Source organism: Pararge aegeria, chromosome 27, assembly GCF_905163445.1.
Source record: "Pararge aegeria chromosome 27, ilParAegt1.1, whole genome shotgun sequence".
Classification (NCBI taxonomy): domain Eukaryota; kingdom Metazoa; phylum Arthropoda; class Insecta; order Lepidoptera; family Nymphalidae; genus Pararge; species Pararge aegeria.
The window spans coordinates 3110415-3231198 of record NC_053206.1 but is presented as its reverse complement, the minus strand read 5'-3'; the positions used below and the strand labels follow the sequence as shown (position 1 = coordinate 3231198).

At 39.9% G+C, this 120784-nt stretch overlaps 4 protein-coding genes across 4 annotated transcripts; 2 read left to right on the top strand and 2 right to left on the bottom strand.

Moving 5' to 3' along the window:
- Positions 1 to 8614: 8614 nt before the first annotated feature.
- On the bottom strand, positions 8615 to 25056 carry LOC120635724. Its single transcript, XM_039906850.1, has 4 exons — positions 23546 to 25056; positions 18328 to 18433; positions 9514 to 10329; positions 8615 to 9384 (listed from the first exon to the last, which is right to left on the bottom strand). The coding sequence occupies exons 1-4, from the start codon at positions 24980 to 24982 to the stop codon at positions 9278 to 9280; spliced, it is 2466 nt and encodes an 821-aa protein (XP_039762784.1). The 5' UTR covers positions 24983 to 25056; the 3' UTR covers positions 8615 to 9277.
- Positions 25057 to 25397: 341 nt separating this feature from the next.
- Positions 25398 to 30446, top strand: LOC120635545. Its single transcript, XM_039906561.1, has 3 exons — positions 25398 to 25554; positions 29648 to 30356; positions 30440 to 30446. Exons 1-3 carry the CDS (start codon positions 25398 to 25400, stop codon positions 30444 to 30446), a joined length of 873 nt encoding a protein of 290 aa, XP_039762495.1.
- An 11458-nt stretch (positions 30447 to 41904) lies between these two features.
- Positions 41905 to 44086, top strand: LOC120635799 (phosphatidylserine decarboxylase proenzyme, mitochondrial). Its single transcript, XM_039906958.1, has one exon. It carries the CDS (start codon positions 42013 to 42015, stop codon positions 43159 to 43161), a length of 1149 nt encoding a protein of 382 aa, XP_039762892.1. The 5' UTR covers positions 41905 to 42012; the 3' UTR covers positions 43162 to 44086.
- An 11752-nt stretch (positions 44087 to 55838) lies between these two features.
- LOC120635601 lies at positions 55839 to 116241 on the bottom strand. Its single transcript, XM_039906616.1, has 42 exons — positions 116170 to 116241; positions 114737 to 114844; positions 114363 to 114451; positions 113861 to 113940; positions 110946 to 111066; positions 109702 to 109838; positions 107366 to 107488; positions 106719 to 106833; positions 105056 to 105122; positions 104068 to 104230; positions 102540 to 102624; positions 101156 to 101234; positions 100595 to 100662; positions 99328 to 99422; positions 98492 to 98735; positions 97429 to 97549; positions 95806 to 95931; positions 93583 to 93677; positions 89199 to 92212; positions 87574 to 87656; positions 84964 to 85062; positions 84597 to 84659; positions 83126 to 83263; positions 82547 to 82642; positions 81704 to 81925; positions 80528 to 80748; positions 79181 to 79331; positions 77369 to 77525; positions 76330 to 76427; positions 73805 to 73939; positions 72946 to 73027; positions 69646 to 69771; positions 68502 to 68617; positions 67229 to 67351; positions 66470 to 66680; positions 65020 to 65168; positions 64673 to 64744; positions 62809 to 62895; positions 61960 to 62071; positions 59066 to 60015; positions 57842 to 57974; positions 55839 to 56306 (listed from the first exon to the last, which is right to left on the bottom strand). Exons 2-41 carry the CDS (start codon positions 114824 to 114826, stop codon positions 57849 to 57851), a joined length of 8529 nt encoding a protein of 2842 aa, XP_039762550.1. The 5' UTR covers positions 114827 to 114844; positions 116170 to 116241; the 3' UTR covers positions 55839 to 56306; positions 57842 to 57848.
- Between the last annotated feature and the right edge of the window lie 4543 nt (positions 116242 to 120784).

The window sequence follows — 120784 nt, the reverse complement described above, 5'->3', positions numbered from 1 at the left end:
TACTATTGAGTAATGAGGTACATCCAGATCGAGTAAATACTCGATAGTTTTATTTTGACTCGATACCAAGGTTCTTTCTGTGTCAAATTTTTTTTTAACAATAATCAATAGAAGTATCAAATATTCATATCTATTTCTAGACCTAAGTCAAAAAGTGCCTAACATAACACTGCTAACAATTAAAAGATATAAGGTTATGTTTGATATTTTCATATTAAAATATCTTGATTTCGTATATTGGAACACTCTACTTAGGAAATTTAAAAGCAATATTAATAAAAGCTATTCATAGGGGGTTATTGGCAACATTAAGTTAAGCAATTACCTATGTTGTTAAATTATCAATTGAAACAGACAGCGTGATATTTTGGCCATTTTATAATTCATAATCACATTTAATTCCCATTTAAAAAATATGATGTAACTAACACTTATATTTTGTGTCTTTATTCCCGTATGGAAACAATAGATTAAATTATCGTAACTACATCTATTTTTATTATTATTAAAGATCGTTATTTGTGTGTCTGAATAGAGATATAATGTAAGAAACACATAGTCATATTGTACTGAAAATCGATTTTACAGTTACTTCGATATTATATAATCTTAACACTATCCAATATTTGTCGGTCATCACTATAAAAGTTGACATTTAAGGCGTTGCCCCAACACACGTTTAGAAATTAGCTATTTATCTTTTACCTTACGGTTTAGAAACCGTATCAAAATAAAATTGGTATTTTAAAATGTTCAATCATTCCTTGTTAGGGAAAACATTACGGAATCAGCTTTTAATAGATGTTACATAAACGCTAGTAGCTATAGTTACGGCCTTCGGCATTCGGGCCAGTTATAAATGAATATACTACGATATATATAGGCCATCCAGCCTCAAAGTAAGCGCAGTTTGTGGATACTAAGATTTGCTGATGAATATTTTAATGAATATGTTATAATACACATAAATACTTATAATATACAGATAAACCCCCAGAACATTCAAGTTCATCGCACAAACAATTTCCAGCAGTTCCACAGCCTTAGCCTCGGAAAGAAGCCCACTGCGCCAACCGGTTGTCGATCACAGACACGCACCTCGTAGCTACTTCATGGTTTGTGCATTTTTGATTTAAGCAAATAAATATCACTTGTGGAAAAAACATCGAGAGGAAACTGCTTGATAATTTTCCATAATGTTCCCAAAGGCGTATAAAGTCTGCGATGGTACACAAGCCTACTTACTATTCTGACATAATTTAAGGGTAATCCCCGAGAAAAATGTTAAACCTACTCTCATTCACTCATTCGAATTTTAAAGTCTTCATACTGTCAAACTTATTGTAACCATTTGTGGGTAAGGTTGGAAATAAAAACCACGATCAAAAATTAAAATGATGCCATATATTTTTACTTAGAAATATCACTTAAATAGGTAATACATTATGACATTTTTAGGGCGTAATATAGAAAATTCCAACAGTCTGTTCACTATATGAAGTCCCTTATGTATAACTAGACATACTTTATGTACATTTGGTGATATATATGTAAAAATTACCGAAGGCCATGGTTTTTTTTTTAATTTCTACCATCTTTATTTTTATGTACAACGATTTGTGTATTATTAAATCGAAAGCCCCGCTTATGTACGAGTATATAATCTTAAGTAGTTAAAGGCGTTATTCAAAATATATTATGTTTAGTAAAATGTAAAGTATTTCTAGGCGGTAATTCAAATCTGTATAAAAAAAAACGTTGATTTGAAAAAATCACCTAGTCGAATATTTTCGCGCCACAGGTAATGTCCGGAACAGTTATTGAATACACAGTAACCGTAGGCCGTTACGTAATACACAAAATTAACAAATATTTTCTTTACAGCTTAATTACAGCGGTTATGGTAACGGCGGGGCAAGGGGTGTTAAGAATTTACGGCAGAGATTCCGCTGCCAACCCCGACGACTTGACCTGGCAACATACAACGCACGCACGTTGAGGACCGATGGAAAGGGGATTGAGCTGGAAGAAGTGGTGAGCAAGTTGCGCTGGGATATTATAGGATTGTCTGAAGTCCAGCGAGAGGGGAGGACTCGATAATCTTGGAATCCGGCAACTCGTTCTACTACCGGGAGGGTGACCAACAGTCACAGGGTGGTGTCGGGTTTATCGTCCACAAATCTCTCGTCAACGATGTTGTAAAAGTCGAAAGTGTGTCGAGCTGGGTAGCATACCTTATACTCTGAATTACTAATCGGTATTCGTTGAAGGTCATACAGGTATACGCGCCGACTTCGGCACACCCAGACGAGCATGTAGAGGTTTTGTATGAGGACATTTCAAAAGCCATACATGCCTCGAACACCTACTACAATATTGTGATGGGGGATTTCAACGCGAAGCTTGGCGAGCGAACTGGTTCAGAGTTGAGGGTGGGGCAATTTGGGTATGGGCAACGGAACCACAGGGGTCAAATATTGGCTGACTTCATGGAGAAGGAGGGCCTCTATATGATGAACTCCTTCTTCAAGAAGCGGCCACACAGGAAATGGACATGGATAAACCCGATGGTTCCACGAGAAAGACTTCATCATGTTGACAAAACGGCATATATTCAATGATGTCTCTGTGATCAACAGGGTTAAAACCGGAAGTGATCACCGTATGGTAAGAGGCACATTGAGTATAAAAGTTCGACTTGAAAGAGTCAGTCACTGGTGAAGTCTACACTCCGGCCTACTCGTGCCCATATTCAAAACCCCGAGAGCTTTCAACTAGAACTACAGAACCGGTTTGATTGCTTAGCAGATTGCGACACTGTGGACGATTTGAACAACAGGCTGGTGGAAACTGTCCAAACAGTCGGGTCCAAGTTCTACAACCACCACCCACCCACCGTAGAAACAAGGCCAATAGGTTCTCAACCAATACACTCAAGCTTATGACGGAGAGACAAGAGATGAGACTACAGTCTACAGCAGACGCGTCCGCTTACCGGCGGATTAAAAGGCAGATCTCTAAATCACAGACTCGTGATATGCGGCACTTCAATACAGAGCGTATTAAAAATGCCATCGAGCAAAACAGAGGCTTTTCGCTAGAGATCTGTCTATCGGTCAGAGTCAGTTGATGCGACTGAAGACCAATAATGGTAGTCTTGTCTCTTCCAAACCTGAGATCTTGGGTGAGGTTGAGAACTTTTATGGACAGTTGTACACCACCGTACAGACGCCTGTTGAAGATTTGACTAAGGATCCTAGAGCCAAATTAACTCGACAGTATACCGAAGATATCCTGGACGTTAGCCTATACGAGATTAGTGTGGCTCTCAAGCAGCTTAAGAATGGCAAGGCCCGGGTGATGACGGAATAACGGCAGAACTTCTGAAGGCAGGTGGAAAACCGATACTGAAAGTCCTTCAGCGATTGTTTGATTCCGTTATTCACCAAGGCACAACGCCAGAGGCATGGCACAGGAGTGTGGTGGTTCTGTTCTTCAAAAAAGGTGATAATACCTTGTTGAAGAATTACAGACCCATCTCGCTGCTGAGTCATATCTACAAGCTGTTTTTGAGTCAATACGAATCGTCTCGCACGTAGGTTTGATGACTTCCAGCCTCCAGAACAAGCCGGTTTCCGTAAGGGCTTTAGTACCATAGACCACATTCATACGCTGCGGCAGGTTATACAGAAGACTGAAGAGTATAACCGGCCACTTTGCTTAGCGTTTGTGGACTATGAAAAAGCCTTTGATTCGGTGGAAACTTGGGCTGTGTTTAGGTCACTGCAGAGATGCCGAATTGACTAACGGTATATCCAAGAGTTGTAGTGTTTGTACAAAAACGCCACTATGTCAGTTCGTATACAGGATCAGACTACGAGACCAATCCAATTGCAGCGAGGTGTGCGACAGGGAGATGTTATCTCCCCGAAACTATTTACCGCAGCGTTGGAGGATGTCTTTAAGCTTCTGGATTGGAACGGACTTGGCATCAACATTAACGGCGAGTACATCACTCAACTTCGGATTGCCGACGATGTAGTCATAATGCTCAATGGCTTCAACAGAGCTTCTCAACAGGTTGGCCTACGAATGAACATGAGCAAAACGAAGATTATGTCTAGTGCTCATGTTCCGCTTCAACCAGTAATCGTTGAGAGCACTGCACTCGAAATTGTTGACGAATACGTATACCTAGGACACACGATCCAATTAGGTAGGTCCAATTTCGAGAAGGAGGTGAACCGCCGAATCCAACTCGGATGGGCAGCGTTCGGGAAACTTCGTGACATCTTTTCGTCAAAAATCCCTCAGTGCCTGAAGACGAAAGTCTTCGAACAGTGCGTGTTGCCAGTGATGACCTATAACTCTGAAACATGGTCGTTAACTTTGGGCCTCATAAGAAGACTCACAGTCACTCAGCGGGCAATGGAGAGAGCTATGCACGGAGTATCTCTACGCGATCAAATCAGAAATGTGGAGATTTGTAGAAGAACCAGAGTTACAGACATAGCTCAAAGAGTCGCAAAGCTGAAGTGGCAATGGACCGGGCACATAGTTCGGAGAAAGGATGGACGTTGGGGTCCCAAGGTGCTGGAATGGCAGCCCCGAACTGGTAAGCGCAGCGTTGGTCGGCCCCCAACGAGGTGGACAGACGACATTAAGGGCGTCGCAGGTAGCCGCTGGATCCAAGCGGCTCAGAACCGTGGAACTTGGAACTCCCTACAAAAGACCTATGTCCAGCTGTGGACGTCTATCGGTTGATGTGATGATGATGATGATGATGATGACGATGAAGTAATAATTTATTTTTAGTAATTGCAACTGTGCATCGTAGGTACACTTAACATAGATTTTTTTAGTTTTTTTATTCCAATACAAGTTAGCCCTTGACTGCAATCTCACCTGTTGGCAAGTGATGTAGCCTAAGATGGTATCGGGCTAACCTGTTATATTAAGCCCAAACTTCTAGTAGGTTTATACGCGACATCGCACCGGAGCGGTTAATCGTTTAGCGGCAAGTCTTTGTCGGTACGATAGTACTTAGCCACGACCAATGTCTTCTACGAGAACAGACCAGAGAAATAATTAAGGAATCATCCTGGGCGCTCTAGGGTCCGAGCGAAACGTACCTAGATAGTGATCTCATAAACTAACTTCAACGTCGACGATAAGAGAGCCGTAGGCTTATTGGCTAAAACGCTCAGGCCGCGATTGCCAGAGTACCAGGTTAAAATCCTGTCGGTTCCGAAAAGTTTTATATGCATTTTTAACTAATAATTCCTCCAAGTGTAAAAACACTAATAAAAAGTGATTTTTAAAGATCTTTGTTGTGTGGTGTGTAACTATTGAAGAAATCATAAATGTATCACCGTGCAGATTTGCCTGATATTCATTTTGTTTGTTTGATGAAAGATAAAATCATGATTGAAAGAGATAAATGCTTAACAGAAAACTCAATAACTCACAACATATAATAACGATATTACATACATACAAATCTGTTAAGGAAAGTATCGTTAACTAGCTGTTGCCCGGGTTTTTGTCCGAGTTTAGTACATTCTTTCGAATCCCGCGGGAGCCGTTTGTTTCCCTGGAATAAAAAATAGCCAATGTCACTCTCCGTCCTCTCAACTAACTCTATGCCAAAACGTTTACTCAGTTAAGGAACGACAAACGAACACATTTTCGCATTTACAATATAAACATAAAAATAGGATTAAAGAAATTAAAGATTTTAAACTAACAATTTCGTGGTTAATCGACATTTGTTAAATATAGTTCAACGGTTACATACCACGATATTATTTTTGGATTTGTCGATATTTCGACCCAGTTGCATGGATCGTGGTCGCGACGGGACTGCGTAGGTACGAGATGTCAAGTTGGATTTCCCGTGCAAAAACAGACTACCCGCTTTCGTGTCACACGCACCCACGCAGTCCCATCGTGACCACAATCCAGGATTAAATAAACATACATACAAAACATGCATACGTAATATATTAAATAATAACACATCTAAACCTAATTAAACATGTTATTTTAACTAAGTAAAAGTTTATTATTTATTTATTACTATTTGCACATCATCACATTAAGGAAGAATGGAGAGAAATACATTGGAGTGGAAGCAAAAGGCGACCTTATAGCGTAGTAGCCATCTCTGCTTTCGGATTAGGACAATATTATGAGAACAAAAAGGTGTTGTATTATAAAAAATAAGCTTAATTTGCTACAAGTCAAAGTCACAAATATCTTTATTCAAGTAGGCCCGGCCCATAGGTGGCACTTTTGATCCGTACATAAGAATTAAACGGTAGTGAGACGATGGCGATAACCACATTCGTAAACATAAAACTAAAGCTACGAGGGTTCCAAACGCGTCCTGATCTAAGAAGAAGCCCACAACAAACTTAGCCGGGTGTTTTTTTTTGTTATCACCATCTCACAATGTCATTTAAAATTATTAGAAGAGCAACCTGGTTAGAGCAATAATTCACACCCAAGCTTTTTTATCGATTACGTAGTCCTTTATACTATAATAGGACTTTTCTATAAGCTTACTTTTAATACAAACTTTGAACTTTTAAAGAGACATCTCCAAGATGAAAAATTAAGTGACTTAACAATTATTAATTGTAAAGTCAACATCTCCCGAGGACGCTCCGGTTTCGGAGCGAAACGTGCGTAGAGGGGTACATTGCCGAGGATCTGTTTGGTGTGGAGTATATGGATTGAACATACAGATTCTCCTGCTTTTCACAGACTATAGCAAATTAAGCTTAATTTTTATAATATTTCATGGATTTCCGCAAAGTAACGCCTGCTTCTATCCAATATTTAAAAAGGCGTTGAAAAAGGCTCCGTTATTTCGCGTTAATCTTCGAAATGGAGAGTTTTTAATATGCTGTATAACATATATGTTTATATGTATGAACGCCTTTGGTTACGCTTCCATGAATCACGAATTTTTCGATTCCTTAACCCCACATAAAACGTTTTTTTATTTTTATTCCACTACAAGTTAGCCCTTGACTGCAATCTAACCTGGGCGTAAGTGATGATGCAGTCTAGGATGGTAGCGGGCTAACCTGTTAGGGAGTATGGTAGTCATACCAATCCCTAATCGATTTCTACGCGACATCGCACCGGAACTAGTGCTCCGGCATCGCATCGCATGTCTTTAACGGTAGGGTGGTAACTAGCCACGGCCAAAACCTCCAACCACGTAAAGCGGCTACTATGATTATATAAAAAAAACCTTCATTTTACTACTAATAAATATTTTTTAATATATCTCTGGCATTAATTAATCTACTTAGACGATTATTCGATCGCCGAATCTGACTTAGGAATAACTAAAAAGTACTTATTGCTTGTAAAGGCATGTTATAAAACGATTGTAAAATCTCGTTACTTCTTTATAACTTAACGTAATTAATATTTAATACATTGACATTGGAGTGATACTAATATATAAAGCGAAATAGTTGCGACAAAAATAAATTTTACGAACTCTTAGATGGTGACTAACGATGTTAGGCGCCATCTAAAGTTACGACACCGGTTAGGCGGTATTTAATGTTTAGTGAACTCGTGAACAGACTCTTTGACAAATGAAAAGAATATAAATTCTTTTTTTTTTTTAATACAAAGAAAAAATACCACACCTCGTCAGAGAAATAGACAAGTTGTTATTTTTTTTTTGTTTTTACAGTATTTGTCATTCCGTCTTTTTTATTAACTAGCTACAATCAAAATTTATCAATGCAGGGTGTTAAATCTATCCGAACTTAGCTGATACAATTTAAAAATAAATATATAAACTAGCAATATAAAAAAAAAAATCTTTAAATATATTTATTTAAACTAAACAAAAATTCATTTACTAAGTGATGAGGTTTTCAGAATGGCCGCCATAAGCTAAATTACTGAAATGGTAAAAATAAAAAATAAATCTACAAAAACAAAACAAAAGATATGTTTTTTTTTTAATTTCACTATAGGTTGGCCCTTGACTGCAATCTCACCAGGTGGTAAGAGATGCAGTCTAAGATGGTAGCGGGCTAACCTGTTAGGGAGTATGGTAGTCACTAGTCATACCCCTAATAGGTTTATACGCGACATCGCACCGGAACACTAAATCGTTTAGCGGCACGTCTTTGTCGGCAGGATGGTAACTAGCCACGGCCAAAACCTCCCAGCACATAAAACGGCTACTATGATTATATAAAAAAAACCTTTTTTTTACTACTAATAAATATTTTTTAAAATATCTCTGGCACTAATTAATCTACTTAGACGATTATTCGATCGCCGAATCTGTCTTAGGAATAACTTAAAAGAACTTATTGCTTGTTAAGGCAGGCTATAAAACGATTGTAAAATCTCGTTACTTCTTTATAACCTAACGTACTCGTAACTTAATATTTTATTTTACATTAATAATTGAGTGATACTAATATATAAAGCGAAATAGTTTGTTGATTTGTTAACTTATAAGCTACTGGTACAACTAGCAATATAAAAAAAAAAAAAAAAATCATATATATATTTTTTAATCTAAACAAAATTTCATTTATTAATTGATGACGTATTCAGAATGGCCGCCATTTTAAAATCGCCTAGCGGCACGTCTTTGTCGGTAGGATGGTAACTAGCCAAGGCCAAAGCCTCCCACCAGACAAGACCAGAGAAAATTCAGAAATTATTTCCCAAATTACCCCTGTCGGGAATCGAACCCGAGACCTCCCATTTAAATTCACAGCGCTCACCGTTGCTCCGGGAGGTCGTCGTAAGTTAGACCTCCCATCATAAACTGAATACAACAAGCTAAGCGTTTCTTTACAACTTAATAGAGGTGCAGTCTTTTATAGTAATGGCAAAATAGAAATTATTTAAGTAAGTCTACACGGTATCCATAATAAAAACGATATTGAGTCTGTCTGTTAGTTCGTTTCAGTTAATCTCCGAAACGGCTGGACCGATTTTGACGTGTTTTTCACTGGTAGATAGCTAATTTTATTAGGAGTAACTTAGGGGTTCCGCTAAAACAATGTCAAGGTATTTGTTACATATTTTTATACAAATGTCGTAATGCCCAGGAAAGTAGCGCCAAATAAAATATGAAATTTTTGACAATTCAGTGACATACAAAAAATACCTAATACTTTACAATTTACATACATATTCTCATACCTACCAAATATACAATTTTCATGAAGATCCGTCGAGGCATTTGGGAGGAGTGCGACCACCGTGACGAGAGATTTCTTTATATCCGATAGTTTTTCATATACCAAAATTGTATACGCTGTTTAACCAACAAACGAAAAAATAGCGCAGGCAGGCTATATGACGTGGAGTGTTGAGATGTACTGTCTAAAATAGCGAATGAAACCTTATGGTTAACCTAGTAAAATATTATGTTAATTATAAACAATGTTAATTACTAAAACTCTATGGGTACCTCCGTTATAATACAACGAAAATTTATTTCATTTTGCTTACCGTCCAGAGTTATCTGCTCAGTAAAAGACTGCTTGCCACTATCGTTAACTGCAACCTTTATTAACTGCTCGTTAAAACACTGCACATCTTTACCACTAACTGCAACGTTGTTCAACGGCGCGTTGTATAACTGAGTGTCGTTACCGTCAACTGCAACTTTGTGCAACTGCCCGTTGTTGTTACCGTTAACTGCTACATTATTCAAGTCGATGTCACCACTCACTGCAACACTGTTCAATTGCGGGATATATAACTGCATCACGTTACCAGCAACTGCAACGTTATTCAACTGCGCGTTGAAGTTACCGCTTTCCTCAACGTGGTCCAACTGCGCGTTGATGTTACAGCTTCCTGCAAATCCGTTCAACTGTGGGCTATGCAACTGCACGTCGTTACCACCAACTGCAACGTTGTTGAACTGCCCGTTGATGTTACCGCTAACCCCAACATTGTTCAACTGCGGGCTGTATAACTGCCCGTCGTCACCGCTAGCTACAATGCTGCTCGACTGCCCGTTTACACCATCGCTAACAGCTGCGTTGTTCAACTGCTCGTGGGCGCCGTTGATGACTAAAGTGACGTTATCATATTCGGTTAGCTCAACTATCGGTGCAGGTATATCAAAATCGATAGAGTTGATGTAATCCTCTTCAATATCTATGCTTATGTCATCGAAGCCGTTGTGATGGCTGAACGCACTCGTATTGAGTTGTATTTCCAGGCTTGAATCTTGGAGTGGTACTCCGATGCAGTTATGATTTTCAAATAACGAGGGTAGGTCGAAATCTTCTTCGCAATCGCTGCAGTGAAGTGTACCTTAAAAAAACATCCACATTGTAAACAGTTAATGAATAGCTTAAGTTGTGGAGTATTAGAAGTTCTGTTTGGTTGTCGGTTAGTTTTTTTAATAGTTTACGGAACTAACAGTTAATAATAATAATAATAATATCGTTTATTTCTTTCATCGAAATTGCACATATAATGAGTTGCGTCTCCTAGCTAGATTTTATCTGTGTTAAGGATAACCAGCCCTCGCCCCCGGAACATACATAGACAGATTGAAATTAAGACATTACTATTATGTAGTTTTAAAAAATAGTTAGTAAGTGTGTCTGTGTTAGTGTGTGTGTGTGTGAGTGCGTGTTTGTGTTTGTTGTGTTATAAAATTTTTGGGGTAGGGTTCAAGTAACAATGACAATCAGGGAAATTAAATTAAAGTTTGTAAGAAATCCCACATGATAGCAGTTGGGTTTCTTACCAGGGTATGCATACAGCGGGGAAATTGTATAAAACGGCAAAAATCCTCCTCCCATACGAGTTTTTTATAAATTTTAGGGTAGGCAGTGCTTTTATGCATGTATGAAGTGCACGCCACTGCATGATAGTGAGTTGAAAACCGCCTCTTATAAACATAGCCACGCATGCGAGGAACACGTCGTACGATGGGCCACCCTGTGTCAATTTACCGGTACCAACCCTTTACCGGCCCACTACAGATAATGGGTCTCGTCCCACAATGTAAAGGAGTTAAGGTCGCTGTCCACCACGCTGGCCCAGTGCGGATTGGTGGACTCCGCACACCTTTGGGAACATTACGAAGAAATCTCTTGCATGCAGATTTCCCTATGATTTTTTCCTTAAACGTTGAAGCAAGTGATATTTTAATTTACTTTCGCATGGAAAAGAACATAGGCTACCTTTTATACCGATTCCTCAGAACGCTCCCGAGGGAAAATTGAAAATGGTTTACGAGCTAGGCCGCGGGCGGACAGCTTTGGAATGCATTACACTTATGCAATGGAAAAGGACGTGTACTTTCTATACCGATCTCTCAAATAGTTCCCGTGGTAACATTAAAAATTGTTAACGAGCTAAGCTTCAGACCCAATTCTGAAGTCTACGCAGACGAAGTCGCGGGCTAGAAGCTAGTCATATATATACATATACTAGCTGACCCGTGCAACTTCTTTGCACCAAATCGTTTATTAACGGAAAACACAAATAAAATGACATTTTCTAAAAATGAATCCTAGCTAGATAGATTTATAGCCCCCGAAACCCCCTGGTATGTATTTCATGAAAATCGTTGGAGCCGATTCCGAGATTCCAATTATATATATACAAGAATTGCTCGTTTAATGATATAAGATATACATAAATTATCTATATATATATATATATATATATATATATATATATCGTGTTGATTTGATTACTTTTTTTTATTTATTGTATGGAAAAGTGACGTTTGACAGCAGTGTTTGCAAGATTTACGCCTGTCGCATTGCTGTCGCGAGATACGTAATCACCCTGCCGTTGTACCTTTGCCTTTTCCTTACAGGAAGAATACTATATAAATATGTTCAGAACTAAAACAAATTAGGGGGCGTTCATAAAATACGTGAGATGTTCAAGGGGGGGAGGGGGTCGAGTCAAATCTCATCTAATCTTAATTTGGAGAAAGGGGGGGCAAACATTACGCAATTTTGTTTCTGATTGAAACAAAAAAAATTATACTATTTTGGTTCATTTAATCCAGATTGAACTTAAGATTGAATCTTAAGCGTAATCGTAATACGATTAACGTCAAATACTAATTCGCTCGAAAAAAAAAATCATTAATACTTCGACGACATTTACTGACTGTCAAACCACCATATTTGTTTTATAGCAAGAAGCTCAATTTTGAAACCCACCGGTTGGGTTGAATAAAATCTCACGACATCTCACCGGGGAGGGAGGGACAGAAAATTAAAAAAAAAAACACCTAACGTAATTTATGGACGCCCCCTTACCATCATGCTAACAAAACTGCCTTTGCCTATACGTTAATTTAAAAAAAAAACGATCTTCGTTTAGACTGGCCAGAATTATGCATAATCTGTGGTCGACATCAGTTCGAGTGGCGATTCAATTAAAAATGAAAATTAGGAAGATTCAAGATAACACAAGAATTATGACAACTTCGGGAATTAAAAGGAACAGATCTTTCAGTAAGTGTCAAGAAGAATGAAGATAGAAGAAAATAATAAAGTTAAATTAAAGGATCAAAAGGTTTGATGTTTGAGTTATGCTTTAATTCAGGGCTTCCCAACCTGGGCGCCGTATAAAGTACAAGTTCGGTTCCGGCGCCCGTCCAGTACGGATGTCTCGTCTATCGCTCCTAGCGGTGCGATCTTCTTCGCGTGCTCCAAGTAGTGTCCGATTGTGTGTGTTTCTGCGTTGTGGTTAGTTTAGTTTAGTTCCAGGGTCTAGGATTCTGTAAGTACACTAGAATAATTACCATAGGTACTCACACTCGTCACCTAAAGGCGAGGGCTCATTAGGGCCACACCTTAGGAACTCACCTCCCTGCTTCGGCAGGGAGGCACTGTATTTTGAATTCCGCGGCCACTATGGCCGCGTTAAATGCTAATTTCAACCTACAGGCCCTCATCAAGGACCTGCAGGTAAGAAACCCCGACTACCTGAGTCAGTTCATGACCCAATGTGGTAACCCCCGCCCCTTCCCCGCAGGACACCCCTCTGGGATTCCTGGAAACACCCCTGTCCCCCGACCCCTCCGAGCAATCTGCAATGGAGTCAGAGCCGCAACCGCAGACCACGAAGCAAAACTTTGTGGCTGCACCCGCCTCTTCCGATATGGAAGACGATGGTTTTCAAACCGTCGCTTCAAAGCGCCAGAAGCGTAAGCTGAAGGCAACCACGGCCAACCCACCTAAGCGGGCAACCACTAAGGCAACAACGGCCAGTCCCTCCCCCGCTCCCTCTCCTTCACAGACCGTTGTCGAAAACTGCGATGAGTCTGAAGACTCTCCAATGACCGACGAACGCCGCGAGCGAGTCCCACTTCTATTTATTAGAGAGAAATCTGCCTGGGAACGTATTATTCCACTTATAGACGCCGCGAACATCTCCTTTAACGGAGCTCGCTCAACGAACATTGGCATCAGAGTCCAATGTCCCAGCTCAACCGACCATCGGCAACTTTCGGCCCTCCTTCGCCATGAGAATGTAGGATTCCACTCCTACGCTCTAGAGGATGAACGCACCCTACGTGTCGTCATCCGTGGCCTTCCCGTAGAGCTCTCTGCAGAGCATATCAAAGAGGACCTTCTGTCCAAAGACCTGCCAGTACAAGAGGTACATCGTATGTACCATAATAAAACAAAGACTCCCTACGAGCTGTGCCTTGTAATTTTGGATCTCAGCCCTCAGGGCAAAGCCATATTCGATGTCCGCTCGATATGTCGCCTCACAGGCCTCAGGGTAGAAACTCCCCGTAATCGCGGCGCGATCGGCCAGTGCCATCGCTGCAAACTTTACGGCCACTCTGCCCGCAATTGCCATGCCCGCCCTAGGTGCGTCAAGTGCCTCGGCGATCATGGCACTGCCGATTGTCTTCGCAAGGACAAAACGGTAGGGCAGCCTAGCTGCGTCCTTTGCCAGACGGAAGGTCATCCCGCGAACTATCGCGGATGTCCGAAAGCCCCGCGCAAGCCCTTACGTGGCAGTAAGCCCCCCGGCCGCAGACATCCCCCTTCCCAGCCTCAGAGGCCTATCGAAAAATTTGTTCCCGCGCCGGCTCCAGCCACCAACGCCTGGAACAAACCCCTGCCTAAGTCGGCAGCACCCACCACAGCCTCTAAGGTTACTCCACCAACAGTGACTAAAGCCGCTCCCCCCAGCCAACCCGCTCCTAAAGAGCCCACAGGCTCGGGCTCTATTACAGAGAGCAAATCAGTTAAATCCCTCATGAAGGTCATAGCCACCTTCGGCAGGGCTGAATTCGCTCTCTGCATGAGCAAGCTCAATGATCCACACTACTGCAGGCTAACTGCTTGCATCGAACACGCCGACCTTATCCTGGCAATTGAAGCTACTACACCATAATGGGTAGTACGTCAATATTAGGTAGATACAAACCCCGATCTCTTAAAATCGCGTTTTTCAATGCAAACGGCCTTATCCAACAGATTAACGAAGTTAGAGAATTTGCCTGTGCACGCCAACTAGACATATTCCTAGTGCAAGAGACCTTCCTTAAACCTTGCAATCGTACGCCTAAAATATCAAATTATAACGTTATTAGAAACGACAGATCCCACTCCGCTTTGGGTGGAACTTTAATATATTTTAAAAGGTCTCTTCACTGTACTCCTCTCGAACCTCCCGACTTAATCAACATAGAAGCATCCCTTTGTCAGGTCAGTATGACCGGCCATACGTCGGTCATCATAGCATCTGTATACCTCTCTCCCTCTAAAGACTTGCTGGAAAGTGATTTCCGCGCACTTCTAGCTCTAGGCGGCTCCGTCATCTTATGCGGAGATCTTAACGCCAAACATACCAGCTGGAATTCCCTTGCCTTAAATACACGAGGACGACAACTATACAGACTGTACAACCTCTGTCCCGACCTAAGCTTTGATATCTTAGCCCCGGACGAACCCACTCGCTACCCGTTTAAAAATAACTCAAACGACAGACCAGACGTACTGGACATAGCTATTCTAAAGAACGTCGCACTCCATGTGCATTCTTTAGAAGTGCTACACGAGCTTAGCTCCGACCATCGTCCCGTCCTACTCCAGCTAGGACCCCCAGCCGATACTCCCGTTTCTACCAAAACCATCGTAGACTGGAAAAGTCTGACAGACAGACTCAAGACGCTCGAATCTGTGCACCTGTCCGAAATCCCTGAATTTATAGACTCAGTAGAAGATGCCAAATGTGCGGTATCTCATTTTGTGAAGCACATTAGTGAGTCACTGAAGGACTGTTCCCGTACAATTCCCAACGACTTCGGTCGTAGAGAATTGCCGGCGGATGTTCGACAGCTGCTGACACGTAAAAATGCCCAAGCTAGAGCCCATGCCCGTTACCCGACTGACGACAACCGGAGGAAACTCTGGAAACTCCAAAGAAAACTCAGGGCTCGCCTTGATATTCTGAGGAGCGACTCATGGGACAGAAAGCTAGGGGAGCTCACGCCATCCCATACTGCGTACTATGGCCTAGCGAGAGCTCTCAAAGCCGACCAAATCTCAGCCACCCCTCCGCTCTTACGCCCAAATCTCCCACCCGCCTTCGAAGATTCGGATAAGGCCGAATGCCTCGCAGACACAATAGAATCCCAATGCACTCCTAGCAATGTGTCTATAGATCCCGACCATGTTAGGCTAGTCAATAGCAAACTTGGTAGCCTTGGTATCCCCTCTCCCGACAGCGACCCTATAGCTCCCACCTCCGTCGACGAGGTCCAAGCGATTGTCAACAAGCTGCACTCAAAGAAAGCACCCGGTCCTGACAACATCACCAATAAAGCATTAAAATGCCTTCCCCCACAACTATTTTACCTACTGGTACTAATATTCAACGCCCTTCTGGCAGGATGCTCTTTCCCCACGGAGTGGAAAGAGGCAATAGTTATAGGTATACGCAAACCTGGCAAACCCGCCAATCTCCCTACCAGCTACCGCCCGATTAGTCTACTCAACTCCTTAGCAAAGGTTTATGAGAGAATTATACTGGCCCGACTCAAAGCCATCGTAGAAGCAAAAAAGCTTCTCAACGACGAGCAATTCGGCTTTCGAGCCAAACACTCTAGCATCCACCAAGTGCACCGCCTGACGGAGCACATATCCAGAGGTCTCTTTGAAAAAAGATACCCGCTGCTCACAGGAGCAGTATTCTTCGACGTGGCCAAAGCTTTCGACAAGGTTTGGCATGCGGGCTTAATATATAAGCTTCACGACCAGGGCATCCCAGATAGAATCTTGCAACTGCTAAGAGACTACCTGAGCGATCGCACCTTCCGTTACCGGATAGATGGCACTCTGTCATCTACCAGACCCATACGAGCCGGAGTCCCTCAGGGCTCTGTTCTATCACCCCTCCTATACGCGCTTTACACTAGCGACATACCAAAGAGCCCCTACGTAGAGCTAGCCCAATTTGCGGATGACACCGCCCTCTATACAACATACCGAACCATACCTCGCATCATATCCCGCCTCCAAAAGGCCATCGAGCGCTTAGGCGCTTGGTTTCGCCAATGGAGGATAGAGGTGAATCCGGATAAAAGCACAGCAGTGCTTTTCACTGGACGAGCCCGCCCTGACCTCAGGGACAAAAGGGACCTTAACTTATTCAACCGTCCTATACCGTGGCAAAAGACAGCCAAGTACTTGGGTGTAACTTTTGACAGTCGCTTTAACTTCGCAGATCACACTAGCGCAGCCCGTAACAAGGCTGCCTTCGTTCTCGGTAGACTCTACCCCATGTTAAACAGACGTAGCAAGTTGTCACTTCGTCATAAAGTGACACTCTATAAAACCTGTGTCCGCCCCATCATGTCATATGCGAGCGTCGCCTTCGCGTTTCGCCCTCCCTCCGCATATAAGAGATTCCAGACTCTCCAAAACCGCTTCATGCGCAACGCTACTGTGTGCCCCTGGTTCGTACGCAACGTCGATCTCCATAGAGATCTCAAACTCCCCACTATTGCTCAATACTTTAAAAAACTCTCGAAAATCTACTTTGAGAAGTCTATCCGACATCCCAACCCTCTCATAGTTGCGGCTTCTTTTTACTCACCCAACCTTAGCGCCACTCTCAACAAGAGGAGGCCTAAACATATCCTTCACGACCCTGACGATCAGATTACTACTGACAATGCTCCCTATCAGAACACACAATCAACCTATGCACAGCGTCTTCGCCGGCGAAGACGAGGTCCCCGACTTCTAACGTCAACCGGACGTGGGCTCGCACCACGTTCTCGGAAGCGTGCGGATTAATCACCGTCCGTAACCCTTTCACTCCAATCGTCGCCTGAGCCGAGGTTCGGCCTCACATGAGGCGCCCTCAGGCCGACGATCCCTTCGCTTCTTCGAGCCCTAGGGTTCAAACTCTTCCTGGCAGAGCCCCATTCCGAGGCTCGCCAACAAGCCCGCGTTACGCTGTTAAAATCATTAGGGTTAATCAGCTACACACAATCCAAAAAAAATAAAAAAAAAAAATAGTATAAAGTACAGGGGTGCACCTCGATGCACTTATACTGTACTTCAAAAAATTCAAGAAAAACTATTTTTTGATAGTCTATTTGCAGCGTGTCACGACTTAGCCCAATTGTAAAAATGTGTGGAGGTCACCAAGCTCAGCCATCCATTGTTGGGGTAGTTTATTTATTCTTATTTCTTTTTTAAAATTAAAGTTTTTATTATGGTTTTATTAATTTTATAATGAGGATGTTTTATTTTTTGCACCTATTTGCCTAACTAACAGGTGTCCCCTACCTATCTATGTTAACAATCATGGCGCGGGCGACGCGACAAATAACTTGTAAGTGCGCTGCTAGCTTAAAAAGGTTGAAAACCCCTGCTGTAATTAGAGATACTTAATCAAATATACTCTGTAAGATATGAATAAGGGGTTTTCTTTTTAAAATAATTATAAGATTTATTTGTCAATAATCTTAATCTTTTTTTTTGCATTGCGTCAAACAAGTGTGACGTGTCGGTCTATAATATAAAAAAAAAAAATCTAAGAAGTAAACTCTGACATTCGCATCTATCAAATAACAAAAGAAGGAAATAATATAAAACAAAAATCTTTTAGTAATAAAATAGTACATTTATAAACAAACAAAATGACGAGAATTCAAAAATGTTTATATATTATTATTAATTAAATAAAACTATATGTGCTCAGTAGATCCCTAATGGATCTACTGAGCACATATTACAGATGATTTACAAAATATACCAATTAGTCAGACTATTTATATATATATATATATATATATATTACCTCTAGTTGTGTGGAGGCAATCGAAATTATTTTCTCTCCTTATTCCATGCACGGCCATCATATGCCGCGTGAGACAGTAGTTTGTGGACAGGTATTTGCAGCATAACTGGAAAGGACGTGAGAAAATTATTTACCGACGTTTGCAACTTATGTAATTTGGCTGAGTTTTTTTTATATACCAGTACAAGTTAGTTAGACAGCACTACTATCAGGGGTGGGAAACATTTTTCTCCCGGAGGAAATGGTAAAAATGTATCTTGTCCCACAGTTTCATCAAATCTCCTAGCATTGGCGCACAAGTGAAAATAATATACCTACACATATTATTTCCACTATATATATATACTCAACAATTTTGATATTATTATATAGTTATTAGTCAAGTAATAGCAGAGGGATCGCTTTTTGAATATTAAAGTTTTGAAAAGTAAAAATAAACTGGTAGTGCAGTTTACTAGGCTGCATAAAATTAGTAATTCATTTAAGGTTATCATTATAACAAATATATTTAAGGTGTATATCATTTTCGTTGTGTGTGTGTGTGCGCGCTATCCTGCGTATGTGTGCAATGTAGGAGTACATTTTCCATGTAATTACTTTACAGCCTCAAAATCTCCGTAATTTAAATTTGTGATCCATTCAGTTAGACGAAAGAGAGTTTATTGGAGAGAAGCAGGCGTTAGTTTGCGGAAATCCATGATATATTATCAAAATTAAGCTTAATTTGCTATACTCTGCGAAAAGAGTCGCGGGCTTTTCTTTTAATTACATGGAAAATGTACTCCTACATTGCACACACACAAACGCACGATCGCGCGCGCACACACAAACACACACGACGAACTTTTTTGTTATTTAATTTTATATTTTATTGCCTGATAATCCAATAATTTAGTTGAAATTTCACTATTTTCTTAGGAGGGTCGGGACGTCCTAGCACATGTATATTATTAACTTAAAAGGATGTCCTAACAACGGATCAATATTTTTATAAAACCTTATTATGAATAAGTCATTTTTGGTGCTCCTGCTTGGTGCTCTTTTAACGTAGAGCAAAATCGCATTTTATGTCAAAAATAATATTAAAAAATATAATTTATTAGAGCTCATATTAAAAAAAATAAACACTGATAGCATTTAAACGAGCGAATATGTCTGTATACTAAAAGCGAATATAATGTGGTTACTGAAAATCTTGAAAACGGCGACTATTAATGACCTTCAGATATATATTCGTAGCAGCATGGGAATAACGAGACTACAACTTTTATCGATTCGTTACTTGGTATAAAATTCGCCCATTCAGTATTTCCATTCGCCCGCTGTGTTAATTGGCCGCAAACATAATTTAATGCTGGTTGAAGGATAGCAGTACCTCATTAGCGGTCGCCAAATTTTTTTTATTCGTTCGATTCTAACATCACGCCAAATCCTAATTATAAATATATATATATATATATATATATATATATATATATATATATATATATCACACCAAAAATCATCATTCGCATAGCGTAGTATATAAAGTATATTATGACAAATTGCACATTCAAATAATATTGTTATAGCAAACTATGTAAGCAACGCCAAAGGAAATAACAAAATAATGTAAATCAGACCAAAATTGTTGAGTATAAAATTACATACTAATCTACTGAAAAGCAATGCAATCTCGATAATGGAATCTAAATTACGTAGCGTGCACTTCATACATGCACGAAAGCACTGCATTCCCTAAAATTGAAATATACCCCGGATTTTTGGCATTTTGTGCAATTTTCCTGCTGTATGCATACCCTGGTAAGAAACCCAGTGCACGCCACTGTCAACCAATTACCGGCCACGGGTCTCCTCCCACAAAGAGAAGGGGTTAAGGCCGTTGTCCACCACGTTAGCCCAGTGCGGGTTGGTGGACTCCACACCTTTGAGAACATTATGTAGAACTCTCAAGCATGCAGGTTTCCTCACGATGTTTTCCTTCACCGCTGAAGCAAGTGACATTATGATTGCTTAAAACGTACATAACTTAGCAAAGTGAGAGGTGCGTGCTGGGATTCGAACTCGGCCCCCGAAAGTGAAGTCGAAGTTCTACCCAATGCGCTAACACCGCTTCTAAATTTAAAATTAAAGATTTTAAACTAAGATTTTCGTAGTTGACCAACATTTCTTAAAGATAGTTCAACAGGTACATACCACGATAATATTTTTGGATTTGTCGATATTTCGACCCAGATGCATGGATCGTGGTCGCAATTTAAAGAGTTCCAATTAAAAAAAAACTAATTGTACCCAATATTATAAATGCGACAGATTGTTCGTTTGTTTGTCCTCACTAACCACCCTTCATAAGCAAGCAGTCAAATTGACTTATAGCATAGAGTTAGTTAAACGGTTCGAGAACAGCGGCGTGCACTCTGCTCACCCGGCACACACGGCTATGCATTCAGTGGGAAGATTGCCAAAAATGCTTAAAAGTACTCGTATAGTAGGAATACGAGTTATATATCAATTTTAGGGTAGGCAGTGCTTTTGTGAATGCAGAAAAGCAAACTTTAAAACCACGGCAAAGAAAGAAGCGCGGACCAAAAGCGCAAGAAATAGCCTAGTTATTTAAATAGCCCGGAATCAACGCAAGCAAGCGTTGAAGCAGCATGGTGGGTCTATGCTCTAGAACCGTCTCTCCTACGAGAGGCCTGTTCCCAGCAGTGGGACCTTAATAGGCGTATAATGAATTCACACACACATTCATACGTTTATTAGCTTTTAGATAGTTTTAATTATTAGGCATGCTGTGGTAATTTCTAGAAGGCCTTGGACTCAGAAAACATGGTCGCTGCCCACTGCGCCATTCGTCCGTCCAAAATGAAAACAAATGACTACAAAAGACTTATGTACGATAACACTAGATGATCATATCCTGTTTTTTTTTTTAATTTCTTCCCACTACACGGTAGCCTGTGAGCTTATCTGGTAGCAAGTGTTGATGCTAGTTCTATCTAAGATATACTAACCATTTATGGGTATGGCAGTTTATGTTACATCCGTAACCCTAATCGGTTTCAAAGCGATATCATTTTTGGTGGTTTAGTAGCTAGACACCACCGAAGCCTCCCACCAGACCAGACCAAAGAAAATTCAGAAATAAGAATTCCCAAATTTCTCACGACCTCCACTTTTTTTTTTTTAATATTTAAATAATAATAAATATACTAAGACTTTACACACATCGCCATCTAGCCCCAAAGTAAGCGTAGCTTGTGTTATGGGTACTAAGATAGCTGATGAATATTTTTATTAATATGATATACAGAACTACATATAATATACATTTAAACACCCAGACACTGAAAAACAGTCATGTCCGTCACACAAACATTTTCCAGTTGTGGGAGTCGAACCCACGGCCACGACGCTGCGCCAGTCGGCCAACTTATAATAGCGAAGGCGTTAAGATTATTACAAATTGAAATTCATAAAAATTACCAAGCTTATTCTAATTCCACACATAACACCCCTTCAGACAAAAGTTCGCGTAGCTGTTGACTGTACCTGTATGCTTTGGCAAGTGTGAAGTCCTTACCCCAATTGTCAATTGTCAATGTGAATGACTCAGCCTTTGCCCCTTGCCATGGAGGTACTCTAACCAAAGTTTATTTATAATTAGCTATGTTTGATAAAAAAAACCTATATATTTAAATCCCCTGGGAAAGAAACCCTACAATGTTTTCAATGTAGGAATATTAATTTTCTTACACTCTGGTTGATAAAGGAAATTATTGAAGAGACAAGTGTACAGAAATCAAAAAGGTATTCAACAGTTGCATAAATAATAATATAGAAATCATCTACATGATGCCAGACAATGTCCTGGTAAGAAAAAATAAAAAACAAAACAATAATAAAACGCAGCAAAATAATGTAACAAATATACTAGAAAACTAAAATGACACAACATATTATCATAGCAGTAATAGCCTAGTACCCACTAGGCCATCACTGCCTTCAGTTTTCCTTTTGTGAAGACCAAGTTCAAGCCCCAGTTTTGGAGTTATGTGCGTTTTAATTTAAGCAATTTAAATATCTCTTGCTTTCAACAGTGAAGGAAAACATCGCATGCAAACCTGCATGCCTGAGAGTTCTCCATAATGTTCTCAACAGTGTGTGAAGTCTACCAATTTGCACTTGGCCAGTGTGGTAGACAACAGCCTAATCCCTATGGATATAAATTTATCTTCTCCCACAGCTTTATCAACTCTCAGAGCACTGGCACACAAGAGTAAATAATATACAAATAATATATGTGTATTAATAAACGGGGGTGAACTTCTCCTATTCCATGTTCCAGTGATTTAGCATGTGGGCACGTTCATTATATCCCTTGGCAGGGGATAATTGGGGGGATAAAATTTTTATCTCCCACCACTGCTAGCCCTGCTGGGCATATGCCTATGTTATAGAAGAGGGTTATAGAGCATAGACCCACCATTCTGCCAACCATAGTTAGTTGGTGAGCTGGAGCGTTTGTTATCACATGTAACCAGTAATTACATATAACCAGAATTAACAGCTTAATCTGTGGTGTGCCTGCGGGACAGGGACCAGGTGTGCCCTTCTCGTTCATACACAAGTATTTTGAGGTATTATCATGTAATCTCTAAGACAAGGAGGTTATTTTTTTTAAACAAAAACTCCATTAATTCTAAGAACCCGCCCAAAGTCAGGAAGATGGCTTGGTTGTCAATCTTGTTTTGGCCTGGACAATAACTACTGTCGACTAGCTGGGGACCTTTCCACTTTTGTATCATTTTATAAAAATCCTGTTAGTTTTCTCTGGATAAAAAGTACACTATGCCAATCTCTAGGATGTAAGTTAAATATGTGTGAAATTTCATGATGATCATTTGAGCAATCAAGGTGTGGAAGGTTAAGAGACAAACATCTAACCTGACCCACTCTCTATAGTATAACTTAAATAAGAAAATGGACCAGAGATGTGTCAGACACCAATAACACCAAATAAAAAAAATATGGTGGGCCAGAAGTTGGTGAGGACTTTTTGCATATTATGCAAAAAGTCCTCGCCAACTTATGAAACCTGCTATTATGACAACACAAAAACGTAAATAGGAGAGGATGAAAATTTACATAGGCTGTGTCACATGTAAAGAGGTTGCATTAATCTTATTCATAAATAATATTTAAAGTTAAAATTTACCTCGCATCTATGTTTTGACAAGATAGTCTTCTTTCGATCTATAATTGGTTTCTTTAACGAGTTCAAATCTAAGTTGGTTACATCGCTAAAGTTGACCGGTGAACTTGTTTCTAGCGGTACAATAAGTTTTTCCACAAGAACTCTGGGTTGAAGAAACGCTGGCAGTTTTTCATTAGCATTATAAATAATTCTAGGTGTATGAGCATTATGATCCAATAAAGCCACTGTAACATTTTGTGCATTGACTGTTTGTATATTCTGAGTACTATTTGTAGTAGAACCTTTCATATTCAAAAGGGTCACAGGTTTAGGTAGTTCATTCTTTATATTGGTAGTTTTCAAATAATGGGTCCACTTATGCTGTAACATATCAGTTTCTGTACTGAACTTTTCAAAGCACTGATCACAAAAGTAAAAATCTTTATAACCAGTCATTGCACACTTTCCATATTCAGGAAAAGTGGAAACATGCTTAGCCATCGTCACCCTCTCCTCTGTACTTAGTTCGCAAAAGTTGCAAACATAAACCCTATCCGAACCAACAAAATGGTTTGAGTATAAAGATTCAGGCCGTTTTTTAGAATGCAAGAACTTTATATGGTGTGTTAGACCACATTTGTCATCGAACCTGTCCTTACAAATATCACAAATATAAAACTGGCCTAAGTGTTCGTAGCTGTGGTCTTTCAGATCCAGAAAGTTAAATAAGGATATGTGACATGTTTTACATTCGTATTTTTTTACTGTTTTGCACGTGCTACGTCTATGTTCTATGTACTGTTTTTTATTAGGTAAGAGCAGCCCGCACGAGTCACAGTGCAGTTTTATGTGCACTTTGAAGAACATACGGTCTATAAAATCTTTTGAGCAATAGAAACATATGTAGCACCTACGCTTTTTATGGAACTCCTTCATGTGGACCCTTAGTGAGTTATAATCTTCGTAAATCTTGGGACACTTTCGACACCTGTGGTATTCTTTAACTTCATGAACTATAATTTGGTCGGAAAAGGACACTTTCTTACGTATTTTATTTTTAGGCTTGTAGCATAATATCACATGTTTATTCTCTTGATGGTTTAAGAGCTTTTTCTCACTCAGATACACCTTCTGACAGATATTACACTCATAGCTAGCATTTTTTATGAGATTTCTCTTCAAGAATACCTCTTTCAGTTCCAACAAATTTTCCCGCTTTAATCTCACTGAACATTTCTTGCTGAAATTAGCTACTTGATCTACGGCTACAAAGGTTGGTTCTCTCAAAACTAACGGCATTTTCAGTAAAGGTGTTATATCTAATCGCTCACAAACCACTAAGGGTAATTTTGGGAAACCACGTAGAATCTTCTCGGTTTCTGGCGAGCCTTTAATCTTCTCCGATTCGTACAACTCAAACGAATCTCTGGCGTTTCCATTACAGTTGCTTCTTGACATGAAAATAAAGAGGTAATAAACAGAAAATTGAAAAATTTGCTAAATTTATTGTATCGAAGCAGGCATCAACAACTTTTTTAGACAGACTTTTTTCCACTCAATTCAATCACACAATTTACAGATTAAAAATCAGTCAATGCCACACTCAACGACAAATAAGCAAGCCATAGCGCCAATGACTTCCACTATCAAAGATGGCGCGAAACACGAATATTTATGCCGCCGCGTATATAAAATTTTCGGTTACAAAAATAATAACTGTTTCGAGTGTATTTTTAATAGCTGTGATTAACGCACGGGTCAAAGAGACTTTGGTGTAAAATATAATATAGTTTTGTGTTTATATTTTGTGCAATATTTGTTGTTGGTAAGTGCTTGCTTGTATTCGTCCGCCGAAGTTCCAAGCTGGGGGAACATGGAGGTAGCTCCTCCCATGCCCCCTGATCCAGGGGAGCATGTAGAAATCCCACAGACTACGCCGACTTTCTTTGGTCGCAAGCGACCACTAGAAGAGAAAATCCACGCCTCATTTAAAAAATCAGTGATCCTGCATCTGCAAATAACTTTATTCAGTTAGTAGCATAAGTCTTGGATCGTTATCGGTATTCTAAAACTGTACCATCACTAACGTTAGTTCAGAGTACCTTCACCATAGCTATCAGCGCTAAATTTGACAAAATCAAATTGCTTCTATACCGAGATGTTTAATACCAGTGACCAGTCCACTTGTTAATAATAGAGGTCAGTAGCTGCATCTGACAAATCTTTGCAAAAAGAACACTTTATAAGTGGCTCTTTCTGGCAGCCCATCAAGCCAATAAATAAGAAGAGTACAAAATAATGCATTTTGTGATTATTTTACTACTTGATTTTCAATGCCTTAACAACTTACCATTTAATATCTTCAATTATAAAATATTATTATTTCAACTTCAACTTCAACTTCAACTTTTGTTTATGGCAACCGGGTCACTTTTAAGATAGCGACCATTACTGCCAATGACTCCTGAAAATAGCACAGTATATTATGGTGAGATTGATCGGTTATAAAAATGAACCCGTACGGACTCTACAGAGTGGTTTTGATGTGCACGATGGGAAAAACAAACACAAGACATATAAACATCACAAAACAGTACAAAACATACAGGTTACATCTATAAACACAGACTATAAAAAACAAAGGGAAAAAACAGAAGAGGAGCAAGCAATCGGCAGTTTAGAGTTTAATTTTTTGTGAATGAATAAATTTAATTAAGGAATTTAGAACTTTTTTGTTGATTGATGAAAGGAACAGAAGAGATTTAAGATCTATGGGTTTGGGCACACAGGAAGGCAGAATGTTGTACAGGGAAACTGATCTGTTTGGGTAATTGAAAAGGATGTGGTCTGCAGTGCCTTCCTCAAGGCCACATACACAGATGGGGGATTGGATAATACCCCATCTACGCAGGCGTGAGGGTGTACATGTGTGACCAATACGAAGTCTGTAGATGACCGACGTCGTCTGTTTGTCAACAAGGCGGTAGCGGAAGAACCATGGCTTAGTTGGGATGGAGGGTTGGATGTCACTGTAATAGCGACCTTTAATTAATTTCGAACGGTCGTAATGGCGCTGCCAGCCCGAATCAAGTTCGGATTTGGCCAAGGAAAAAAGATCGTAAAAGAAGCAGTGGTAATGTTCCAGACTGCCTGTTTCTACGGCTTCTTTAGCATAAGAGTCGACAGTCTCATTTCCTTGGATCCCCGAGTGGCCGGGGATCCAAGCTAACGTGACCTTAATGTTGCGAAGATGGCAATCTAAAAGAGACTGCCTGATAAGCAGAACAAGGGGGTAAGTGTTTTTAGATGCAAACTGATTGGCGTTAATGGTCTGAAGGCCACTCAGTGAATCCGAGAAAATAATTCAAAATTCAAAATTCAAAATTCAAAATTCATTTATTTCAAGTAGGCCTAATATAAGCACTTTTGAAACGTCAAGTCTGTCTGTTTGTAGTGATTCTACCACCGGTTCGGAAGGCAGATTCTACCGAGAAGAAGCCGGCAAGAAACTCAGCAGTTGCTCTTTTCCAACATCAACAATTTACATTATATTATATTTTTAATTACTCTGTTTATCCCGTGAGAGACTACATACTTTATTGCTTCTAGAATAGCCACCAACTCTCCAGTGAATACCGATGTATGAGGGGGGCATTTGACGTTCAGAATATTGGAGTCCTTAGGAATCCATACTGCCGAGCCTACAGCGCCACTTATCGTGAGCTTAGAAGAATCGGTGAATATCATCGTCCATTCACGCCAAAACCTGTCGATGATACTGTAGAAAAGTTCATTGGCCCCGGGTTGTTTTTTTGCAATTCCGGAATCAAGAACAATATTCGGTTGAAAAATTAAGGCGTCATAGGGAGTGCAATAAAGAGGACACATTGAGCCAGAGAAAGTTGGATCAGGTAGATTGTTGTATTTGCGGAAGCTATTTATTAGACACGGTACAGGCTTGTTTGACCAGAATCCATTACCAGGAATCAAAGAGGAGAGTTCACAAAGTTTGGGTATCAGAGGATGGCCAGAGAGTGAAGCTAATCTGTAAAAGAAACGATCAGCCAAGTATTGTCTACGAAGAAAAAGGGGAGAGTCCACTGCTTCTACTTGAAGAGAGTTAGTTGGAGATGATTTCATAGCTCCCAGGATAGTTCTAAGAGACTGATACTGAACTCTGTCCATTTTGCCTATTGCAACCTTGCTGCAGGGTTCCAAGATATAGGCACCATAATCCAGTACACTGCGAACAATGGCATTATATAGCAGTTTCTGGGAGTATGGGTGGGCCCCCCACCACACCCCTGATAGGCACCTCAGGATATTAATGTTTGATTGACATTTATGAACTGTATAATTTATGTGATGGGTCCCGGAAAGACGCGAGTCCAAGATAACTCCCAAAAATTTAACTTTGTTGCTAGTGGGGATCAGTTCATTGTCAAAGGCTATTTCTATAGGGGGAATGACTCTCTTCCTAGTAAAAATTACCACAATGCTTTTGGAAATCGATAATGATAGCCCATGTGAAGATAGCCACTCGCCTAAATAAAAAAGAGCTTGGTTGAGACTGTTAGAAGCAACCTAGACCGAGAGGGAAGAGGAGTACAGGGCTAAGTCATCAGCATATTGTAAGACATTGCAGAACGGGATGACGGACTCTTCAAGGTCGTGAGTATAAAGACTATATAGTAGAGGGCTTACTTAACACAGAACCCTGAGGGAGTCCTTTCCAAATAAGTCTTGGGCGAGAATGAGAGTCACCGTGCCTCTATAGTTCTTTCCATCAAGAAGTTGCATATAAAATGAGTCAACTTCTCAGGCAAACTCAGCTTAGATAGTTTATCTCTGAGTAAGGAGAGTATCACATTGTCGTACGCCGAAGATATGTCGAGAAACACCCCAACAAGAAACTCATTATTAGTCAGAGCGATCCTGATATCAGTGGTCAAAATAGACAAGCTATCCATAGTACCCATTCCTTTGCGGAATCCAAATTGGCTTCTGGCCAATAACTTTTTGGATTCTACAAACCATTCCAACCGTTTCTTTATCATATGTTCCATTATTTTTAATAAACAGCAAGACAAAGCAATGGGACGATAGGAGGAAGGAGAAAGAGGATCTTTTCCAGGTTTTCGAATGGGGAGAACAATTTGTTTTTTCCATGATTCCGGAACAAATCCCCGATCAAAAAAGCTATTAACCATGTCTAAAAACATTTTATTAGTGAGTGGCCCGGAGTTAGATAGAAGTGAGTAGGGGATATTATCTGGAGCTGGGGAGGAATGTCTCAAGTGGTTCAGAGAAGCCAGGAGTTCCGACCATGAAAATGGTTCGTCGAATCTATTAGGACGGCTATTAGCAGCAAATTTAAGCAAGGGACGGAAGAAGGAGCCAGGTTATCAATAAATGTCTTAAGCCAAACAGACGTATCATTACTGGAATAGTCGCAGGGAAGGAAGGATCCTCGAAAGCGTTTAATAGCTTTCCATAATAAAGTCGCAGGAGTCCGGGGAGATAAGTTTTGGCAAAATCGAATCCATCCTTTCCTCTTTTTTTTTTTGAACATTCGCTTAGCTAAAGCCGAGATTCTTTTAAATAGGAGGAAATTATCGATGGTCATCTTCTTCTTCTTCTGCTTGCGGCTCAGGTTCGTCTGGTCCCTGGTGTCACGTCGACCGGCTACGATCTATTGTGACGCCGCTGTCTAGATCTCCCAGCAAGCGTTGGTCGCCTTCAGGAAAAGCAGCACTTTCCTTGCTGGAAGAAATTTAGCATCCTCTGGTTGCATTATGTGTTTCCCCAAAAGAGTGCTGCGTTTATGCAGCGGCGTCTCCGCAGCCTCCTTACAGAGTCTACACAGATCTGTGTCCTGCAGCTTTAGGTTGAACATGTGTAAGCGCTCGCACTAGAATGCATAGGTTTTTTCTGTTGAGTGCTAATGCCTCAGAGGCGGCCCTTTTGTTGAATGGTCTTATTAGCGCTCGAGAATGGTTCATTCCTTGGAGTTGTCTCCAGCGAATGAGTGTGTGGTAATTACAATAGGTTTGTAGGGTGAGTTGCGCCAGGCTTTTGGGTATTGATCCACGTCGAGTCAGACACGATCGCGGAGGGCACCAGACCCTTCTGCTTCCTCTTCTACCCCCCCTTCCGCGGGAAAGAAGAGAAAGAAGAAGAATAAACGGAGAAAGAAAGGGGGTCAGGAGTCCGGTCCACACCAGGGAAAGAGCCAGTCAACGGAATGGACGAAGGTGGGTCCTAAGACACGGCCTGAAGTGAAAAGTCGCGCCAGCAAACTCCGCACACCTCGGTCATCAGCAGTAGTATTGACGCTGCAACCGGGGGCGGAACAAAGAGGCGCGACTTATGCAAAAGTCATTGCCGCTGCGAAAGCGAATATAAACGCAGCAGACATTGGTGCTCAAGGAGTCAGACTTCGTAAGGCGGCGACAGGAGGCCGCCTGTTCGAATTCCCTGGGGCCTCCAGTGCTGAGAAGGCGGACTCCTTGGCTACAAAGCTCAGAGAGGTCTTGGGTGACGAGGTCGTTCGGATATCTAGGCCTTCGAAGTCTGTTGACCTGCGGATCACAGGCCTGGACGACTCCGTCACCAGCGCCGAGGTTATCGCTGCGGTGGCAACGGTAGGAGGATGTCCCGTCGAGCAAGTGCGGGCTGGCGAAGTTGTTTGTGGCTACGACGGGCTAGGGGCAGTGTTAGTGCACTGTCCCGTTGCAGCTGCCAAGAAGGTGGTAGCAGGAGGAAGGCTCCTCGTGGGATGGGTGTCTGCGCAAGTGAAGTTGCTGGACGCCCGGCCCTTGATGTGCTATCGGTGCCTGGCACCGGGGCACATGGGTGCCCAGTGCAAGGCAGGAGTCGACCGCAGTGGTTTGTGCTATCGCTGCGGCCGACCAGGTCATAAGGCCCGTGAATGCTCCGCTTCACCACATTGCGTGGTCTGTGCGGCGGATGGCAGACCGGCGGAGCTTCGCGTGGGCAGCAAGTCCTGCGTATCCCCACAGAAGGGCAAGAAGAAGAGAGGGAAGGCAGGCCAGGCTACTGAGCAGTCTTCTTGCTCACCTCAGCAAGCGGAAACGCAGCAGGGGACTGAGGAGGTTCCAATGGCCGAGGACTAATAATGGACCTGAACCTCCTCCAGGCGAATATCAACCACTGCGCCAGAGCTCAGGACCTCCTTTTCCAGAGCATGGCGCAGTGGTCGATCCACGTAGCCGTGGTAGCTGAGCCCTACCGCGTCCCTTCTGGGGATAATTGGGTGGGAGATACGGACGGAGTTGTAGCCATGACGTCCCGGTCCATAGTGGGCTCCCCGGCCTTCGTTAATGTAGTGCGAGGTCGGGGATACGTCTCGGCCTTTATTGACGACGTAATGGTGGTTGGAGTGTACTTCTCGCCGAATAAGAGTCTCGCTGACTTCGAGCAGTTTCTTGCTGAAGTCGGCCTCCTTATAAACAGAAGACGCTCCGGCCGCGTTCTTGTCGCTGGGGACCTTAATGCTAAATCTGTGGCATGGGGGTGTCCAGCGACAGATCCGCGTGGACGAGAGCTGGAGGAATGGGCGACAGCGACTGGCCTCACGATCTTAAACCGAGGGTCGGTCAACACATGCGTGCGGCAACAGGGTGGCTCCATTGTGGACGTCACTTTTGCAGATGCTGCCCTGGCGCGCCGTGTTCGGGGCTGGGAGGTACTTGAAAACGTGGAGACGTTGTCGGACCACCGATACGTGAGGTTCGACATCTCCGCGAGTTCAAGTATCCCGAGCGCTCCAACCCGAGAGGACGGTCCTCGTTGGTCGCTGTCTCGCATGGACCGGGACTTTTTGGTCGAGGTTGCCCTCGTTGAGGCGTGGTTTTCCGCACCTCCAGAGGGCAACGTGGTAGAAGTTGAAGGGGAAGTGGCACGTCTCGGCGTGGCAATGTCACATATCTGTGACGGGGCCATGCCGAGAGTACACTCTGTCCCCTCGAAGCGAGCGGTGTATTGGTGGTCTGAAGAGCTCACGTTGCTGCGCAGATCTTGCGTGGCGGCGAGACGCCAATACACCCGTTGCCGCCGGCGGAGAAGACGCAACCTGATGGAAGAGGAGCGGCTCAACTCTCTCTACAGGGACGCGGTTAGGTTGCTGCGTACGGCCATCGGCGTTGCCAAAGATCTGGCTGACGACGAGATGCTGGCGACATTGGATGGTGACCCATTCGGAAGGCAATACAAGGCCGTCCGTAAAAAACTCCGATCTTGGGCCCCTCCACTCACGCAGAGTCTCCAGCCTCTTGTCTTGGAGTCGGTGGTTGCGGCTCTGTTTCCAAACAGAGCCGAACGCGAGGCACCTCGTATGGCGCCTCCCATTGTAGAGAGAGACTGGAGCCCGGGCGCACCCGCAGTTACAGAGGGAGAGTTGCGGGCGGCGGTGCTGCGCATGCGCGCGAGAAACACCGCCCCAGGCCCCGACGGCATCCCCGGCCGTGCCTGGGCTCTAGCCTTAGGGCCGCTCGAGTCGTGGGTCCGGGCCTTGTTTAGTGCATGTCTCGAGCAGGGTCAGTTTCCGGGAGAGTGGAAAATAGGGAAACTGGTTCTGCTCCGGAAGGATGGACGCCCGGCCCACGAACCGTCGGCGTACCGACCGATTGTGCTGCTGGACGAGGTGTTGGAGGTCCACAATGGACGCAATAGCGCGTGTGAGGGCCCTAGCGGACAGTGCGGTGTCCCGGGGCGAGGTGTTGGTGGCAGTGTCTCTTGACATTGCCAATGCCTTCAACAACCCTGGGGCTGCATTAGGGAGGCGTTGAGGTACCATGCGGTTCCTCTCTACCTCAGGAGGATCGTTGCGGCCTACCTCTCTGAGCGATCGGTCGGGTACCCGACCAGCGGGGGCTGGTCAGAGAGGGAAATGACGTGCGGTGTTCCACAGGGTTCGGTTCTTGGGCCTCTCCTGTGGAACATCGGGTACGACTGGGTGCTGCGCGGAGCCGTTCTGGGGGGCGTTGACGTGATCTGCTACGCTGCCGATACCCTCCTGACGGCTCGCGGCAGCAACTTCCGAGAGGCTCGGTGTAGGGCCACAGCCGGCGTGGCCCATATCGTAGCCAGAATTCGGACTTTGAGTCTGGAGGTAGCCTTGCACAAATCTGAGGCCCTGTGCTTTCATGGGCCTCGAAGAGCGCCCCCTGCCCGGTCCGAATTGGTGGTGGGTGGAGTTTCCATCGGTGTTGAGCGTACGATGAAGTACCTAGGACTCGTCCTCGACAGCCGATGGACGTTTGAAGAGCACTTTCGGCGTCTTCTCCCAAAGCTCGTGGGAGCCGCTGGAGCCCTGAGTCGGCTCCTGCCAAACTTGGGCGGACCGAGCTCGCGGTGTCGCCGCCTATACACGGGCGTGGTGCGGTCCATGGCGCTCTACGGGGCGCCCGTTTGGTCGGACACTCTGACTGCTCTGACTCGGGCCCTGTTGCGAAAACCGCAGAGGGTCATGGCAGTGAGAGTGATACGGGGGTATCGCACCATATCGTGCGAGGCAGCCTGTGTATTGGCGGGGACCCCGCCATGGGATTTGGACGCCGAAATGCTCTCGAGCGCATACTGGCGGAGGGTGGATGCCCGGATGAGGGGGGAGCACCCTGCGCCGGTGAGTGATCGTGCGTGGCGGTCGACGGCGGAGGCCCATCTCGTCGCTCTTTGGCGGGAGCGGCTTCTTGCGCCGACGGCCGGCCACCGTACGATCGAGGCGATCCAGCCCGTCCTCGAGCTCTGGACGGGCCGGAAGCACGGCTCTCTGTCTTTCCACCTTGTGCAGATCCTCTCTGGGCACGGATGCTTCGGGAGGTATCTGTGCAAGGTCGCAAGACGTGAGCCCACAGAGGTGTGCCAAGAGTGCGGTTACGCCGAGGACTCGGCACAGCACACACTGGACTCGTGCGTCCAGTGGTCGATTCAGCGAGCCGCACTCGTGGCAATAGTTGGTCCCGATCTCTCGCTGCCCACCGTTGTTCGCGCCATGGTGAGCGGCGAGAGGTCCTGGAACGCCGTCGCCTCCTTCTGTGAGGAGGTCATGACGCAGAAGGAGGCAGCGGAACGGCGGCGGGAGGAGGACGCAGTCGCGCATCCTCTCCGTCGCCGAAGAGCGGGTCGCAGGCGACGTGCTCACGAACGCCACCTGCCACCCTAACGAGGAGCCTCGGGCGACTGATTTGAGGTATCGGTCGCCCGACGAGAAACGTCCTCGAGTCGGGAGGCGCACCGAATGTTCCTGGTACGCCTCTGACGGAGTTTGGAGACCTCGAAAAGGTCCCCCTGTGGAGGGTCTGCCTCGGCAGACGCCGCTGGCTGGGATGTGGAAGATTGCGCAAGTGTTCCCATGTCCCAGTCACTAGGCGACGAGTAGGAACATCGCTGGGTTTTAGTGGGTATTCTGGCCGCTTTATGCCAGTGAGTCCCACATACCCCTCCGGAAACGGCGCAGCTTCGGATGCGCTGTTTCCGGAGGGGATGCATAAACACATTTCCCAGCGTCAAAAAAAAAAAAAAAATAAAGGCTTTTGGGTATTCCGCAGACCGGCTCAGGGCCAATCTGCTTCTCCAAAGCGCCTGACTTTGCAAGTTCATCGGCCATTTCGTTACCGATGATCCCCTTATGGCCAGGAACCCAGCGTAGAATGACCCTGTTTTTTAGCGCCAGAGTATTCAGTAATTGTCTGCAGTTTTCTACCAGCTTTGAGTTTAGAACCTCAGAAGATAGAGCAGAAAGTGCAGCCTGACTATCCGAATGGATATAAATAGTTTTGTTTTTGTAGTTCTTTAGCAGACAGGTTTCCGCACATTCAATTATTGCGAAGACCTCTGCTTGGAATATGGAGGCGTAGACACCCAGGTTACGTTGACGCCCTACCCTGGTGGTCTCTTCAAATATTCCGCATCCTACGTTACTACCCGACTTGGAGCCGTCTGTGTACCACTTAAGGCTCCCCGGTTTCCAGGTGATCCGGTTTTCAAGCCAGTCAATACGGTTTGGAATTTCCACAGTATATTGCCTGAGAAAATTAAGTTTTGGAGTTGTTGAGTCTGTGGGCATCCCCAAAACAGGTATCTCAAGAACTGAGTTATGAAGATGCCTCAGTTCTCGTGAGAGCCAGTTTACCACACCCTGGCTGGTGAGCCTGTACATGCAAGCCTTCGCCTCCTTCCTAACATGTAGGTGAAGAGGAGGGAGATTCAGCAAAGCATCCAGAGCAGCCCCAGGGGTGGTGCTCATGGCTCCTGTTATGAGCAAGCAGGCTGAGCGTTGTAGACTGCTTAGCTTGTTCTGGGTTCTTACCTGCATCGTCTTACTACTCCAAACCACGGATGCGTAAGACACAATAGGTCTCACAATGGCTGTGTAGAGCCAGAGGGTTATCTTGGGTTTCATACCCCATCTGTTCCCCGCCAGCCGACCGCAGATCCCCAGTGCTGATTTTGCTTTTTTAAGTACGCCATCTATGTGGGAGTTCCAGGTCATTTTCTTGTCAAGTGTAACTCCCAGGTATTTGACCTCTTCCGAGAATGGGATACTTATGTTGTTCAGCTTGGGTGGCTTAAGGTTGTTAATCTTACGTTTCCTAGTGAACGGTATTATTACAGTTTTGTCAGCATTAACTGTAAGTTCGTTCTCTATGCACCATTTTTCAATAGTGTTGAGTGCTCTTTGCATGCGATGGGAGAGGGTGTCCTGACATGCTCCTCGCACAGTGACCACCAAGTCATCAGCGTATCCTTGGACATCAAAGTGCAAGTTAGCCATCTTGTGCAATAGATTGTCCACCGCAAGGGTCCAAAGCAGGGGCGAGAGAACCCCGCCCTGCGGACATCCCCTAGTGGTGAGCACCTCAACCGAGAAACTGTTTAATTCGATTTTTACATTCCGGTTGGAGAGCATTGCCTCTACCCACCTGATGGTTGTATGATCAGCCTGCTTATTGACAAGACCGCCCACCAGTGTGCGTATCGGAGTGTTGTCAAATGCTCCCTCAATGTCCAGAAAAGCAGAGAGTGCGATCTCCTTATCCTCCAGCGCCTTTTCAACCTTGTCAACAAGGCTGAGCAGAGCAGTTTCAGTGGACCTGCCCTTGCAATATGCGTGCTGGGTAGCATGGATGGGTCTTTCAATGAGAAACGCATCTCTGATATACCTATCAAGCACTTTCTCCATCGTTTTTAGTAAGAACGAGGATAGGCTTATGGGTCTAAAGGATTTCGGCAGTGCGTAATCCTTTTTCCCCGTTTTGGGTATAAAGATGACCTTAACTTGGGTCCATTGTTCCGGTATGAGTCCCCAGGCGTAGCTTGCCCTGAAGATTTTTACCAGGTGCGGAACTAACAACTGGGCTCCCTTTTGTAAAAGAAGGGGAGTAATGCCGTCAGTTCCACATGCTTTATTCGGGTTAAAAGAGCTTATAGCCCACCTCACAGTGCCAGGTCTGAAGACGATGTATGCCCTTCTCCAATCCTCAACTTTTGGATGGCCGAGAGAGCATGCCATAGTACTTCCAGCGTACCCGATATTCGCTCCTGGAAAGTGAGTTGTGGCTAGTAGTTCTAGGGTTTCCTTCTCACTTGACGTGAAGGTTCCATCAGGATTTTTCAGGAGCCCCAATTGATTGGGTTTCGCTTTAGCTAGCATTTTGTGGAGTCTCGCACCTTGAGGCAGGCTGCTAATTTCCTCACAGAATCTCCTCCACGATGCTCGCTTGGCTTTCCTTATCTCCTTATTGTATTCAGTTAGGGCTTTTTTATAAATGTCCCATTCTCTGGTCGCCTTCGCCCTATTGAATAATTTTCGTGTTTTGTCTCGGAGTCGTTTTAGCCTCGAGTTCCACCACGGTGCCTTACGCCGTGTGGTCTTCACCCTAAGCGGGCAACTGTCTTCAAAGGCACTGATTGTACCTCTGGAGACAGCATCCACCGCAAGGTCAAGGTCAACACGGGTCTTTATACTTTTGGGGACCAGTTCCAGGTTGCTCTCTAGATTGTTTCGGAAACTGTCCCAAGAGGTGCACCTCGGATTCCTGTAAGTAACTGTTTCCATGCTGGAGCATGACTTTAAGTTAAAGTTGATGTGTCGATGGTCCGACATGGAAGGTTCATCGCTTACCATCCAGTTTTCTATATACCTGGCTAGATTGGTAGTCGCGAAAGTAATATCTAAGACCTCCTGTCTTGCCCTTGTTATAAAAGGCGTGTTTCCCCTGTTTAAGAGCTGAAGGCAGTTTGCAAGAAGAAAATCGTAAAGGTACTCACCCCTTTCGTTGATGTCGCTGCTGCCCCAGGCGTCGTGGTGGGCATTGGCGTCACATCCCATGCGTACTCTACCACCGGGAGTAGGCCGACATCCGGATTGGTGACCTCACCGGGTAAATACGCCGAGCAGAGGATGACTCTTCTGCCCCCCCAGCTGTTGAGGTCAACATATGCCGCCACCAGGTCGTTAGTGCATAATTCTGGAATCGGCAGAAAGTTAATGTTTCTGTTGAAAACAATACAAGCTCTAGGCCTGCAACCGTTGGTATTTGATAGTAACTTACCCCCAGCGTTCAGGCCTAGGACGTTTGAGTGCGAAACCCAGGGTTCTTGGATGAGGGCGAGGTTGAATTTACCTTCTACAAGAACCTTCTCCACAACCGCGGCAGCGGCGGCCGCGTGGTGAAGGTTAGCTTGGAGGACCCTCGCCGGTGCCCCGGGAGTCGCCATTTATTTGGCCCTTTTAACGACGGGTGCGGGTCCACCAGAGCCTCCTCCCGTTGGAGAGGGCGCGTGCCCTCTGCCGGAATGAGCCCCCTTAGGCCCCTTGCCCGCCTTTCCTCTACGGCCAGCCGCAGAGGTGTTTTGCCCAGTATGAGAGCCCGCCAGTCCGCTCGATACAGGGTTGTAGGAACTACCAATTTTTCGGCCGGCAGCCCCCCCCCCCCCCCCCCCCCGTCCGCTTGTACCGGGTACTGCTCTCTCCTGGTGCCCCGCGCTCCTGCCCCCCAGCCCGCTTGGGCCAGGAGCGGGTGGTGCCGGACTGGTGTTTAGCCCAGCCGACCCCACTCCCAGGCTAGTCGAGCCAGGTGCTGCAGTCGCCGGGTTTGTGTGCACCTCTGCAGCTGCCGCCGAGGCAGAACCAGTATTGGCCCCTCTCTCCCTGAACACTATCTTCCTGAAACCAATATTGACCCGAAAGTCACGTGCGCGGAGGGTCTCAACGGAGATCTCGTCGAGGGAGATAGCAGCAAGCCTGCTCCGTCGACCTTCTCGTTGAGGACTCTCCAGTGTTCAGGGTAAAGCCCCTCGTTCTGGTATCTGATGGTGTCCAGAGCCTCAGAGACAGAGGACGCATCAGTCGCCGGAATGAGGGTGGTTGCAATCCATGGCTTTGGAAGCTCGCTATCCTCCGTTATGGATAGGTTCGCCTCAGGCCATGGCTTGCAATTTGGGACTTCACTCACAAGCCAGTCTTTGCTGCGTTGGTTCTCACAGGTTACGAGAATCCATCCTGCCTTGTGAGTAAAGCCCAGAAAGGAGTGTCCAGCGCCTCTGTTGTCCATGCACCTCCCTTTTGTGTTCAGGAAGGTGACCAGGGCCGCACGAACCGAACTCATTTGCGCGTCTGTCATTGGCGCCACATTTCGGATGCCAACTCTTGTCGCGCCCGCTATGTCCCTATAGCTGAGAGGCGGGTTAGTACCCCGCCTCACAGGTGTAGTGGACAATTTTGGAGCCTTGCTCGGCTTCTCCTTGGGGGAGTTGTCCTCTGGTCTGCCCCTCTTGAGGTTATATCGCTGACCATCCGGTTGAGTCGAGCAAGGTTTGCCTGCCTGAAGAATGGCCTCGTTGAGTTCGAGACCCCCCTTCAGGAGCCTCCACATTCTCTTTTTTCCTGCACCACTCAAGCGTCTAAACGCTGGATTGACGTAGATGTTGTCGGGCTGGGCAGGTTTGCTCGAGGGCTGAGCAGAGGTGGTATGACCTCCGTCCTCCATCGTAACATCCCGGTCCAGCGCCGAAGGTGCTCCAGTTGTTGCAGAGTCACTAGGCGTCCCCAGCTCCTGGAAAATACCAGTTGGTGCTGGATCAGTCTTACTCCTCTGCTCCTGGTCTAATCCACCAGAGGTGGATGGTAGTAAATTTGACATGTTTGTATCCATGCAAGTCCCACGAGTAGCAAGGGAAATAAAATGTCGCAAGGCACCAGAGCCCCGCATGAGACCCGAAGGGCAAGATACTACCTCGATTAGCTCCGGTTTCGAGGAGACTCCGTTCAGGACTGATTAACCCATCAGCCATTCATCCATCGGCACGGGTCGTGTGACACCTTGGATTGGGTGTTTGGGAAAAAATACTAGCAGTACTTTCCCAAGGTACTACTGCCACCTTTTTTGAGGGTATTTAATGACTCAGGGTTTGTGGTAACCGTGGTCAGGATAATTTACCGCCGCCTGTTGTTCGGCGTTGTCAGCTCGTTTTGCACCACCCAGGGGACACGTGTAGGGCGGGCCCTGTTGAAGGACAGGGTGGTAATTCCTACGGACGCGAGCGACGTCATCCCCCAAATCAATCGATGGTCATACAGTTACAATAATCTTTTTCGGCTTCTTTTCTGCGGCGGATCATGTCCGAACATTCCGAACCCCACCAGGGGGGAGAGGGTTTAGACGATTTACCTCTTTGTCTAATAGGGATGTTTTTGTCAGCGGCAGCTTTGAGGGAGGTCACCAATTTCTCGTGACAATCTAGTGCATTATCCTGCGACAATACAGGGAATTTATTGACAAAAGCGTCAAAATCTTTGGCAAATTGTTCCCAATCTGCCTTAGAAAGGAGGTAACTACGAGAACTTAATTGGGATTTGGGTTGAGTAAAAGAGGTGGGACAGGAAATTAGGATAGGGAGGTTATCACTACCGTAGGAGTCGTGCAAAACAGACCAAGAAAGAAGAGTACCGAAATTGGGGGAGCAAAGGGAAAGATCAACCGCACTGGTATTCTTTCCTGGGCAGTCCTGCGAGTTGGGGAGCCATCATTGAGGAGGCAGATATTTTTATCCTCCATAAGGTCCACTAAATCACAAGCAAGGATGTCATAATCTGCGCTTCCCCACATAAGGTGGTGGCAGTTGAAGTCGCCTAAGATAAGGAAAGAGCCGGAAAGAGAGGATAATATGGGTTCAAGATCAGATATATGAACAGCGTGAGAGTCCGAAATGTAGATAGAAAGAACAGATATATCCCTGATTTTGGCAGCAACAGCGTTGATGCTCGTTGGAAAGGGAGGAAGAGAAAGACGGGTAAATGTGACAGAAGATTTAATAAGAAGAGCTGCTCCAGCATATCCATCGCCTCTGTCATCCCGGAGACATGAGTACCCAGAAACCCGAAACCGTGATCCCGGGACTAACCAAGTCTCCGAAATAGCAAAGGCAACAGGATCATACGAGGCAATCATATGTAAAATTTCATGTTTTTTTGGGCGTAGACTGTGGCTATTCCATTGGATGAAGTGGAATTTTAATAATATTTAGGAATTCAGACAGTTTATTGGCGACGTTGGGCGGTAGAGGGAAGTCATTCATCTTGCTAAACATATTAATCAAAAGGGTCAGCAAAACATCCAACAGATTGTCACTAGATGAAGGCAGAGAGAAAGTACGGAGAGCGGGACCCTGGGGCTGAAGAACGATTCCATTACTCGAGGGAGGGGGGTCACGGTCGGCGATGATTGACTGGTGAGCCAAACGGTCGTAACCTTGTGGTGACGGGCGACGGGGAGATCTTGGAGTTGTTGTTTTCCTATAGGAATGAGTGGAAGGGGGAGCTGGGGAAGAAATTGTTGGATTTTGAGATGGATTACTTCGGGCAGCATCTGAGTAGGTTCTTGAGACAGGGGGATATCTTTCACAGGCTTCCGAGTAGGAGATATTTTCTTGCGACATAGTACTTTTGATGGACTTCTGCCGGGTTTGCTCGGGGCAGGACTGACTCGTGGCAAAGTGCTTACCCGAGCAAAACAGGCACCGAGCTAACGACTCTGTGGTAGAGCAATTTTTGCCAACGTGTTCTTGGGCACATTTGTAACATTTCGGCTTAGAACGACACTGATCTGCGACCTGGTATATTTCCACAGACATGGCAGTGTAACAACAAAATATTCTATGCGGCAGAACTTGGCCACTAAAAGTTATCACCACCGTCCCCGTAGGGACCCATTCTACACGACCTTCTTTGGAAACCTTCCGGTTCAGTCGTCTAGCTTTGAGTATCTCCCCACAACTGGATGGACCGGACGGACCTCAGCATCCTTAACGAAGTCCGCCAGGGAGAGGTCAGAGGGAACTCCCCTCACAATACCCATACGCGTGATGTTGAAAGAGGGGATCACAGCCTCATACTGATTAGCGGCCAGAAGGGGGTTGTTTAAAAATGAATTAGCTGCTGCTGGTGAGTTAAATTTATTTACCGAACTTAATTGGATTTAGGGTAGTGCCGGCAGAAGAGGCAGACTCGACGCGCGAAACGTGAACAAGGAACAGGCCCTCATCCTTGTTGGAGTATTTTCTGCCTTCTTTAAGGTTGGGATGGATGTACAACGAAATAATGGGATCAGATGGTGCCCTGTTTGATAATTTAGCCGGTGGCTGAGCGTCCACCTGCTCTGAGGATCTTTTGTTGGATCTGCGGGAAGGGTCGGAGGTATCCATCGATTCCCCAGCCACCGCGTCTTGCGACCCAGAAGCCTGAGAGCCCATAGCAAAGCCCACATTGCTACTCAGGTCAGGGGGCTTAGGCGGGATAGGAGGCATTGCAGGCTTAGTTAGCGGCGTACAAGATGGGTTAAAGCACTTACTGTCGTCCGATGTACCGAGTTACACAACAAACCACAAAAACTTTGCAATCAAAATCGAAAGTTCGCAGAAAAAATACAGACACGTGCTATCTCCTAGGAAGCAAAATGGCCACACCTATTATTATTTCATAAATAATTCATGTCTGCTGTCCAAGATTGCTTTGAGCCAAAGAAGATCGTACAAGATACAGATAAAGCGGCTACAAACAACGTTGTTGTTGTTTATATCTTCACGTGCGTTTGCTTGTCGAACTCGTTCGAAAATCACCAAGTTATATTTAAAGGTGTTACTATGTTATTTCTTTTAGCCTTAAAAAGATAAATGTTTTATATAATATATACTAAATCAACTAGATATAAAAAAGTTAATATATTTTGGATTTGTTTGGTTGACGAAACCTTCAATGCTCACCTAATTTTTAATACTTTATTTCATTTCAGAACGCTAACGCATTTTAATAAATAATCTGTCAGAAATAGACTTTTTGTGAAAGAATGAAAGAAGGCTAATAATTTTATCGGACGTGATTAATTTTTACGTAAATCAATTACAGAAAGTAATTAGGTAAACATTATTTATTTTTATATCAAGGGCGGAAGGAGTACGAGTGCGAAATGTTCCCGCCGACGCGCATTCGTAGCTGCCTTCCCGTCATTAATCCGATGTTTCGGCGGATGAGACCTCACAAACCATTTCGGCAGACGATTCACAATCAAACAAAGAGCGTCAATAACGGTTTCAGTACGGCTAATGAGCTTCAGAAGACGAAATGGATGAATTTCCGAGCGATATTCACGCGATGGATGCCTTTAGGGAGTGTTATTTACGTGGGATGGTGTTATATACGCGCGAGCGTGAATTACGAGCTCTCCAAAGTGGAAATAAAATTTTACGAAATGTTCCCATTTCGAATCACGAGCAGATTGTGGGGGAAGCTAGCGTCCTGCGAGCTGCCAATCTCGATAAGGACCTTCGTTTACGGTACGTACGTAAGATTGTTCAATGTTAACTTAAACGACGCTGCGGTAACAGATCTCACGTATTACAAAAGTTTGTCCGCCTTCTTTACACGCGCGTTGAGAGACGGCGCACGATACATATCACCAGCAGCGTGTGTATCACCATGCGATGGTATAGTCCTAAACTGTGGCCCCGCTGATACTGATAAGATTGAGCAAGTCAAAGGTGTGACATATAGCCTTGAAGAGTTCCTAGGCGAGAACAAATGGTCTAAAACAAACGATAAGAGTTACTATAATTCCCTTTTAAAGAACAAAAAAAATATTCTACACCAATGTATAATATATTTAGCTCCTGGGGACTATCATAGGTTCCATTCCCCCTGCGATTGGACGTCAAACTTTCGTAGGCATTTCTCAGGCAAGCTTTTGTCTGTAAACCCATGGTTGGCGCGATTAATTCCTGGACTTTTTACTATCAACGAGAGAGCTGTTTACGTAGGGGAATGGAAACATGGATTCTTCTCTATGACAGCTGTGGGAGCTACTAATGTTGGTTCTATAGAGATTTATAGTGACCCTGACTTAAGAACAAACACTAAAGGAAGGCGAAATCGCATTGACGACATAGAGATGCATCGAGTGACCTATAAAAAGGGGGAGTTATTCGGTCAATTCAATATGGGCAGTACAATAATCCTGCTGTTTGAAGCCCCAGCGGATTTCAAGTTTGAGTTGAATGCGGGCGAAAGAGTGCTTGTTGGCCAAGCGTTGACTACAGCATCTAAGGAGTTTTCTAGATGACCGATTTATGATGACTTATTTCACATGGCGCAGGCGGCTATTGTATTCTATGTCATTTTGCTGACACTATAGCAGTTTTGTTTTATTAGCAATGTTTTACTTGTAGTCAATTGTGTGTTTAGTTAGTGCTAAAATTGCTACGCCACTTCCAAATGCCTTTTTGTATATCTTACCTGACGATCAACAAACCTGTCATTTGCGAACAATACACATGGCAGAAGCAGTTGTACACTAAATCAAGCTGAAACATACATAGAATGTATATAAGCTTTGACTGTAATTGAGTACTGCAGAACAGTATACTGAGTTTATCTATTCCTTGCTCTTGCAATCACCAAAGTCAACATTTCTTTACCTTGTTTCTTCTCATTTGCAGGTTTTCTCACGACGTTTTTTTTTCACCATTGAAGCAAGTTATATTTTAATTGCTTAAAATGTATAACTTGGTATTAGGAGCTGGGATTCAAACCCCTCCCCCAAGTGAAACAAAATCCTACCATGGTATGTCAGAAAAGATACACCAAAAGGGGGCTGTCCATTATGTTCTAGTATCAAAGTGCCCTAACTCAAAAAAATTATAAACTACAATAAATGCCACCGTTTTTAAGTGGCTGACACTTGAACTATTGGCTAAAGTTATGTTTTAGCAAGAGTATTATAACTTCAGCCATTATGCAAACAATGTTCTGTAATACTGAAAACAATACTGTAAATAAACAAAACTGACAACTCTTCAAGTAGGATCTGTCGATTTTATAATGTTCCCACTGGAATATAAGATCTTGTAAGCCGACCACAAAAAAAGGAGATGGTTTTTAATTATTTTGTTTGTGTTTCCCATTTTCCCATTGATATTTCATCAAAATTATTTTGTTTTTTAAATCAAAATAACATGAATATGTTAGTTGTCAGAAATAGCTGAATGTACCAGTACTTACAATGATATTGATATATATATATTTATATATTATAAGAATTTATATTCAATGCATGGTTTATATATACATATATTTTAAATTCTACTGAAGATTTGTCAATTTTGTTTATTTTGGTAATTTGTGTATAGCTGAATTAGCATGGTTGCAATTAAATTGCTAACTTCTAACCAGTTTTACGACAATATCCCTGTCATTGTTAAAAAAAATGCTGTGTTTTTAAATATTGGATATAAGCATGATTATGTTACTTTCCATGATATACAATGAATACTAAGCTTAATTTGCAATACTCTGCAAACAGTAGGTAAATCTGTATGGTGTAACTTATAATTTCTTCAATCTTTACTCTACTACTCCGCACCAAACAGATCTTCAGCAATGTACTCTCCATTTTGCTTAGACGTAGCCATTGTTTAATCTAAAATCAACATGTCTTGGGTCGAGTGTCTTGCCAGCTTCTTCCCGGTAGATTCTGCCTTCCGAACTGTGACACACTTGACATTTCAAAAGTGCTTATATGAGGCCTACATGAAATAAATGAATTTTGAATTTTTGAGGTTGCTCTGGTGTTGGAACGAAGAATGAAAAAATTATAAATTACACCATATAGATTTTCCTGCTTTTCGCAGAGCATAGCAAATTAAACTTAAGAATCATTGTATCTCATGTGTTTTTTAGTGGTTTGACTATTTTGTAAACTTGGCTTTAATATATTATTGTAACGTCGAAAAGTTTGATGTATATTAGATTGGTTTTGAAATATAGATGTGTGGTAATCTTTTTAAGATAAAATTATATGGACCTTTGTTAATTTTGACTAGTGTCCTTCGATGTACTATATGAGCTTGTTTGTAATTGTAAAGATTTGAATAATCTTTGTGAGAGACAGAATTTAATGAAAGCGTAACTTATTTTGTAGTTTTTGTATGTACGTAAGTCAATAAATATTTTTAATGTGTAAATTTATAATGTTATTTGACAGTTGGAGTTTGCAATATGGAATAGTTTATTTAGAACAAATCTTATTATTGAAAATTGAAGGCCAAAATGCTATTTTATAGTGTACTAAGGGCCCCCTGTGACTTTGTCTACGTAAACCATCTGATAAGTTTCCCATAGGAATTTTCTTGTGCTGTGTGACACATTATATTTTCATCCCGTAATTAACCTCCGTAGGGTTGGAAATTAAATAGTTACATAGTTAGTATATATGTATTAATGGAAACCAATGGAAATAAACATAATAATTAATACATATGTATATATGTATTAATATAAAGGGGGTACTTTATGAGTTTGACGGTAATTATGTGTAAAAGTGACTAGTTAAGTTGTTAAACAACGAAGACCACCGAATGTATTGGCTTTACAGTAGCGTCAATCTGTCACTTGAATCAATTAGTTTGTTCAAGTGATAAATATAATATAGTTATGGCATAAGTTTATCAAATTCAAATTCAAATTCCATTTATTTCAAGTAGGCCTAATTAATAACCCCTTATGAAACTTCAAGTCTGTTTGTAGTGACTCTACCACCGGTTCGGAAAGCAGATTCCACCGAGAAGAGCCGGCAGGAAACTCAGATAAACAGATATCTAAGTATAAACACCGATTTTTTTTTTTCTAACGTGTCTTGCAAATCAGTGGCTTGCACTGGGTTTCTTACCAGGGTATGCAAACGGCAGGAAAATTGCATTAACTGCAAAAATCCTACTCCTATAATAGCTATGTATCAATTTTAGGGTAGGCGGTGTTTTTGTGCATGCATGAAGTGCACGCCACTGCTTACAGTGTATACAATTTATAGTTATTTTTTGTGAAAGGTTTATTTTGAACGGATAAGAAAATAATAAAAGTACACTTAAAAAAGATTTTTTTTTTTTTTAATAAAACGTTTTTGTTGTTTATTTTTGGAACATACTCGATATTCTTATGCCATTGGGAATTAAAAGTTTCAACTTTCGTGACGAGAACTGTAGTAATATACGCGTCGTACTAAAGGAAAGTCATTGTCCTAGAATTGTTTATCTCTGTCGGACGCTTAAGTATTATTTCCTCGACGCACATCTGTCAATCTAATACACCTAAACCTATAGTAGCACACGCTACTAAAGGTTTAGGTCACTCACTTGTCGTATAATACAAGTGAGTGAAAATATTGCCAGATTTTGATTGCGATACGACGCTTTGAATGCTCTATATATACACGACCAACCTAGCTGTGGAAACTAAAGGCCATAAATGTACTTTTATCGCATTTCAACATCAAATAGTGACTCTTCGTTTAAAACTATAAAAAGTACATTAAAAAATAAACTATAAATACCTCCTTAGAGTATATACAGGGTGGCCGGTCAGTTGACGTCATAAAAAAATTTAGGGTGTGGGGGGAACCTATGTATGTTCCGTTAAAATTCAAGTTAAAAGTTTAACTTAAATTTTCAACTTTAGACCAACATTTTCATAACAGGATAGGAAATTATACAGGATAATGTCGTTGGCCCGATGTACTATGACGTAACAATTTTTTTTTTTTTGCGAAAAATAGACAATTTGAAAAGGAGCTAGCGGAGGTAGTAGGAAACTCAGTTTTTCGTAATCCTTAATCATCGTACTATAACTACTTGACTATATTTCTATGGGTATTGCGATGTAGTTGTAAAGTGCCAAAATTTATCTTTATTAATTAAATAAATATAATGAATTGCGTTAAATCTAAAAAAAACGATTTATTTGAGAAATTTTCAAAAAAAAAATATTTTGTACTTGGGTTTTTTATTTTGGACTCCAGTGGCATCAGTTCTTGGAAATAATATGTCGTATTTAATACGTTTCTGATACCTGATGTCGAATATCGATATATGTATATTGTATAATAACAAAGTTCAAACAATGTAAAAAACATCCCTACTAATATTATAAATGTGAATGTAACACGCGAAAACTACTGAACCGATCTTCATGAAAATTTTTATACACATTCTTGGAGGTATTAGAAATAATAGTATACTTTTCATTGAAAAAAAGATTATACGTATGATAAAAAAATCTCATATATGACTATACTATAGGTGTAGACTATGTATAAGTACGCAGCTTCCCAAAATTACGCGGGCGAAGCCGCAGGGCTCATCTAGTATTTAATAAATCATGGTTACTACGTGATAAATGAATTTACTTATTTAATTACTATCTCTCACAAGAATGAAAATGCAATATCATAGAATCTGCGTTCATTCATTGAAATCACTGTAAACAGACTGACTTGACGTTCCAAGCTTATAAAATAGGCTTCTTGAAATGAATGATATTATTTCAACAAATCCAACAAAATCGATACTTCGATACTATTTTTGCAATCCTAACAATAGATACAACGTAACACGAAGTAATTAGTTGAACTGACTGCATCACGACTTTACGTCTCAAATATAGAAGTTGTTTGTTACAAAACAATTATTTAGCCGCGTGACCTTGAATTCCACAGCAAGGATCGGTGTACAAAACGAAATTTGCAACACGAATTGCATACGTACCTATAGAATTTCTATTTTCTTTACAAAATAGAAATCACTATATTATTTATTCTTTTTGAACGTTTGAATTATGGAGGGTAGAGGTAAGGAGAGTCATCTGTGTATATGAAAAAGTGTCGTCAAAATGTATTAAATTAGGATGGCGCCACATTTGCATCAGGGTAACTCTTAAAAGAAGCGCCAAATATAAATATTGTTAGAGTAGGCTTGAAAAATAAACAAGGAAGTATGGAGATACAAGGAAGTAAGGTTATATTTACCACAATATTTTGTACAACGTAAGTTGTTGAAATTCTCAATAATTAACTACTTTAGTCGATAATGACATTAAATTTTTTAACTCGGCATACTTCAATTCATCTACGATTGCTACATTCATACCATACCCTGTGCATCCACCAGCGCCATTGTGGAGGATTTTTGAACTGTTATTTAGCGCATACACTGGACACTTTTTCAACTTTTCTCCCATATAAGATGACTCTCCTTACCTCTACCCTCCATAGTTTAAATATAGCTAGGTTTATAGTGATATATGTTGTAGGTATATTTACTTCCAATTACTGCGTGGGTTTTTTGACTTTTGTGGTTTGGCTTGCCGTCGCTTATTATGGGTTTTAATAGTTAATGTAATGAGAATAATGTTGCATACTCCAAAGTTAACGATTTTTGGCTTTAAAGCAAGAGATATATTTTTTTTGCTCAAAAGTCAAGATCTTTGTTATTATACAAGTTTTCTTGATTATAAATGACTTGGTGCACCTATAATATATTAACGTGCGGCATTATTTAAAAAAAAATGTGTGTGATCGAAGAAATATTATGTACAAAGAATCGATGCAAAAGAGCATGTAAAAGTGTTTATATGAATAGAATTTAGTCCAAAGTTACTAAATTAACTGAACTAAATGTATTGTCATTTCTATTTAATCATTTTGTGTAGTTTACAAGATGCAAATGGTCCAAACTCCAAGTCTGCATAAAGTTTTTTTTTTTTAATTATCTGAATCAGTTTCTTGTTCTGAGTGTTTGGTATCTTACAACTGTCACCTGGATCCAAGGTATCTAAGTAAAAAAAAATGTTTTGGTAACGACTATAGAGGCTTTTCTAGGATCATAAAATAAATATATGCTATGTCGATCCACAGGGTGTAAGCATAGAATTAAAAACATACAGTTACCTCATTCAGCCATTCAGATAAAAAAAAATAGTTCAGTTAGTTTTAGTACATATTAAATAGTGAACCCAAAGTGTTACAAAAAAAAAATAGAAATCGAGTTTTATGGTAGACATAGTTTATAGATACTTGTGAGTATCTATGAACTATTTATATTAAATTATAGATGATAAAGAGTAAAAATAAAAGAATTTTTACCTTGTACATTTAAGTATTATGTACCTAATAAAAATAAATAAATGACAAAATAATTTGCTTTTTTTTTTTATTTTTTGAATATGTTTTGACAACTTGCGGCAGAGATTCTTGGCTAAATATTGATAGACAAGTTATGCAACTCGGTTTGGGCTGGAGTTATCATCGTCGTTTCAACATCAACCTCTTACCGGCCCACTACTGGGCACGGGTTTATTCTCAGAATGAGAAGGGGGTTAATCCACAGAATTAAAAACATACAAAAACCGTGTACATGACTAATATTGAAGCATCAAAAACCACTCCACTCTAGTCATGTTTCACGAACAGGCGGTTTGCCACTTCATTTAGCAGTTGACAGTAATTATTCCTTTAACACATTGACTGCTGCCCTAATATTAATAAATAGGTGCTATTGGATTAGACGCTAGGCGTGTTTACGCACCGGTAGAGCATATTCGAAACAGGCGCTACGAGCCTGCGGGCCCACACGCCTGGCGTGTGAAATTTATCGCGAAGGCTATGCGGCCCTTACGCACCAGGTGTGTTATTACAACACTCTTAATTTCTCATTTATTTATTGGCTAACATGAAAACCCAACACTTGTCACTTGCATGTGAAATATCGCAATTAGTTTTTTTTTCTTTGATAAAATAGAACAAATATTTAATAAAGCCAAAGCACACTGGTCCCGATTCCGTGTGATTCACTTAGAATTGCGTATGCGGATTGCCGACATAGAAGCACATTTTAAATAATATGAATTTTAATGTTCTAAACGTTATGAACGCTATAAAATGGAAAAAGGTTTGTGAGCTAGCCACATCCGCAGTGAGTCTGTCTGAGAGTGAGTCACAGTTTTTTACTGTTCTTAGAAACTATGCACTGCACGCAATAATGACTGAATGAGGGTTCTGTATGTTCTTTATTCTATGGTCTAGGCCGCAGTCTACCACGCTGGCCAAGTGTGGGTCGGTAGACTTTACACGCAGTTGAGAATATTATGGAGAACTCAGGTATACAGTTTTATAATTTTTATTAGTGTTCTTACCTACACTTGGAGGAATTATCAATATTATAAATTTAAAATGCTTATAAAAATTTTCGGAACCGACAGGATTTGAACCTGCGACTCTCTGGCAATCGCGGCCTGAGCGCTTTTTCAAATTAAGCCACGGCTCTCCTACCATCGATGCCGAAATTAGTATATGCCTTTTTATATCAGTCTTATAGCGACTGTAACCGCACTCGAAAATTTTTATATGCTTTTTAAATTTATAAAATCAGATATACAGGTTTCCTCACGATGCTTTCTTTCACCGTGTAAAGCGGGTGATCCAGCTCCGGACATTTATCTTTGGAAGATCTGTATATGGTCAGTTTCATATAAACACTTTGATAGCGCGATGCAGGATCTTTGTGGCGCCATCTAGTATTGGTAATGTGGAGACCGCTACAGTGAAATTTACATTGCTTAATTTAAACGCTACGTCGTTTAGTGAAATTTAAATCAGGAATCTCTTCATACTTACTTGACGGCCGACTGGCGCAGTGGGCAGCGACCCTGCTTTCTGAGTTGGGCCGTGGGTTCGATTCCCACTACTGGAAAAATGTTTGTGTGATGAGCATGAATGTTTTTCAGTGTCCGGGTTTTTATATGTTTATTCTAAGTATTTATGTATATCTATCTTCTATATATATAAAAGAGAAAGTGTGTGGATATGTTCCGTATAGCCTCCGAAACGGCTGGACCGATTTCAATGAAACTTTCAGGGAATCTCCGGATTGACCTGGCGAGTAATCCTGTAAAGTTCGGTGACGATCGGAGCACTTTTTGAACTGTCAAACTGTTAAATACCGCTTTTATTTACTATGATGATATTCTATTGTTGGGTGTACATGGGTGTAGATAATGATCTTCACCCGCTCGAGAAGAGAATAGAAGATAATGAATACGGAGAGAAATAAATGATTTAATATATTATGAGACTTAAATTAAAAATTTAATGATGTAAGTTTATTGTTTAAATAAAATAAAACCAAATCTAGCCCGGCGAAGCGGGCTGGGTACGCTAGTTATTCATAAACATATTCAACAGTCATCTCAGTACCCATAACACAAGCTACGCTTACTTTGGGGCTAGATGGCGATGTGTGTATTGTCGTAGTATATTTATTATTATTATTACTTACGTTACAGTTGTCGACATCACACCCCTTACTAAGGCAATAAAACGAAGAGCGGGTAACAGCGTCCTCTATGCTACAACTAGCTTCTACTGCGATCCTATTTCGACCTTTTATTGGTAGAGGCCTTTAGTTCACCAGTGGACTGTTATGTTGATGATTACATTCCAAGTTTGATTCATTTTTTTTTTTTAATGTTTATAGACGAGCGCTTGACTTTTACTCGGCTAAGTTTGTTGTGGGCTTCTTCTTAGACCAGGACGCGTTTGGAACCCTCGTAGCTTTAGTTTTAAGTTTACGAATGTGGTTATCGCCATCATCTCACTACCGTGTAATTCTTATGTACGCAACAAAAGTGCCACCTATGGGCCTACTTGAATAAAGATATATTTGACTTTGACTTTGACTGCAATCATACCTGATTGTAAGCGATGATGCAGCCTAAGGTGGAGCGCGCTTGCCTAGAAGATGCCTATTCACTCTTGATTTGAAGGTACTCATATTGTAGGTACTGGGGAAAATAGAAGCTGGAAGGGCATTCCAGATCCTAGCGGTGCGGATCAGAAACGTAGATGCGAAGCGCTTAGTACGCGTCCGCGGTATATCGACACGTAGGGATGCAGATCCTTACGGTGCCTCGCGGTTCGATGTTAAAAAGGCGAGGGGGGAACTAGATCAAATAGTTCTTGAGCACACTCTCCGAAATATATCTTATAAAATACCGAAAGGCAGGCAACCTTGCGACGATGTTCCAAACTCTTAAGTTTCATATAAGTATTATAAAATGTAACGCATTTCGACAGTTTGTAATTTAGTGCTAAAGATTTTGATTTTTATGCAGTGAAAGCTATCGAAGCCAACTTCAGGCAAACCTTTCTGTTTCCCTTCAGTGCAGCAGTGGATTATTATAAGCCAGGGCTTCTGAACCTGTCGCCTAAATTCAATTCACTTAATATCACAATCCATTAATTTGAAACATGCAAATTTATACTACGTAATTATGCATAATATAGATTTATGTTTACCTTATATTATGAGAACTAGCGGACTAGCGCGACTTCGTCCGCGAATGAATCGACTTAAAAAAAATAGTCGTATGTCCAATATAAATGATTCTGAGATTCCAATAAAAATGAATCCTAGCTAGATCAATTTATCGCCCCCGAAACCACCTGTATACTAAATTTCATGAAAATCGTTAGAGCCGATTCCCAGATTCCAATTATATACAAAAAAGAATTGCTCGTTTGAAGATATAAGATAAGATATAGGGAACAGACATGAATAAAATGAGTATACTCGAAATAACAATCAAATCGATTATTTATACCAACCATTTAGATTTTTACTCATTATCGGTAAATTACCGGTAATTTATTCTTAATAATTAGATATATGATATCCTATATCTATAGTGATAACACCTATATTCTAGTTAAACGTATGTTGTCCATGGATATTGTGCGTTATCTGGGGTCACGTGGGTGGCAGCATTGGACAAGCGGCGCGCTCGGCGCGGGCTTAAACGAAAAACGGGTGGTACACGACGGCTGGAAAAATGGCGGGAAGGCGGTAATTTTTCCATTCAGTTGGCCGCATGCAAAAATGTTGTAAGCGTATTGGAAAAATATAAGTAACCTCGGTATTGTATTAAGGATTATTTAATAAAAGATTACCGTAAAGAGTACCGAACCTGCATATTGGTGTTAATTAATAAATGGTGTGTGTTTTAGATAGTCTTTTAATACGTATTAAGGAAGCCGAGAATATTATAACAAAAAAACCTGCCACGTAGGTGCACCGCGAAACGCTCAATCTGTACTTCAAAAAAATCAAGAAAAATATTTTTTGACAGTTTTTGTGCAGCACTGTCACGACTTGACACACGCTTGTGCGGAGATCACCAAGCTCAGCCGAATCATTGGGATATATTTTTTTTTTAATTTATTAAAATAACTTGTTTTAAGTCACCCAATTTGTTCTTCTTCTTTTTGCTTTATTGGTTCTGCGCGCTGAGACCCAATTTGTTAGCTATTTAGTATTTACAACTGTTGGTTTTCCAATGAAAGTAAAATAAAATAAAATAATGAATGGGTACGGTTTTTTTTTTAATTAATAGCGGGCAAACGAGCAAGTGGGTCACCTGATGTTAAGTGATCACTACCGCCTATAAAAATCTGCAACACCAGAGGAGCCACCGATGCGTTACCGGCTTTTAAGGAATTTGTTTATCCGCCCCTTACTCCAGATTGTATTTTGGAGGGAACACATCACATGGGAGATTGTTCCACAATTTGCAAGTGCGCGGTAGAAATGATCTGGTATTTCTAATAGTAGAATAATACCAGGCATACAGATGATGAGGATGGAATTTATTTATAAATAAAACACATATTGGATATAATATACACGTTTCTTATTAATAAATCTTACAACCTTTAGCAGATACCTTGTGATATACAAACGAACAGATTCACTGCTATTACAATAATTATATATAAGTGGCGCTTAATATTAAAGTCCGTTCCGGTCATAGGAGGGTCGAAACACACTTGAACGCAACCGTACGCTAAGTGAAAAAAGCTTAAAAAAAAAACTTCCAAAATAACATCCAAAATATTTACAATATAAAGTTAATTCACTTTCTGTCTATATGTATGTGTAAATATTACAGCGCATTTATTATTGCTTATGCTTATGTTTTCTGAAATTTTATTAAAATTTCAATGTCATACAGAATTAGAGGCCAAATCCGTTCAACTCTTAAAATCCTACAACCAATCTTCCTTGCATAATATCTACCAGTAATATCTCTAAGTCTTAGTGACACTTTTTTGTTGTTAATATTACAAATCTTAATAATTGCTTGTTTGGTGTTAATAATTTTAATAACTAACTATATGCAAGCGATGTGACACGATCTATTGCAATATTTGTACGAACACGTGTGTGTGGACCCAATACAAAATTGTCGACATATCTCAGTCAATATGCACAGTCGTAATTTTATTACTCTCGTCATAAATGTTTTTTTTTAGTCTTATTTTAGATGAACACGTTTTAAAAAAAAAATATGCACGGCATACTTTTTTCTCAGTTCAAAAATTACCGAGAAATCGTCTAATTTTGCCCCGAAAGGATATTTTATCCGTTGTACCAAATATAATCAACATAGTCAATAAAAAATATTGAATGACCGAATGAATGAATGATCCGTATGTAATCAGTATTGTTAACAATATGGCTTTGAATGAATGACAATAAGCAATACTCTTTCATTGCAAACCAAACAAAAGTACAGAGAAAATACCTAGCTATCAATCAATCAATTGCGTGTGGAGTCCACCAACCAGCACTTGGCCCGCGTTGTGGGATACGGTTAAAACCCTGCTCATTCTGATATAAGGAACCTTTTCCTTGTACTAGACCAGTGAAAGGTTAATATCAATAATGCTTTTTTTTGCGAAAATATACTCTACGGGCAGAACTACGACGTTTCACGGTGTTTACACATTTCACTTTATAGCCACGTATTCACTAATACAATTTTATAAAGTAAATATAAAATTTTGTATATCAAAATGTATATTAATGAATAAATAGCTTGTACTCAAGTTCTCATGATAAGCCCATATCTAGTCACATTTCTGACAGTTCGTAACTGGTTGCACGAATGCAACTTGCTAAAATCAGTTGGCAACTTGTTGAAACCAGTAGGCAACTTTGGACCCTGTCAACAACTTGTTGAAACCGGTTGGCAACTTTGGACCCTGTCAACAACTTGTTGAAACCGGTTGGCAACTTTAGACCCAGTTAGCAACTTTTTAGAACCAGTTGGCAATGTGTTGAAACCGGTTGGCAACTTTTTGGAACCGGTTAAGTTGGCATCATTCGTAGGCTAAACATTTCTGGAATAATGTGGGCCAGTTGTCTATAATAGTTCCTAAGAAATGGTCATTAGTCAAAATCTGTTAAAATTACACACAAATCCAGACTAAAAAAATAAAACAATCTATCTCTTATCATCGTCTCGGTTATCTATCCGAACATAACCCGTTAATGTTAACTTGTTCCGATGTCCGTCTTTAGATTTGCGTATGACAGTATCAGATAAACGAAACAAAACAATTAGTATTATTGAAAGAAATAAATTATTAGGTAAAGTTAGAAAAATTCGTGAAAATTGTAAAATTTTAGTTCGCTGGGCTCAATTTTGTAATTCAGATTAACCCAAAATAATGTTTAACTTCTTTTTAATTCTCAAGAATTAGATATAGCAAGAAGAATTTAAAGGTCAAATCGAAAATATGAAATTTTTCTCTAAGGTACTCGGTTCTCTTTACGGTATTGCCAAGAGGCACCTAACGGCAACACGGACACTACCCTATGTATTCAAACTTTCAGTTACCAGACAGAATTTTCTGAATATTGGATCGAAGCAGGCGTTACTTTGCGGAAATCCAGGATATATTATGAAAATTAAGCTTAATTTGCTATACTCCGCGAAAAGCAGGAGAATCTGTATAGTGTAATTTATAACTTTAAAACGAAATAGAATAATTGTTAAGATGTTGATTTAACAATTATCCATTGTAAAGTCAACATCTTCTGAGGATACTCCGGTTTCGGAGCGAAACGTGCGTAGAGGGTACATTGCCGAAGATCTGTTTGGTGTGGCGTATAAGGATTGAAAAAATTATAAATTACACCAAACAGATTCTCCTGCTTTTCCCCGAGTTTATAGCAAATTAAGCCAAATTTTCATAAGAATTATCTGAGACTAAGTAGCGCGGTTTTAAATTACTTCTTCTTCCCCTTTCGGCAGAGATGATTATTCAATATCCAAGCATAGGTTTTTTTGTGTCGAATCGAGATAACAACAGTTGTATGTACAGTAAAATGTACGTCAAACTTTGACAGTTGTTTGTAATTAAGCTGTTTTAGTGCGAACAATTTTGACAGATTTTGATTATTCTTTTTTTTTTTTAAATATAAAGACAAGTGCTTGACTGCAATCACACCGGATGGTAAGTGATGATGCAGCCTAAGATGAAGCGCGCTTTTGCGTGCGCGCGATTGGTGTTGCTACGGTGTCCCAGGATTATGAATTCTGAAAAAAAAAACATAATCTTACTTTTCAATAAAGAATGAAAATGGACGTATTCCATACCCTGATAAGTTTTGCCCTGTTTATAGGTAACAGTCTTTCATTTACTATACTTGGTTTGCCAATCCTTACTGATATTATGAAAACCGAAAATCTGTTTGTTTGTTTGTCCTTACATCACGCCCTATATAAGTAACCTAAGACTTGATTTTTGGCACAGAGATAGTTGAAAGGAGCGAGTGACATAGGATCTGCTTTCCGAACTGGTGGTAGAGTCACTACAAACATACATACTTGACGTTTCAAAAGTGCTTTCAAAAGTAGGCCTACTCGAATGAATAAATGAATTTTGAATTTTTTGAATTTTTTGAATTTTGATATTTTTTATCCCAGGACAACAAAAGGTTCCGAGGGGATTCAACAAAAAAACCGTAAAACGAACGAAAAATGTGGTCAATAGCTAGTTTTATTATAATAAATAAATTAGCTAAATACATGCCACTGATTCCCATTAACTTCGTCCAATTACAGCTTCCGATAAGCAAATATTAAGTACTTTATTTTAACACTAAAATATTTTGTACTTTATTTTAAAATTTGACATTCACATATTATATATTAATTAATTTAGATGAATATTTTCTTTTTCTTATTAGTCATTTTTTTATTATTAATTGGATATAAATTATATAAAATTCACGAGTGTCACTGCAGATTGCCCTAGTTTTGTTTAGTCGTTTAGTTTAATTTTAATTATTGCATACTATTAAATTAGTTGAGGCTTTAGGAGTCCCAAATAATTATTGTAACATAAAAAATGTACTACATTTTATAAAATAAAGTAATTTTATTCTATGCTATTCTTATCCGTTATCCTTTACAATATACCTCGACCTACTGCGTCGCATCGCCTATTACTTCATTATTCGGCTCAAGGGTCAAACTTAATATCAACTCATCAGGTTAGTGGTTTTACCAAGTGTGCCGCTAAGCAATTTAGCGTTTCGGTACGATGTCGCGTAGAAACCGATTACGGGTATGGCCCTACCTTAACTGCTATAATCCCACAGGTTAGCCCGTTGCCATCTTAGTCTGAATCATCACATAGCAACAGGTGAGATTGCAGTCTAGGGCTAGCTTTTTTTTTTCATTGCACTACAAGTTAGCCCATGACTGCAATCTCACCTGGTGGTAAGTGACGATGCAGTCTAACATAGTAGCGGGCTAACCTGTTAGGGAGTATGGTAGTCATACCCCTAATAGGTTTCTACGCGACATCACACCGGAACACTAAATAGCCTAGCGGCACGTCTTTGTCGGTAGGGTGGTAACTAGCCACGGCCAAAGCCTTCCACCAGACCAGAGAAAATTCTGAAATTATGAATGTTTAAATTGCCCTTACTGGGAATCGAACCCGGGGCCTCCTACGTAAATTCACAGAGCTCACCGCTGCGCCGGGGTGGTCGTCCAAAAAAAAAAAGGCTTGTAGTTGAATTAAGCAAAAAAAAAGAAAAAAACATCGGTACTTCTAATGTTACCCGGTAATCAGTATGGGGTGAACTCGCTGTTATTGTGCGCGTGCGCGTGCGCGTCCGGCCAGCTGTGAGTAGTTTGCGTGTGCGCGTGTGGGCGCGAGAACAGTGACGTGTCTCCCGGACCCTGCTGGCCGTCCTGCGACAGTGGAAACAAACATATCAGTTAGACGTTGCTAAATATTACTTCTTAATTTATTATTATAGCGTCGATAGACTAGTGAAAAAGTAAGTTTTTATTTTTTTTTAACCACAATACACACATCGCCATCTAGCCCCAAAGTAAGCGTTTAGCTTGAGTTATAGGTACTAAGATGACTGATGAATATTTTCGACGGCCGATTGGCGCAGTGAGCAGCGACCCTACTTTCTGAGTCCAAGGCCGTGGGTTCGATTCCCACAACTGGACAATATTTGTGTGATGTTTTTCAGTGCCTGGGTGTTTATCTATATATTATAAGTATTTATTTATATTATTCATAAAAATTATTCATCAGTTATCTTAGTACCCATAACACAAGCTACGCTTACTTTGAAACTAGATGGCGATTTGTGTATTGTCGTAGTATATTTATTTATCATTTATTTATATTGTTGGGGGTAATTTTATTACTGTTAAAATTTATTAAAATAATTTCATAATATGGTTTTATTAGTTCCATAATGAGGATATTTGCGCCCATCTGCATACCTAATATAAAGTGCTTTTCTATTTTAACAAGTTAGGGGGCGAGCCGTAACTAACTTTTAAGTGTGCTGCTGGCATAACAAGGTTGGGAATCCCTGTTATAGGCTTTTGGTGACTTAGGCATTGTCTACATGGAAATAAATCCATTTTTTATAATATGACAGTGCCCAGAACATTGATAGGCTGTCTATAATGACTGGGTACGGTTTTTAATTATAAATAGCGGGGAGCCAGTGGGTCATCTGATTTTAACTGATCACCGCCGCCCATAAGCATCTGCTACTTGTTTTCCTTCACTGTTGAAGCAAGTGATATTAAAATTGCTGCAAATCGGCCCCCCCGAAAGTAAAGTCGATGTTCTACCTATTGCGCTATCACCGCTTCCCTAAATCATAGTAACATGTATAAACCAAAGTCAAAGTCAAAGTCAAAATCAAATATTTGCTTATTCAAATAGGCACATAGATGGCAATTTTGATGCGTACGTAACCGTTAGGTAAGGTGTATCGCAATGTAAGGTAAGCTTAAATGAAATAGCTTACCTGTCCCTTATAAAACTTGGAGTCGGTCACATAGTGTATGGTGACCTCGCTGTTAAGCTTGGATCCCGCACGCAATCTTTGGAAATACGGCAGCTGATCGCCGTTCGGCATAAAACTTTGATTGTCCTCCATTTTGCCCATGCTCTGCGTCATTTCCGGTTTATCATTGAACAGGGCGTTCCGGAAAACGTTCCGGCTTTCCTGACCGAATGGAGTGTATAACCTTTCTTCCTCAATTTTCAGTGGAGTACCGATAGGTTCCGGACGTACAGGGTTAGCGAATAGGGAATCATTTTCATAATTGCGACTGTGATCGGGACGGGTTCCTATAGGATTCGGTGACACAACCTTTGGATTCTGACTGTTCTGATCGTAGAACTCTGGGCTCAGAAAACTCTTATGCTGATTATCATCCGGGGTTTTGAATAGGGAGTACCCCTCGTCGTTCTTTTGGGTGAACGATGCCAAGTTCATTATACGGTTCTGGAGTTCAATGTCCGGGTTCTTTAGGTTTTGGGATGGGTCCTGAACGTATTGTGGGTTGTACACGTTCGGGTTGGCATAATTGTAGTGAGGTTGGTTGTACACCGGGTTGACTTGAGGTGTCTGACTGCGGATGCCCATCAGGTTTTGTTGATGCATCATCGACATCAGAGGGTTTCTTATCGTGTACATCCCGTTGGAGGTAGGGGTTATTGTTGCCTGGCACGGTGCTGGCGGCATTGGAATGGGATCCGGGATTCGAATCTCGGACTTCTTCTGCGGGGGTGCGTTCGTTATTTGCACTGGTGGCAGGTTGGGGTGGAACATCGGGTTGCGTAGTGTGACCATTTTCGCGCCCTCCTGCTTCTGCTCAGTTTCGGCGGCTTTCTTGGCCTTTTTCTTCGCCTTCTTCGATTTACCCGGCGCCTGGGGCTGCGGTTCTGGCACGTTGCTGGGTTTTGGGGGTTCTGAAAGACAGAGAAATAGCTATTCGTAAAACAAGTACATAATATAAGCCCCCTCTAACCGAGGCTTATTTTGAACGGAGTTCCTAAAAAAGGAGAACGTTTTAATTTTTATAATTTTTATTTGATTTTTCCTACACTTGGGGAACTTATCAATTGTATAAATTTAAAATGCATATAAATTTTTTTCTGAACCGACAGGATTTGAACCTGCGACTCTCTGGCAATCGCGGCCTGAGCGCTTTCTCCAATTAAGCTACGGCTCTCCTACCATCGATGCCGAAATTAGATATGCCTTTCACATCAGTCTTATAGCGACTGTAGCGTCATCTAGTAGGAAACGTTGCAGTTTCGATCTACTTTTTCAAAGGTCCATATTACAATGAGACACGTTTTGAAACATGAGACGACACATTGCGTTTTATAATTTTTATTCGTGTTTTTACCTACACTTGGGGAACTTATCAATTTTATAAATTTAAAATGCATATAAAATTTTGTTTGTTTTGGAGAACGTTTTTTTGTGTATGTATGTTCGGACAGATTTGTAAAATCATTTTAGAAGTTAAACTTCTTTAGGCGCGACTAGGGAGTAAACCAGATTTTTTTCCGATGGAAGTAACGTTTCCGTCAGACGTCTGTCTAGTTTCCGCTTCATCATCACATTACCGGCCCACTACAGAGCACGGGTCTTCTCCCACAATGAGAAGGGATTAAGGCAGTAGTCGGCCACGCTGGCCAAGTGCGGATTGGTGGACTCCGCACACCTTTGTGAACATTATGTAGAACTCTCAGGCATGCAGGTCTCCTCACGAAGTTTTCCTTCACCGTTGTGATAGTTTAATTACTTAAAACGCACATAACTTAGAAAAGTTAGAGATGCGTGCTGAAATTCGAACGCGTCCCCCCCGAAAGTATAGTCGAGCTACTACCCCAAGCGCTGTCACCGCTTCAATAAAAAAAAAAATATAAATATAATACACTAGCTTTTGCTTCAAAAAAAAAAAAATGTTTTTTTTTTCAAACGTTTTCGTGGCTTCGCTCACGTGAAGTAAAATTTTGGATTTGGTAAAATATGAACTTAAATTACTTAAAAAATCAGAAACCTTCATAATAATTTTCATCCCCTATTTCAAAATTTCAAGCCTTTGGAATTGGAATTTTTAAAATTTGAGAAACATGTTTTCTTTATTTTTAATCGAAACCCTAAAATCAAAGTTATATGGATGTAATTTGATAAATAAAGAATTGTGTACAAACTTTCATCCCCCATTTAACCCTCTTTTTGGGTTGGAATTTTCAAGAATCCTTTCGCAGCGGATGCCTATGTTGTAATAACTATCTGTGTGCAAAAAATTTCAGCCCGATCCGTAAAGTGGTTAGAGCTGTGCGTTGATAGATCAGTCAGTCAGTCACCTTTGCCTTTTATATATATACTAGCTGTTGCCCGCGACTTCGTCTGATTTTGTTTTTTGATGTGGCATTAAATTTAGTTGTAGTTCTAAAAAAAATTAAAGTATTCAGTATCGCTAAGCCTTAAATGAGGTGTTTGCTGCTGTCCGCTGAGGAGTTCTGCCATCTATCTCCAACCACAGTTTGGGTCCACACACAAAATTAAACACATATTATAACCTCTATAGTACAAAAAATATTATTTAAATCGGTTATAATTAAACGGAGTTATGGTGTAAAATCGAACACTTTCATCCCCTCTCCCAAAGGAAACTAGCTTAAAGTCGGGATAAAAAGTATCCTATATTACTTCTAACACTTCCAATAATATGTGTACAAAGTTTCATGAGGATCGGTTAGTAGTTTTTGCGTTAAAGTGTAACAAACAAACTTACATTGACATTTATAATATTAGTAGGGATAGATATATATATATATACATAAAATTATTATTAAGTAAGGATTTTTTAGTTAGTTAGTAAGTTTGACTGTTACCATTATGGTTGTGTGTGGAGAACATCATGAGCGAGGGGTCCGCGTTGATGACGGGCGGCGGTCGCGGCACGGGCGTCGGCGCCGCGTCCAGCTGATTGTGCTTCCAGAGGGGCTGAAATAATTGGTGTAACTTGTATAACATGCTGTCACTCAGCGGGCGACGGAGAGAGCTATGCTCGGAGATTCAGAAGTCAGGAGCTCAATACATGGGATATGTGTTTAATAATATAACTGCCACAACACGTCAGACACGTCTGTTTCGGTGAGGTGGTAACTAGCCACGGCCTCCCACCAGACCAGATCAGACAAAATCCTAAAATTATAAATTCCCGGGTTCAAACCCGGAATCATCCACTTAAATCCAGGGCGCTAACCGCTGCGACGGGAAGGTTGTCAAACTTGAAATAAATGAATTAAGATTTTTTAAAATTTTAATTATGCCTCCTATGTTCAGAAGGGGGATGTATTGATACTTTTTTTAACACATAAATAAAAGAATAAAATAAATAAACATACTACGACAATACACACATCGCCATCTAGTCCCAGAGTAAGCGTAGCTTGTGTTATGAGTATTAAGATAGCTGATGAATAATATATATACATAAATACTTATTCATTCATGTTCATCACACATATATTGTCCAGTTTTGGGAATCGAACCCACGGCCTTGGACTCAGAAAGCAGGGTCGCTGCCCACTGAACCAATCGGCCGTCAATAAAATAAATGAATTTAGATTTTTTTTTAAATTTTAATCCTATGTTCAGAAGGGGGAAGTATTGATACTTTTTTTTTTAAATTGATAATCATGCAGAGATAGAGCTTAAAAGCCGATAGGTATACTCACAACAGATTTGATGGCAGGAGGTTCCTTCTTCTCGCTGGGCTGAACACGAGTCAAGGTTATACCGGGCGGGAGCCTCAAATCTGCAACCTAGAAAAAAAAAACATTTTTTTTTAAATAAATAAATATACTACGACAGTACACACATCGCCATCTAGCCCTAAAGTAAGCGCAGCTTGTTTTATGGGTACTGAGATGACTTATGAATATTTTTATGAATAATATACATAAATATGTACTTATAATATACAGAAAAACACCCAGACACTGAAAAACATTCATGCTCATCACACAAACATTTTTCAGTTATGGGAATCGAACCCACGGCCTTGGAATCAGAAAGCACGGTCGCTGCAAACTGCGCCAATCGGCCGTCTAACTCATTTAAACATGCTTACTCAGAGTCACTGAGCGAGCAATAGAAAGAGCTATGTTAGGAGTATCTCTGCATGATTAAATCTGAAATGAGGACATCCGTAGAAGAACTAGAGTTACCGACATAGCTCAACGAGTCACGAAGCTGAAGTGGCAATGGGCGGGGCACATAGCTCGGAGAACCGGTGGACGGTTGGGATCTCAAGGTGTTGGAATGGCGACCCCGAACCGGTAAACGCGGTGGACAGACGACATCAAGCGAGTCGCTGGGAGCCGTTGGAAACAAGCGGCACAATCGGTTGAAATGATGATGATTATTATGATGATGATGATGATGATGACGACGACAACGACGACGACGACGACGACGACAACGACGATGAAGATGATGATGATGGTGATGAAACAGACTTACTGACTGAATTTAGACTGAATTTATTACAGATTAAGTCCACTAGTTACAAAATAGCATAATAACAGCACTGCCTAAAATTTTGTACGTTAAAATAGTTCCGAATTTTTTTTGGGAACGCCACATCAAACCTTCAAGCTTTTTAGAGGGTTTCAAGTACAGAATCCTAAACAAAGTTAGAAATTATTGTTCTCTTGAAACTTTCTGTGTGCGAGATCGAAAACGAGCGGTCGATCAACCCAGCCAACGCATAATCTTTGAAACCGCGCTCCCTGACTCAGTTACAAAAATGAATTTACTTTCCTTGGAGAATTGTGCTTAATACAATCTCCTCGGTGTATTTGTTCCTATGAATCCGCGACGCATTTTAAATACACAAAGAATATGATAAAATTAGTTGATTCAATATGTTTATTTAAAAAATACAATAAGTAACTTTCAAAATAAATTTTAACGTTTGTTTGTATCTTCACTGTGTCGGGATGGCGGATCAGATTGTCGTACGAAGTGACCAAGGAAATATAACGAGTGACGGACAGCGTCGTCCTGTGCTATTACTACTAGCATCTACTGCGATCACCAACCCGTCTGGTCAGCGTGATGATTATGGGTCACAGTCAAAAAGAAAAAAAAAAAGTCTGGACTCTTTAGTCCACCTGTGGACTGTTATAGACTTTTTTTTTCCTCTTTTTCCTCTTTATTTAAAGAGCTTAGCCACATAATGTGACTATTTCGCTCTGTTAGTTACGTACAGATATTTATTCTCTTAATCTAAAATATGTTCTAACTAATTTATATATCAGTTTTGACTCTGATCTAAGAGGAAACGCTAAAAAGCTAATTACATCTGCTATACTTAAATAACTATCTAGTAAACCTATTCTAAGTTGTTAATTCCGAACACATTCCAATGCAAAGTGATAAATAAATATCCTCAATTACCCCACATGTGGAGCAATTAGGGCTTTCATTTTTTCCAAATGTGGTAGGCAAACTTATTTGTTGGAATATGTCCGGAACGAAGTCTTAACGCTGTAACTGTATCAGAGCGATTGGTTATAGACTGTTGATAATACTTGCCTGAACGCCGCAGCTAAGTTGCTCCATGATACTGCAAGAACCCGGTTTCTCCGGCTCGTTTGTACACTGACTCTGCAAACGAAATCTTATTATTATTTACTAGCTAATGCCCGCGACTACGTCTGCGTTTGATTTTGTTTTTTGATGTGGCATTCAAATTAGTTTAAGTTCTAAAAAAAAATGTAAGTATTCAGCATCGCCTTAAATGTGGGGTTTGCTGCTGTCCATCACCCAGTAGTGTGCGCTATCGGTGGCGTGCACTGCATATATGCACGAAAGAACTGCCTACAATTATTTTTGGAAAAAAAAAAATTATTATAAAAAAAAAAAAACGAGAAAATGCTTACCTTTTTACTGACAACCTCTATGGTAGTGTCCGCGGTTATGTTTATGACTTGAGGCTTCTGCGTATTGTTGTCTTTCTTTTTCTCTTTCTTGTTGTTTTGTTGTTTTTGTTGCACCTCTTGTTGTGGTGCCTTCGTCTTAGCTGTTGTTGCTGTTGAAAAAAAATAAAGGCGATTTTAAAAAGACGTTGCTATTTATTATATCTGTAGTGCGAATGTCTTAAAATGTTCGCATATGCAACGTGTAAATGAAAACCGAAATAATACTTCAGAGGCTTTAGAGGTACATTATTTATTGTCTCTGAGACTCAAAGTCAAAGTCAAAGTCAAAAATATCTTTATTCAAGTAGGCCCACAGGTGGCACTTTTGATGCGTACATAAGAACCACACGGTAGTGAGATGATGGCGATAACCACATTCGTAAACTTAAAACTAAAGCTACGAGGGTTCCAAACGCGTCCTGGTCTAAGAAGAAGCCCATAACAAACTTAGCCAGGTGTTTTTTTTTTTTTTTTGTTATCACCATCTCACAATGTCATTTTAAATTATTAGAAGAGCAACCTGGTTAGAGCAATAATTTACACCCAAGCTTTTTTATCGTTTACGTAGTCCTTTATACTGTAATAGGACTTTTCTATAAGCTTACGTTTAATACAAACTTTGAACTTTTTAAGAGACATCTCCAAGATGACAATTGGTAGTTTATTGTAGAATTGTATGCAATTTCCTTTAAACGAATTATGAATTTTATGTAACCTAGTATATTGCACTGTAAGTTTATTCTTACTTCTAATGTTTAAATTATTGCAGTCACATTTTTTCTTAAATTTAGAAATGTTTTTATGAACGCACATTAAATTTTCAAATATGTACTGACTATACACTGTCATACACTGTCATTACTTATCTGTGAAATCGAAATGTTAATAGTTTTTGAGTAAACCACTGCCCTAACAAAAAGCAAAATTAATATTAATTTTATCTTCAATAGGTTGTCTTATGTAAACACTTACAAAGTTTTGAACCAAAAAAAAAAGTGCTTCTTTTGATTTAATAGATTAAAAATTATGGTTATCAAATGTGTTTTTATAAATATTTATAGGTGTTTTGACCGCTTTCTTCATCAGCGTATATAATGTTTTTTTTTGTACCGTGGGAACCGTTTGTTTTAGTGGAATAAATCGTAGCCTTTCTTACTTTCCGTCCTTTCGACTAACTCAACGCCAAATATAAAGTCGATTGGTTGTTTAGTAAGAGCATAAAGAACAAACAAAAACATTTTAACTTTTATAATATTAAGTATGGTAACTAATACTAATCCAAATAAATACGTTATTCATCGTGATTTCTGAAACTGAAAACTGAAGTCACGGGCAAGAGCTGGTATAATAAATAGCGGTTCGTCCGCGTACAAGTTATGTTTATCCAATGAATAGACATTTAAATTCTTACCAGTCTTATCCATTTTATTCTCCTTGCCCTTTTTCTCCTCCTTCTTAACCTCTTTCTTGTCCTCTTTTTTCTGCTCCTTCTTCTCTTTCTTCAGTTCCTTCTTGTCTTTTTTTGTGTTCTCAGCTTGAAGTGGTTCCGGTTTTTTGTCCTTTTTACTCTTAGCTTCTTGCTGTTGCTGTTGCTTTTCTCTTCTCCTCTCTTCTTCTTCCGCCTGTAAGAAGATACAAAATATTTCGTCTTTATTTGATGACCACTTATGTTATTTCTTATTTCCCTATAAGCCAATTCTAGCCATTGATCAAATCGACGATGCTGTCAAGATTATTAATATGGCTGGCTTCAACGGTAAAGGTAAAACATCGCTATAAAACCTGCATGCCTGAGAGTTCTCCAAATGTTCTCAGAGGCGTGTGAAGTCCACCAATCCGCACTTGGCCAGAGTGGTGGACTACGGCCTTAACCCCTTCTCGTTGTGGGAGGAGACCCGTGCCCTGTAGTGGGCCGGTAATGAGTTTATGTGATGATGATGATGATGAATTTTTTATATAACTAAATAAAATCTAAAACGTCTTCGAAACCACCGCAGCGAGGCATAGTGCGAAAGACGCTCGCAGCATTTACCCTTTGAATGGCCAAACTAATTCTTTGGGATAAGGTAAAATTCAAATTCGGATTTTTTGTTTGAACTGCCCCTTCTCATTCTGAGAGAAGATCCATGCCCCGTAGTGGGCCGGTACTGGGTGAATGATGTTTATTTACCTGTTGCTTCGCTAATAATTTCCTCTGCTTCTTTGATAGCGGCTGCTCTTCGACAGGCGCTTCCGAGCTTGGCTTCTCCTTTTTCACTTCACTCTTCTGCCTTTGCGGTTCTTTCTGCTTCTTCTAGAAATAAATACAATTCCAATTTTAAAGTTTTTTTTTTTTTTCAATCCACTACGAGTAAAATGACGGCCGATTGGCGCGTTTTGCAGCGACCCTGCTTTCTGAGCCCAAGGCCGTGGGTTCGATGCCCACTACTGGAAAATGTTTGTGTGATGAGCATGAATGTTTTCTAGTGTCTGGGTGTTTATATGTATATTCTGTATTTATTTATATTATTCATAAAAAATATTCATCAGTCATCTGAGTACCTATAACACAAGCTAGGGCTAGGTGGCGATGTGTGTATTGTCGTAGTATATTTATTTATTAAAAAAATGATAAAAAAAACATATATATATATATATATATATATATACAAACTTTCACATTTATAATATTAGTGATTTCATACTAATATTATAAATGCGTAATAATGTATATTTAATACAAACAGTGCATATGCACAGCGTCAGTTTTTGTATTTAGGGCCCATTTTTATTTAAAAACATAATTAATAAACTAAAAAATATGCTGAGTCATCAAAATTATCAAAATACCGAAATGTAATTATTTTATTCAAATTAATATTCAATATAATATGTATCATATTATAACATATGGTAGAGACACACATACACCCACACACGCACACACACACGCAGCACGCACCCGCACGCACGCACTGTTAATATTAAACTATTATTATATTCGAAGACTAAAAAAGTCGTTGACAACAAACGGAACAAAGTCGTTAGTTTGAATGGTAGGAACTACGAGGCTGAGAGCTTTCTGGTATTTTTTTTAACCCTGTATATTACGTTTTAATCTTAATTATCTGCAATATACAGTGTTTTAAGTGGTGATAGATGGTGGGTGAAGTTGTAGCTACCTTTCGGAGTAAACAAAGTTCTATCTCCATCAATTACCTCAAACTTTAAAGAGTTATGTGCGTTTTAAGCACTCAAGTATCACTTGCTTTAACGGTGAAGGAAAATGTCCAGAGGAAACCGGCACGCCTGAGTGATCTCTAACGTTCTCTAACGTCCGCATTTGGCCAGTGTGGTGAACTACAGCGTGAACCTTACTCGTTTTGATAGGAGACGTGTTCCCAATAGTGGACCGGTTATGGGTCGATAGTGATGGTGATGACAATCATCATGATGACGCTTACCTTCTCCTTGGCAGAGCCCTTCGCTAGTTGGTTCATATGAGCTATAGCCTGTTCCCAGGTTTGCTTCTTCTGACTGTCCGTTTGTTTCTGCGCCGACTGGTCCACGCATACTTCAACTGAAAAATGTAGAAATATATATAAATATATATATATATATATATATATACTAGCGTACCCAGCCCGCTTCGCCGAGCTAGATTTTGCTTTACTTGATATAAACAATAAACTTACATCATTAAATTTTTAATTTAAGTCTCATAATATATTAAATCATTTATTTCTCTTCGTATTCATTCTCTTCTATCTCTCTTCTTCTTCTCGAGCGGGTGAAGATCATTATCTAAACCCATGTAAACCCAACAATAGAATATCATCATAGTAAATAAAAGCTTTATTTGACAGTTCAAAAATGGGAGTGCTCCGATCGTCACCAAACTTTACAGGATTACTCGCCAGGTCAATCCGAAGATTCCCTGAAAGTTTCATTGAAGTCGGTCCAGCCGTTTCGGAGTCTATACGGAACATACCCACACACTTTCTCTTTTAAATATATATAGATAGATATATTTATTTATAAATAAATATACTACGACAATACACAATATCGCCCCAAAGTAAGCGTAGCTCGTGTTATGGGTACTAAAATGACTAATGAATAATTTTTAGAATATTATACATAAAATACAGATAAACATCCAGACACTGAAAAACATTCATGTTCATCATAGAAACATCTTCCAGTTGTGGGAATCGAACCCACGGCCTTGAACTCAGAAAGCAGGGTCGCTGCAAACCGCGCCAATCGGCCGTCATTTAACTCGTAGTAAATTGAAAAAAAAAAAAAAGCTTAAAATTGGAATTGTTTTTATTTCTAGAAGAAGCATAAAGAACCGCAAAGGCAGAAGAGTAAAGTGAAAAAGGAGAAACCAAGCTCGGAAGCGCCTGTCGAAGAGCGGCCGCTATCAAAGAAGCAGAGGAAATTATTAGCGAAGCAACAGGTAAATAAACATCATTCACCCAGTTCCGGCCCACTACAGAGCATGGATCTTCTCTCAGAGTGAGAAGTGAAGAGAGACCCGTGCTCTGCGGTGGGTCGTTAATGGTTTGATGTTGATGCTGATGTATTTCGAATTGTATAGCATACCTTTAAAGTCAGTTCCGGATATTAGCCTCGCCAACGCCGGGTCGGGTTGTCCACGCAGCGACAGCGTGACGGCGGACCCGTCCCGGTGTGACACACGCACCGAGCCACCGTCTGCGAAGCCGTCCACTGGAAAAATGGGAAGGGGGAAATTGTAGATTCTAACATTTTTGCAGACGTTACCTAAATTTTTTCCCTCGCATATTTCTTAGAAGTTATCATGAGCACCTACTTTAATCTACATGATTTATTATCACTGCCGTTAGGTGTCAAAGTCAAATATTTCTTTAATTCAAATAGGCACATAGATGGCACTTTTGATGCTTACATTACATGTAAAATATGACATAGGAGTGAGTTGATGGCGATAAATAGATTCGTAAACTTAAAACTAAAGCTACGAGGGTTCCAAACGCGCCCCGGTCTAAGAAGAAGCCCACAACAAACATAGCCGGTTGTTATTTTTTTTTTTCGTTATCACCTTCTCACATTGCCATTTAAAAACTATTAAAGAAGCAACCTGGTTAGAGCAATAATTTACACCCAAGCATTTTTATTTGTATCGTCATTTTTATCATTTTATCGGTGCAGGGACGCAAACCAGATTTCTGATAAATTTAAGTTTAGATTTTGACTGTATTCCATTCACCATCAGTTGGTTTGCTCTGTCAATTACTACCATGAAAAAATATAAAGTATAAGTTCATTCGAGAATCGACTGTGGGTTCCCGCAACTGGAAAATGTTAAGACATGAATGTTTGTTTGTTTGTTTTAAGTCTTTATTGCACACACACATTTTATATAAATTAAACACAAATACAGAAGAAACTTAAAATAATAAAAATAAAATAGAGCATGCAAAGGCGGTCTTATCACTAAAGCGATCTCTTCCAGACAACCTTTGATGTTAGAAAAAAAAAAACGAAGGAAAGGGTGGGTTGGTGCAGCAATTTATATATATATATATATATATATATATATATATAATTTTTATTAATACATAACTATAACCTAAAATAAACTATTTAAAAACTAAAAAAAATCTAAAACGTCCTCGAAACCACCGCAGCGAGGCACAGTTCCTAAGATGCTGGCAGCATTTCCCCTCTGGATGGCCAAACTAATTCGTTGGCCAAGGTAACTGCCCGCTCTAGGATCACCGGTAGACTCGATAACCCTTTTCGATAATTCTTTGAAAAGGGCTCTTGCCTCCGGACCCCACGGTCCCAAAGTCTCTACACCAAAAGGCACAAAAATGAAGCTGCTATCCAGGTTTTCATATTTACGCCTCTTGGCCTGCTCGGCACTGGAAGCAGCCGCACCTACCATTGACGAAGTGGCCTGGATGTGTGATGCAGCTAGGGTATCAACACAAGTTGCATCCCACAGAAGTGACCTTCCAAGCCTCCAAGGTATGAGCGTCATACCATCAGGTCTCTTGCCATCGCTCCGCGCCAAACCAATAGGTTCTAATACAGCTGGTACGTGAGCGGTAGCTAGAGAACGTCGGATGATGTCGTTGATGGTGCTATGGCGAGAGAAGCGACCAGCGCTTCTTGAACAGGAGAGTCCATGGTGACCGTAGGTGTCAACGCTGTCACCGCAGTGGCATCGATGAGGCTGAATTATAGAGGCGCCAAGCCTAAGACCAATCACCACCGATAGAGTGGTGTGGTCTAACATAGTGCCCAGGTTAGCTGAAGGGAGAGCATGTAGCCAGTAGCCGGACTCCTTAGCAGAGAGAGCGAGAAGACGAGCACGGTCTCTTTTAGATGGCATTTGGTCTAAAAGTGTGTCAAAAGTTTTTTTGCAAATAATGTCGTCCCACTGTCTCTGTGAAGAAAAAGAAACCGGCAAAATACTGGGACTAAGAGCAGACCAACTATTTCTTGCCTCTGCCAAGTATGACACTTCTATGGAACCCAAAGAATTGGATATAATTTTTTGAAAAAGAGTGTGTGTACTGTACACAGAGGAAAGAAAAGCTAGCAGCGAAACACTTGAAATTTTGCGAAAAAAAATTAAAAAAAAAATTTTTTTTTTATTTTGTATATATATATATATATATACAAAATAATTTTAATAAACTACTTACTCATAAATTCTAATACTACATACATATTATACATAATATATATAAGTATATACATATTTAAGCAATATACTACATACTATAATATAATGTTTTTCAATGTCGGGTTTTTTTATTTGTATATTATCGGCCTCCCTGGCGGTGAGCAATGTAAATTTAAAGTTGGAGGCCCCGGGTTAGATTCCCGGCAGAGGCATTTTGGGAATTTATAATTTATGAATTTGGTCTGGTGGGAGGCTTTGGCCGTGGCTAGCTAGCTACCTACCCTTATGACAAAAACGTGCCGATAATCGATCGCTTACTATCATACTCCCAAGCAGGCTAGCCCGCTTCCATCTTAGACTGCATCATCACCAGGTGAAATTGCAGGGACTAACTTGTAGTGGAATATAAATGCATATTTTTTAAGTATCAATGTATAATCATTAAATTATTCATCAGTCACAAGCTACGCTTACTTTGGGCATCAATGTAAAATGCAAATAGTTGATATTGGAAAAGAGCAACTGCTGAGTTTCTTGCCGGCTTCTTCACGGTACAATCTGCCTTCCGAACCGGTGGTAGAGTCACTACACACAGACAGACTTGACGTTTCAAAAGTGCTTATATTAGGCCTACTTAAAATAAGTGATATATTCAGTCGACATATTTTAATGATGGTTTAGTTATTGTTTAAATGAACTTGTGTGAATTAAGATTTGCATGTCAGAGATTATGACTAAACATGTACACCTACATTGTTTTATGCAATAAAATTATTGAACGAATTTCGATTTTTTGATGGCGATGTGTGTACTGTCGTAGTATTTATTTATATTATTTATTAGCTTGTACTGTGATATATCAAAGGCTTGTTAGTAAACCCAAATTCAAATTCAAATTCAAAATTTCTTTATTCATGTATTCTTTATCACAGGCACTTATGAAGCGTTCATACATATTTGTTTATATAATTGTAAGGGGATGGTGGTAACTTCGTTCGCCAACTTAAATCTAAAGCTACGAGGGTTCCAAGCGCGCCCTGGTCTAAGAAGAGCCCACAACAAACTTAGCCGGGTAATTTTTTATTTTTTTTTTGTTATCACCATCTTCCAGAAAATTTATATTAAGCTATGAAGCTAGAGCAATTCACACCCAAGATTTTTTATCGTTTAAGTAATCCTTAATAAGTAGTAGTACCCTTTGCAAGTAATAAAATAAATATACTCACGCATCATCTGCTTAGTCTTCTCTAAGTCGTACAATCTTTGCTGCTCATAGTGTTGGTGCTTTAATATCGCTTCCTGCTCCATCTGCAACTGAAACATAGCGTTTTTAGAAAATCAAAAAGTCTCATAGCTGAACAAGAACAGTTCCCTGAACAATTTAGACCACGGCGGTCCCTCTCAAGAGAGAATTTCCAACTTCCAGAGTGATGTACACAAGATAATAAATATGAGTAAAAATAAATCGACGACCGACTGGCGCAGTGGGCAGCGACCCTGCTGTCCGAGTCCAAGGCTGTGGGTTCTATTCCCACAACTAGAAAATGTTTGTAAGATGAACATGAATGTTTTCCAATGTCTGGGTTTTTATATGTATATTTTTTTTGTTTTTACTCGTCTTTTTGTGTATTATTATAGATGGAAATATTTGTATATATATTTCAGTCTTTATTGAGCGCCAACTCGAATAGTTACTATGCATATTTGTATAATAGTAATAGCTACCTATAAATTGCTTATAGAAAAGTCCTATTATAGTATAAAGGACTACGTAATCGATAAAAAAGCTCGGCTGTGATTGCTATGACCACCCGTCATCAGTGAGATGATGATAACAAAAAAAAAACACCCGGCTGAGTTTGTCATGGGCTTCTTCTTAGAACAGACGCGTTTGGAACCCTCGTAGCTTTTATTTTAAGTTTACCAATATGGTTATCGCCATCATCTCACTACAGTGCAATTCTCATGCAATGTACGCATCAAAAGTGCCGACTATGGGCCTACTTGAAATAAAGGCATTTTTGACTTTTGTTACATGTGATCCTTCTGGCGTTTAATTGGATGTATAAATAAATAAACTAGTACCCTATGATGTAATTCGCTTTCCTCCTCATCAGCTTCGCATTTCCCCTGCAAGGTCCTCGCTTCAGACAGCTCCCGCTCGCACTCCTTGAAACGTTTGCTGTTCTCCGCGAGCCGTCGCTCGGCGATAAGTAGTTTCTGAAAATGTGTTATTTCTTTTTTTTAATGATTTCACATTAAAAAAAAATATATTGGCCGATTGGAGAAGTGGGCAGCGACCCTGCTCTCCGAGTCAAAGGCTGAGGGCTAATTCCACGCAACTGGAAAATGTCTGTGCGATAAACATGAATGTTATTTCAGTGTCTTGGTTTTTATATGTATATATTTTAGTATTTATGTATTTTATTAAAAATATTCATCAGTCATCTTAGTACCCGTAACACTTACTTTGGGACTAGAGGGCGTTGGGTGTATTGTCGTAGAAGATAAAATAAGCTGTAATGTAAAAGTATCATTAGATTTTTGGGAACTAATTAATATTAAATGTAAAGAAAGCAAAATTCGACTAATGCAAATAAGTCGAATTTTGCTTTCTTTACATTTAGTACTAATTAGTACCCAAAACTCTAATGATACTTTTACATTACAGATTATTTTAGTCTGAGAGTATGTCTGTTTGTGCGTATTGATTTCTCATCACCCAAATAACAAATATATAGAATTTATATTAGTTTAACAGTTCCTTTACTCAATAATAATGTATAAGTTTCAAGGTTTACTAGTTACATTTTTTTTTTTGCGTGCTTGATTAGTTTCGTTGAACACTATCCATATAAAAATGTCTTTAGTTATATGTAGATATTAGCTGTTTTGTTTTTCGAAAGACATGTGCCTCATAAATGAAAATGAAAAAATGGAAAAATGAAAAAATATTTATTATCAAAAACAACATTTACAGATTCCATGTTACCGATGGTACCCACACTAGGTATTCCTGTTTCGTGGGTGCCTATTTACAATTTAACAGTTTAAATTTATGTTGTCACTCGAATTACAGTCGATTAAACAATTCGTACAATGCACTCTAATTATTGATAATGTTGCATTTTGTATGATATTACGCTAGACACAATGTGGCAGCACTTTATGTATTTAGGATAGCCAAGCCTGGTGTAAAATCTTCAAACACTTTCCTTACCTTCCCCGAGAGAACCGAGCTTAATTTCGGGATAAAAAGCATCCTATATTACTTCTAATACCTTCAGGAATATGTGTATAAAGTTTCGGGATGATCGGTTTAGTAGTTTTTGCGTGAAAGCGTAACAAACAAACTTAAATTCACATTTATAATATCAGTAGGGATGGGTTGAATGTAACTGCAATCAACCTATAAAGCTAATTTCTGCCAACTTCTACTTTTGACGACCTTCCTGGCGCAGCGGTGATGCCGTGGTTTCAAGCGGAAGTTCCAAGGTTCGATCAAGGCTGGCGCAATTACGATTACGGAATTAACGGATTTTTAACGGCCGAATGGCGCAGTGAGCAGCGACCCTGCTTTCCGAGACCAAGGCCGTGGGGCCGATTCCCACGGCTGGAAAATGTTTCTGTGATGAACATTAATGTTTCTCAGTGTCTGGGTGCTTGTCTGCATTTTATGAGTGCTTATGTATATCCCTACTAATATTATAAATGTCAATGTAAGTTTGTTTGTTACGCTTTCACGCAAAAACTACTTAACCGATCCTCATGAAACTTTGTACACATATTCTTGGAAGTGTTAGAAGTAATATAGGATACTTTTTATCCTGATATTAAGCCTGGTTCCTTTGGGAGTGGGGATGAGTGTTTGACGATTTTACACCATAAATCCGACAAATTATAACTGATTAAAATAATTATTTTTAAACTATAGAGGTTACAATATGTGTTTAATTTTGCCCAAACTGTGGATGGAGATACAGGACAGAACTCCTCAGCGGACAGCATCAAACCCCTCATTTCAGGCTTAGCGATATTGAATATTTTAATTTTTTTTAGATCTAGAACTAAATTTAATGCCACATCAAAAAACAAAATCAAACGCAGACGAAGTCGCGGGCAACAGCTAGTTATTCATAAATTTATTCATCAGTCATCTTAGTACCCATAACACAAGCTACGCTTACTTTATAAATACCGCACCCGATTGTAATCCGGGTCTTCACCGTCCGATCAGTGCTCCAAATTCCGACGTCCGCCTAAGCCGAGGTCCGAGTCTCATAGGAGACGCCCCTAGGTAGACTTCACCCCGATATTTCTCGAGCCCTGGGGCTCAAAACCCTTCATCAGGCGACGCTTCGCGCTCGCCCCGACCCACTGTTTGACGCTGTTGAAACCCGTAAGGTTCACAGCTAATAACATTTCGAATCCACACAAAGCCGGGTCAGTTCCCAACGTCAAACGGTAGCGGTACCTCGATAAAGGAACAATTTCAATGGAGTTTTAATGGACAGATGCGTACAAAAAAAAGCGTCGTCAAATAACTCAACGTAGGTAACACCGTGGGACGCAGCTAGTGCGGAATAAGGGAAAGTATAAAACAGACTCACCTTGGCCGTGCTGTTAAATAAGGAAGTGCAGTCAACCAGCTGTTCCGCTACCAATTCCGTCCTGGCTTGCTGAGCTGGATTAATTTTCTGCTTCTTTCCTGAAACATTAATATCATTGATTAAAAAATATCTCATCGTACATTCGAGAATCTCGGACATAACTCGATTTGAGTCCCAAAGTATTAACAGGCATGGTGGAACTTTTCTATTGATGGCCGAGTGGCGCAGTGGGCAGCGACCCTGCTTTCTGAGTCAAAGGCCGTGGGTTCGATTCCCACAACTGGAAAAATGTTTGTGTGATGAACAGGCATGTTTTTCAGTGTCTGTTGTGTTTAAATGTATTTTTTTCAGTATTTATTTATATTACTCAATGAAAAAATATTCAGTCAGCTTAGCACCCATAACACAAGCTACGCTTACTTTGGGGCAAGATGGCGGTGAGTGTATTGTCGTAGTATATTTATTTTATTTATTATTTATAATAAAGCTGTTCGCTTCAAAATGAATGAATATTTTAAACTAGCTTCTGCCCGCGACTTCTTCTGCGTGGACTTCGGAATTTTTAATTATACCACGGGAACTATTAGGGAGATCGGTATAGAAAGTACCAATACCTTTTCCATAGCATAGGTGACATGCAAACGAAATTTCAAAGCTGTCTGCCCGCGGCACAACTGGAAAACCACTGTCAATTTTCACTCGGGAACTTCTTAAGGAATCGGGATAAAAGGTAGCCTATGTTCTTTTCCATGTCAAAGGTTACATGCATGCCAAATTTCATCCCAATGCGTTCAGCCGTTTTTGAGTGATTGGGTAACAAACATCCACACTCTTACATTTGCTATATTAGTAGGATAAACGCTATAAACAGTGGCTTACACCGGGTTGCCACAGCTACCAGGGTATGCATACAGCAGGAAAATTGCGTAAAACGCCAAAAACCCTCCTCCCGTACGAATTATATATCAATTTTAGGGTAGGCAGTGCTTTTGTGCATGTATGAAGTGAGACGTGAGAAGGAAAAATAGTTTATATTTACCTTTTTTCTTCGGCCGTTGCGCCGCGAGCTTATGTCTCGCCAGTTCGAGGTCTCGAGCAGCAACCGTATGCACCTTCCTCAGAGCGTGTACAGTCGTTTGAGCGGTTTTCAGTTCGCTCCTTAAATGTTCCATTTGCTCGTACAATCGGGACTCCATCTGTGAAACAATTTTTTTTTTTTTTTTTTAATTATGCTGCAAATTGACAGATGGAGAGTTACACGTTACGCCATCGGTTCCACTTCTGTATGTTATGAGTAATTCTGCGTATTATATTCATGGATGTGTACTCAAATTCAAATTCAAAAATTCTTTATTCATGTAGGCACTTATGAAGCGTTCATACATATTTGTTTACATAATTGTAACGGGTTGGTGATAACTTCGTTCGCCAACTTAAATCTAAAGCTACGAGGGTTCCAAACGCGCCCTGGTCTTAGAAGAGCCCACAACAAACTTAGCCGGGTAAATTTATTTTTTTGTTATCACCACCTTCCAGTAAATTTATATTAAGCTATGAAGCTAGAGCAATTCACAACCAAGCTTTTTTATCGTTTAAATAATCCTTTATATTATAATAGGATTTTTCTGTAAGCTTACATTTTATATAAACTTTGAACTTATTGAGAGACATCTCAAAGATTTCATTAGGTAATTTGTTATAAAATAATATACAATTGCCCTTGAATGAATTTGCAATGTTGTGCTTAGTAAACTTCCCAACGAGTTTATTTTTGCTTCTAATATTTATATTGTTACAGTGCATTTTCTTTTTAAATTTTGATATATTTTTATGAACATAAATTAAATTTTCATATATGTACTGACTATGCACCGTCATTATTTTAACTTCTTTAAATTTATTCCTTAATGACTCTCTTGGGCAAAACTATGGAGAGGTAGAGGTAAGGAGGATCATCTGTGTATATAAAAAAGGGTCGTCAAAATGTATAAAATTAGGATGGCGGCACATTTGCATCAAGGTAACTCTTAAAAGAAGCGCCAAATATAAATATTGTTAGAGTAGGCTTGAAAAATAAACAAGGAAGTATGGAGATACAAGGAAGTAAGGTTATATTTACCACAATATTTTGTACAACGTAAGTTGTTCAAATTCTCAATAATTAACTACTTAGTCGATAATGACATTAAATTTTTTAACTCGGCATACTTCAATTCATCTACGATTGCTACATTCATACCCTGTGCATCCACCAGCGCCATTGTGGAGGATTTTTGAACTGTTATTTAGCACATACAACTGGACACTTTTTCAACTTTTCTCCCATATAAGATGACTCCTTACCTCTACCCTCCATAGGCAAAACTCATCAGTCACCCTATAGTCGTTAAAAAGCAATAGGCCCGTTTTCGTTTTTTTTTTTTTTGCCCGTCATCGCAACGTAACTAGTTATGCAACCATACGACTCGGTACTCGATACTCACGATAAATCGATTCAAGTTTGTATCAGTACTTGATCGATATGATTATGTATTGTAAAGTGTTCGTTCGTTCAAAGTATTCCTTTAACTTCACAACCAATTCGCGAGACTGCCTTTTGATTGTACGTCCACATTTCAACATGTTGAAACGGAGTTCGTACTATATAAAAACATACACAAAAGTCGAGTCAAATCACTATGTCCAAAGTAGAAGAGCCAAAGTTAACCAAATAGTAAAAAATATATATCAAACATAAACGAGCGCACAGTCAACTTTACAAGATGGGGAACGAAAAACTGCGCAGTGCGCGCGGGGACGCTTCAGTCATGTGCCGCCTTAAAAAATAAAGTAAAGATTATGTATAACTAACTCGTTTCGCCTTCTGTCGCATTTTCTTGGCGCGTTTCTTGCCTCGATCGACGTGTCGCGCGGGCCCCTCTATGTACTGCAGCAACGCGTCCAAATCCCTGGGGTCCTCCGCTCTGTTATTGCAACCGCCTCTACCTCGCCAGCATGAACCCCTGGTATTAAAAAAAAAAAAATAGTAAAGCTATTTATTTCTCACTAACTTATGCCTGCGACTTCGTTTGCGTGGACTTCAGAATTGGGTCGTTAACAATCTTCGCGGGAACTATTTGAGAGATCGGTACAGAAAGTACACGTCTGACATGCATACCAAAATTCAAAGCGGTCTGCCCGCGGCTTAGCTCGTAAACAATTTTCAATTTTCCCACGGGAACTTCCTAAGGAATCGGGAAAAGTGTAATGTTCTTTTCCATGTCAAAGGCTACATTCATGCAAAATTTCATCCAAATCCGTTCAGTCGTTTTTGCGTGATTGAGTGACAAACATCGTCTCTTTCATATCTATAATATAGGAAGAATCACGAATAGCAAATATATAAAATTTACATAGATTTATTAGTTCCATTATCATCATATCGATCCATTATCAGCCCACGACAGGGCACGGGTCTCTTCCCACAGTGCGAAGGGGCTAAGGCCGTAGTCCACCACGCTGGCCCAGTGCGGTTGGGTGGACTCCACACTCCTATGAGAACATTGTGGATATTTTAATTACTTAAACCGCTATGTGCGTTAGAAGTACTTAAAATATCACTTGCTTAGATACGTTTATTTTGATAAGTAAGAGGTGCGATTCGAACTCGGCCCCCCGAAAGGGAAGTCGAGTCCTACCAACTGGGCTATCACCGCTTTTTATTAGTTACATTAAATACAAAATATGCAAATAAGTCCAGGATTAAATTGATTTCCGTGCATTTACTTAGCATTAGTTTTAAGTTTTTAATATAGTTTTAGACAGTAGTGTTGTTTGAATGTTCGATCTATTTTCAAACCGATTTATTATAGTCTGTGTTTATTCGCTATACGTGGCATGTGAGTGATGATGCAGTCTTAAATGGTAGCGGGATAACCTGTTAGCGATTATGGTATTTAACCCCTAATCGGTTTCTACGGGACATCGCACCGTAACACTAAATCGCTTAGCGACACACCAGAGAAAATTCAAAAATTATAAATTCTCAAATCGTCCAGAGTATGGTAGTCACGTCACACGCCTAAACGGTTTCTAAGCGACATCGCACCGTAACACTATATCGCTTATCGACACTCATTATAAATTCCCAAATTGTCCATGCCGGTATCAAACCCGGGAACACCTACTTGTTACGCCAGGGAGGCGGTCAAAAACTCACCCGGAACAACCCGATGAAAATGAGAATACACTAGTGTCTCTACTCGAGAGTGAGACAGCATTGTTCTGCTGCGTTTGCCTGCTCTGTCTTATTTGTTGTTCCAGATGTTGGTGTTGCAATTGTTGTTGCGCCTCTTGTTGTTGCAGTTGCTTCTGCTGCATCTGTATCTGTTGTTGCACGTGCAGGTGGTTCTGACGGACGGCTTCATCGTGGTGCTGTTGCTGGAAGTGATAACAGTTGTTTTATTCGGCTGGCCACTAAAAAACATAGTCTAGGCTCTAATTATTAAACCTACATCGAGCGATAGGGCGATCTATGTTCAAAAACATATATATATATATATATATATATATATATATATGTAGTTACGCTTTCACGCAAAAACTACTTAACCGATCCTCATGAAACTTTGTACACATATTCTTGGGAGTGTTAGAAGTAATATAGGATACTTTTTATCCTGACATCAAGCTCGGTTCCTTTGGGAGAGGCGATGAAAGTGTTTAACGATTTTACACCATTACTCCGACAAATTATAAACGATTTAAATAATTATTTTTGTACTTGAGAGGTTATAACATGTGTTTAATTTTGCGCAAACTTTGTGTCATCTGATGAATGTGGTTGGATATAGAGGACAGAACTCCTCAGCGGACAGCAAACCCCTCAGGCTTAGTGATACTGAATACCTTAAAAACAAAATCAAACGCAGACGAAGTCGCGGGCAACAGCTAGTATATATATATATATATATTTAATGTTTATGTACGAGCGCAATCACAACTGTTGGTAAGTGATGATGCAGCCTAAGGTGGAGGGCGCTTGCCTAGAATATGCCTATTCACTCTTAATTTAATAAAATTACATAAAATTGAGAAAATAATAAATTATTTAACCGATTTTAAAACTTCTTTCGCATTAAAAAAGCTCAGCGAGTAACGTTGGGATATATTTTATTTTAGTAATAATATAACATCTCCGCCTTAAATCACGGTATTTGAGAAGCAAGTCAAAAGGGAAAGCACTGACGACTTTTCTATATCCGCTTGCTCAGACTAGATGGTGTGCGCGTGCGCTTAATAAATGATGTGTCATTTATTTATATAATATTACTAAGACTACCAAACATACATACAGATTTTTAGTGTGCATCATCTCAATCTAAGGCAAATATACCTGTTGTAATCTTATTTGTTGTTGTTGCTGAGGCGTCAAAGTAGGCTTGTTGTGTATCGGCAGGTCGTATATCGGCTCCGGTTTCTTTTGTTGTTGTGCTTGCGGTTGTTGTTGTTGTTGTTGCTGTGCCTGTTTTTGTTGTTGCTGGGCCTGTTGTTGTTGCGCCGCTTGCTGCTGCAGCATTTGTTGTTGCAGCTGCGCCTGTTGCTGTTGTTTCAGTTGCTGAAAGAGATAATATTAAAATGTTGTTTTATTACGATTGGGAATTATTAGTTTTGTTCCTTAATGGTCTGGTCTGTTCGGAGGGTTCGACCGTGGCTAGTTACCGTACGACTTCGGCCGTGGCTATTTATCGGCTGCGCACGCTCAGGGTTCAGTTAAAATATCACTTTTACACACACTTATATTCTTAGTGATGATGCCGTCTCGGCATTCTAGGACTAAGTATTATTTATGTTTACCTTGTTTGTTTTCTTTGTTTTTTTTTTTTTTTTTAATCAAGTTATTCTATTCTATTTTTAACCTCCGACAAAAAAACTACGGTGTTTTATAAATTTGACTTGTGTGTGTGTGTGTGTGTGCGGGTGTGTGTCTCTGCGGGCGGGTAGGTAGTGGCGTGCATAGAGGGTATACACAGGGTATGCAGATGATATAAAATGAAGAAAATCTCCAGGACGAATTATAAAAAAATTTAAGTATAGGCATTGTAAGAGTTATAAAAAGCCTATCCTTAAGTATTTATAACTCTCCCTCTACGCACGCCACTGCGGGTAGGTGTGCGTGTATGTGTGCGGGCGCGTGTGTGCGCAGGTGCGTGTTTGTGTGTTTTGTGTGTTAATTTACCTGCAACCGTATCTGCTCCATAGCGTTAGGGTTCACTTTACCCTCAGCTTTGACTGCCGGCGGGTTGGTTTGTACCGGGACGGAGCGTTGCACTACCTGCCGATAACATAACTATTGAGTAAAAATCTTACAACTATAGAAATCTTAATAACAAGACTAGTGTGTAATCATGTTCAAAATTCATTTATTTCAAGTAGGCCTAGTTTATAAGCACTTTTGAAACGTTAAGTCTGTCTGTTTGTAGTGACTCTACCACCGGTTCGTTTTATATCATCTGCATACCCTGTGCATACCCTCTATGCACGCCACTGCCGGTGATGAGTTGATATGATGGTTATGATGATGAATAAATGAATTGAATTAATTTTCTATTTTAGTGAGCGCGTGGTCGGGCTAAAAGCGCCGCTGCGATTGCCCCACGCCGAGAACTGTGCGCGCAGCAACGTAAGCAGCTGTTGACGTAATTAAAAAAAAAAAAAATCTAAATTCATTTATTTAAAGTAGGCCCACTTTATAAGCACTTTTGAAACGTCAAGTATGTCTGTTTAAGATTAACAACTCCGCTCAAAGGGAAAATACCTTTGGTTTCACTTCGGGCTTCTCTGTCACAACCATTCTAGCCATCTTGTCCGCCAGTTGCTTCTGTTGACTCTCCATCGCCTGGCGTTTCTGTTGCGCTTGCGTCGTCAAATTCGGTGGTAGGGTTTTGGGCAAGGCCTGGAAGGGGGGAGACAATATTAATTAATCTTACTGATATTATTAATGCGAGACTGTGTATGCTTGTTTGTTTGTGTTTTTGTCCAAACTAAGAAGACTGATGAATATATTTACACACAATACAAGCACCCAGACACTGAAAACATTCATGCTCATCATACAAACATTTTCCAGTAGTGGGAATCGAACCCACAGCCTTGGGCTCAGAAAGCAGGTTCGCTGCGAACTGCGCCAATCGACCCTCAAATTAGTTGAAAAGCTGGATAGTAACATAGGCTATTTTTCATTCCAGGAAAATCACACGGGCTTTGAGAATAATCGTAACAGACGCAGACGCAAGCGGGCAACATCTAGTTAAATATAAAAGAACAAAAGAAGTAACATTAAATAAATAACTGTTTCGTTGATAAAATTGATATAATTTAATTATACAAATAAATGGAAAAAAAATTGTCTGCGGCGGCGTATAGGAAGCATGACGGCATAGGTGGAGTCATGCAGTCTTCCGTGACGGCATAGAGGTAGATTTTACTGCCAAGGCGTGGCGATGTATGTTTTACATTAATCGGCATAAGAGAGCGTCATGCCGTTTCCCGTGACGTCATAGGGTCGGATTTGCTGCCAAAGCGATAAAAAGGTAAATACCAAAGTCAAAAATATCTTTATACAAGTAGGCCCGGCCCATAGGTGGCACTTTTGATGCGTACTTACACGAGAATTACACGGTAGTGAGATGATGGCGATAACCATATTCGTAAACATAAAACTAAAGCTACGAGGGTTCCAAACGTGTCCTGGTCTAAGAAGAAGCCCACAACGAACTTAGCCGGGTGTTTTTTTTTTGTTATCACTATCTCACATTGTCATTTAAAATTATTACATAAGATTATGTAATCTATGTAATCTATTAATCAATTGTAATTCAGCTCATTCTGAGAACAAAATTTGTTCGCTCGCAACCGAGGAGTCGTATTCGAAATCAAACTCTGTATCTTCAAAGTAAAATGGACCCAATGCCACACCCAATTTATTATTACAAACGTACTGTCACAATTCCGAGCTAAAGAATTGCTGGCAAATTTGAGTTTTAACACAAAACTAATAAGATCCATTTTACTCCGATGTTCCAGTAGTTCCATACATCAAAACTACTCCTCGATTGCGAGCGAAAAATCTTGTACTAAGGCTACTGTAGTGGGCCGAAAATGTATTGATAATAATGATGATCAAGGTGTACTCAAAGGACAATGTCAGTTTTTCTGATGATTGCGTACTCAAAGGTCCGTGTTTCCGGCTGCCCGAGACACAGACTATATACCAAAAGCTAACTTACTGGTGGTACGGGAGCTTGTTGATGTTGCGGGGGCGAACGCTCCACTGGGGACTCCACCTCGCCCTGTAATTTTAATAAAAAAATATATTATAAATAAAAATATAAATATACTACGACAATACACACATCGCCATCTAGCCCCAAAGTAGCTGATGGATATCTTTATGAATATAATACACGTAAATACTTATAATATACTGATAAACACCCAGACACTGAAAAACATTCATGTTCATCACACAAACATTTTCCAGTTGTGGGAATCGAACCCACAGCCTTGGACTTAGAAAGCAGGGTCGCTGCCCACTGCGCCACTCGGCCGTCACTGTCATTAAATTATAAAAAAAATATAATATGCAATACTTACATTAGTAACTTTACATTTCTGTTTCTTCTTGTTTAATATAGACCGTAACCTTTCTCTCGTCTCGTTGAAGTTGCGCGGCACAGGTGTAGTGAGAGGTGGCTGCAATAATAAAATAACAATAAATAAATAAATATACTATGACAATACAAACATCGCCATCTAGCCCAAGTTAGCGTAGCTTGTGTTATGGGTACTAAGATAGCTGATGAATATGTTTATGAATAATTGCAGCGGTGCGGTTTGGTTAGGAGCTCGACTTCACAATCGGGGGGCCGAGTTCTAATCTCAGCACGCACCACTAACTATTTTCTAAGTTATGTGCGTTTTAAGTAATTAAGTAATATCACTTGCTTCTACGGTGAAGGAAAACATCGTGAGAAAACCTGCATGCCTAAGCGTTCTACATAATGTTTTCAATGTGGAGTCCACCAATCCGCATGGGGCCAGCGTGGTGGACTACGGCCCTAACCCATTCTCATTGTGGGAGGAGACCCGTGCCCTGTAGTTTGCCGGTAATGGGTTGATATGATGATGATGAAAAAAATTCATATACTACTCCAGTACACACATAGCCATCTAGCGCCAAAGTGAGCGTAGTTTTTGTTATGGGTACTAAGATGACTGATGAATATTTTTATGAATAATATAATTCAAAATTAATTTATTTCAAGTAGGCCATAAGCACTTTTGAGACGTCAAGTCTGTCTGTGTGTAGTGACTCTACCACCGGTTCGGAAGGCAGATTCTACCGAGAAGAAGCCGGCAAGAAACTCAGCAGTTGCTCTTTTCCAACATCAACAATTTACATTTTACATTCTAAAATTCATTTTTCTATCTTGTGAGAGATGAAAGCGGAGCCGGATGCTTCCAAGCTACCTTGTCATTAAGAAATTCATCAATTGTATAATAACCTCGCTGTAATAAATGTGTTTTAACACATTCTTTAAACTTTTGCATTGGCAGGTCCAGAATTACCTTAGGAATCATATTATAAAAGCGTATACTCAATCCCGCAAATGACTTCTGCACCTTTCGCAGACGATATGCAGATGTCACTAATTTATGACCAATTCTTGTAAGTCGACTGTTTATATCCACTTTTTGTTTATAAAGACTAATATGTTGTCTTACAAATACTATAATATACAGATAAACACCCACACACTGAAAAACGTTCATGTTCGTCACACAAACATTTTCCAGTTGTGGGAATCGAACCCACGGCCTTCGACTCGGAAAGCAGGGTCGCTGCCCACAGCGACAACCGGCCGACCAATCAACATAAACGGCATGCCGTAACTTAAGATTTTTTTTCACTTTTCACGCTCTTTAAAGTCGTACTTTACGGCTATATGTAGGCGGACTAAAACTCAATTTTATACACGTGGTGTTCCTTGCATGCCCTGCGAAGTGTTGGTCTGTTCGTGACTCTTTAGCGCAGCGGCGAGCGCTGTGGATTCAAGTGGGAGGTTCCGGGTTCGATCCCAGATAGGAGAAATTTGGGAAATTGTAATTTCTCAATTTTCTCTGGTCTGGTCTGGTGGGGCACTTCTGCCCCGGCTAGTACCGACAAAGATGTACCGCGATTAAGCGATCCGGTGCGATGTCACCTAGAAACCGATTAGGGGCATGAGTTTGATATAACTGCCATAGCCTTAAAAAGGCTAGTACCGACAAAGACGTGCAGCCAAGCAATTTAGCGTTCCGGTACGATGTCGCGTAGAAGCCGATTAGGGGTATGAGTTTGATATAACTGTCATAGCATTAAAAAGGCTAGTACCGACAAAGACGTGCCGCTAAGCGATTTAGCGTTCCGGTACGATGTCACCTAGAAACCGATTAGGGGCATGAGTTTGATATAACTGCCATAGCCTTAAAAAGGCTAGTACCGACAAAGACGTGCAGCCAAGCAATTTAGCGTTCCGGTACGATGTCGCGTAGAAGCCGATTAGGGGCATGAGTTTGATATAACTGCCATAGCCTTAAAAAGGCTAGTTCCGACAAAGACGTGCCGCCAAGCGATAAAGCGTTCCGGTACGATGTCACCTAGAAACCGATTAGGGCCATGAGTTTGATATAACTGCCATAGCCTTAAAAAGGTTAGTACCGACAAAGACGTGCCGCCAAGCGATTTAGCGTTCCGGTACGATGTCGCCTAGAAACCGATTAGGGCCATGAGTTTGATATAACTGCCATAGCCTTAAAAAGGTTAGTACCGACAAAGACGTGCCGCCAAGCGATTTAGCGTTCCGGTACGATGTCGCCTAGAAACCGATTAGGGCCACGAGTTTGATATAACTGCCATAGCCTTAAAAAGGCTAGTACCGACAAAGACGTGCCGCTAAGCGATTCAGCGTTCCGGTACGATGTCGCGTAAAAGCCGAATACGGGTATGAGTTTGACAAAACTGCCATACCCGTAACAGATTAGCCCGTCACCATCTTAGACTGCATCACTTACCAGCTGGTAAGATTGCAGCCAAGGGCTAACTTGTAGCGGAATACAAAAAAAAAAGTGCGATGGTTTTCCACTTACCATCTAGTGGACTATATGCTCGGTTCGTAAATTATTACTATAGAAAACAGGTGTCCTGTCAAGTGTTTTACTTACGGCATGCCCGAAAACGGTACAGTAGCAACAGTTGCAAGGTTGATCTGTGGCGCCATCTCCCGAGCAGACTCCACCGTGTGCCACTGCAAAACAAATAAAGTAATATTAAAAGAAAGAAGCAGGAGTCACTTTGCGGAATTCCATGGTCATTGACGGCCGAGTGGCGCAGTGGGCAGCGACCCCGCTTTCTGAGTCCAAGGTCGTGGGTTCGATTCCCACAACCGGAAAATGTTTGTGTGATGAACACGATTATTTTCAGTGTCCGTGTGTTTATATGTATATTATAAGTATTTATGTATATTATTCATAAAATTATTCATCAGTCATCTCAGTACCCATAACACAAGCTACGCTTACTTTGGGGCTAAATGGCGATGTTTGTATTGACGTAGTATATTTATTTATATATCATGGCCACAGAATTTAGAAGATCCGGAAACCGACATGACTAATATTGAAGCATCAAAAACCAATCCATTTAAGTAGCGTTTCTCGAACCAACGGTTAGTCACTGCCTTGACTCAGAAAGCTGGGTCGCTGCCAAATGCGGCCGTCAGTTTACAACAAATTAAACTGTTGTCACTTTTTTATTAACAATTATTCATTGTAAAGTCAACATCTCCTGAGGATGCTCCGGTTTCGGAGCGAAACGTGCGTAGAGGGTACAATGCCGAAGATCTGTTTGGTGTACAATAAACTACCAATTGACATTTTGGAGATGTCTCTTAAAAAGTTCAAAGTTTGTATTAAACGTAAGCTTATAGAAAAGTCCTATTATAGTATAAAGGACTACGTAATAGATAAAAAAGCTTGGGTGTAAATTATTGCTCTAACCAGGTTGCTCTTATAATTATTTAAAATGATATTGTGAGATGGTGATAACAAAAAAAAACACCCGGCTAAGTTTGTTTTGGGCTTCTTCTTAGACCAGGACGCGTTTGGAACCCTCGTAGCTTTAGTTTTTAAGTTTACGAATGTGGTTATCGCCATCATCTCACTACCGTGTAATTCTTATGTACGCATCAAAAGTGCCACCTACGGGCCTATGGACCTACTTGAATAAAGATATTATTGACTTTGACTTTGTGTGGAGTATAAGGATTGAAGAAATTATAAATTAGACCACACAGATTCTCCTGCTTTTCGCGGAGTATAGCAAATTTAGCTTAATATACATACATATGTTATTGAGTATTATGTAAGTTTATAATAGCATAAATATATATCATAAACAACTATTCTAGTATATATACATTTAAATCAGTATTTCTGTAGTTAATATGTAAATGTAGGTATGTATGTTCGTGTAAGCTTATTTAATTTTTTGTAACATACTCTATGCACTTTCCACCTTATCTTCTTCATACGCTCAGGATACCTTTAAAAGATCACTTTTAGTGATAAGGCCGCCTTTGCACCCTAGCACTAAGTACTATTACTGTTATCTTTTTGTTTTGTTGCAATAAATTTGTTTATTCTATATATCATAAAATTCCGCAAAACGCCTAAATCTATCCAATTAATGAGACAAGGAAGAAAAATGGACTTTAGATTGCACCCGTGCGAACCTGGCATATGTAATGAAGTGAACTGTAATTCCCATTCGGCTCAGTCGTCAAACTCACCCTTACAGACATGTTGCTGATGATTGGCATTCTCACACGGTTTCGGAGCCGGCTTCGGTTTTGGCGGCACCTTCTTAACCTCCTTCTTCTTCTCTTCTAGACCGTTCTTCGACTTGTCATCGTAGCACTGCTTCACTATATCACCGAGACACACAGACGACAAGTCCGAATCTTTACATGAGTCACACACACAGTCGTTTGTCCATTTGCAATTTGTTTTTGGTGTATCGCAAACGTCGCTCTCCGATTTCGTCTGTCCGTTTCTCGTCATATTCCTGAACGCGACTGCGTTTAGCGTCTGCTTCGCGTTCCGTAAGGCTTGCGCTGAATATTTAGCTAGTAATTCCGGATTCTGAGATCCGATTACGGATAACGGGACCTTGTCTTTGTTTTCCGGCTCTGGTTCTTGCTCGTCTGTCTTGATTTTCAAAGTCTCTTCTATATCCTCGTCCAGTAGTTTAGCGTCTATACTCGAGCATATTGATATAACGTGTTTTTTATAAGTTTCAGGTACCTGGAGACCTTGAGTTATGTAAGATTTTATCGTATAAAAACTGTCTAACAATGACTTTTCCCCTTTAGAGGTCAGTATCGCTTCGCATTTGGCCAATAGCGCGTCGTTTTTCGCCTTTTTCTCATCTTTTTCATTAACCTGCGGCACTTCTTCTGGTGGCACTTCCTTTTTGGGCTTCGGAGGTTCTTGGTTTACTTTCTTAACTATCCTAACGTTAGCTTTACCGATAATTTTACTGAGGCCTTTAGCTGCTAATATTTCAGCTTCGCTAGCGGCCTGCGGTTGAACAACTTTCGGTGCGGGGGCCACCTTGATAAACGCCTCTTTTAACTTTTCCTCTAGCTGTTCTAAGCGATATAATATAACTAGCCACTCGTCTCCAGTGAGTCCTTTTTTCGGTAATGTTTCAATATACTGCCTATTCATTTCTCTTAATCTATTAATGAAATGCTCCCTCTTCCTCTCATCAGTGTAAGTGGAGAAGTCGGGTACATTGTCAATTTTTCTAACCTCCAAACCAGTCAGCTCTTGTATAACGTTAGTCGCCACTTCGGGATCTAATAATATCCATCCGGCGAGCTGAGTTGATTCCGTACACCGTCTTATAACATCCATGTATTTGAATTTTAGACTTTTAACCGCGGCCTTCTTGTCGTCGGACAAATTGGACAGTTTCATTATGAGCAAGTCTATAGTGTTACCCGCGAATGTACTGAGTAGTTTTGTTATCTGCTTCAGCGTTTCCTTCGAAGCCGGACAGCCTTCGCTGTCTGAATCCCTGCTGTCGCTATTCTTTCTCAACTCGTCAATTTTCTCGATAATTTTGTCAGTATCGTTAGTACATTGCTTAGAAGCTAAATCTTGTATATACGAATAGAATTTATCTAGCATGGTCTCAATCTCGTTATCTAATAACTCGATGGGTATACCTTTAAACTTACTTGCGACGTAATATTTCCAAGAATTAAACCTAGATTGAACAAGGTCCCTCAGTTCGTCCATACTCAAAGCATCTTTAACTGAATTGTCGAATAACGTCGATGCCTTCGAATACATTTCGGAATTAATATTGTTTCGGGGCAAATTAAATAGCTCTTTCTCCTCTTCCAGGCACTTAGCTAATTCGGGACTTTTGTTTTGCTTAACGTATTCAAAAACTTTATTAACAACTACTTGAGCGGATATAGAAAAGAGTAAGTCTTTGAAATCCTCCTTATTGTTCTTGTTTTTCATTAAATTCTGCAGTTCCTTCTCATCCCTCAACAGTTCGGACAGGTCTTTGCCGTCGAATTCAAAGTCGAAATTCGCTAAATCTACACTATCATTATTCTTAATCCTACGGTTTATTTTACGCTTGGCAGTGTTTTTTGTTACCTTAACGCTATCACGCTTAGATAATTTGAGTTCGCGAATCTGTTTCAGGGTCTCCGGAGTAAGTTGCGCTTCATTATTGACATCAGGCAAACTGTTCATTATGGAAGCAAATTCTGGCAATTCGAAACTAGCGTTCGCGAATTCGGATAGTTTCGAAGCTATTTCCGGCATGTTCGCTAACGTTTGTGGCATATTTTCTACTAAATCCGACAGTTTATTTATTGCTATGTTCATATCTATTGGGTCGTCCGAATCCATTTTTTCTAACAGCTCAGCTGAACTTTTATCTAAATTCATCATAACCTCGATTATTTGCTCTAGTGATGGCGGTTCATCGATATCTTCCTTTTGTTTTTCATCTTTGCTAACACTATTATAAGAATTAATTATATTCTGGCACTCTTCCATTGCTTTTTTAATTTTTAATCCAAATGTCACATATTTATAAACGTCTCCGTCTTTCTCATCGTCATCCAGATCTTTAGAATCTTTAGTTTCACTAAAATCTATATTATTTAAAGGCGTGCTTATGTCGCCGGCCTGTGATTGGAAATCTATGACTTTGTCTTCTTTATTGAAAATTTTGTTAACAGTTAAAATTCTACGCGGATTCTGGTTAAAAACTGGAATATGCTCAGAAGTGGTGGGTGACATTTCCTGTAATGGCGGACTAACTGATTCGGGATATTTCACGGGTTCCACATATTCTATTACCTCTTCCTTCACGTTATCAGGACTGTTAAGAGCGAAGTTCGCGAATTTTGCTAGACACTCCCGCATTTCCTTGCAAATGTCGCCCGTCTCTTTCTCGCCTACTATCGTTTCCGTGTCGCTAACATTGTCTTCCTTTTCTAATGGGAAAGCTTCTGGGGGTTCCACTTCTGATACTGCACTGCGTTCATCGTCTATTTCTTTATACGGTGATTTGATGTTAATATTGTTTGGTATTGGTGCCTTATGTCGAAGCATTTGGAGTATTTTATATGGTTTACTAATTGTCTGAGATATGTTTGCGGGTTTCAGTTTTCTTTTAGGCGCGGTCGATATTTTAGCGTTCTTAGGGCTGGCGGTACGGCGTTTGCGTCTTGGTAAATCTTCTATTAGTGTTACGTTGCTCTCTGGAAGGCTGTAAAAGGATTTATTTGTATAAAAGTTTTTTGAAGTTATACTTCTTTTGGCGCGATGGAGACAAATGATGAGAGTGAATTTTTACGATGCGCGCGCATCTGACACGTGAATTCTACATCGTGAAGTTAGTTCTACGTGGCATGAACACTATTTTCAAGTTGTATATTCTAGTATTTTTATATTTAGAACACGTGTTTCGTAACAGCACAAACAGTGTGAATAAATAAATATTATTACGTTAATAAAACCTTTTTTATTTAAATACAGTTAATCACTACTACATTTTTTCCATACGCCAAAGAAGTATAACTTCTAAAGCGTGTACATAAAGTACACAACCTTTTTTTTATTCCACTACAAGTTAGCTCTTGACTGCGATTTCATCTGGTGGTGACTAATGACGCGGTCTAAGATGGTAACAGGCTTTAAGGGAATATAGCAATCATATGAAATCTACATAATCCACCAATCCGCACTGGGCCAGCTTGGTGGACTAAGGCCTTAACCCATTCTCATTGTGGAAGGAGACCCGTGCCCTGTAGTTGGCCAGTAATGGGTTTATACTTTATATGATGATGATGTAGATTAAATCTTCGACCCTTATTTGCGCCTTCGTACCGGAACGCTCAATCGCTTGCCGGCATATATTTTTCAATAGGGTTGCAAGCAGCCACGGATAAGGGCTCGCACCAAACCAGACATTATAAAGAAGACCAGAGGAAATTAGGAAATTCTCCATATTCCATATTGCCCTTCCTGGGGATCGACACCCGGGCCTCCCACTTAGAACCTCAGCCTTCACCGCTGCGCCAGAGAGGTCGTTGAAAATATTAGTAAAATCAGCTTTTAATTGAAATAAACCGGTGAAAATTTAGTTGGTAGGACTTCCGCTTAACTTTAGGGGGGCCGAGTTCGAATCCCAGCACGCACCTCATTTAAAATATCACTTGCTTCAACGTTGAAGGACAACATCTTGAGAAAACCTGCACCTGCCTGAGCGTTCTCCAAAATGTGCTCAAAGGTGTGTGGTGTCCACCAATCCGCACTGGGCCAGCGTGGTGGACTGCGGCCTTTACCCCTACGGATACGGACTACGGATTCCCTTTCGGCGGGACCGAGTTCGACCTCCGACACGCACCTCTAAATTTTGGAGCTATGTGCGTTTTAAATTTAAGCAATTCAAATATCACTTGCTTCAACGGTGAAAGACAACATTGTGAGGCAACCTGCATGCCTGAGAATTCTCCAAAATGTGTGAAGTCCACCAATCTGCACTGAGCCAGCGGTGTGGACTAGGGCCTTAACTCTTCTCGTTCTGAGTGGAAACCCGTGCGCGGTAGTGGGCCGGTTGCTATGATGGATATTTACCTCTCCCTCTCCTGTCGAAGTTGGTCCTCTAGCCACATTCTTAGACGGTGGTAGTACAGCTGCTGATCTCTCATGTGCATCACTTTACGGCGTACCTGTTGGCAGACAGCTTAGCTTTAACATAGTACTATGGCCCTCTTAAGAACTCTCAGAGTAACTCAGCGGACGATGGAGAGAGCTTTTTTTGAACTACACGTTAGGTCTTGACAGGACTAAGATGGTAACGGGCGTAACTGTTAGGTATATGAATTTTATAAATTTAAAATGTATATAAAAATTTTCGGAACCGACAGGATTTGAACCTGCGACTCTGGCAATCGCGGCCTGAGCGCTTTCTCCGATTAAACTACGGCTCTCCTACCGAAATTAGTATATGCCCTTTTAATTAAAAATTATAAAACGCAATGTGTCGTCTCATGTTTCAAAACGTGTCTCATTGTAATATGGACCTTTGAAAAAGTAGATCGAAACTGCAACGTTTCCTACTAGATGACGCTACAGTCGCTATAAGACTGATGTGAAAGTCATATACTAATTTCGGCATCGATAGTAGGAGAGCCGTAGCTTAATTGGAGAAAGCGCTCAGGCCGCGATTGCCAGAGAGTCGCAGGTTCAAATCCTGTCGGTTCCGAAATTTTTATATGCATTTTAAATTTATAAAATTGATAACTCCTTCAAGTGTAGGTAAAAACACTAATAAAAATTATAAAAAAAACGGCTGGAGCCTCCCAACAGACAATGCCAGAGAAAATTCCGAAATTATAAAATCACAAATTTCCGCGAGCCTCTGGGACCTCCCACTTAAAACCCCAGTGCCAGCGCCCTGCGGGAGGTCGTCATAATCCTCCACGTGATCAAATCAGAAATGAGGAGATCCGTAGAAGAACCAGAGTTACCGACATAGCTCAGATCAAGCTGAAGATTCATTGGGCGGGGCACATAGCTCGGAGAACCGATGGACGTTGGGGTCTCAACGTGCTGGAATGGCGACCCAGCACCGGTAAACGCAGCGTTGGTCGCGAGGTAAACCAACGAGGTGTACAGGCATCAAGCTAGTCGCTGGGAGCCGCTGGACCCCTCACCGAATAACGATGCGTTGGTCAGCTAGTACTCAAGTTTTTATTGATAATGTTACAATAAAACTTGTAACTAAACTGTTGCATGCCCGTTTGGAGTAGTGCCGAGGGTACAGGCTGCAATTCCGCGCTGAACAGCCAGGCTGATGCTTTGCGTAAAAAATGATCCAGGCTTTCTGTCAGCAGATGAAGCAATCAAAAGGATGTTTTTGCACTAAAACTCCAAGGCCCCAGGGTCTTCACGGCAAACGGAATCAATATGTAACTCTGATGGAGTTCTACCTGTTACATAGAAAATGGATGCCAAAACATGTCAAAGTCAAAGTCAAGTCAAAGTCAAATATTCCTTCATTCAAATAGGCACATAGATGGCACATTTGTACGTGTAAATTAAGACCTAGGAGTGAGTTGATGGCGATAACTAAATTCGTCAATTTAAAACTAAAGATACGAGAGTTCCAAACGCGCCTTGAAGTCGCGTCTAAGAAGAAGCCCACAACAAACTTAGCCGGTTGTGTTTTTTTTTTATCACCATCTCACATTCTCAGCATTTTTATCGTTGACGTAGTCAATACTATGTACTTAGTAGGTACATATGCGGTCCTGGTACTTTTTGTTTGCCACCTGCAAGGTTTGATACTAAAACATATAGGAGTATAGTACCCACCATCATCGTGGGTGGTGGGATGGTGGTTATATAGTATATAGCATAGTTGCGACAGATTAAATTAATAGATGTGCATGTTCAACTTTTCACAAGGTCCTGGGTTCGAATCCCAGGTCGGGCCAAAATGTGTTACAATTTTTTTTTTTAAACTTGATTGAACAACCAAGAGAAAACGGTTTACAAAAGACGGGACTTAATGCTGCAGCATTTTGCTAAGTTATGTGCGTTTTAAGTAATAAATATCACTTGATTAAGCGTTCAAGGAAAACATCAACAAGGGAGAGTTCTCTATAGAACATTATAGAGAACTCTCCCTTGTGGATGGCCGATTATGAAGGCGCGTGAATTCCACCAATCCGGTCTGGATCAGCGTGGTGGACTACGACCTAAACCCTTTTATTTGTGGGAGGAGTTAATGAGTTGATATTTATAAATGTAATTTATAGATTTTTCTTATTAAATAAGTTTTAATTTGTATACCTCTTTGAATCGCTGTAGATGGTATTCGGGGCAAAGCGGGCGGCAAGGCGTATGCGCGGGTGCGGGGGGAGGCGAGCCGGGCGGGGGAGGCGCGGGCGCTCTACCTCCGACTAGCTGCGTACACACCTGCGAACAAAAGTAGTGAGTGGTAGTAGAGCTAGTTTAGTAGTAGGAGTATGTAGTATTAATTATTGTAGTGAGTTTATATAGAAGTTGTAAAATTAAGTTTTGGCGTAGTAGTAAGTTTAGAAGTAGTAGAGCTAGTTTTAAGAGTAGTTTTAGTATTTATAGTGACTAAAGAAATTGTAGTGAGTTTAGTATTAGTAGTAGCAGTTGTTGTAAGTAAAGTATTAGTAGTTAGCACGTTAAGAAGTATTAGTAGTAGTAGATAGTTAAGTAGTAGTAGTTAGTTAAGTAGTAGTAGATAGTTAAGTAGTAGTAGATAGTTAAGTAGTAGTAGTTAGTTAAGTAGTAGGAGTTAGTTAAGTAGTAGGAGTTAGTTAAGTAGTAGGAGTTAGTTAAGTAGTAGGAGTTAGTTAAGTAGTAGGAGTTAGTTAAGTAGTAGTAGTAGTTAGTTAAGTAGTAGTAGTTAGTTAAGTAGTAGTAGTTAGTTAAGTAGTAGGAGTTAGTTAAGTAGTAGTAGTAAGTTAAGTAGTAGTAGTTAGTTAAGTAGTAGGAGTTAGTTAAGTAGTAGGAGTTAGTTAAGTAGTATTAGTTAGTTAAGTAATAGTAGTTAATTAAATAGTAGTAGTTAGTTAAGTAGTAGTAGTTAGTTAAGTAGTAGTAGTTAGTTAAGTAGCATTAGATAGTTAAGTAATAGTCGTTAATTAAGTAGTAGTAGTTAGTTAAGTAGTAGGAGTATTAAGTTTTGTAGTGAGTTTATAGAAGAAGTAAGAGTACATTTTGTCGCCATTGTAGCAACTTGGAACCCCAACGTCCACCCGTTCTCCGAGCTATGTGCCCCGCCCATTGCCACTTCAGCGTCGCGAGTCGTTGAGCTATGTCGGTGACTAGTAGTAGTTAAATAGTAGGAGTTAGTTAAGTAGTAGGAGTTAGTTAAGTAGTAGTAGTTAGTTAAGTAGTAGTAGTAAGTTAAGTAGTAATAGTTAGTTAAGTAGTAGGAGTTAGTTAGGTAGTAGGAGTATTAAGTTTTGTAGTGAGTTTATAGAAGAAGTAAGAGTACATTTTGTCGCCATTGTAGCAACTTGGAACCCCAACGTCCACCCGTTCTCCGAGCTATGTGCCCCGCCCATTGCCACTTCAGCGTCGCGAGTCGTTGAGCTATGTCGGTGACTAGTAGTAGTTAAATAGTAGGAGTTAGTTAAGTAGTAGGAGTTAGTTAAGTAGTAGTAGTTAGTTAAGTAGTAGTAGTAAGTTAAGTAGTAATAGTTAGTTAAGTAGTAGGAGTTAGTTAGGTAGTAGGAGTATTAAGTTTTGTAGTGAGTTTATAGAAGAAGTAAGAGTACATTTTGTCGCCATTGTAGCAACTTAGAACCCCAACGTCCACCCGTTCTCGGAGCTATGTGCCCCGCCCATTGCCACTTCAGCGTCGCGAGTCGTTGAGCTATGTCGGTGACTCCCTCATTTCACGTATATATACTTCCAATATGGCTGTATACGTACCGTTGACAAACGTTTCTGCTTCCGGTACAGTTGCAGTTGCCGCCTGTGAACGTCGGGCAGCCTTCGGTACATCGCCATCAACTTCCGGTCCACCTCCGATAGGCCAACGTGTACGCGTTTCCTGTTAGAAAAACCAATATTGGTTCATTCAAAACTTCCCGAATAATTCACAAATTTTATTAGATTTTAGAGGACTATCCTGTCGCAGCGATGTGCGCTCTGGCTTCAAGTGGCAGGTGCCGGATTCGATTCCAGTTAGGAACGATTTATTAATTTATTTTTTCTGAAGTTTCTCTGGTCTAGTCTTATTCACACAAGCTTATTGTGGGGTCAAGACTAGACGAGAAGCATCGGCTTCGGCCAAGGTTAGTTACCATCCGACAAAGAGATGCCGCTGGGCTATTTAGCAGTGGCGTGCACTTCATACATATACCAAAGCACTGACTACCCTAAAATAAATATATATATGTATATATATATATATATATATATATATAACTCTTACAGCAGGGGTGCTAGCCCTGCTGTAAGAGTTATGGGCGGGAGATAAATATTATATCCCCTGACTAGGGATATAATTAACGTGTCCACCTGCTAAAGTACGGGAATATAGAATAGGAGAAGTTTACACATATATTATTTGGATATTATTTCCACTTGTGTGTTTGTGCTCTGAGAGTTGATAAAGCTGTGGGAGAAGATAAATTTGTACCCTTTCCCCGGGGATATAAGTGTCTCCTGCCCATACTAGCCGTAATGGAGGAGACTTTTTGGCGTTTTATGCAACTTGTCCTGCTGTATGCATATCCTGGTAAGAAACCCGGTGCAAGCCACTGCTATTTAGCGTTCCGGTACGATGGCATGTAGAAACCGATTTGTGGTATAGGTTTAATAAAACTGACATACCCCTATAAGGTTAGCCAACTACCATAACAGCAGGTGAGATGGCAGTCAAAGTGAATGAGCAAAATAAAAAAGCAGCACGCCAACCCGCATTGGAGTAGCGTGGTGGGTTCATGCTCTAAAACCGAGAGGCTTACGCCCAGCAGTGGCTGTAACTCACCTCGCCTCATGGTCTGTCCACTGGTCACAATGCTGGAGAACTTTGTCCATCAGCCGCTCAATAGACGCTATAGACTTCATCAGCTGTCGCACCGTCTTGCATAGTTGTCCACCACCCTCGCCCGAAGACCCTCCGGATTCCACCGCCGCCGCAGCAGCGAGGAGCAGTTCCGATGCCGAGTCCAGTGACGAGGAGGTCGAGAGCCCGAGGGACGCTGTGCCGGAGTTCTCGTCGGAGTCCGAAACTAAAAAAAAATTAACTTATACATCATGACTATGGTTTTTCTTTCCTTTTTTCGAGTAGGCCTGTACAATTCATAAATTACAATTAACGTAAAAATCGCTTCAAAATCTTTTTTGGAGCTACAATGCTACAGATAAATGTACCTGTTATCTCATAACACACCCCTTTTTAATTTTACTCCGAATTGCAGGTTGGGAAACGTAAGCAGGGCGGGCAACACTTGCGATATAAAGATGTGCTAAAGCGGCACATGAAGAGATGTGATATTGACCCGTCACTGTGGGAATTTGAGGCAGCAGATCGGCCGCTATGGAGACACTCCGTAAATAAAAAAAGTATCGGAGTTTGAAGTTAAAAGGCGTGCAGAGCAAGATGCTAGGCGTGAGATAAAGGCCAGACCATCGCCGGCCATATATTACAATATAATTGGTGGAGTACTGATGTGCTTTCAATGTGATCGCACGTTTGAAACAAAGAGTGGTTATGCCAGTCACTTGAGAGCACATCAGGTACGCTCATAATAGCTAGAAGGAGTCGCTGTGGTCGCATACGGCCAGGAGGATATATATAGGGGTAAATATTAAATTACTCACTGTCGTCGAGATCGACGGTGATATTTGAATCGCTGAGGTCTGCTGTGGAATTCGACTTGGTGAGTGACGGATGAACTTCATAATTGTCCGGGGGTCTGGAATTAATAAAACCGTTTTAAGAAGGCGCATTTAAGAAGTTGGTCATAGATCGTTTAAAAATCGTCTTAAAATTAAATTCATATACTAGTATTCCGGGTGATAATCAATTACTGTTACAGACAAAGTTTTATATATTTTGATAAATAATTACAGATCTCCTTCTTATATTTTTTTTTTGTTTGTATTTTTGTAGAAATTGTTGCAACAATAATGTTTTATTAGCTTTTGAATAAGCCCCATTAACAAATATTTCTTGTAATATGTGGTTTACGCAGTTGACGCCGCAGTGAGTAATTATTTGTACTATGTATACCATTGTGTAATGTGATACTGTGTTGTTGTTCGTGAACCCAAATAAATAAATAAAATTATGTAAAAACATTAAAGTGGTCGCCCACGGCAACATTTAAGGCTTTAAAGTATCAATTGACGGATCAGGCAGTTAAGTGGAAAACCATGGGCTATGAAAATTGTTACTGTTGACTTTTGTTAATTTAGACTTTTTTTTTTTTTTTATAATCTGAGTGTCTTTTATATTAATTGTATGTTAATCTCTCAATTTTGTATATGGGACCCAAACCTGAAATAAAATGTTTTTTTTTTTTTTTATAACTTTTATTAATAAACAGAGCAAGGAATACGTGCTGCAACGTGCCGCCCCGTGGCCATCAACTTGGAGCGTAGGTGACAAGCGTCAAGTGCTTGTTATTACACCGGCAACACAGCATAGCAGCCATGCTGCTTAGCGGCAGAAATAATAATAGCGTAGCAGTACTTCCCCGGAAGAGCTCTGTCCCAAAAAGATGGGCTACTACTACAGCATCATTACTTCGGAGCGTTTGACTACAGAATCCAATGGTGTAGTATCGAATCAGCATACTTGTGTTTTAGGCGACATCGGATGGAAGGAGCGGGAGGGGAGATCGGATCCCCCATCTCCCCCTTACGACCACATGTAATTTACTTCTTTTCTTAATTTGAAACAATAAAAAATTGGAGAAAAAGTAAAATAATTTCACAATAAAGTCTTCTATGTCACGATATAAATGAATATACAACATGTAAATGAAACATAAAATAATACTGCCATAGTTTTTACGACAGAAATTCATAGGCTGCAATATCAGGTCGAGTAACTAACGGACACCCCCTTATTTATAAAACTCACTTGGCACCCGTCCCGTCCCCATGCTGCAATTCTCTCCCTGAATGGTCAAGCTTCATGTCTATCGAAGGCTGAAACAATATTAGTCAATTTAACCAACCTGCTTTATGAGTCCAAGGCCGTGGGTTCGATTCCCAAAACTGGATCATGATAGTGTGATGAACATGAACATTTTTCAGTGCCTAGGTGTTTGTTTATCTATACATTATAAGTATTTATGTTATAATATATGTACTCGGTGGAATCTGCCTTCCGAACCGGCGGTAGAGTCATACAAACAGAATGAATTTTAAAAACTATTTAATTTAAATTTTATTAATTTGATTTATAAGTCAGAAATCAAGAATCAATACACACACATATAAGAGTACCCTAAATAACTAGCCACGGCCGAAGTCCGCTACTAGTAAAAAAATATCGTAGCTTTAGTTTTAAGTTGACGATTTTAGTTATCGCCATCAACTCTGTTCTATTTTACATGTAATGAACGCATCAAACGTGTCATATATGTGCCTTTTTGAATAAAGAAATATTTAACTTTGACTTTGAGTTTGACTTTATTACCTTCTCAGCGTCCGCTTTGGTGCCGTTAAACTCGTTCACAGCCTGCATCATACCGAAGAAAGAGATCCTGGAAGCAACACTATCTTTTACTATTGAGGGATCAGTTATCCCGAAGCTCATCTTCCCACATCCACATCCAACAATTTTTTTTAAGTTAAACTTCTTTAGCGGCGTTAGGGAAAAACATGAAAGTTTAATTATACACATGGCTACAGGATGAAGGTAGTTGCGAAACCGAGCGAGAGGGGAATACATCGTCCGCCAGCTCACTTTTTACGATGCGCATGCGCCCTCACAAAAAACCAGCAGCCTGAAGTTAGCTATAAAGTTTGACAGTATACACTTTAAATTGTCGAAGTCTGCGTGCTCATTTCTGTGATTCAATTGTACAAAAATCTCAACCTTTAATGTTCAGTGAAACTTGATGGTCCGATGATGAGATATCTATTATACTGCTATTATAATGCATTATAATAAAACTTTCAATGTATTAAATAACTTTTTTCTATTGTTAGTGTCGTTTTCTTTACAAACGAGAGAATGAGGCGTGAGATAAAATTTTTGAAAAGATTATTATCTTGTTACGCCAAAGAAGTATAACTTCTAAAGCGTGTACATAAGTACACACACGTTTTTTTTTTTTAATAAAGCCTAACCAGGTGAATACAAATACCTGTTCTGGGGGAGGCCACATTGACATGGCAATACATGAATATGTATAAATATATACTCTGTCGAATCAACAGAGTATATATTTATTTTTTATAATTTTATTTTTATCTTCACCTAAGGTAAATTCATACGTAACATTATCTGTACTAACCGCACAATTAACCTATCTAAACAGCTTATATCCTCTGTATGACCCTTGCTCGGTCCCTAAGGCCTTATTCATAAACATGGCGTAACGACGGACCGGACAGCACCTCTCAATTGCCATGGCGTCATAGAACACTGCGTAACTGTTCGCACGTTATGCCACGATTAATTTAGCGCCTTAAAACATATTTAAAGGGTATATAGTGAGTCAACGGGTCAACGAATGGGCGCGGGACTTCCCCTCCGCGACGCACATCCCTACTATATTTGCGCGCCGTCACTCTCAATGAGTATACAAAGTTAGTTTAGTTTACTTTTAATAAAATGGGTAGTCGTAGGAGTAGAGAGCTTTTTGTGACATTGCTCGTCTGGTGAACTACTACCGCCCTGGCAGTCTGAAAGCGTGGGTTCTGGTATAAACACGCACATGAGGCTTAACACACGCCCACGCCTCTGTACATAGTTTGGCATTTCGTATGACGTGTTCCTTGCATGCCCTGCGAAGGTGGACAATCTGCTTGGTCCTATAAGAGGAATAGCTAAAAGCGAAGACATGATGATATACCTCAACAGCTGCTTCCGTTGCTGCGCGCAGAGAGTTCTCGGCGTTAGGCAATCGCAGCGATGCTTGTAGCCAGACCACGCGCTCACTGAAACAGGAAATTAATACAATTGTAATTTTCATCACCATCATATCAACCCAGTTCCCGGTCACATATACTGGTCCGATTTTGTGGCCACCAATTACTTTTCTAAGTTATGTGCGTTTTTTTAGGCAATTAAAATATCACTTGTGTGCGGGACGGTCAGCTGATTTCGTTTAGAGTTAATATTTTGTGTGCCTAATTTTAAGATAACATGTAAATAGTTTTAAGTTTAGTAATAGAATTTAATAGGTAACATTTAATAGGTAATAATAGCATTTTAGAAATAAGCATATTTTAACAATAATTGCCCTTATGCAACTGGAACAAAATAACGCCCTCTGATTGGCCGAGAAATAGAACCAATCAGAGGGCCTGTTTTATTGTGGCAAATTTGATATAAATACCGCACCCGTTTGTACGCCGAGTCAGTTCCAATCAGCAAGCGGTTGCGGTAACAAGAAAAGGAAGAACAACTAATAAAAGAAACAAGAAGAAATCTCTGGAGTTCTCATTTTCCAACCAACCCAGCAACAGTTAATGTACAGAAGCGTTGCTTCAACGGTGACGGAAAACATCGTGAGGAAACCAGCATGCCTGAGAGTTCTAGATAATGTTCTCAAAGTGTGTGGAGTCCCACCAATCCGCATTGGGCCAGCGTGGTGGACCACGGCCTTAAACCCTTCTCCTTGTGCGAGGAGACCCGTGCCCTACAGTGGGGGGTTAATGGGTTAATTTGATGATGATCAAGACTTAACAATTGTAAAGTCAACATCATCTGAAGAGGCTCCAGTTTCGGAGCGATACGTTCGTAGATGGTACATTGCTGAAGATCCGTTTGGTGTGGAGTGTAAAGATATAAATTACACTGTATAGATTCTCCTGCTTTTCGGGCAAGTTAAGTGTTGCAGTAAATTTATAAAGTGGGTAAATAATTAAAATTATAGCTATCAAATAACTATAAATTCATATTTGCCAGATATATTATTAAATAGTTAATAGATAGTAGATTGTACATACACATATTCTTGGAAGTGTTAGAAGTAATATAGGAAGGATACTTTTTATCCTGACATTAAGCTCGGTTCCTTTGGGAGAGGGGATGAGTGTTTGACGATTGTACACCATAACTCCGACATATTATAACCGATTTAAATAATTACTTTTGTACTATAGAGGTTGTTATATGTGTTTAATTCTGCCCAAACTTTGTGTAGATCAGATGAATGTGGTTGGAGATAGAGAACAGAACTCCTCAGCGGACAGCAGCAAACCCCTCATTTAAGGCTTAGCGACACTGAGTGCTTCAAATTTTAGCTTCTTTAAATGATAAACGACTAAGACACCGGGATACCTCCCGGTGCCGTTTATCATAAGCTAAATTTTAATTATAAAAAAAAAGTTTGGAATTTCCCGAGTGACTTGGTAAGTCTTGATGCGTATACTCACGGTCGTGGGGCGCGGTCCTTGCTGCCATGTGTGCTAGTCTCTCGCTGGTGGAGCGTCGCTGGTGGGGCGCGAGGCAGCGAGCGAGGCGCGACCGAACCGCCTCGCCCCAGGCCGCCTCGCTCTCCGTCGGCCCGGACGCGCCGGATCCCGGCACCATCTCCACCTGGAAATTATTTATTATTATTTATTAGAACGTCATTAGAAAGAATACGTGTGTTAACATATGTACACGCGTTAGAGGTTATACTTCTTTGGCCACTTTGGCAAAAAATTTTATCTTTCGCCTTATTCTACATTCGTAGAAAAAACTACACTAACAATAGAAAAAAGGTATTGAATACATTGACAGTTTTATAACGAATTATCTAGTTAAATAAAGTTTATTTAAATGTCACAAAAAATATTTCTACATAAATGAGAGAAATAGATATGAGCCACCCACCAATCAACAATTAACCAATAACTTATATTAAGGATCCCAGCAGGGTGCAGACTTAAACTATTTTGAGGCTAATTGATTAATAATTGCAATATTAAAATTAAACTTATAAACCATTCTCGACCGATTTGAGGCACAAGCTCCCTAGCCTCGGATGATGGTTTTCAATTCGGTTACACGTTGTGTAAAAAAACCGGCCTACCTGTTAGGGATTATGGTAGTCATAACCCTAATCGTTTTTTTTTTTTTCTTTTATTAACGATAGGCCAGCGTTTGACGACAATCATGCCCGTTAGAAAGCAATGATGAGGTCTAGGTTACTACGTGACATCGCACCGGAACACTAAATCGCTTAGCGGCACGTCTTTGTCGGTAGGGTGGTAACTAGCCACGGCCATAGCCTCCCACCAGACGAGACCAGAAGAAACTCAGAATCGATTTCAGACCCCGGGGTGCTACTTAAATTCATAGCGCTCACCGTTGCGCCACAAAGGTCGTCAAAAAAATAAACCTTAAAAAAATTACTGTGTTTTTGTTATTCAAACTTACCTTAAACGTTATGCTAGATGCAGTCTTGAAGTTCTCGATTAACTTACAAAACCTTTCCATAGCGTACCTGCAAGATTTAATTAAATTTATAGTATCACCATCCCATTACTGGCCCCCAACAAAGCACCGGTCTCCTCCCACAATGAGAAGGGGTTAAGGCCGTGGTCCACCACGCTGGCCCAGTGCGGATTGGTGGACTCCACACACCTTTGAGAGCATTAGTAAGAGCTCAATTTATATACATTTTTATAATGCACATAAAAATTATGGAACCGACAGAATTTGAACCTGCGTCTCTCTGAGCGCTTTGACCACTAAGCTACGGCTCGCATACCGTTGATGCCTAAATTAATATATGCATTTATATTATGGAGGGTAGAGGTAAGGAGGATCATCTGTGTATATGAAAAAGTGTCGTCAAAATGTATTAAATTAGGATGGCGCCACATTTGCATCAAGGTAACTCTTAAAAGAAGCGCCAAATATAAATATTGTTAGAGTAGGCTTGAAAAATAAACAAATAAGTAAGGTTATATTTACCACAATATTTTGTTCAACGTAAGTTGTTGAAATTCTCAATAATTAACTACTTTAGTCGATAATGACATTAAATTTTTAACATTTTTAACTCGGCATACTTCAATTCATCTACGATTGCTACATTCATACCATACCCTGTGCATCCACCAGCGCCATTGTGGAGGATTTTTGAACTGTTATTTAGCGCATACACTGGACACTTTTTCAACTTTTCTCCTATATAAGATGACTCTCCTTACCTCTACCCTCCATAATTTATATCAGTCTTATAGCGCGACTGTAGCGCCATCTAGTAGGGAAAATTGTAGTTTCGATCTACTATCTTCTCTGTTATCTGTTTCGACCTATGTAAAGGTCCATATTACACCAAGACACTTTTGGAAACAAGAGATGACAAATTGCTATTTTTTTATAATTTTAAAAGTAAAAACTATCATAAAAAAATATGAAATTAAAAAAGAACAGACAGAAATATTTCTAAATGATTTTTAAAGACTTCCCTGGCGCATTCGTGAGCGCTGTAGTTTCATGTGTCACGTCCCAATATAAAGGTGGCGCGATCCAATTGTTAGGGGTAGATTACAATTGCCGAATTTTTTCTTTAGGTCTGGTGCGTGGCTTCGGACGTGGTTAATACCACCCTACCGACCAAGAGGTGTAGTCAAACGATTTAGCGTTCCGGTACGATGTCGCGTAGACACCGATTTAGGGTATTGGTTTAATAAAATAAATATATTACTACCATAAACACATCGCCATCTAGCCCCAAAGTAAGCGTAGCTTGTGTTATGGGTACTTAGATGACTGATGAATATTTTTTTGATGAATAACATACATAAATACTTATTATATACAGATAAACACCCTGACACTGAAAAACTTTCATGCTCATCACACAAACATTTTCCAGTTGTGGGAATCGAACCCACGGCCTTGGACTCAGAAAGCAGGATCGCTACAAACTGCGCCAATCGGCCGTCAAATGTACCTTGGGGGTACATTTGACCCCTAACAGGTTAGCCCGTTACCAACTTAGACTGCATCACCATTTTTCACCAGGTGAGAATTAATTCTAGGGCTAACTTGTAGTGGAATGAAAAAAAAAAAAAAATCCACGACTCACATTTTGTCGAATGGCCGCTCGTATGCGCGACAGAGACAGATGCTATTGACGATCTCGTTTGCCGTCTCGTTTTCACGCGACAACCTGATAAGATGCTCGTGGATTATTGACGCGCCTGAAACAATACAATTGAACTGTAATATTAATATTTGTCTGTTTGAGCGGGCTTATCTCAGCAACTACCAGTGGGATATGAAAATCTATACATAACCCAATTTTTAAAAGAAGGTTTAGGCTATTTAAGAAGACCACCAATGTAAAGGTGTGCAAACAATGTCAAGGCGAGCGATGCGACGCGGTCGGTCGGGGTTTTTAATGGAGACAAACTGATGAAGTATGTATGTGGAAAATATTTTTTACTCTCCACAGCTATAACAATAACTGAATATCTGAGATGGTGTTTATACCATAAGCGACTATGTTCTAAACTACTCCTCCGCTCCTACCAAATGCGCTATCACCGCTTCTTAAAATGAATAAATGAACGAATATATTTCTTTCATTATTTTTTTTGAGTTTATAGATTTCTAACCGTTTTTCTTAACATTCTTTAAATACACGTTCCCGTTAAACTATATTCAAGAAATTTTGTTTAACCACGAAAATCTTAACTTAGAATCATTGTTAATTGCAGGCTGTATACTGACCATCATCACAGACTTTGAGCCGTTGTAAACTTGGTATATCCCAGTCGTTCGGCTGACTATGCATCCGTGGCACTAAGCGGAGAGCTTTCACTATTTTCGCGCCAATTGAAGCAGTGTTGCCACCTGTGAAAATTAAATAACATTTAATTAGAATAAAGCGGTGGTAGCCCAGTGGGCAGCACTTCAACTTCTATTTCGGGGGTTTTCCAAGTTATGTGTGTTTCAAGCAAAAAAAATATCACTTGATCCAAACTTGGTGAAAGAAAACGTCGTGAGGAAACCTGCATGATTGAGGGTGTAGGGCTTAAACTCTTCTCACTGTGGGATAAGACCCGTTAAATTAAAATTCATCCATACTAATATTATAAATGTGAATGTAAGTTTGTTTGTTACGCTTTCACGCAAAAACTACTAAACCGATCCTCATGAAACTTTGTACACATATTTCTGAAGGTATTGGAATTAATATAGGATGCTTTTTATCCCGAAATTAAGCTTAGTTCTTTTGGGAGAGGGGTAGAAGGTGTTTGACGATTTTACATCATAACGCCGTCAAATGATAACCGATTTAAATAATTACTTTTGTACTATAGAGGTTATTGTATTTAATTTTTCCCAAACTTTGTGTAGATCTGATGAATGTGGTCGGAGATTGAGCACATAACTCCTCAGCGGACAGCAGCAAACCCCTCATATAAGACTTAGCGATACTGAATACTTTAATTTTTTTAGAACTACAACTAAATTGAATGCCACATCAAAAACAAAATCAAACGCAGACGAAGTCGCGGACAACAGCTAGTGCATTCATAAATGAATATCCACTACAGGGTCTCGGTTGAATCTGCCTTCAGAACCGGTGGTAGAGTCACTACAAACAGACTGACTTGACGTTTCAAAAGTTTTTATCAACTACGCCTACTTAAAATAAATGAATCTAGAATTTTAAATTTATTTTTTCTTAACCGTCTTACCTTGTCTTTGCGATAAAATAAATAAAAACGATCACAATAAAAAAAAAAATTTCTTTATGCAAGTGTGCATTTCTATATCTCATTACAATTTGAAAAGTTAAAAGTTAGTCATCATACCTATTGTCTGTGGTTGACCAACAACATGAATATTTTTTTTTTAAATTTGAATTTGGATTCAAGCTTTGTTAACTTAATCAGTTGATTAAATTAATAAAGTTTGACATGACATGACCTATGGCTCTGAAACATGGTCGTTAACTATGGGCCTCATAAGAAGGCTTAGAGTCACTCAGCGGGCGATGGAGAGAGCTATGCTCGGAGTATCTCTACGCGATCGAATCAGAAATGTGGAGATTCGTAGAAGAACCAAAGTTACCGACATAGCTCAACGAGTCGCGAAGCTTAAGTGGCAATGGGCCGGGCACATAGTTCGGAGAAAGCATGGACGTTGGGGGTCCCAAGGTGCTGGAATGGCAGCCCCGTACTGGTAAGCGCAGCGTTGGTCGACCCCCAACGAGGTGGACAGACGACATTAAGCGCGTCGCAGGTAGCCGTTGGATCCAAGCGGCTCAGAATCGTGGAACTTGGAACTCCCTACTAAAGACCTATGTCCAGCAGTGGACGTCTATCGGTTGATGTGATGATGACATGACATTTCGACTGGCACAGTGGGCATAGGCGCTGCTATCTGAGTCCAAGGCCGTGGGTTCGATTCTCACAACTGGTAAAATGTTTGTGTGATAAACATGAATGTGGTTCAGTGTCTGGGTGTTTATCGTTATAATATAAGTATTTATGTATATCCCTTCTAATATTATAAATGTGAATGTAAGTTTGTTTGTTACGCTTTCACGAAAAAACTTCTGAACCGATCCTCATGAAACTTTGTACACATATTCTAGGAAGTGATAGAAGTAATATAGGATACTTTTTATCCCGACATTAAGCTCGGTTCCTTTGAGAGAGGGGATGAAAGTGTTTGACGATTTTACACCATAACTCCGACAAATTATAACCAATTTAAATAGTTATTTTTGTACTATAGAGGTTATAATATGTGTTTAATTTTGCCCAAATTTTGTGTAGATCTGATAAATGTGGTTGGAGATAGAGCAAAGAACTCCTCAGCGGACAGCAGCAAACCCCTCATTTAAGGCTTAGCGATACTGAATACTTAAAATTTTTTTTGAACTTAAATTAAATTGAATGCCACATCAAAAAAATCAAAATCAAACGCAGACGAAGTCGCGGGCAACAGCTAGTTATTCATAAAAATATTCATCAGTCATCTTAGTACCCATAACACAAGCGATGTGTGTGTTGTCGTAGTATGTTTTTGTATTATTTTTATGTTTCAGTTACCGTGGGCGAGGTCTACGATGATGGCGGCGAGGAACCTGTGAAGCGCTGACGTGTTGTTGGCGAGTGACAGGCAAAGACGGCAGTGGCACCCGAAGCGAGCGCGGTACGACCACTCGGACTTGACCATTTCCGCACTCCTGCAAAAAAACAAATAGTCATATAACATAGATAACATTAAATATTGAATTAAATTTCATTGTTTTTAATTAAATTTGATTTTATTTAATTTAATTAAATTGTTTAATAATGACCACTTTCTATACTCAATCTATACCTATTCTATACATGGATTACTTAGAAAATAATCATGTACAAAAATATTTAAATTGCATTGAATTTCATCATTTAATTTAAATGTTCACTAATGTCCATTTTCTATATTCAATCTATCCGTAATCTTTACATGGATAACTTAGAAAAGAGTCATGTAAAAGATTACTTTAAATACCATTAAAATTCATCATTTCATTTAATTTAATTGATAAATGTCCATTTTTTATATTAAATCTATCTGTAATCTATACATGGATTACTGAGAAAAAGAGTCATGTAAAAGATTACTTTAAATACCATTAAAATTCATCATTTCATTTAATTTAATTGATAAATAATGTCCATTTTTTATATTAAATCTATCTGTAATCTATACATGGATTACTGAGAAAAAGAGTCATGTAAAAGATTACTTTAAATTGCAATTTATTCGTTTTATTATATATTATTTTCTTAATTTAATATGATTGTGTTTATTTAAATTTAACTGTTTCCTAATTTCTATTTTCTATGTTTAATCTATCCGTAATCTATACATGGATTACTTAGACAAGAATCATGTAAAAGATCGCTTTAAATTGCATTAAATTTCATTATGTTTAATTTAATTTGTATGTATTTAATTTAATTTCTTTGTATTTAATTCAATTGTTTACTAATATCCATTTCCTATATTCAATCTATCAGTGATATATAGTAATCTATATGTGGATTACTTAGAAAAGAATCACGTAACAGTTATTATTATGTTTAATTTAATTTGATTGTATTTTATTTAATTTGATTGTGTACTAATTTCCATTTTCTATATTCAATCTTTCTTTTTTTTTGTACCGCTACAAGTTAGCCCTAGTGATTATAATCTCACCTGGTCTGAAGTCTAAGATGGTAGCGGGCTAACCTGTTACGGATATGACAGTTTTTTTAATCACATACCCCTAATGGCTTCGCTGGCAGTGTAAGCAACTCACATGTTGGTTCCGATTAGAGTGTACATGAGTGCACTGATCTCGCACCAGGAATGGTACACCCCAAGGAGCCACTCCTCCACCGGCTTAAACGGCGCTTCCGCGTCCCCACCAGGGTGCTCTGCTGTTAGGATAATATAAAGTAATTACAATACAGTAGTAATTACAGCACAATGCTGTGCTGGCACATTTCTTCTAGATTGTGCCACACATAACATACGTGGTGTCGTTAATATTGTAACAATCTATATATATAAAAGAAAGTTGTGTTAGTTACACCATTTATAACTCAAGAACGGCTGGACCATTTTTTTTGATATTTGACTTTTGGATTCCTCTTAGACCGGAAAAGGATAATCAGTATTAATATATAACATTCATAAAAAAAAAAATATCAGCGGTACGAAGTATGCCGGGACAGCTAGTTTAAATAAAAGAAAGAAAGGAAAGTAAATATTTCTTTAATATTATGAAAACTAAACTTGGTTTGCTATACTCCTCGAAATGCAGGAGAATCTGTATGGTGTAATTTATAATTTCTTCAATCCTTATACTCCACACCAAACAAATGTACCCTCTGCGCACGTTTCGCTCCGAAACCGGAGCATCCTCAGGAGATGTTGACTTTACAATGAATAATTGTTAAATGAATAGTTGTTGTTACTTAACTGCTTTTCGCGGAGTATAGCAAATTAAGTTTAATTTTCATAAAATATCATGGATTTCCGCAAAGTAACGCCTGCTTTTATCCAATAATATTTTTCTTTAATTTTTCCTCACTTGTCTTGTAATGTAAACAATCGTTTTGTTTCTTGTAATGTAGTTTTAGTTTCCAAATTCTAATGAAAAGGATAAAAATACATAAGAAAAAATCTTTTCGATTTTACTGTGTCTGATTTAATTTAATTTTGGTTTTTAAAACACACTTTATACTGAAGATTAATGAAAAGAGTCGTTACATTGTAAGAGAAGTGAGAAAGAATGAATAGTTCAAAAAATCTAAAAAAACACGCTTGGTATAAAAAACCAAACTAATTCCTACCTTTTAGCTTAGTTTATTTATGCAAGTTTTTCTAATACTATTTAATTTTTATTAGAGCAAAATTAATCGGTAACCCATTCACTGCCAATTTTGTTAAATATTAGAGAAATTGGCTCGAGATAATGCTTGGAAATTAAAATAAACATCATTCCTGCCTTATTGATAAGGCAAAAATTAGGTAAAAACTATATAAATTTACAAAAATCTTACATTGCAATTTAAATAAATGAATTAATAGTTCAAAAAAATCTAAAAAAACACGCTTGCTATAAAAAAACAAACTAATTTGTGTTTCTTAAGCTACTATTTTTATTATAGCTAACTTAATCGGTTAACTATTCACCGCCAATTTTGTTAATATTAGAGAAATTGGCTCGAGATAATGCTTGGAAATTAAAATAAACATAATTCCTGCCTTATCGACTATAGATGAAAACTATATAAATTAACAAAAATCGTATTTTGCAAATTGAAAATGGAATAATCTTATCAAAACATTGAATTGTCATCGGTTCTCGATATATATACAAAGTTTGGTCGAAATCTGACCGTTTGAAGAGTGTCACAATCAAGTCTAAAGGAGTCGGTTACAAACATACATACAGGTGAAGCTAATATAAAGCGTGTAATAATTATTTAATCTTATCAAATTTGTGTATTGTCATCGGTCCTCGATATATCTACATAGTTTGACCGTTTGAAGAGGGTCAAAATCAAATCCGGACGGCAACTGGCGCAGTGGGCAGCGACCCTGCTTTCTGAGTCCAAGGCCGTGGGTTCGATTCCCACAACTGGAAAATGTTTGTGTGATGAGCAATAAGTGTTTTTCAGTGTCTGGGTGTTTATATGTATTTTCTAAGTATTTATGTATATATAATTCATAAAAATATTCATCAGTCATCTTAGTACCCATAACACAAGCTACGCTTACTTTGGGGCTAGGTGGCGATGTGTGTATTGTCGTAGTATATTTATTTTATTTTAAATCCAAAGGTGTCAGTTACACATACATACTCGTAACTGAAATGAAATATTTATTTTGCAAAATATGGGTTAATTATTGGTGTTTTGGATATAATGTTGATAGAGTATACGCTTTTATAATATGATTCCTAAGGTGATTTTGGACCTGCCAATGTATAAGTTTAAGGAATCTGTTAAAACACATTTATTACAGCGAGGTTACTAAACAATTGATGAATTTCTTAATGACAAGGTTGCTTGGAAGCATCCGGCTCCGCTTTCAGCTCTAACAAGATAGACAAATGAATGTTAAAATGTAAATTGTTGATGTTGGAAAAGAGCAACTGCTGAGTTTCTTGCCGGCTTCTTCTCGGTAGAATCTGCCTTCCGAACCGGTGGTAGAGTCAATACAAATAGACAGACTTGACGTTTCAAAAGTGCTTATATTAGGCCTACTTGAAATAAATGAATTTGGAATTTTGAATTTTTTGAATTTTGAATAAAGTTCCAACATATTCTGTTAATACATCAACATGTTAAAGTCATATTAATAATAATCTTATTTGTTATCAATTATATAAAATAATGTTCTGAGATTTATAGTGTCATATATTAGCAATGGCGTGCACAGGTTTTCTGACCAGGGTATGCATAAAGAAGGAAAATGGCATAAAATAAATCCTCCTTTATGAGTGATACAAAATTTTAGGGTATGCAGTGCTTTTCTGCTTATAAGAAGTGCACGCCACTGTATATTAGATCATTGCATTTGTTATTTAATCTCAATTCTATGTTTTAATGTCAAATAAATACAATTAAAATTAAATTAATTAACATATCAGAAAATTGAGGTCACGTATGTTTTTAACAGACTCCTAAGCGCTTCCTAGCTTTAGTATAAATGTATACTCACCGCATACGTAGTGTAATAGCGCGGCTTCGTCTTCGGGTGTTAGTATTGGATCCTCATACTCGTACATTTCGTTGCTGAGCCTGCACAAACACAAAACTACTACATCATATCAACCCACTAAAGGGCACGGATCTTATGTCACAATTTTTTTTTTTTTTTTAGTGTAAATATCGGGGAAACGAGCATGTGGGTCACCTGGTGTTAAGTTATCACCAACCCGTTACCAGCCCACTACAGGGCACGGATCTGCTGTCACCATTTTTAGTGTAAATATCGGGGAATATTCCACAAGTTGAATTTTGGTATGTAGATACACATAGGCTGCCTTTTATCGCGTAAAAACATACGGTTCCCGCAGGATTCATGAAAACCCAAAAAAGTACGTACGAAGCCGCGCGCGATAGCAAGTATATTACATGTCAGAGAAAAGCAACCTATTAATTAATTTTTGCATTGTTATGCTAAAGTAAAAGTAGAATGTATAAGCTGAAGAAAAACTCACACGTCAGAAGTGGGATCCAAACCGGCGATCACAACTTCGTCTTCCAGCGGTAGCTCGTCCCTCACGCTATCTTCAGCAGACGCCAACAGCTGAGGGGGGGTTATCTTTAATTATATAGGTACGTGTGGTAGGCAGTGCCTCATTGCCTGCATGAAATGAAAAACTTTAATTATACGTGAACCAACCGAGAAAACACTAACACCCGTATTCACAAACATCCCTCCCTTATGTATATAGGAGCAATGCTATGATAAGTACAGCATTTCTTGATTTTAAGGCTGTAACATAAACTTTACTTTATATCCGGCCGACCTAGTTGAAATAAATAAATTTCCAATATATGTATTTAATTTATGAAAAACAAAAACTCATACCTGCAAAATATCCTCATGCCTGATGAGGAAGTGTTCGGGGTCCGGGACAGTGGGATCAGCACTCAGCAACGGCAGCAAAAACTGGCCCATTGGAGGTGCTTCCACTTGCTGCAAACATGAAGCGTACTTTACACGATGCCAGTGAGACTAAAAATAAATTCCACCCTCATCGTCTGTATGCCTGGTATTATTCTACTATTAGAAATACCAGATCATTTCTACCGCGCATTTGCAAATTGTGGAACAATCTCCCATCTGATGTGTTCCCTCCAAAATACAATCTGGAGTTATTCAAGGGGCGGATAAACAAATTCCTTGAAAGCCGGCAACGCATCGGTGGCTCCTCTGGTGTTGCAGATGTTTATGGGCGGCGGTGATCACTTAACATCAGGTGACCCACTTGCTCGTTTGCCCGCTATTAATATAAAAAAAAAGACAGGCAGCTTTTACTGGCTTGGTATAAAAAAAAAATTATTTACTTATTAAATATCAGTGGCTTTAACGGTGAAGGAAAACATCGAGAGGGAACATGTTTTTTAAAATTTCTTTATTCATGTAGGCTTATCACAGGCACTTATGAAGCGTTCATGCATATATGTTCACATAATTGTAAGGGAATGGTGATAAATTCGTTCGCCAACTTAAACCTAAAGCTACGAGGGTTCCAAACGCGCCCTGGTCTAGCCGGGTCTAAATGAATGCATGCATGCCTGGGTTCGGAATGATATTCTCTAAGTCCGCCAATCCCCACTTGGCCAGCGTGGTGGACTTCAGGCTGTACCCTTCTCATTCTGGGAAGGAGACCCATGCCATGCAGTGGGCCTTGATGATTCGTGACCGCAGCCCCGGACACGTGTAGACGCGTCGCACCAGTCAATGACGCGTATCCGTTGACCCGTAGGTACATTTCGTGAATTCATTTTCCGTGAATGTCACACAAGTACACAAGCGCACACCACAAAGCACAACAAAGTCCAGTAATTACTGGCCTCGTTTAAACAAGGGCCTGGCCAGCTGTGCCTTGTTTGTTAAACTAACACCAGCCCACTGGCTATATTTTTTGGGTAGTTCTTGGATGGCAGATTTTTTTTTTTTAGATTTACTCAAAATTTATTGTCATATTTTGGCCAATTTACACAATATATATGAAAAAAAAACCGTTATTTCTATATATTTATATGAATAAATATAGAAATTCAGATTAACTCAAAATGACAATAAGTGTCATATTTTGGCCAATTTACACAATATATTTAGAGATAATAAGCCTGTGTTATTTTGATACATAACCTATTTTACCAACTGTGAAGTTAAATCAAAATCCATTCAGTATATAACTTTCTTACAAACTAACTTTTATACAAACTTTTAGTAAGATTGATGGATCGATTGACATTGATAAATGGATTGATAGTGCGATGTAATAAACTTACCGATCCTTTATGTTGGTAAGGTGGGCAGTCAATTTCTAAACCGCTGACATCCTTGGCAGATGAACTGTCTGTACTGCCTGCTGCAATGAAATAACCATTTTAATTCTTAATCTTTCTTTTTTGTAGTCTACTACAAGTTGACAACCGATTGGCGCTGTTTGCAGCGACCCTGCTTTTGAGTCCAAAGTCGTGATGAACAGGAATGTTTTTCAGTGTCTGGGTGTTTATCTGTATATTATAAGTATTTATGTGTATTATATTCATAAAAAAAATTATTCATTAGTCATCTTAGTACCCAAACCACAAGCTACTCTTACTTTGGGGCTAGATGGCGATGTGTGTATTGTCTTAGTATATTTTTTTATTCATTTAAGGTAGCCCTTGACTGCAATCTGACCTACTTGTAAGTGACAATGCAATCTAAGATTTTAACGGACCAAACTGTGTATAGCAGTTATATTAAGCCCCAAATCGGTGTCTACGCGACATCGCACCGGTACGCTAAATCGCTTAGCGCACGTCTTTGTAGTTTGCTGGTAGGGATATATTTTGCAGTATAGCGCATGAAAGTTTACAGTGATAACTCATCCAGAAATTGTACATGGACGCAGTGGCGTGCACTGTGTTTCTTTCCAGGGTATGCATACGGCAGCAAAATTGCATATAATGGCAAAAATCCTCCTCCTAGGCGAGCTATATGTAAATTATAGGGTAAGCAGTGCTTTTCTGCATGTATGAAGTGCACGCCACTGCATAGACGTAGTCTTGATGGACAGTTTTTATTATAACAAAATTGATGACTTTTTGACTGGCGGTATTCTTTTGGCTGTCAAAAATATTCAAAAGCCTTTGCTAACGCATCGCAAGCGACTTAACTTGAACGATTGATATACTAGGGTACAATCAATTGAGTCTATCACATTCCACTGATGGGCCTCTCCCAGTGGGAGGGTTAGCCCATAATCACCACGCTAGTCATGGCAGTAGTAGCATAGATGCTGCTATACATTCTCCATTATATTCCTTTAGTCGCCTCAAGAGAAGGAGTGGTAACAAATGTACCCTCTTACTTATCTTAAGACTGTTGTAAATAACAGGTGTATTATAAGAACTAACAGTTGTCATCGAGCTCTGTCCACTGGTCATCGGAATCGGAATCGGCGCCGACGTCCGACGCGTCTGACGCAACTTCGACGCGACGAACGCGTAGCGACGCCGCGCGACGTGCCACTGCGCTGCGACGGCGCGACATCTGTAAATAAATTGCTTTAACATTAAGTCGGCCTTTTGTAAACCTTTTTTTTTTTTGTGTATGCAATAAACAATATAACTAAAAACAAATAAATAGTTTTGTTTAACAATTTAGCAAAGCTGGCACTATGTTAAATAGCCGGGTAGAAAATGGTTCTATGGAACATTGAGGTGTGGAAATTGGAATTTAATCATTCATTCATAGATATAGTAGGGATTTCAGCCTCGATTTTTGGAAGGGCCCAGTTTGATCCCAGCGCGGCACCTCAAATTTTTTGGACTTATACATACTTAGACTAAAGCTACCTCACTCATACACAAGGATCACTCTGAGAACTATAATTAGTAGTACTTCCTTTCTCTTGCCCATAAAAACATTGCCTGGGTATGCAATATAGACATTTACTTCCAAACCATGATTACCCATGAACTCCAAAAAACTATAACAGAAGCAGTACCTCCTTGCCCTTGGCGATGGGACGCCGTCTGGGGGCGCGCTGCGGCCGTGGTGGTCGCCGTGACCGGCCCCCCCTTCCTCCAGACCATGACGATGAGGACGACCCACTGCCAGAGGCACGGTGGCCAATCTGCGAGGAGAACTTTTATAAATTAATCTTTTTGCACTACTTCAAACTCTTAAGTTAATGTTGTTTTAGGTTATTTTTAAGTGTTAATTCAATCGTATCAGCTTAATTATGATGTGGATACCATAACGAACAGATTTAGTTTTAAGTTTACAAACATAGTTACAGCCATCATCTCACTACTATATGACCTTTTTTCGGAGAAGAATTGTGAGGATAAACTTTAAGTTAACATCATTTACTCAGGTCTGAGAAGCCTAGTTAGTTTAGTTTTGAGAATTAGAAAACAAAAATCAAATATCAAAGTCAACAATATGAACTATCCAAAGTAGGGCTGTATAATATTTCGCAATTAGTAACTTTCCTTATTCTTTTTAATCCAATTTTAAACAATTCATAGGTAATATTTTCAAGGAATCAAACAAATAGTAATTAATTATCATTGTATGGAAACATTATTAATAATTATGTTTATTTAAATAATTAAATTCTTAATTTGTTATATTTTCATTGGTTGGGCAGATTTTCATCCCTATATTGTCAATATCATAAACCATTTGCATCTTCTTTTCTTATATGCATGGACAGGGTTTGGAAAGCCCTGCAAAATTTTGTTTCCTAATTCTACCTGGGTATCTTTGAAACAGGAGTGAACAAGATATCTACTAGGCAAGACTTGTTCCATTTTATGCCACTACACTTTCCATCAGGTGAGATTGTAGCTAAGCAATATTTAAAGTACTTTAGTTTTATTTACAGTGGGCAGTGACCCTGCTGAGTCCAAGGCTGTGGGTTCGATTCCCACAACTGGAAAATGCTTGTGTGATGAACATGAATGTTTTTCAGTGGTGTTTATCTGTATATTGTAAGTATTTATGTATATCATTCATAAAAATATTCATCAGGCATCTTAGTACTCATGACACAAGCTTCTCTTACTTTGGGGCTAGATGGCAATGTGTGTATTGTCATAGTATATTAATTTACTTATTTATTTCTAGTCTGTTTTCTGTTTTCTATTCTGAGTTGTCTCCATTCCACCGTTTGAAAGGACAAGGTCAGATGTTAATTAACAACTGTCAAGGTTGTTTTACATAACTCAACATAAAAACTGAAGGAAAGTATTTTTATACATTTTATATCATTATAAGTTACTATAACTACTAGCTACTGTTTAAATAAATAAATATACTACTAAAATTAAACACAACACCATCTAGCTAAAAGTAAGCGTAGCTTGTGTTATGGGTACTAAGATGTCTGATTGACTATTTTTATGAATAACATACATAACTTTTTTGTTTCTATTAACATTGTTGATTTCATTGTTGAATTCAAGTTTTAGTGGTGGTTTGATTTTTATTTTGTAGTGTACTAGTCTCTTTTGATATGTATTTTTTTTTATCACTACTTAGGGGTGGAAGTGATACTAATGGGGTTCTAATACACCCTGGTCCAAAAACTCTTGAATACTGCCAGATATTCTGTCTATCATTATTAGGTAAATTTAATAATCACATTAAATTAATACCTACACTCTGTAGATAATTTACAAAACATTAACAATTTTGTTATATCTTTAAATGTGCATTTAAAAATCCAAAACTATGACTGATTTTCTTGTAAGTCCAGAAATTATACTTTATAGGTATGGTATATCGTGGTCTATGAAAATGGTTGTTGTTTTTATAAATATTATGTACTTCTATCATTTATTCTTTTTCATTTTTTTTTACATTCTTAACAATGATTAAAAAAAATAAAAAACACTATTAAAAAATATTTATTATTATTATTATTAATATTATATTGTTTTCAATTTTCGTTTTATGGCTCTCAGTTGTTTGTTTTTATTTTTATATAATTCCTAACTTAATACCAGAATATGTACTCCTAACAAAGTTAAGGGACCTTCTACATAACTAAAGAGTTCAATCTGAATATTTGTTTTTTATAAACAGTACTAAAACAGTACAAAATCTTTTACCTACCTGTGAAAGTCCCATGTAAATATTAAGAACTAGATTGGAGATTATTATAAAAAAAAAACATAAAAGGGTTAGGTGCCATTTCTCAAATAATCATATAAGATGCTAATAAAGAAGCAGTTATATCTAAATAAATGACAGAAAGCTAAATTTTATTTATTTGTATGGCTGTATACATATTAAGTGTGACAGCTTATAAAAAAAAAGTGAAAACAAAATACAAGTGTGACTTTAATACTGGATTCTTATTGAGAAAAGTGAAACCAATACACGAAAACAACTTCTATTATATTGGATTTTTACTATGTCATAGCTCATTTCACTACATGTCAAAACAGCCTGTCCCAAAGGTCAATGACACATGAAACTGGTGAGCGATGGATTTCGATTAATGAGATGCAGAAGTGTGCTAAACGGTGTATACTTACTGCGATCTCGAAGAGAGATGGGAAATCTTGGGATGGTTCATCTGCTAAACCAGCGAGGAGACCAAGCTCCGCGCTGAGATCAGCGAGCTCAGCGCCAATGCGATCCGCGCGGTCTGCATCTCCTAACTCGTCCTTCAAGATGTCACCTATCTCATCAGACACAGCAGCCACTGCAGATGCGACCTCGTCCGAAGCAACCTTCGCACCACCGGGTGAAGACTCCTCGGAACCGCTCACAGAACATTTGCCTATCGAAAACATTATCCACAATGTGTTTCGCACACCGGACAAACTAAACGAAACATCTAAAGTCACAGCCCAATCAATTAGAACACATGAACAGTACAAATACGCTTTGTGTGAA

Excerpts from the sequence above, each read along its gene's own strand:
- LOC120635545 (XM_039906561.1), top strand. The coding sequence starts at position 25,398 with ATGGAGGTAGCTCCTCCCATGCCCCCTGATCCAGGGGAGCATGTAGAA. Across the intron at positions 25,555-29,647 it reads TCTGCAAATAACTTTATTCA|ACCCTTCTGCTTCCTCTTCT; the intron begins GTTAGTAGCATA and ends GGAGGGCACCAG.
- LOC120635601 (XM_039906616.1), bottom strand. The coding sequence starts at position 114,826 with ATGGGCCAGTTTTTGCTGCCGTTGCTGAGTGCTGATCCCACTGTCCCG. Across the intron at positions 98,736-99,327 it reads CACCGTCGATCTCGACGACA|TTTCGGACTCCGACGAGAAC; the intron begins GTGAGTAATTTA and ends ATTTTTTTTTAG. Across the intron at positions 79,332-80,527 it reads TTTTCATCGGGTTGTTCCGG|GGGTTCATGCTGGCGAGGTA; the intron begins GTGAGTTTTTGA and ends TTTTAATACCAG.
- LOC120635724 (XM_039906850.1), bottom strand. The coding sequence starts at position 24,982 with ATGTCAAGAAGCAACTGTAATGGAAACGCCAGAGATTCGTTTGAGTTG. Across the intron at positions 10,330-18,327 it reads TTGCCTCCACACAACTAGAG|GTACACTTCACTGCAGCGAT; the intron begins GTAATATATATA and ends TGTTTTTTTAAG. Across the intron at positions 9,385-9,513 it reads TGAGCAGATAACTCTGGACG|ACAGTACATCTCAACACTCC; the intron begins GTAAGCAAAATG and ends TCGCTATTTTAG.
- LOC120635799 (XM_039906958.1), top strand. The coding sequence starts at position 42,013 with ATGTTCCCGCCGACGCGCATTCGTAGCTGCCTTCCCGTCATTAATCCG.